Consider the following 138,348-nt stretch of genomic DNA (forward strand, 5'->3'; position numbering starts at 1 on the left):
TTGCCCTGGGTAACATTGACATTTTCACAATATTAATTCTGCCAATCCATGAGCATGGAATATTTTTCCATCTCTTTGTGTCTTCCTCAATTTCTTTCAGAAGTGTTCTATAGTTTTGAGGGTATAGATCCTTTACATCTTTGGTTAGGTTTATTCCTAGGTATCTTATGCTTTTGGGTGCAATTGTAAATGGGATTGACTCCTTAATTTCTCTTTCTTCAGTCTCATTGTTAGTGTATAGAAATGCCACTGACTTCTGGGCATTGATTTTGTATCCTGCCACGCTACCGAATTGTTGTATGAGGTCTAGCAATCTTGGGGTGGAGACTTTTGGGTTTTCTATGTAGAGTATCATGTCATCGGCGAAGAGGGAGAGTTTGACTTCTTCTTTGCCAATTTGAATGCCTTTAATGTCTTTTTGTTGTCTGATTGCTGAGGCTAGGACTTCCAGTACAGAAGTTTCAATGTACTCATCTCGCTTCATCTTCTACCGTTCTTCGCTCGTGCACTGAGCCATGGTCATGCCGAAGAGTTTACTGCTCCCTGATTAAATCAGCCTGTATTTCCTTGACTGGAATTTCCTACCACGCAACCCCTCCCTCACTTGGAAAATTGCTACTTTCAATTTTGGCTAACCACTGCTTTCTTTGAGGAAGTCTTCCCTGGGGACCCCCTTTACAAGTGTAAGGCGTCCTTTTCTTTCTGCTTCCATTGGCAAAATCCATATTATCGTGGCTTTTTTTTAATTATTTTTTTAAGATTTATTTATTTATTTGAGAGGGGTGGGAGTGGAGGGAGAGAACCTTCAAGCAGGCTCCTGGCTGAGCGTAGAGCCCAACGTGGGGCTTGATGTCACAACCCATGAGATCATGACCTGAGCTGAAACCAAGAGTCGGACGCTCAACTGACTGAGCCACGCAGGCGCCCTTATTGTGTCTCTTATATTGTGTTGGAATTGCCTGCCTGTGTCTCCTGTAGCCTGTGAATTTGGGGAGCAGAAACCATCATTTCATCTCTGCCATAGCCCCAGTGCATATTATAGCTGTAAATAAATATTGATTGAATAAACGGAGGGAGAAAATAGGGGACAGGTGAGCCCTTCACTCCAGAGAAGGCAAGAGACAAAGTTCAAAAACAACTAGAGAGGGAACTGAAGTAACAACGAAGTGATAATAGTTGGCATGAGATAATGCTCCAAGAATCCAACGTATAAACACTGCAGCACCCTAAGCACACAGCTGAACGTGATATGCATCATTTCCTGACGTGACATCAGTGAGATATCTTCTACTGGGCATCCAGTCCTAGGAGTCATTTACTGAAAAATGTCTCTACCTATCCTAAGATTTCTTGGTACTCTCTGTGACACAGATTTCTGAAAGTCCCAATAGGATTCTTTCCTCCATGGCTCTTGACAGGGGTTCTTCTGGTGGAGACTTAGTTCAAAGCTTCATGGCCAAGAGGAACCCCTCCCGCCCCGGGGATGACCACCCTCAAAGGCCACATGAGAGCAATGGCTGGAGTTAAAGAAAAGATCTGAAACTGTCTGAAGACACGAAAAGCCCAGACTTAAGACTTTAAACCATCAAACATCATGTCTTAATAAACCAAAAAAAAAAAAAAGACATTCTGTTAAATCTAGATTTTCCTTTTGTTAAGAATAAAATGAAACTACCCAAAACATACCTGAAGTTTCATTATAGTGGTTTACATAGTTTCATGGTGCATCTAAGAGTGCTTTAGGTCAATCTGCTTATCCGGGCACCTGGGTGGCTCAGTGATTAAGCATCAGCCTTGGGCTCAGAGTGTGATCCTGGTGTCTTGGGATCCAGTCCTGCATCAGGATTCCTGCATGGAGCCTGCTTCTCTCTCTGCCTATGTCTCTGCTTCTTTCTCTGTGTGCCTCTCATGAATAAATAAATAAAATCTAAAAAAAAAAAAAAGTCAGTCTGCCTGTCACTGATTTTGATACATTAATATGCCACTAGTATTTATAGATTCTAAAAGAATTTTTCATGATCTATATGATGTCATAATATATATAATAAAAGCAAACCCTAATGGCATACCCCTTTAATAAAAACCTTCCACATTAAAAAGCATCCCTAGTCTTTGAAAAGGCCTCTTTGAAAAGTAACAGCCAGCTCAAAACTGTTTCTGGGGTAAAATTCTCCAGATTTTGGTTTTCTTTTTTTTTTTTTTCTAAGATTTTATTTATTTATTCATGAGAGACACAGAAAGAGAGAGAGAGAGAGGCAGAGACATGGGTAGAGGAAAAAGCAGGCTCCATGCGGGGAGCCTGATGTGGGACTCAATCCCAGATCCCCACACCCTGGGCTGAAGACAGCACTAAATCACTGAGCCACCCGGGCTGCCCAAGATTTTGGTTTTCAATTACTGTTTAAAGTCTGCCAGATGATAATGGAGAAAAACATTCCCGAACGAATGATCTAGGACCTTTGGGCCCATTGCTGGAAAGTCTAAAAGAGGCAAACTATTAAAATGTAGCACAACCATAATTCTAACTGTAACGTAAAACACCATATCCTTACAGTTTGAAAGCAGCAAGGGTATCAAGAAACACAGTGCACTCCAGCTCTCTGTTGTCCTTTTGAGGACACGTGACCCCTGCTCTTCATGGGCTTACACTTTGTTTAGTGATTAGTACACACACACACACACACAATTAGATTCAGAAGGAAGCCTATTCTACATATAATAGAATTGGTACAAATAAAAAAAAATGCTTCAATGCTTCCCCCTAGATATGCAAGTGGCTCACCCCCTCACTTCCTTCGGGTCTTTACTTAAAAACCACCTTCTCCATGGGAGCTTCCCTGCCTACCTTATCTAAAATTTCAACCCTTTCCACCCCCTAAAGTATCATAATCTATGCTCTAGATATTCTCTTTAGTACTTATCACTATCCAAGCTTTATTTTAATTATTTATCTTATTCAATGTTCCTTCCACTAGAATGTAAACTCTCTACAAAGCGGGGAATTTGATCTGTTTCGTTTACAACTTGATTCCCAGCATCTAGAACAGTGCCTGGCACAGAGTACATACTCAGTAAATATTTGTTGAATAAATAAATAAGTTGTATGGAGGAGAAAGCGGTTGATGAATGGGCTATTATTAAAATATCAAATTGACAGAAATAGAAAATTTACATGAAAGAATCCAGCTCATGAGTTTGGGCAGATGATTTGGAGACAATTGGGGAGAACTTTGAATGTCCTGCCAAGGTCTCATAAATAAAAGGCTTCTGGGAAAATTTGAGGGGTCATCTGGTCTACTTCTGTCATTTCTAGGCAGCCCTATCCATAAGTCATCCCAGACAAACCAAGCTATTCAGCTTTCTATTTACACAAGGTTCATTGCATATTCCTTAGAGGCTGGGGCAAACATCACAGAGCTCAAATTTACGGCCTGGTTGTTCCATTTTCAACCTCAGAGGGGGATATTTATGTCTTTGCAAAGCTAAGCCACTGAATTCCCTCTCAATGTTTCAAGAGATTTGCCTGGCTATAACCTCCATTCACTCTAACAGAAAAACTGGAAAGGAAAGGGTAGTTTCATGTGAACATGAATTTTTTTTTTTTTCCAACCTGAAGTCCCTGGAACCTACGGGGGGGGCCCTGGCTCGTTGGCATTTACCGCTATGGTTGCACTTACCAACAGAGAAACTGCTAAGCAGTTGAAGCCTCGGGCGACCCTCGTATTCTTACCTGTTGGTGTACCCCAGGCAGGGTCCTAAACTCTACCTGCATCCATTTACAACACTTCTCACCCATCTAAATGAGAAGAAAAGGTAGACGAAGACATGAAACATGGTAGACATTGATTTTTCTCTATGAAAGGAAAGCAGCCATGTAGCTTGCTTGCACCCCACACTCCACTCTGCCACTTGTGTAGACAGGCCATTCATAGGTGCGGGTGTCCATTGGCAATATAAGTCCTAACCTGCTTCCCAACAGGGAGCATGTGATATCATAAAGAAAGGTAAACAAAGGCAAAGTGACCAAGAAAGAAATGGAGGATGGAGCAGGAACAAGGAGGCTTCGAGTCAACCACAAGCTGCACAAAGTAAGCATTCAATATCTCCTAGCTGAATTAAATTATCTGCTGAAAGCTGAACTTGTTTTTAAGGAACATTTACTTCCACTTAGTTGGTTGAAATGGGTCTTAACATATCTGACAATAAGCTATTGCACCAACTAGCAAAAACACACGCCTGGATGAGATGGAAAAACAACCCTAATTAACATTTGAAATTCTTCAGTGAAATATTCAACAAACTGTTAATAAAAACAATGCAAATAATTCAAATACCTACAAGCATAGTACCCCCCTTCTTTGACCCCTTCTTTTAAATCAGACAGGGAAATAAGAACTTTGTATTTCTTAAAATTATTTTTCCTGCACTTTTCACTCCATATCCAATATTTAGTATTTGCTTTTCCAATGTAAATATTACACAGCTCATATTGATTTTAGGCCAGGAAATGCATGGGTAGTATTCACCAATTGGGAGGAAAAAAACCCTGAAAACATTAATAGACATGAAATAGTGTAACACTGTCACCGAGCTTCTGTTTTGTTGTGAGTCTATGCTCTGGGTTTCCCTGTATAGTTTCACAGGTGACAGCACTATTCACCAACTGTCCCATAGCTCCCATTTTAAAGATAAGCTTGTCAATAAAGTGGTGGGATGTATATAACCTACAGTGCCTTTTCCTATTTTGAAGAAGTGACTTGTGTCTCTGGAATTTGAAGTACTGATTTAAAACAAAGGAAGGATTTAAAATAAAGAAAAGATTTCACCCTTCTTTTACTTTTGTCTTTCAATATGTTCTTATTAATCAGTTTGCCATTGTACTCTGCCTACACAGTCAAAAGACACAGGTTTTATTGACAAATATTGAAAAATGCTCATTTTCATGGGCCTGTAATTTCTAACTTGATAGTGTTAAGACTTTTCTGGAAGGGGAAGGGAGAAAATGAATATTGAACAGCTTCTCTGTGCCTTCTTTTTTGTGTGTTGGATGTTTTATATGTCAACTCATTTCGGTGTAGGTATGATATCCTTATTTTACCTCTTAGGAAACTGAGACTGAGTAACTGGCCCATGGTCATACTGCTAGAAATAGCAGAGCCAGAATCAAATCCAGGTCTGTCAGATTCCAAGGCCTGGGCTCTTGTCCAGGAGGGGACAGGAGACAGGACTATGCATCAATTAGAAGGAGCCTCAGAGATTGCCCAATCTAGTCCAGCAAACCCTCCCTCCTCCTCCTTTTGCTTACAACTCTGCCAAATACATACATTTCACAGAGCAGGGCACGGAAAGTCAGATCACGTGAATCCTCTGCCAATCCACAAGGTATGCAAATGGTGAATGTGCTCATGCAAAGCTATATTTAATAATTTTAAAGATGTAAAATTATTTATTTTTACATTCCCCCAGCTCATCTTTTTTAAGTCAACTTCACTGAGGTAGAATTCATCTTCAAAAAATTTCACCCATTTAAGGTACAAAAATCAACTAGTTTTGACAGATGTATATGTTCCTGAAACCATCTTGACAATCAAGATGTAAAACATTTCCACCCGCCCCAAAAGTTTCCTTGAGTTCTTCTACTCTCCCCTGTACTCACAACCCAAAGCAAAAAACTAATCTGCTTTGGTCACTTCTGATCAGTTTCTACTTCCTAGATTTTTATATACTTGGATTCACATAGTATGTTCTCTCTTGTGTCTGAATTCTTTCCCTTACATAATGGTTTTGACATTCATCCATGTTGTTCTGGGTATTAGTAATTCAATTAGTAATCCGTTCCTTTGTATTGCTGGGTAGTAAGTACTTAATTAGTGTATGGATGTACCACATTTTGTTTTTCCTTTACCTGTTGATAGACATTTGGGTGATTTCCATTTTTCTTGGATACACACTTCACAGTGGGGTGGCTAAGCCATATTTTAGGTATATGTTTAACTTTTCCAGAAACTGACAGTCTTTCACAATCCCCCCAGCAATGTCGTGTTCCAATTTCTCCACATCCTCCCAACACTTAGTCAAAATGCTCAGTCTTTTAAATTTCAGCCATTCTGGTAGGTGTATTGTGGTTTTTGTTTGCATTTCCCCAGTGACTAATGATGTTGAACATCCTCTCATGTGCTTATTAGACATCATAATAGTCTTTTGTGAAGTACCTGTTCAATTCTTTTACTCATTTTTTTATAGAGTTGTGTGCCTATCATTGTATTTAGATGTTCTCTGTATGTTCCATACATGAATTCTTTGTAAGATAGATGTTATGGTAGCTTTCAAGCTATGCCCATGGATTCTTGGATATTCCTTCCTTCACAAGGTGAAACTTAGTTCAACTCTCCTGAATATGGGCTGGATTTGGGGGTCTCACTTCTAATGAATAGAATATTACAGGAGATCTCTCTTAAGAGAGTAGGTCATAGGGGATCCCCGGGTGGCTCAGCGGTTTAGCGCCTGCCTTCAGCCCAGAGTGTGACCCTGGAGTCCCAGGATCGAATCCCACATTGGGCTTCCTGAATGGAGCCTGCTTCTCCCTCTCTCTCTCTCTCTCTCATGAATAAATAAATAAAATCTTTTATTATTAAAAAAAAGAGAGAGAGTAGGTCATAAAAAGACTGTTGTTTCCAGTGCACTCTGTCACGGCCTCTCCCAAGCTACTCACTTGAGGAAAACCCAACTGCCATACCATGAAGACAGCCAGGGAGCCTATGGAAAAGCTCATGTGACTAGGGACTGAGATATGCTAGTGGACAGGCTTGGAAGTGACTCCTCCCCCAGCCAAGCCTTGAGATGACTACACCCCCAACCACCAGCTTACCTGCAACATTTCAGGTTCTTGGCTTTTGGGTGACATAATAAATGTTTGTTGTTTAAAGTTGTTAAGTTTGGCATTGATTTGTTATGTGGCAATAGATAACTAACATATATGCATTGTAAAAAATGTTCTTCCATTCTATGGCTTGTCTTTTCATTTTCCCAAGGGTGCCATTTGAAGAGCAAAAGCTTTTAATTGAATATTCCAATTTATTGTTTTTTTTTCTTTAATAGCCAATATTTTTGTGTCTATCTAAGGACCTTGGGCAGCCTGGGAGGCTCAGCAGTTTAGCGCTGCCTTCCGCCCAAGATATGATCCCGGAGACCCGGAATAGAGTTCCATGTCAGGCTCCCTGCATAGAGCCTGCTTCTCCCTCGGCCTGTGTCTCTGCCTCTCTCTCTCTCTCTCTTTCTCTTCTCTCTCTGTCTCTCATGAATAAATAAATACAATCTTTTAAAAAAAATTTTAAAAACCTATCTAAGGACCTTTCCCAAGGACAAAAGATTTTTTTCCTGTTTTCTTCTAGAATTTTTATCATTTTTGTTCTTAGGTTTAAGAACCATTTTGTATAGGGTGTGAGGTAAGGATCAAGTTAATTTTTTCCTTACAAATATACAATTTCCCTCTACAAGTATATAATTTTGGTCATTTCAGGTTATTTGCATTCGTATAAATTTTAGAATCAGCTTCGCAATTTCTAACAAAATAAGCTCCTGAGATTTTGATTGAGAATCCATTGAGGGGGATCCCTGGGTGGCTCAGCGGTTTAGCACCTGCCTTTGGCCCAGGGCGTGATCCTAGAGTCCTGAGACCGAGTCCCACATCAGGCTCCCTGCATGGAGCCTGCTTCTCCCTCTGCCTGTGTCTCTGCCTCTCTCTCTCTCTCTCATGAATAAGTAAAATCTTAAAAAAAAGAGAGAGAGAGAGAGAGAATCCATTGAATCTGTGGATCAATCTAGGGAGAACTGAACATTTAACAATTTTGCATCTTGGCTGTATATTTTTTATAATATTATTGAATTTGGAGGATATTACTAGCATGGAACATCAGACCTAAAGGAAATTTCCTATTGTGTAATTATTTGTCTTTTTCCCAATTTAGTTTCACAAATGTTAGATTCAAGTCTAAACTCCACAACTTGGGTATGCCTTGGTTTCCTAATCAATAAAGTGGAAAAGCAGTATACTTACCTCTGGAGGATTGCAACTGGAAGGATAGTGTAGGAGAGAAGAATTCAAGAACTAGAGTCCTATTTGACACTAAGAATTTCTGCAGGATAAATGTATCCCTAGAACAATTTTGGAAAAGAATTCTCTAAGAATGCATCTTAAGTAGTAGATTTGTTTTGTTTTGATTTCATTTTCTGCTGATCTACAAATGGGTTATGCAAGCAGCTAATAATTTGTACAAACTTGATAAGAAACTGGCTTCGTTTCATTCACTATTCAACAAATATTTACTATGTACCAGGCCTGAATTAGGCAGTGGATAGGAAGTGTGTGTGTGTGTGTGTGTGTTCTTGTTGTGCATAACATACCTACAATTATGCATTTGTTTATCTGCATCTCCATGTAAATGTAGATGAAACTACTACAATTGCTCTTGTCCTTCTCCCTGTTATCTATTTGAGCTAAGACAAAAACTTTGTATCACTGATTATTTCAACCAGTTCTCAGTTTATTTTGTCCCTGATATTGTTGCATGAACATAATTTCTCTGGCCTTTGCCCTGGAGTTTGGAGAAGGAGGAGATGGAAACTGAAGTTAGAGGTAATGCCAGCCAGAGGATCTCACCCTATTACAGAGCTGAGGCTACAGGCATCCCGCATTACAGGGGAAATACAACAGGCAACAAATATCTACTATGTGCTTTTGGGTGCCTGGACTTGAATATATTGGAGGCTCTTCGTGTCCATATTGTCATAACTTAAACTGCATGGTTTACCTTTAATAACTTAAGAAGGCCGCAAGGATGCAGGCAGAGCTGCAAGGAGGTTCCTGTGATCTTCCAGGCAACTTGAAGTCTGGACCAGTGGTAAGAACAGAAATGGAGAGCACTGAATCGATGTGGGGAATATCACAGTGACTGATGGATTAGATGTGGGTTTGAGAGAGAATGATGCCCAAGTCACTGCAACTGCTACATGATCAATTTGTCTTATTCGTGTTGAATTTAAAGGGCTTTTGAGACCATCAAGTGGAGATATAAAGACACATGTGTCCTAGGAGTCAAAGGAGAGACCTAATCTAGAGATTTAAATTTTCAAGCCACAGCCACGTAGATGAAAATTCAGGCTTGGTCATGAGAGCTTGCTGAAGGAAAAAGAAGAGCAACAAGCAGGGCCCAGGACTGAGCCTTTAGGAATTCTAACATTTAATGGCCACGCGAAGAACATGAACCTAAGAGGAAATTAAGGAAGAACAGACAGAAAATTAGTTGGGAAACCAGTAGAGAATGGAAGCCAGAAGAAGGTTTCTAGAAGATGGGAAGGGAAGGGGTGAGAGTGGTCTTTAGTGTTAAATGCTGCTGAAAAGTCAGGTAAAATAAGAACTGGATTGGCAAACTATTTGATGATAGAATGATACAGTTTCCAGCTAAGGAAAATCTTATTAGTGAAAGAGAGAGAGAGAGGGAGTAAAAGGGGAAGGGAAGAAGGAAGGAATGAAAGAAAGAAAGAAAGAAGGAAGGAAAGGAGGGAGAGAGAAAAGGAGATGATTTCTTCAGACAAAAAAAAAAAATAGAGGCATGATTGATTCTTGGCACTTGCTACCTATGGATCAGAGATTCCTAGTTTCAGATTCCTCTTCTCATTATCTTCTTTGGCTAGCAAGCAGAAAATAACTTTCTTCACCCTTTGACAGATTAGAATTATGTCAGTGCTGTCTCTTGAGAAGAGTTCTAGATGTGAGATTGTCTAGCTTACGACGAAAAAAAAATACAACCTCTCACCACTCAGACCAACATACTCCAGAAGGAAATGTCAGGCTGAGTGAGCGTCTTCACTCCCCATAAGATCCAGTTCATGACATCTCTATATAGCCTGAAGCTCCTAAGCCAGTTAGCAATCAGTAACCCAATGCCTTGATTTCATAACCATCATTTAGACAACTGAGAATTGGTGACGTGTGTAGACATTCCTCTGTTCTCGGGGGTAAATCAGCTTTGAAACAGAGAGAGGAGCATATCCAAGCAAATGAAAACAGAGGCTATTACCACAATATACGGTTTTTCCAAAGTTTCTTTTTGACATGAGATTTTTTTTTTTTTTTTTTGGAGCTTCTCAGCAGAAAGGCTTTGAGACTAGAAGTCAAAACACTTGAACTTAGTTTTGTTAAATACACCAACTTGCTTTATGATGTGGGTGAGTCATTTCACCGTGCTGAGCTTTGTTTCCCCATCTTTTTTTTTAATTTTTTTTTATTTTTATTTATTTATGATAGTCACACAGAGAGAGAGAGGCAGAGACACAGGCAGAGGGAGAAGCAGGCTCCATGCACCGGGAGCCCGATGTGGGATTCGATCCCGGGTCTCCGGGATCGCGCCCTGGGCCAAAGGCAGGTGCCAAACCGCTGTGCCACCCAGGGATCCCTGTTTCCCCATCTTTAAATTTTAAAAATGTCTGCCCTATGTTTCGCTGTTGTCATCGTGACCAAAGGCCATGCACAGAAATGTTCCTTTAAAACACCAAATGACATAAAAGTGCCATAAAGATATTTGCATTAAGGTTTTGAATGTATTAGGAGTATGACTTAAATTTCCCAAAATGGTTAAGACATTTTGACAAACAATCTTAAGACATTAAGACAAACAATCAACAGAACATCCAAGAGTTTAAAACAGAGATTTCAAAACTATTTTATTTAGACATCATAATTCATATCCTATAATTTCCATGGTATTTTTAAAAATTCTACCCTGATGCTTTCTCAAAAACAAACAAATAAACCCGCAAGTAAATGTCTTACTTTGGCTTTACCTTAACACTTAAAAAAAAAAAAAAAAAACCCACACTTTATCCAATGGTAAAACTCCACACACCCATTTCAATTCTTGCCCTCTCCATGAGAACTTTCCTGGCTTTAGCTCCATAGCCACAGGGATCAGCTTGTGCTGTGCTCTTTTACCCTGGTCTCTATTTGTTCTAGTTATGTGTATGTTTTGCCTCTCCAGGTTCAGCTATGATAACGAGAAACAGCACCAAGCAATCCAAAGTACCACCCATAGCTCTTTTACAGTTTCTCATAGGACCTAAAGCATACCAGATATACATGTTTATTATTTTTTAAAGATTTTACTTATTTATTCATGAGAGACACAGAGAGAGAGGCAGAGACACAGGCAGAGGGAGAAGCAGGCTCCATGAAGGGAACCCGACATGGGACTCGATCCCAGATCCTGGGATCACGACCTGAGCCAAAGGCAGATAGATGCTCAACCACTGAGCCCTCCAGGCCCCCCAGATATACATGTTTATTAAATTCTTTTTTTTTCCTTTCTTTTCATGTTTAATAAATTCTTAAACTGAAATAGCTTCAGAGAGTGTGTGGGGTAAGGAACAAAAGACTCTGAAGTTATAAAACTCAGGTTCTAGCTCATTTCTTCCACTTACTAGCTGGTGACACTGAGTAACTCACTAAACATCCTGGAGCCTTCCTTATCTGTAAATGACAAAAGTTGGACTGAGTCCAGTCAGTCCCTTCAATGCTTTGAATAGCAAGATTGCATTGATATATTCTTTCCAACAATTACCTTCAAAATCTCTCCCTAAAAAGTACACACAACACCGCAGGTCTGTTTTCAGATCTAACTTCCAGTTACTCTCACCACTTACTACTATTACTACCACTACCATTGCCACCACTAGTAGTGCTTCTATTAGTAACATAGTGTTCATTGAGTGACTACTATGTGTCATGCCCCGTGCCAAGTGCTTTCCTTGTGTTATCTCATTTCGTATTCACCTCTCTGAGGTAGTATGCCAATCAAAACCTGTAGAGCAAGCTATAAAAACCAGTTTGGGCTCATTTAAGAGTATCAGGAAGCTCACAGGATTTCCAGAAGGGCTAGAGAACCACTTTTGAGATTCTATGGACAGAAACATCACCGACAATCATCCCACTGTACTAGTTTCATGAGGCGGCCCCTGCTGCTCTGGAAAGTGGCTGGCGCAGCTGTCCTGTTGACACTCCTAACCCTGGACACTGAATGCCACCACTGGCACTTCCATCCCTGCCACCACTGCCGCCTCTGGAACTCAGTCCTTTTTCCATTATCCCAAAGAGAAGTTCCTTCTGACCTGCAATGGTGGGGCAGGTGCCTGCACCCTAGATGCAAGGGAGGCTGAGAGGGCAAGTAGCTGACATGAGATTGTGAAAGCATTCCTTAAAGAGAGGAAGGAGAGTCTGCATGCTGCACAGCCAAAAAGAATGGCAAATGACCACTCTAAGTATCTCCCCTATTATAATCCCTATTTTTCAGATCAGGGATGTTAGACTCAGCAAGGTTAAGTAACTCGCCCCAGGTCATAGAGACGGCAAGTGGCCAAGTCAGTCTAAGTCCAGTAATGCTCTGTTCCCTCAGTCTCCATAACTTCCAGTGAACTTCCAGACTTCAAGAACAAGTTAGTTTGGGCTGTAGATTTCACTTATCTTCATCCTCTTCACTATTGTTATCACCATTATCATAATATTTAAAGATAGAATCTACAATGTTGTGGCTCAATGACCCCAGCTGCCCACAAACCTTCAACTCACTGGAATGTACCTGTTGATAACAATAGAGAGGAAGATGGATTTCAATTAAAACATTTTCAAAGTAGCTCCAGGGACAGAAATGAAAATAGATAACTCCAGACCGGGGTAAAGACATAACTCCTAACTTGGGAGCCGAAGATCAGCAGCAGGCCAGTGCTGAAAACTAGTATTTTTAGCTCCTAAAGTACTCACCATTTTGCAAAAAAACTCGGTAACAACTTTCCAAATTGCAATCTGTTTTCTCTGCAGCTGTTTCCATTGTAATTATAAAAGAAGAAAGCTCCCAGCTTAGTTATCCCTCGAGTGGGATCCATATCAAGAAAGACTTGGTAGAAAAAAAAAAAAAAGAAAGAAAGAAAGACTTGGTAGAAAAGCATCCTCTTCCCCTTCGCACACACCCTCAAAGGGCATCCTCCAGAGCATAAGAGACCTACCATGCAATCAGGTCCTGGTTACCTGCGGTATGGTAGGAGAGAGAGAAGGGCAGCATGGGTAAATTAAATCTATCCATTGTCCCCAAACCACACTTTATGTTACGGGCATCAGTTTCCTCCACTGCAAGCCCTGTTTCAGTACTTAAAATAAGAGACAAAATTTCCAGTTGGGGGTTGCTCTTCCTGCCCTCTTCCCAGTGCTGGCTGCCGGTCCTCTTCAGTAGTGGAGGTAATAAGCAGGTAAAGGGCCCAAAAGCTAGCACAATGGGGATGGCAGGGAGAACCCACTGGCAGAAAGAATCCACAGGAAACAGGAAGGCAGTTACTCATGTCTGAAGGAACCAAGGATCAAGCTACATTCTTGCTCTCAAAGCATGAATTCCTTCACGTGACTCTATTCAAATATTGAGCTTTGATCAATTTCTAGAAATTATTTTCAGCCTCTAAAACCATATGTATGATCTGCTCCATCTCACTGGAGAAAGTGTGTGAAATATGTGTACTCACTTGCCCTTAGTCATCTGATTCTAATTTAAACACACTTCCCAGCTTCCTCCTCCAACCATAACTATTCATTGCACTGAACATAATAATTCGCCTAAAACAAGCAATAAAAGGAGCAGAGCTTCCTTCTGTGGCCAGGAACTTTCCCAAAGCCTAGGCCTGCCAACAATGACATGCCTTTCACTCTAGTGCCTTTACAACTGCTAATAAGGCCTCTTGGTCCCTTGGAACCACAGCCCTTAGAGACAGAGGGCAAAAACAACAAAGAGGATAGACTCTCAGAGCAGTCATTTTGCTAACTGTCCCATACTGAAAACCCTCTACTCTTGGCAAGGAGAAGCCCACCAAGAGACTACTTAAAGGTCAGACACCAAGAGAACTTTGAGAGAAAATTCCATATCCTGAATGATTAAGAATGATTCTTTTTAAAGAAACAATAATGGTTTTACTTGTAGACACTTCAATTGGCAACCATGACAAAATTATTTTTGATAATCAATGGATTATTGATTATCTCAAAAGAGGAGGATTGGGGCACCCAGGTAGCTCAGTCAGTTAAGCATCTGCCTTCAACTTGGGTCATGATCCCAGGGTTCTGGGATCGAGTCCCACATCAGACTCCCTGCTCAGCAGGAAGCCTGCTTCTCCCTCTCCCTCTGCCCCTGTTCATGTTCTCTTTATCTCTGTGTCAAATAAATAAATAAATATTTTTAAAAATATTTTTATACTAAAAAATAATATATATTTTTAAATATATTTTTAAGAGGAGGATTATTTGTAGGGATTTTGAAACAATGGAATAAATTTTGGAAAGGTCTATTGTTTTCATTCATAACTTTGATTGGCTTAATTTTTTACATATCCAAGGTTTAAAGTACTATGATCCATATATGAATAGCCCCAGCAGTGATTCAACTAAAGAACTTTGAGACCTACTTTGGGTCCATCACTCTGAGAAGCAGACGAACCAAATTTGAGTGTGTTGAAAGGATATCACAATAGAGAATGAATTGCCTATGATTGCACAGCCAGGTCAAGAACGTGGTCCTCTGACTACTCAGGGCACTTTCTCCTCTACCTTTGAACTTCAGACTTTGAAGAACAGATATATCAACTTGGTGAGGACCAGTATGTTATGAGATACGATTGTTAGTTGAAAATATTGCACTTAGATCGAAGAGAATTATGTATGCTGAGGCACCATGATCACTGATCTTCCCCAAACTTACTTGTAAATGCCATTTTAATACCTTTGGAAATGTCTGCAGCTCTCTTCACGTAAAATGCACCCTCTCCTGCTCTCTGTTTCCCCAAATTCTACTTGGCCTACTAAGAATAAGGACAATAGTATGTAGTAAGTACAATATTTCAGGAAGCCCTCTTTGATCATTCTGATCTTCAACATTTCTCCACTCCCAAAACAGAGGCAGCAGATCCAGGAGAAGACAATTGAGGATTTTAGTCAGACAATACTGGTCTGAATCCAAAATCTGCTTTTTACTAAGTATACAGGTTTATGATCATTACTTATCCATGATGTAAAATCATATGTTTTGTTCCTATTACATTTAGTTTAAAAACAAAATCAAATCGGGCAGTCCTGGTGGCGCAGCGGTTTAGCGCTGCCTGCAGCCTGGGGTGTGATCCTAGAGATCCAGGATCAAGTCCCACATCAGGTTCTCTGCATGGAGCCTGCTTCTCCCTCTGCCTCTCTCTCTCTGTCTAAATAAATAAATAAATAAATAAATAAATAAAATCTTTTAGCATTATTGTCTACCCAGAGCTTCCCAAATAATATGCCAAGCACATTGTGACCTAAGAATGGATTACATTGGTCATAATAAATCTCTTTGCCATTTGGTGTAGCCAGGGAGAGCTTGGGGCATCTGAGGTGACCAGAGTCTTCCAGGTTTGCCACTTCTGGTCATGGGCAGCTACAAGCTCCTTGGTTCCTATAAAAGACACGGTGATGAGTTGTTTCTAGCATTCACTCCTCCACCCAGAATGGGAAGCACAGTGAAGAAGGTCATCTACTGCCAGGTCATCTGTGTCAACAGTCAGCTTTGGAGTAGCCACCACCCATCATGGATAAGAGACTTGGAGTCCAAAGTTGCAAAAGTCCAAGGTTGGGCCAGTGGCAGAGTCAGGGATGGGAATTAGTCAAAAAAGGAGCTCCTGTAAGGCTTATCTCAAAGCAGCAGACACAAGTGTCTTCACCTATTTTGGATACTTTATAAACTTAAGGCTGATCTTAACTTTTTAATATTATACAAGTCAGTTGCAGAGGATTTTTTTTTAAGATATTATGAAGTGTGACACTACAGAAAATATCAGAGTAGAAAATTCTAGGAATCAGTACTTCCTCCAAAACAATCATTGGCAAGAGCCATCAGAATCAAATATTTTGGAACTCTGGGGCCTAGTTAAACACTTAAAGAATCCAAGGGAGGGCCCAGTTAAGAAAGAGGCTAATTACACTGTGTGTTAACTAACTAGAATTTAAATTACAACTTGGGAAAATTTTTAAAATAAATTTAAAATGTGGAAAATTTTTTCAAAGAAGCTAGTAAATTTCAGTGTATATTAGCATTTTGCATAGCAAATACTACCTCCTACTACAGCTTTGCAACAGGCAGCTATGAGGACAATGGCATACTTTCCAACTGTGGCTTGCTGGTACCAGGGTGGGATATAAAGATTTTATCCTCCCCACATGGATGGGTGATACATTTTGATCTTTCTGGTAGATCACTGAGGGACAATCACAGAGGGTAGCCATTATTTTATAATCCTTTTGGGCTGAAGCCAGCTTCCCTGATGGAATTTGTGAAAGGATTTAAAGAAACAAAGACAAACAGGTTTTTTTTCTTCTTCTTCTTTTCTTACTGAATCAAGGCATTTAAGGAAATCTCTGCCAGGTCACTGGCTGGCCACAGAGATAATGGAATAGAGAATGTAGTGATCACACATAACAAGGAATATTATTCTGAGGAAAAAAATGATTTGAGAAAGTTTATAAACAAATGATGGCTGCAGTTCTCAACAAATAATAACTATAAACTTTGAGAAGAAAAATAATCTGATTTCCACAGTTACATTACAATATCCAAAGTGTCCACTGCTCAATAAAAAATTACAAAACATATAAAGGAACAGAAAAACATGGTCTATTCAGTGGGGAAAAAAAAGAAACTGACAGAAATCATCCCTGAGGAAGTGCAGGGATTGAACTTACTAGGTTTTAATTTTAAATTTAAAGATTTTAAATTAATCACCTTAAATATGATCAAATAATGAAGTAAACCAGAGGCTAAGAACTAAAGGAAATCTGAAGAATGCTATATGAGGAGGAAAAAAAATATCAATGAAGAGAAATTATAAAAGGGAACCAAATAGAAAATCTAGAGCCAAAAACTATAATAGCTGAAATTTTAAAATTCACTAGAGGGATTCAATAGCATGTTTTAGGAAGCAGAAGAAAGTATTGGAGAACTTAAAGATAGGGCAATTGAGATTATCCAATTTGAGGAGCAAAAAAGAAAAAATAATTAATAAAAGTAAACAGAAGATAAGAGAATTCTAGGACACTATCAAGCGGACTAATGTTCATATTATAAACATCTCAAATGGAGAAGAGAGTGGAAGAACAAGAAAGGTAGATTATTCCAAGAAATAATGGCTGGAAACTTTCCATATTTGATGGAAAACATGAATCTACATTTCTAAGAAGTTTAAAAAAACTCCAAGCAGGTTGTACTCAAAGAGATCTACAATGACACATTATAATCAAACTTTCAAAAGACAAAGAGAGAAGCTTAAAAGCAGCAAGAGAGAAGAGTCTTGTCATGTACAAAAGATCTTCAATATGATTTACAACTGATTTCTCATCAGAAACCATAGAGACCAGAGGGCAGTGAGAGGAAATATTTAAAGTGCTGACAGAAAAAAACAAAACAAAACAAAAACACTATCAACTTAGTCTGTCAATCAATTCTCTATCTGGCAAATATATCCTTTAAAAATGAAGGCAAAAGTTAAGACAGTTCCAGATAAACGTATACTAAGGCAGTTTGTTGCTACCTAGCAGACCTGACTTATAAGAAATGCTAGAGAAAATCTTTTAGGCTGAAACAAAAGGATACCGGACAGTAACTTAGAACCATAGATAGAAGTTAATACCAGTGATAATGATAACTACACAGGTAAATATAAAAGCTAGTTTTTAATATTTTTGTTTATACCTCCTTTTTTGTTTTCCTATATAATTTAAAACTAAATGCATTAAAATAACTAAAAATTCATGTTAATGTATACACAATATACAAAGATGTAATTTGTGGAAAAAACAACATAAGAGGGGGAAACAGAACATGATAGGAGCAGAGTTAGTGTATGCTGTTGAAGTTAAGTTGGCACCAATTCAAACTATATTGTTATAAATTTAGAATATTAGCTGTAATTCCTATAGTAACCATTAAGTAAGTAACTTTCTACAAGTATATATAGAAGAAAATGAAGACAGTATCAAAATGGTACACTAGAAAAAATGCAAACACATAAGAAGGCAATATTGGAGGAACTAAGAAACAAAAATGACATATATAGAATATCAAATGACAGAAATAAGACACTTATTATTAGTAATAACATTAAATTTAATTGGATTAAATTTATCAATCAAAGGACATTGGAAGAGCAGACTTTTTTTTTAAATACTCCAACTATATGCTCAGTTTAGACCCAAAGATACAAATAAGTTGCAAGTGAAAAATGAAAAAAGATATTCCATGCAAAGATTAACCAATAGAAAGTATGGTAGCTAAACTAATACCAAACAAAATAGATCTTAAGTCAGAAATTGCTATAAGAGGAGCTCCTGGGTGGCTCAGTTGGTTAGGAGTCTGACTCTTGATTTGTGGTCTCAGAGTCATGGGATTGAGCTCCAAGATAGGCTCAAAACTCAGCATGGAGTCTACTTCTTTCCCTCTCCATCTGCCCCTCCCCTTCCTCAGATAAACAAATAAAATCATCTTTTAAAAATTGCTCCAAGAGGGGCACCTGGGTGGTTCAGTGGCTAAAAGTCTGCCTTTGCCTCATGATCCCAGGGTTTTGGGATTGAGTCCCACAATGGGATTCCTGCAGGAAGCCTGCTTCTCCCTCTGCCTCTGTCTCTGCCTCTCTCTGTGTGTCTCTCATGAATAAATAAATGGAATCTTAAAAAAAAATTTGCTCCAAGAGACCAAAACAGAATATTGCATATTGCAAAAAGGTCAGCTCATCCAGAAGATACAATTATAAATATATATATAACAAAGAAAAGAGCCCTAAAATACATGAAAGAAACACTGACAGAATTAAAGGGGAAAACAGGCAGTTTTTCTAATAGTTGGAGATTTCAATGCCCCACTTTCAATAATGGATGAGACATCTAGATATAAGGTAAATAAGGAAACAGAGAACTTGAACGACACTATAAACCACTGAGGCCTAAAAGATATATAGAGAGTATTGCATCCAACAACAGCAAAATATATTTTCTTCTCAAGTACACAGAGAATGTTCTCCAATATAGACTACATGTTAGGTCATAAATCAATTCTCAACACATTTTTTTCCAAAACATTTTTAAAAGATTGAAATCATACAAAGTATGCTTTCTGGCCACATCAGAATGAAGCTAGAAATCAACAGCCAAAGGAAACTGGAAAATTCACAAATACATGGAAATTAAACAACACACTCTCACACATCCAGTGGATCAAAGAATAAATCACTATAGAAATTATAAAATACTTTGAGATCAAATTTCTAAAAATACTAAAACTTACTGATGTAGCTAACGCAGTGATTAAAAGAAATATATAGCTGTAAATGCCCATATTATAAAGGATGAAAGCTCACAAGTCAACACTCTAACTTTACCTCTTAAAAAACTAGAAAATAAGAGCAAAGTCAACCCAAAACTAGCAGAAGGAAGTAAATAATAAAGATTATAACAGAGATAAACAAAATAGAGAATAGAAAAGCAATAGAGGAAATCAACAAAATCAAAAATTGTTTTTTGATAAGATCAACAAAATTGACAAATTTTAAGTTAGACTAACTAGACAAAAAAAGAGAAAAATGCAAATAACTAAAATCAGAAATGAAACTAGAGATATTACTACAAACCTTATGGAAATGGAACTTTAAGAGAGTTATATGAACACATATATACAGTTGTTATATGCCATCAAGTGAGATTTAACCCAGAAGTGAAAAGGGCAATTCAACATAAGAAAAAAAGTAAATGTACTTCATCACATGAATGAAGGTAAAAAATACATGATCATCTCATTAGATGCAGAAAAAAGCATTTGACAGAATTCAACACCTTTTTATCATAAAATACACTCAGAAACTAGGAATCAGAAAGGGAGATAGAACTTGGAAGACTCCTAACTGGGAAACGAACTAGGGGTGGTGGAAGGGGAGGAGGGCGGGGGGTCGGGGTGACTGGGTGGCAGGCACTGAGGTGGCCACTTGACAGAATGAGCACTGGGTGTTATTCTGTATGTTGGCAAATTGAACATCAATAAAAAATAAATTTATTATTAAAAAAAAGAAACTAGGAATAGGAAGAAAATTCCTCAACACAATGTAAACCTCAATATTTTTGAAAAATCAACAACTAATATCACATTTAATAATGGAAGACTGAAAGCTTTCTTTCAAATATCAGGAACAAGAAAAGGATGCTTGCTTTCACCACTGCTATTCAACATTGTATTGGGACCCTAGCCAGAATAATTAGGCAAGAAAAAAATATATAAAAGAATCCAAATTAGAAAGAAAGAAGTAAAATTATCTCTACTGTAGAGGACACTATTATATAGAGAAAATCTGAAAGATCTACAAAAAACCCTGCTAGATGTAACAAACTCAGCAAGATCTTGCAGGGTACAAGATCAACACATAAAAAAGACATTATTAAATGAATAATCCAAAAAGGAAAGTAAAAAAAAATCCATTTGCAATAGAATCCAAAAGAATAAACGACCTAGGAATAAAATTAATCAAAGAGATGAAAAATTTGTACACTGAAAAACTATAAAACATTGCTGAAAGAAATTAAAGAAGACCTAAATAAATGGAAAGATGTCCCATATTCATGGATTGGAAGAACATATTGTTAAGATGGCAATATTTTTCAAAACCGTGTATAGATTCAATGCAATCCCTATCAAAATTTCAAAGTTCTTTTTTATAGAAAGGCAAATGCAATCCTCAAATTCATATGGAATGCAAGGGGCCCAGAGTAGCCAATACAGTATTGAAAAAGGAAAACAAAGTTGGAACACGCACATTTCCTGATTTCAAAACTTACTACAAAGCTAGAGTCATCAAAACAATGTGATACTGGCATAAGGATAGGCATAAAGACCAATGGAACAGAATAGAGTCCAGACATAAATCTGTGCATTTATCGATGACTGATCTTCAATAGGCTGTCAGGAATACTCAATGGAGAAAGAACAGTCTCCTCAACAAATGATTCTGGGAAAACAATATCCACATAAAACAATGAAATGTGGACCCTCGATCTCATATCATACACAAAAATCAACTCATAAAAGACCTAAATATAAGGCCAGAAACTGTGCTTCCTAGAAGAAAACAGAGGGAAAGTGTCATGATATTGGTCTTAGCAATGATTTCTTGAATATGATACTAAGTGCACAGATAACAAAAGCAAAAATTGTCAAGTGGGATTACATTAAATTAAAAAGCTTCTACGGCAAAGGAAACATAGAGCAAAAGGCAAGCTATGGAATGGGAGAAAATAATTACAAACCAGGGGCACCTGGGTGGCACAGTTAGTTAAGCATACTCTTGGTTTCAGCTCAGATCATGATCTAAGGGTCATGAGATCCGTGCTCAGTGCAACATTCCTAGTTATCAAGGAAATAGAATTTGAAATTACAAGACATCATCACACACCTTTTAGGATGGCCATTATAAAAAAAAAAAAAGGTAAGTGTTGGTAAAGATGTGGAAAAATTGGAACCCTTCTAAGCTGTTGGTGGGAATACAAAATAGTGTAGTCACTATTAAAAACAGTATAGAGGTTTCTCAAAAAATTAAAAATATGATTACCATAGGATCCAGCAATCCCTCTTTTGAGTATTTTTCCAAAGAACCAAAATCAGGATCTTAATGAGATATTTGCACCTTCATGTTTATTGCTGTATTAGTCACAATAGCCAACATGTGGAAGCAACCTAAGTGTCCATCAATAGATGAAAAGACTTTTTAAATGTAATACATGCATATAGTAGAATATCATTCAGCCTTAAACAAAATAAAGGAAATCCTGATGTATGTGACTTGAATGAAGCTTGAAGACATTATGCTAACTGAAATAAGCCAGTGACAGAAAGACAAATATTGCATAATTCCACTTATATGAAGTATCTAAAATAGTCAAATTCACTGAAGCATAAAGTAGAATCTGGGAGGCGAAAAGGGACAATTGCTGTTCAACAGCTATAATGTTATATAAGATGAGTAAGTCCTAGAAATCTGTACAAAATTGTGTTTATAGTTAACAACACTTACACTTAAAATTGTGTTAGGAGGGTAGATATCATGCTATCTGTATTTAACCACTAGATAAATATACAAAATACATGAATAAATAAATACATAAACAAAATATTTTAAACTACAAGACACCATTTAACACTCATTAAGATGGCTATAACAACAGAAAAAAAGAAAACAGAAAATGTTTTTCATTGTCAGTGGTGTCAAGAATGTGAAGAAATAAGAACCCACATATATTATTGGTGGGAATGTAAAATAGTGCAGTTTCTATGGAAAACAATTTGGCAGTTCCTCAAAAAAGTTAAATGTAGAATTACCATATGACCTGAAATTCCATTCTTGGGCATATTCTCAAATAAATTGAAAACAGATACTCAAACTAAACTTGTTTATGCATGTTCATAACATTCACAGTAGCTAAAAGGTGAAAACAACCCAAATGTCTAACAATGGATGACCATATCAACAAATTGTGGTATAGACATACAATGGAGTATTATTTGGCCATAAAATGAAAGGAAATATTGATACATGCTACAACTTGGAAGAACATCAAAAACATTAAGTGAAAGAAGCCAGACACAAAGTCATATATTGTTCGATGTCTTTTATGAAATATCCAGAATAGGCAAACACGTAGAGACAGAAAGCAGATTGGCAGTTGTCAGGAGATGGAGGGAAAGAGGGATGGAGAGTGACTACTTAGAGGTAAGGTGTTATTCTAGGGTGGAAAAAAAACGTTTTGAAACTAGAAGGAGGGATGCCTGGGTAGCTCAGTGGTTGAGCATCTGCCTTTGGCTCGGGGTGTGATCCTGGTCCTGAGATCAAGTCCCACATCAGGATCCCCACAGGGAGCCTGCTTCTCCCTCTGTCTGTGTCTCTGCCTCTCTCTCTATGTCTCTCATGAATAAATAAATAAAATCTTTAAAAAAAAGAAAAGAAACTAGGAGATGGTTGTTGCACAACTAATGCCACCGAACTGTACACTTTAAAATAGTTAATTGTGTATCATGTGAATTTCATCTCAGTAGAAAAACTTCATGTGAATTCTACAAAGTAATATTTTGCCATTATTTGAAAAACTTGGAACGTTTAATTTCATTTGTCATTAAAAGGAAAAAAGAGCAAATCTTTAAATGTAATTTCAGCTACTGTTAACTTTTCCATTATGTTAGAACTTGTTTTAAATTTTGTATTACGTATGTGTCTGAACCCGTATTCTCATCAGTAGTGGTTCTCAAGGCTTTGAAGTGAGCATCGTTAGAATGTCTTGTTCAGGAATTGTATGTAGCCATTTCAAACAGAAATTAAAAAAAAAAAAAAACATTATTTTCATAAAAGCAATTTCAAATTTCTCCTTAAAATATTTTTTAAAAATTTTTGGAAGACTTCCACAAATTCAATATTTTGCATTACATTTTTGCATAACCACAATTGCACTGTATAAAAAATGCTTAATTTTTTTAACCAGATCTCATATAGATAACTCAGTTACTTCCAAATTTATCCATATACTACTTAAATAATTTTTTCCTATATGTACCATGGTGTGAAAAATGTTAGGAAGTTGGAAGGTATCTGCCCTTCAAAGGTAATGAAATATAGTATTGTAATTTTTTATTGTTAAGTTTTCTTTTCTTAAGCAGATCAAACTCCTACTCAAGGGCTGTGATCGTGCCCTCAATTGCTGGGCTTCTTTTCTATTTTCCATAGCAAACAGGGTTGGGTAGCTCAATCAATCCTTGTTGAAAAGAACTGAATCACTGGGAAAATGTTCCACTCTTTCAGGTTGATGCAAGCCTGGCCTTGAGGTGTTTACTTTGCAATGAGCCCAAAATCATATTCAGAAAGACACATGGTAAATATTTGGCTGTCTAGAGAATCTCAAGAGCTTTCTCACTGTTATGTGCTTTCAACTGTGGTCTTGCTGTTCCCTCAAACCTCCAGAAGATGTGTGTGCCTTAGGCTGGAGCCAGATGTGCCTGTTCCCTTTGACGGAAGTGGTAGCACCACATGGATCATTATCCTTGAACTGGAGTCATCACGTGACCAAGGACAGCCCACTCAAACAGGAAAGCCTGAAGGGTTCCTCCATGGAGTTTAAACTCTAAGGGAGATGGAACGGTCTACTTTGTGAAGATCTGAAAACCAAACCAAACAAAAAACAACAAAAACCTCTCATTTCAACACCCACTCCTCATGGGGGAAAAAAAAAAAATCTGTGTGTTTTGATTGGTTAGCTTTTTTCTCATTGAGAAATAATCGAAAGATCCAGCTTTACCAAACTTGCACGCTACATTTCCAGAAAATACACTAGAGTTTTCTTCTACAAACCTAAGTAAGATGGAGGGGGGATCCATGCTGATGTGGAAGAGGGGGGATATTCTGGGCCAGATTTAAATGTGGAGACCAATTCCCGTAAAGTTTGTCTGTGTGCTAGTTTTAAAATAAAACCTCATTAGGTACCCTGCTTACAAGAGACTTCTTAAAAATTCTACAGAATAAACAATAGCTCATAGAAAGAGAGAAAGGACAAGTGAGGACTGAGAACATTGCCAGGTCTTAAAGGCTATTTTTACTCACAAAATGAGAGAGGAAGGACTCAGGATATATGGCCTCTGGCTCTTTAAGTGTCCAGCATTTCCACCTAGGTGCTCCCACAAACCTCAGAAGCACACACCTAGTTAAAAAGCCGGCCACATGCACTTATTTCTGGAGAGACTCCTTATGCCTCAAATGGAACATGCACTTAACATTTTTTGTCCATGTTGCTCTGGGCCTCATTCCAAGAACACATTCTGTCCATTATGGCTGGTTGACCCTCATAAGACACCCCCGGAGCTGTCATTGTCACCCATGTAGGGTGTTACATCTAATCCAGCCTTTTCTGGGATTTTTTGACAATAAACTAGCCTATCACTGAGACTTTAATTAAGGGAGAGGTTGAGGAATGGAAAGGGAGAGTGTGATAAACAAGCTAATGGCACTGACCTTCAGCTGACCAGGGAAAGAGAAAGAGAAATGATTTCCACGAAGCTAAGGACATTAATCTCTTAAATCACAGTTTCCCTACTATGCCATCCACATTTCACCAAAAGGGGGAAAGAAGGAGGGACAAGGGAATATTAGGAGCAATAAAAATTTTCCACTTCTGAAATCCAATCTTCTCTACAGCAAGTGTATTGTAGTATGAGATATGCTCCCCTTCAAACAGGGACACATCGGGCCCAGAGCACTGGAAGGGGGAAAGCAACATAGAAACCAGAGCCAATCACTCCACTTTGCAGATGGGGACACAAAACTGTCCCTTGTTCCTATTCAAAAACTGAGTTGATGAGAGAAACCCAGGTTTCTTGGCCGTCAGACTTGTTCTCTTTCCACTTCACCACATTCCCTAATCCATGCAGAATGCTGATCTAAAATGTACCTTTATACTGGGAATCTCTATCTATTTCCATTAGCCAGACCTTCAAAAATGGAAGAACAATAACCTTGGGCTGTACAACAAATGAACTTTGTTAATATAAACCCATCCACAAACAACCTATTTATTTAGTCTGTACTTGCCAAACTACCATCATGTAATTACATTACTCCCACCATTGCTTATCGATGTTTTAAGATAGACACTATCCATATTTGATTAACTCTGAGTATCCAGAATAATGTCTTAAACTTTAACAATATTAGCGGAGGTTACGAGAAAACTGATATAGTTTAGATAGTATGATGACCAGAAATCCAAAATATCCAAATCCTGTTCTACCGAACATCTCTCTTCCCTGCACACCACTGAGGAAGTATATTCTCAACTCGTTCCATGCTACTAAAAGTTGATCAAAAGCCTTAAATGCCAAGGAATAGCTTTCAGTCTTAGTCTTGGGCCTATATAGGGTATCCTGTTTCCTTATTCCAAATGAAAATCTGAGACCCAGCATGTTCAGGCGTCTTTTGGAGAAAGAGGTTGAATCTTCACAAAAGACATTGGCCAAACTCTCTCACCCAGGGATATAATAGCAGAGGCAAATTAAAAGAGTGTATGCAGGGCAGCCCCGGTGGCCCCCAGTGATTTAGCGCTGCCTTCAGCCCAAGGGGTGATCCTGGAGACCCGGATCGAGTCCCACGTCGGGCTCCCTGCATGGAGCTTGCTTCTCCCTCTGCCTCTCTCTCTCTCTCTCTCTCTGTGTCTGTCATGAATAAATAAGTAAAATCTTCAAAAATAAACAAATAAAATAAAAGATTGTATGCATAAATATGCAATGTCTTCTAAGGCAGTAACCCTCCTGGTGAACGTGGCTTATCAATGTCTTGAATTATAACCAATCGCTTTAGGGGCTCCTCTCTCGATGATGATCATCATCTTATACAGATGCTGCTACTGATGCTCATGGCCATCTAATGTAACTATGATACAAGATATGGGAAATCTGAAATCCATATAAAAACTTAATGCTGGAAAAAAAAAAAAAAAACTTAATGCTGCCTCAGGACCTCCCTGACAGACACCCAGATCACAGAAGGCCACTGAGCACAATCCTTCTTGGCCAGTTCCTACCTGTCTGACTCCAATGTGAAGGAAAAAACATTCCCAAGCCTGCTCACCTAAAGTTTTTGTAGAATATTTTCACCACCTCTGGAACAATGGCCACAATATACTTTCTCTTCTAGTGCCCCCAGGTCAAAACTCATCTTTCAGAACACTCAAGTGAATCATGTGCAGAATCAGCGAATAGAATCTCCTCTTCTCCAAATCAAAAGCAAACAAATCCTACATTCTTTACTACCACTATCCCCCAGCTGAGTTTCACAGTACCTGCTATGAAGAAGATAAAGAGCAAGTGGGAACTTGATTAAGATGATAGATTAGGATGATAGATCAAAAATGAATCATAGTATTTCATGCTAGTTGTCTTATTCTTACGTTTGTGTTTTTTTAATTTGCAAAAAAATTAAAAATACATGTACAAGTGCATCCATGTCAATGAGATTCAGAGTAAAGTTAGGGTCATTTGTTAATTGCTATGGCACACAGTCTCCATGTTTCAATTCTAAAAGCACTGTCTTCCATCAGATGCATTTTACTGGGCATCTGCTATGCTCAAGGTGCTGGTCTATGAAAGGTATTGTGAAGAATAAATAAAAATGAACAAGAATACATAAAAATGAACAGTTCATGCCCCCAAAGAATCTCACAATCAAGTAAGAGAAACAATAACAATAATATGAGTGCCACAAAGGCATTCTATGCTAGTATTAAAAGTCTACACTGTGGAGTCATACCTCCCAGTTTTAAATCCCACTTTGGTCATGTATCATTAGCCTCTGGACCTTGCACAGGTATAACAACTGCTTTGAGCCCCAGTTGCCTCACCTTCAAAACAGAGGTGATAAAAAATGGTATCAACTTTGTGAATTGTTTCAGGATTAAATGAGATTTTGTTTCTCCTTCTAAGTCAAAATGGCTAGCATACATAAAAATTTAGTTAACTTAGCTATGATTATATTATATCAGGTATATATCATATATCATATATATTATATAATTATACATAATGGGTGACACGCACAAAGCTGAATACATATATTAAGTGGTTTAAACAGCTACCCCTGCAATCAGTGAACTAGTACAATCCTTGGCCTCTCTTGATAGACAGATGAGAGATGATAGATATATAGCTAGATAGATACATAGATACATAGATAGGTAGATTATTGATAGATGATTGATAGATCGATAGAAAGTTAAACCAGCTTTTACCCAATAGAACTTAAAGAGGGAATTACCTCCCATTCTTACATCAAGAAAAATAAGATTCTTTTTTAGTTAGAGCTGCCACCTGCCTTTCTTTTCCACCTTTTCTCCTGGCTCTGCCTGAGATAATGCTCACTGTATGACTGTGTCTTGTGGGGGCGATGCTTCCTTGTCTTCTTTGATTGCTATGTTCTTCAGAGTGAGGAGCCTAAGGCCAGGTCCAGACTAAAGCAAAAATGAACATGGTGGGAGAGAGTGTCTCTCAAGTAATTTACACAGTATTGATCTAAAAAGCCCACTAAATCAATGTGATAAAAAGCAGTGAACAACGTTCAGAACTCTAGTAACACTTGTCAACAGTGCCAGAATGAACTAGTCTCTGCATTTTAAAGAAAAGCCTAATTAGTATAAATTATCATTGTGGGTTCATTCATTCATTCATTCATTCATTCAAAAAAATGTGCAGAGTGCTTATAATATGCCAGGTACTGTTATGACTATCAGAGATATAACAGGGAACAAAACTAATGAAAATCCCTGTCTTTATGAAATTAATATAGGCAATTCATTATCATTGGGTCTGCTATGTGCTTAGAGTGATCTTTTCAGTGCCAGAGGGAGTCCAGACTATTTAAAAGCTACTGGGCATCGATCTTCTGGTGCTTTATAATCTTGATTACCCATGGAGGTGGAATGAAAATGAAACACCTATGAAGTAGCTCATTGCAATATAATGCAAAGCAATACAAAATAGGACTTATTTAAGACAAAACAAGTGTGGATCAGGTAATCAGAGTCCAAAAAACTCAAATGTATTTTGTACTTAGCAGGCACATTTGATGAATAATTTGAGCAAGTAAGTTTTTAGTAAGGAATTTTGTGGAATTTGAGGACTGAGAAAAATGGTGGAAACAAAATACAGTGGTCCAAATAGGGTGGGTTATTTCTATTATTGTTTATTTGCTTGCTCAAAAAAAGATACTCTATAATTTACTAAAATTTAGAGTAAAATAGCACTTTGTGGCCTTTGAAACTTTGATGTAACCCTACTATTTAAAATTATATTGGCGGTTACAGATTAATATCGGCCAAAGTATTCAAATTACACAAAATTGTATTTTATGTAGCCAAGTATAAGTGACTTCCAAATGCGTTTGATTTATGTCCAAGTTCAGACCATAGCCAATTTGCGAGAATGCCTGACACTAAATTTACTTGATTAAATTCCCCAGTCTCACTGTTTTCCAATGATAATTTCTAAGCTAGTCCTTTATTCATGTAGCTCAAAAAGCAATAGTGACAATGTTTTAGGGGGAGGGGACAGGATAAGAGTCAGTTGTTTTTTTTCCCAAAGTCAGAGAGCACCATTTCAAGATTTATTTGAAAAAAAAAAAAAAAAAGGCATACAGAGTCAGGAGATAATAGGGCAAGTGGACAGGGCTTGCTATTTTGCTTTCCATATTTGTTAAAAGCCAGGCCTGGGTGATGGCAACATAGCTTATAATCAACAAGTCTAGGAAGTAAAATATTTTGAATCCATGATGTATCTGGTTTTCCTCTTTTTCCAATAATATGAAAAATGTATTGCCTTCTGATACATTGAAGAGTTTATTGCGAACATTTTTAAGTATGCTACAATCTTTGAAGACATGGTTCCTTCACTTATTGTACTTATGGTCCATTGGCAAAAATAGGTACATGAATAATTTAAGATCATAATCAAAAGAACAACCAACTGCTAAGTGTGAGTTGCTTTGAAACTCTCCAACCTCTAAATTCTAATTCAAAAAGATTGTATTCTGGGTGGAGTCTCTCCAAGCACTTTTTCCTCAAGGTACCAAAGTATACATCAGGAGTCAATAGTGAAATAGCCATGCTTAAAGCCCTGGTAATGAATATTGGCCTAAGGAATCCAGCTTGCAAAATAACAAAATGGAAACTAGCACATATTTTAGAAGAAAGGTCTGGAAGCCAAGGAATCTAGCCTTTCAGGAAATAGAACATTTCTCTCTTTTAAAATGTGAGCTAAATTTAACTGAGTTCAACCAGAGTTACCCATAGATTTGACAATGATAAACAAATAGGCCATGATCACAGTCTTCATTCAGAGTGGCTTCTCAGCCTATCCAGAGAGAAGCCAGACAGGAGCCAGAAATTGACCCGCTGTCCAATGGGAGACAGAACTACTAGGCACCCCTGCAAAAAGCCATGTGAGATCTACAAAGTTTGTGGCAGTGGATGGAGGGGCTTTAAGTTACAACTACCATCGCAACCATGGTATTCAAAAGACAATGCCACTACAGTAATTATATAAATTGTTAGCAAGTTACTCAAGCACTTGAAATATGGGGAGGAAAGGAAAGAGTCAGAGATATAGCTATGCAGCCAGCAAATCCTACTATGGCCCCCAGAAGGTTTCTATATATAAGTGGCCAGTGACAAAAAAAAATAAAATAAAATAAAAATAAAAAATAAAAAAGTGACCAGTGACATTGGATGTTCTTCAGCAAAACAATCTCCCCCACTTTTCTCTAAGAACCAACCCCCAGTCAGCTTTTAGAATCTCATCTCTATCCTTATAAACCAGTTTTAAATAGTTTAGTCATGTATTCACTATACATGAAACGTATTCATGGATGGCCTAGTAATTCTCTTAATGATGTCACAAAATCCTCAGACTGAACCAAACCTGTAAGAGAGCCTCCCCATTTCAACAGACAGGACAAGAACCACTTGGAATGTCAACAGCTGTGACCAAAATGAAAATCATTTCTTCTAAAATTAGTGAGATTCTATTTTAGTATCTTTGGGCTCTTTCAAGGGTCCCGGCTGTTCTTTAGCACTTCCCCAGACAGTCCGTATACTGACGGTTATGCAGACTCTGGCCCTGCGGTAAGTCTGGTCTGATTGATGGACTCATAGCACTGCTCATTTATATGAAAACAATACTGTTGACAATGGTCGCTAAATGCCAAGGTTTGAAAACATTCATGTATGACCAACAACCCCTTCTACTCTGTGAACTAATTGCCTAGAAAAGGTGGGGCTGGTGAAATTAGGACTGAAAAAGTTGAAAAAATAAAGATCAATTATTGACTTCCTACTGTGCACAGAACACTATACATTATGCACCAAAGTGGGGTTAAAATAGGTCCCATAGATTCTGTGTGATCTATTGGGTAAATAATCTTTACACCTACAAAAGAACCTTAAAATGTACAGAGCAACGTTCTAGAGGATGCCCTACAATTACTATTTTACATTCTCAAGGAGGGTTCTCAACCAGGATCAATTTGCCCCCCCACCCAGGGCATATTTGGCAAAATGTCTGGAAACACTTCTGGTTGTCATAGCTGAGGAGAGTGGAACTTACTGGCACCTAATAAGTAGAGGCCAGAGATGCTACTAAACATCCTACAATGCACAGGACAGCCCCTTCCAACAAAAAATTATCTGACCCAAAATATCCACACTGGTGGAGTTGAGATACCCTGCTCCAGAGCAGTACTGTCCGACAGAAGTTTAATCTGAAGCCACATATGTAATTTTAAATTTTCCACAGCTCCATAAAGACAAAAGGAAAAGAAGTGAGAGAGTAACTTAACAATATATTTTATTTAGCCCAATATATACAAAATAATGTTATTTTCAATCTGGAATAAATATTTTAAAAATTAAGACATTTTCCCCTTTTTTGGCGCTTTGAAATCCACTGTGTATTTTACACTTATAGCATATCTTAATTTGGATTAGTCACATTTCGAGTACTAAGCAGTCACATGTGGCTACCATATTGGAAAATGTAGTTTCCAGAGAACTGAAAATATATACTTCACTTTGTTGGTATCAAAACAGCTGGTTCTCTCCAACTCAAAAGAAATGAGGAACGTGATCTTCCAACTTCACACCTAGATTTTCCTGGCTCTAAACAAGTGCCACGGCAGGGACACAATTCCTGCCAATTGTGGACACCCTTAGGGAAAACTCAAAGTATAGTATGAGAAGAGCAAGTGAATTTTAAAAATAGAATTGTCCTGCCACAGGCTGATGGACTTTGATTTCATTAATGTTATGGTAAATGAAACTGAATAGGACATGGCCAGAGAACAATTCTGAATGCTTACAACATAGAACACATGGGTCTACTCACCCATTATATTTGAAATCCTCAGAATGTATTAAAACTAGTTATCTAACAGAAATACTATAAATTTTAAAGCCTCTTTTCCTTCCACCCAAAATTTAAAACAACTTTTGAATAGCCAATAAAAAAGTTCCATTGAGTGCCAGATCAATCAGTCAGCAACATTTATTTAGCTAGCACTGTACAAAGACCATTATATTATGCAATAAAATGGTATTAAAAACAGCTCCTTTGAGTTGCTTACAATCGGCTTGGGAATAAATAAATGATAACATATGAAAACAATTTTAGGACATTTACAAAGCAACATTTTACTGAGTGCCTCTATAAACACTACTTTATACTCTGGGGCATCTTAAAATAATATGGTTCCCTTTGTTGATGTAGAAATAGCTGAATATCATAGAAATCTATTAAAATTTATTGCCCACAAATCAGCCAGCTAAACCAATTACAAACAATTGAGTGCAGGTTTATTTAGCGCACATAAGGGTAGTTAGTTAAATAGTCTGCTCTTAAAATAATTCCTCATGTGCTATCTCTACAGAAAAGGGAAATTTCACGGCTGGATTTAATAAAAATATCTATGCCACCACAAAAATGTCACAAAATAGAAAAACAACATTCTTTCTCACCTCTATTCTCAAATGATAAATAGACTCAGATGTGCATCGAGCAATGGTACCTTTGTGAATCAGTGGGTGGAAATAAACACCTTCTTGAGAGTTGGGGGACTCGAACCACAAGCTAAAGTCTGTGTCTTCTTTTGCCTTGAATTTAATGCCAAAAATATCCCGAAAATGGAAAAACACTGTCAGTTGTATATATTTATCTGGTATTTTTGTAGGCAAGACAAGAGTCTGCAGTAGTTCTTAGAACTTCTGACTGAGTTCAGAAATAGTTGTGAATGTGGACAAAACAGAAACATGCATGGATTCGCTTTGTGGAAAAATTATCTCCAGCATCTGGCTAGGCAGAGATAGCTAGAGATACTAAATCTCTGCCAGATATACCTAAAATGAGCTCCACTTGATCACATTTTAATTCAACGTTTCATATGTTGTTTTCTAAAGGAATAATAAGGTGGTTTGTTGCAAATAATGGAAAGCAGAATTCTGCAGGTGGTCAGATTGAACCTCTCTCCTTAGGGATTATCAATCTTCTTTACTGCTCATGAACAACAACAAATAGCCCAAACCACCTGATTAAAAAGTAGGCAAAGGACTCAGATAGATTTATCTCCAAGAAGATACACAAGTGGCTGAGAGGCACATGACAAGATGCTCGGCATCACTAACCATTAGGGAAATACAAACCAAGATCACAATAAGATACCACTTCACAGGCCTTAGATAGCAGACAGATGGATAGATAGATAGATAGATAGATAGATAGATAGATAGATGATAGAACAGAATAACAAGTGTCGATGAGAATGTGAAGACATTGGACACTAATGCATTGCTTGTGGGAATATAAAATGGTACAGTTACTGTGGAAAATAGCATGGTGGTTCCTCAAGAAATTTAACATAGAATTGCTATATATAAATAAATAAATATATATATATATAAAAGAATTGCTATATAATCCAACAATCCTACTTCTAGGTATAGACCCCCAAGAATTGAAAGCAAAGACCTGAATGGATATTTGTACACCCATGTTTATAGTAGCATTACTCACAATAGTCAGAAAATGGAAGCAATCCAAGTGCCCACTGACAGATGAATGGGTAACAAAATGCAGTACCTACATATAGTAGAATATTATTCAGCCTTTAAAAGCAAAGGATTCTTCAATATTGTAGAACATAGATAAGCCTTGAAAACATTATGCATAGTGAAATAAGCCAGACAGAAAGTGCCAAATATTGTACAATTTCACTTCTGTGAGGTGCCTAGAATAGTCAAAGTCATAGAAACAGAAAATAAAATGGCGGTTGCCAGGGGTCCAGGGAGGGGAACCGGGCAGTATTGTTTTATGGTTACAAAGTTTCAGTTAGCTACTATCTCCACCTGATGTCACAAAGGCATCTTAAGGCCAAAGTATGCACAACTGAACCCACTGTCTCCTCTCCAATACCTGCTTCTCCTCTTCTGTTCCCGAAGTATGTATCACAGTTCTCTTTGTCACCCAGTCACATGTCTGGATCCAGTTTCTCCTCTATGCCCTCCTGCATCTAACTCATCATCAAAAACTGATTCTGCTTCCTCACACCTCATAGATCTACTCCACTTCATCACATTTTCCAATATTACGTCAGTCCCTAACTAGATTCTGTTGTCAGTTTGGTCTTCCTCTATTCATCCTTCACCAGGGGACCAGTGTGACCTTTCTGAAATGTAAATATGTACATATGCCTTCCATGTTTGAAAAACTAAAATAAGGACGCCTGCTACTGCCCTTACAAATGAGTCCTATTTCAGGAAATAGAGGCATAGATGCAAAGAAGGTACAATAGGACCATACCACGTGTACTATCTGTTGAACAGGATTACATAACTCTGCTAACATCCATATGTATCCCCGATGAAGCATTTGCGAATTACATCACCTCTGTCATAAACTCATCTCATGGAAAAGTTCTTCCATATTTTTACACTCCATATTTTCTCACTCTTGATTCTATTCTTAGTTTCAATAATTTTCCAATCTTCCAATTATGTGTATCATATATATATATATATATATATATATATATATATATATATTTAAGAAAAATGTAAGATGGCAACAACATCCACGATATCACTAAGCAGTGAGCATATCTTGGAAAAGGAGAAAGTTGCATTTCCATGGGATATGAGTAGGTACAAAACTGCCTGTACCTACTTCCTGCTGAAATGTAACTCTGCTGGTATCCTGGGAAGCTGGACTGTAGGTGTTGGAAATGCAAGGGAATGTGACTAACATCAAGTGTTTTATATTACAATATTCCAAAGATGAAGAGTGTGATGAAATTCACAAAGAGGACATTCTTTAAAAGGGATTAAATTATCATTATCCACACTTAACAACTTCGATTTTGAAAACTCCATCCAGGCAACCAAAAAACTAGTATAAATAATGAATCAAGACCCATAGCTTTCTTGGAAACCCACGGAAAAAAGAAAAATGTATGAAGTATGAAAAGAATCCTATTCTCAAGAGCAACAAAAAGCAAAATACTTAAAAATCATATTTTCAGGGGTGCCTGGGTGGCTCAGTTGGTTAAGCGTCTATGTTTGGCTCAGGTTATGATCTCAGGGTCCTAGGATTAAGCCCTGTGTTGGGCTCCCTGTTTAGCAGAGAATGTGCTTCTCTCTTTCCCTCTGCTCCTCCCCCTACTCCTGCTCTCTCTCTCAAATAAATATGTAAAATCTTTTTTAAAAATCACCTTTTTAAAATATATGGGAATTAAGTGAGAGATCTATTATAGTTCTAGATAAGAATATTGAATTTATAAAGTTAAACTTCAATGCAATTATACTTAAAATTCTGATAGGATTTCCTTGGTAATTTGATGAAATGTTTCTAAAATTTACAGAATAAATTGAATACATTTTATCTTTTTTTTTAAACATCTCATTTATATATTCATGAGAGATACAGAGAGCGAGGCAGAGACATAGGCAGAGGGAGGAAAATTGAATATATTTTGAATAAATATAAAAATTTCCTACTCTCCCCAGTTTACTTTTTAAATTTTTTTTTTTCCTGGAGTATAGTTGACACACAATGTCATATTAGTTTCAGGAGTACAAACAACATAGTGATACAACATCTCCATAGGTTATGTTCTGCTCACAACAAACATAGCTACCATCTGTCACCACACAACACTGTTATAATATCATTGACTAATTTCCTATGCTGTACCTCTTAGTCCCATGACTTACTCATTCCATACCTGAAAGCCTGCATCTCCCGCTCCCCTTTACCCATTTTGCGCATCCTCCCCCTTCCCCTGGCAACCATTAGTTTGTTCTCTGAATTTATAGGTCTAATTGTTTTTTGTTTGCTTGTTTATTCATTTGTTTTGTTTTTTATAGCCCACATATTAGTGAAATCATATGGTGTTTGTCTTTCTCAGTCTGACTTATTTCACTTAGCGTTAAACCCTGTAGGTCCATCCATGTTGTCGTAAAAGGCAAGATCCCCTCTTTTCTTTTATATGGTTGTAAATATTCCATTTTTTATATATTCCATTTGAAATAACATATATTATTCCATTGCAAAATGTGTGTATCTATCTATACAACATCTTCTTCATCCATTCACCTATTGATGGGCACTTGGGTTGCCTCTATATTTTGACTATTGTAAATAATGCTGCAGTAAACATAGGGGTGCATATATCATTTCAAATTAGTATTTTCAGTTTCTTTGGGTGAATCCCTAGTAGTTGAATTACTGGATCACATGGTATTTTTATTTTTAATTTTGGGGGGAACCTCCATACTGTTTTCCACAGTGGCTATATCAATTTACTCTTCAGTTTATTCTTTCAGAAATTGCCAGGCAGGATTTTAGGCCCTTGCCTAATGTATACCTCTGGCCTTATTACACTTCATATTGGCTCTTCATTCCCATGCCTTTTGTCCTGTTGAGGTACTTGAAGGTCAGGAACATCATCATTCATCATTTCTACCACCCAGCATGAAACCTGGCTCAGAGGGAAGACTCAATAAATATTTCTTGAATAAATAATTTTCAAACTGGTTAAATAGCTGTGCCCACAGAGTGATGATTAACAGACCAAGAGGGCAGCCACCAGTGCCATGAGATAGGATTCTCTTATTCCACCCTAATCATCGTTTCATCAGTGATTACGTTTGTACATGATACACTTGCTATTTTGTGAATGTTGACAGTCTGGGAGGATTAAATAATAAGCCGGCAGAAGTGAAAATGCTCCCAAACGCTGATAGGAAATAGGTCCAATTTAGGAAGATGAAGTTCAGTAAGGGCAAGAATAAAATAGCACACACACATACACATCTCTGGTAATGAAGGTTGGAGAACATGAGATGGGAACAGTATTTTGAGAACATACTTAGGATCTTGGAAGCCACACTATGTTCCAGAGGTCTCCAGACTCTGGAATAAGGTGACTTTGTGTGGTCTAAATAGTCCTAGACTCACCTTGAAAAGCAACGGGAGATATAGTTTCCAAATTCAATAACAATCTGCCCAGGTCTGGATAGTAACACTCTACGACCTATCCCACAGTTTTCGGCCAGTGGTACTCCTACTGATGCCCCTTAGCGTCTACAAGGCCTTTGTCACAGAGGCCTTTATCCACCCCTGTTCCCTGGGCAGCTGGATAGCACTGCTGGCCCAGGTAGTGGTGACAGGGCTGCTGGCCCTTAGCACCCTGGCCCTGTATGTCCCTGTTGTCAACATGCACTCCTAGGCATGGTGCCCCCAGATATTCACATACCCTTTCCCTGCCTCCAGGTTTCAGAGAAGTAAATAGTATTTGGAACATTTTTTTTAAAAAATTATATTTTGTTTGGATTAGAATCACCTAACATTGGCTTTCATTTTCAATTTTTATGACATCAGTTCAACTGTGTCCCCTTTTCTTAAGCAAAAATATGATTTTGTATCACTAAACAGTAGGTTCTATGAGTCTTGGGAAAATTAAACTTTGCCCTGAAGCTTCATAGCATGTAAGGACTCGACTAGATTCAAAGTTAGACAAGAACTTGGCCCTCACCCTTTCCCATAACCATTAGAATAGCACAGTTATGGCTAAATGCAGATAAGCAGTCAAGGCACTTGTTCTGCTTGTGCACTTCAGTGTTTTCTGGAAGGTTCTCAAATATAGAGATATACCATATAGGAGTTCCTCCATCAAATAAATTTTCCTTGAAGATCGTATCAGAACATCAAGATATGGCAGAGCAAGGCATATCTGTTAAAAACAACATGAGAGACCTCCCCAACCAAGGACTTAGGTGTGGTACCCATGCCAACTCTTAAAAAAACATCTTTGCTTTTCTTCCTCTGTCCATCTTTCTTTCTCTCTCTCTTTCAATATGTACAATCTTGCTTCTAACAATGCAGCACAATGGAGATCGTAGACAACTTTAATTTAACATAAACAAGTTAAACTTTAGATTCATCTCCATTTTAGACAGATGTGAAATTTGTCTTTCTAAAAGGGAAATCAATGACCCAAGTAATGGGTCATTGATACTTTTTCACTATAGCCCATGAAGTGGGCATCTTCAAACATGTAGATACCAGTCTTCAAGCCTCATAAAACAACACTACTTCCTGTAAAGATTTCCACATACAAACAAATTCCCCTGCATGCCATGAGGAATGCTACAAAGCAAGGCAACCTATAATTACACTTCCAATAAATGCAAATGCACAAAATAGTTTCAAAACGGTTGCCACAGATTTCAGCAATACCTTTTGGTTTACCATATGCATAACCGACTAGCTCGAACTTGACTTAAAAAATCAAAATAATGCTAAATGCCTGGTACATTTGTAGAAGGAAATGCCAACAGCACCATGTGCTACAGATAAGTGAGACTATGATAGAAAGTGAAGCCCAAGAGATCAAAATTCGTCACATCTACTTCCTCCTTAATAAATTATTATAATTTCAGACAGTATTAATGGAACCCAAATATCAGCTGAAATCTACTTCTCCTTGATTCAAACATCCCATGGGTTGTAGAAGACCAAAGTCCTCTCCAAAAGTTCTACACAGTTGGGGGGATGAAGAAAGGTGTTGCTGGTATGTTGACAAGGCTGCCTTGCCTCTGAATGCCTGCTTCTGCCTAATTTGTTCATGTTTTTGTTTGGTTCTTTTTGTTTGTGCTCACCCTATTCTATCCTACCTGGAACAAGTTCTTTCCCATTACTCTAAATCGGAAAACAAAAGCATGAATGCTTAGGACAGACTTTACTAAAGGCTAAGGAGTCAGGGCAATTTACAACTGCAGAAACAGAAACAATCTCATCAAATATTAAACATTCTTGCTCTTAAAAATCCTTCAATCACCCCAATTGATGGGAATTTCCACTCATTGCCTTTACCCTCTGTGGCCCCCCAGCATCACAGCTCCTTCCCGGCTACTCTCCTCTTCTCCCTCTCCTCTCCTTTATCTTCCCAACCCCAGCTCAACTCTCTGCCTGCCCAGCCTTCAAAAAATTCATACTAAGACCCCTTCAGATATTTAGACCCAATATGGTACGCAGCAGAATGAAACAAATCTTCAAGGGACAAGATCCATTTACCTTTGAAGCCAAATGTTGTTGGTCTTGCCCTTTCCCCCATTGATAGTATAATCATGTTTGTTTGTTAATGTAATTTGTCACAGGATTTGAAAATCTGGAGAAATGAGTGATTTATGTCTTTGTATATCAAAACCTTTTTAAAATATAAAATTCAAATTAACCCAAGTATTCAAAGTAATTCTAATGAGCCAGGTCTCACATTTGGAGGGGGTAGGGAGCACATGAAAATTTATTACTGTCATGTCTTCACCATCAAAACTTATGATCTTGGTCTTGCCTTCCTGCCTTTTTACAAGATCAGAAGAGACACATTGGCAACTTAGACAACCTTAAAGTGAATTCCAGGAGTGTCACCGACAGCATGACCTTTGGGACCAAATCCTACAACCAGAACTTCATCATTTTTCTCAATAAAATTCAAACAACCATCATTGGGTTTTTTTTTTGGGAGGGGCGTCATTTTTTATTTTATTTTTTTGCCATTTTTGATCAGCGAGACCCTGACATACTTCCTGATGCCAGAATTTGGCTGTTTGGCTTCAACCTCTACTTTTCCCAGCACAGTTCCCTTTGCACGGGAAGCATCTCCAAAAGGATTGGCTTTCAAGACTGTGCCCAAATGGGCTTTCTTGTCCTGTTTATCATGCCACGTCTGATCTCATCGGTGACTATGAAGATTCCTGGCAATATGACACTTGCCCAACCTGCCAGCACCATGGCCCTAAGCAAGAGAGACACCAGGTCCCTCATTTTGTGTCCATGTTTGTTCAGTCTTAAACTTCTCCATATGGAGGGCCATGCTGGCTCAGTGTCTTGAGGCACTTTCTCTGATACAACTATCTCCAACTGCTACAGAGCCTCTAAGAAAGATGGGAGTGGTCTTAACATGAGTGAATTGTGACAGTTAAGAGACTAATCTTGGGCAGCCCGGGTGGCTCAGCGGTTTAGCGCCACCTTCAGCCCAGGGCCTGATCCTGGAGACCCAGGATCAAGTCCCACGTCAGGCTCCCTGCATGGAGCCTGCTTCTCCCTCTGCTTCTCCCTCTGCCTCTCTCTGTGTGTCTCTCATGAAAAAATAAATAAAATCTTTAAAAAATAATAATAATAATAATCTTTTCCAGTTTCTAACTGACTTTTGTTATCACATAAATGTGACCCTAATTACTTTCTCTTCCAAATTGGGTTTGTTTGTTTGTTTGTTTTTTGGCTTTCTGTAGATCAAATTTGTTTACAAATCATGTGCCTTCGTACTGTTTTCAATAATTTGTAGTCATGTAATAAATGACAGTTAAATAGGGGCAGAGTCTTTCATTCTCAAACGTCACTATCTGGAGTGTCACTAATCCTAGTATTCAATTCCCAAATATGAAGTAAGTCTAAATGATACCACACTTTCACACTTTTCTTTTTTGGTCGGGTTATTAATCTAATAATATCAGTTTGGGATCAGTATACTTTGAAAAAAAAAAAAAAAAGGAAGAAGTATTTTTGCTAAAGAGGAAAAGAGTTCCCAGGTTTACCTTTTTTCTTCATCTAGCCAAAGCCATATTTCTGGCTAAAGGTGTTTCTTACTCACCTTGTTATTCAATTCATGGTTTAGAGATGCCCTGGAGGCAGAGATGATTGCTGAAGGCTTATTCTATCCAGCCCTATGACTCATCAATCCTATGAGTCCACAGTTTGTAATTATAACATAATGGAAGATATTATTTTATGAAAGGAGAAGCTATGACTTGTCCAAAAAAGGAATACAGCTTATAGTAAATATAAGAGGAATTAGAACACAAGTTAACAAACACTTTCCTTTTGTATGAACAGGATTTGAAAGAGTCATTTTAGATAGGAAACAGAGACGCCTAAAGCTTAATTTATTATTTAAAACACTTGGTTTATTCTTTATGAAAAATTTATCCTAAGTTATGTGGGTTTTCTCTTGAGAAATTAAGCTTTTGAAGAAAAGGGTTTAAATATTTTAATATTAATTAAAATGTATTTTTACTAAAAAAAATGTATTTTTACTTATTCAGTTACTTAAGTTTATATTTTAAATTTCCTTTTACTGTTGATATACTTTCACTTAATTAACAAAAAATGCATCACTACCATAATATAAACACACGTGTTTTAAAAAAAAGCAAGCGATCTGCCAATATGATGAGTAGCTACATTTAAAATGCAAATCCTTTATGAACCAACTGACTTACAGTAATTGTGCTGTATTTTTCCATTACAGACAAGAGCATTTTGGACTATCTTATGAATTCAGAGTCCAGGGAATTCCAATGAGATAATGTCATTGACCTTGAGTACAAATAATCAGTGGTGAATATTGTAATATGATAATGTGAAAGTTGCAAGGAGCTCATTCTCAGACTCTACCAGAAAACCTGCTAAATCAACAATAGGATGAGACACAGTGTGAACTAAGAGAGCAGAACTCTAAGGCATGTTACCTAAAATAGAAAGGCTTCTAAACAACTGAGAGATTAAGTGTGAGCTCTCACGATTAACTGCTATTAAATTAGTTTGGCTTGTGAGCATCTATCATGTACCTATCAGCCCTGTGTCACTTAAGTGGCCAAAGGTAAATGTCAACTTTCAGCTGAGCGGTTCTCATTGGGTAGTTCCTTCTGCCTATTGTATCATTTAAATCAACTAGTGTTCCTACCACTCTGAAAGTATGCAGCTTCCTCAGAAATGCCCCTGTTTCTGCAAGCAGCACAGTCCTCGGTGAATAAAAGACAAATACTGACTCTTTAAAGGGGAATACCATAGGAGAACGGGATTATCTGAGCCACGCTATGTACGTTTACACCCACAGGCTGCCAAAAAAATCCTTGATATTTGTCAGAAATGCAGTTGTAATTAGGGAAAGCAGAAGAAAACCAACCTCAGTTTGCTAACTGACCTGAGGCATCTAATTTATGTACATGTTCATTTTGTTAAAACATGCAAGCAAAGAGCTATTGGAAGCCATATGCCATTCGTTATGAAAAGCACATTCCTTTAGTCTTTGTAACAAAAGCCATATGGCTTTCCGAAAGTTAATTATATCATAAATATGCTGTAATAGTGGGGAGTGTGGTCTAGCAATTGCTGGAAGAAACTTTTGAGACCTGGCTTTGAGTCAATTTCTCAATGGATTCCATTTAGAACCTTGGGGGAAGTGACATGGTCATTGAGCCTCCGTTTCCCAATATTCAAAGTGAAGACCATAATAATATGGAACCTACGTGGGAGAAGAAAATGGAAATGTCTTCCCACTTAAAGGTAAAATAATGCTTCAGACTATAACTCGGGTCAATAAAACAGTAAAGCAGTAAAAGATTTTTTTTGAAATACTGATTGGTTCATCAAAACGGTCTCTTCCTCCTTCTAATACATCCTTCCCACCATTGCCAGAGTAGTCTTTCTGGAGGTTGTTTAACTCCATTGTTAAATGTTACTTATAAAATAGCACTTGAACTCTATAAATGGCCTTTATAGTCTGCCCCAGCCTGCTGTCCAGATGCATCTGCCAGCAGTCTCTCCCTGCCCTGACACACAGGCATACACACCATATCCCAAGACAGATCATTCTCGTTTATTTCTCTGTGTGTTTCAAGGTCTGCTCCTCTGGCCTGCTCCCTTGGAAGAGGCCCTACCTCCTCTTCACCACTTATTTCCTATATGCGTCAAGACCCAGACCGTCATCTTACCCATGGTGAGATGTTGGACTTCCTCAGGCCATTTGTAGTTCCCTGCTCGAAGCTACCATGGCACTTGCTGCATACCTTCTTAAACACTTATTAGATTGTGCAGTCTTTATTTGTAAACATACCCCCTTCTCCTCCACCAGAATTGGGCTTCCGAAGTAGAGAGTCTAAAGCCTGGCAAATAGTAGGTACTCAATAGTATTGAGTTTACTAGTTTATCGTCCACTTTTTAAAAATAGAGGCAACTGGCTATTTGACCCCGGGAGTCAAGTTTTTAACTAGTTTCCATATTCATTTCAACCTTTCAACTCTCCCTCCATCTGTAACATTTTCTAATAGTCCAGAAAATGACCCCAAGGGACTCATAATGTTCTACCAACAACAGACTCTTCCACTGCGCTATCTTTTTGATGCAAGAAAATGAAAGGATTTTAGAACATTTTTAAACAAAGATTAAAGCCAAGAGTTTTCTGGTTAAACTTCAGCTAACCAAAAAATTAAATGAAACACAGTCCTCATTCCTGAAGCATTTCAGTTAATCATGGTTTTATGGAAACTTAATCCAGCACAGAGGCTGAACTGAAACAAGACAGCCAACAAGTCCAACAGATAATTACATCTTCATCTGACATAACCAAACTGGGTATAGTTGTGCATGGCGTAATAGTAATGAATGTAAATTGTCTAACATTAAATTCTCATCTCAGCGATACAAAACATTGCTCTAATAGCCTAATTTGACTTTTTAAAAATGTTACTTCATTATGCTTCTGGTTTACACTTAAATGAGACAGAAAAACCTCTCTCAGACTCCATAGGATTTGGATTTTCTAAAAAGTGGGTGTCCAAAGAATCCTCGTTCAGAAACTAAATCATCTCCACATGTGCTAAGAGTAGCAAAAAGAAAGAAAGAGAGAGAGAGAGAGAGAAAGAAAGAAAGAAAGAAAGAAAGAAAGAAAGAAAGAAAGAGAAAGAAAGAAAGAGAAAGAAAGAAAGAAAGAAAAGAGAGAACATTTATGTCTGATACGCACATAACTTGGAAAAAAACCAAAAGAATGTCTGAAAGTTAAAGAGGAGAGAGGGCAGAGAGTCTGACTTACAAATTGGTTGGGAGCTATTTTATAGGGAACAAGTTTTAGGATCTGATTTAAGGGCAAGGCAACAGGGAAATACTAATAATAATAAAGGCAAGAGGGAATCATTGATATAGTTGAGCTCCAAAACTTTAATTTCCTCAAAATAGTTTCCAGATGGTTAAGAATGTCTTTCTATGTACAGTATTTTCAGGAGCAAAATAAAAAGTTATCCATTAGCTTACATGGTAATTTTTCAGCAAGATGCCACATTCATTTTAAATTGTCATTGCTGATATCAACCCTTTGATGTTGGAGACACCTGCCTGGGGGCCAGCAGCATACTCTATCAGAATGTCAGGAACTGTCACGAGGACCTGGGCCCTGGGAGACAGGGCTGTGCGTCATGGGTATGTAGCAATTCTGTGCTTTGATGTCTACTTTCCCTCCAGAAGGAGAGTACTAACCAAATGTCTCAAGATTTTCTCCTTTCTTCCCTCTGCATCTATAGGATGCAAGTCATGGAATGATTACAGGGAAGAAGTAACGAAAAGATTACAGAGGGAAATAAGGTGGCATTTCTTGATTCTTCTTTTCATCTCAGTGACAACAGACCCAGACTGGGACTCAGAAGACTGGAAGCTCATCCTCAAACCCATTTCTTTGCTAAATTAATGAATTTCTCTGTACTTCACTTTCTCTGCCGTCCTTCTATTTTCTTAATAGAAATATGACAGTATGAATAACCCTAGTAACTGCATGCGCATTTCTTAAAAGTCTACTATATAAACACAACGACTTTTTAAATTACCAAACCATGCATTCATTCATTCATTCGACAACTACGTTTGAACGCCTGCTATATATCAAACTCTGCTGAAATTTAATGGTAATTAAAACACGGTACCTCTTCTCATGGAGTTTAAAGTCTAATTTGGAAGCCAAGGACTGATCAAATAATCACACACATAGGGAGTTACAAACTGGTGTGTATATAATTACAATACACAGTTAGTAGCGGTGGTGGTATTATCTTCATTCTACAGATAAGGAAACTGAGGCCCACTCCCGGGGATTAAATAACTTACCTGCTGTCATACAACCAGTAAGTAGAGTCAAAATTCAAGCCCAGCCTCTTGTTCCTACCGTTTGTCTGCTGAAACATGTAGAAAACTATGGTTTTTTGGTAAAATAATCTAGACAGCATGTTCAAAACCTATCTCTGTCCCCTTACTGTTCTGCTGGTGATTTTAACCGCCTCACACAAAGGATAAATTCCACTTGGTAACTCTTTGTGAGAGTTACATTTAAAACAAAGAAAAGCAAAACTTTCAATTCCTTTCAATCAGAAATTTGATCTACTAGGATAAAAAAAAAAAAGGAGATGATTTCCTAATTGCTTTTAGAAAACAGGAGGCTCTGTTGCTCATGTTTTAGCAAAATGTCTTCTCCCATTGTCCTTGCACAGTAAGCTGTACATAGGTTGATAGAATTTCTACCCTGAAGGAAATGATTCTAAAATTTGATGCAATGCAATGTGAAATGGTGCCATCAGTCTATATTTGAGTCTTAAAAATAAGGTGGGAAAGCCAGACCTGAACAGACCTCGCTCCACACCATTTTGAGGCTAGAAACGCATCTACAGAAGGTATGTTGTTGTAATTACTACAACATTTTCATCTCAAATCATGCTGCTTCCCAGGCTTCAGCCATGCCAGAAGATTTCAAGAGCAAAAGAAAAAAAGGAGCACAGCAAAGGAGACGTGCTCTGACAAGTTAGTGTGGAATGCCTTTTGACTTTTTCTTACAGCGGAAAGATTCTTTGGGGGATGAAGATTAAGCAATCATCAGAAATGAGCCTCCTCATATGACTAGAGAATTAGTACAGAGACTATTTTTTGAACTTAAAGCATCAGAAGCCCAGATTGAAATGAAGAATTACTACAAACAACTAACCATCGTTACGCTTGATACTGCTTACAAGACAAAACAGGAATCTTTTGGGCAACTGCCATCAAGATGTGTTAGGGAGCAGGAATTTCACTCGTGCGCAGAAAATTGAGAACATGAAAAATTGTGTATAGTTGTTGAGATGTATAAACATCTGAAACAAAAATAACACAAGAATCTATAAAAGCACTTTTCTTCTCAGCAGGGTCCATGAAATACATGGAGTGCTGATTAGTCCTTATTTTGTAAATGGGGAGGGGTGGGGGGAGGAAGCCCAGCTCTAACATGACAAGTTAATACTTTAAGAAAAAGAATATACCAGAATATGCGGGCCCACATCACTCCTTAACAGAACTCCAACTTGAATCTCCTAAACTTGTCATGAAAATGTTAGCTTGGGATCCCTGGGTGGCGCAGCGGTTTGGCGCCTGCCTTTGGCCCAGGGCGCGATCCTGGAGACCCAGGATCGAATCCCACGTCGGGCTCCCAGTGCATGGAGCCTGCTTCTCCCTCTGCCTGTGTCTCTGCCTCTCTCTCTCTCTCTTTCTGTGTGACTATCATAAATAAATAAAAAAATTAAAAAAAAAAAAAAAAAAAGAAAATGTTAGCTTTAAGCAGGTGTGCTTTCTCAGGAATGGGAGGGGTCCAGCTAAATAATTGGTGATTGGCCACCAGGAAGCAAAATGTAAATGAGGAAGATAAGTGGGGGAACCTCCCCACCCAGTATCATATTAAAAATAAGTGTCTTCACATAGGTCAGAATGGCAGACTATTTTCCATTCCCTTCACTCGACTCTTTAGTCCTGTAAATAAATAAGAATGCTCTTTCTCCACATCCTCTCCAACTTTGGTTTTTTCCTGTCATGTTAATTTTCCCCATTCTCACTGGTGTGAGGTGGGATCTCACTGTGGTTTTGATTTGTATTTCCCTGATGGCAAGTGATGTGGAGCATTTTCTCCTGTGCTTGTTGGCCATGCGGATGTCTTCTTTGGTGAAATGTCTGTTCATGTCTTTTGCCCATTTCACGATCGGATTGTTTGTTTCTTGGGTGTTGAGAAACGAACAAAGGGTAGTGGAAGGGGAGGCGGCGAGAGGTGGGGTGACTGGGTAACAGGCACTGAGGAGGGCACTCGATGGGATGACCACTGGGTGTTATACTATATGTTGGCAAATCGAACTTCAATTAAAAAAAAAAAAAGGTAAAGCTTAATAAGTTACTTTCAAATGGGTTAAAAAAAAAAAAAAAAAAAAGAATGCTCTGAGCAAGATACACCCAGCAAGAGACACACCCCTTTCAGACAAAAGCTAAGCTTTGTCTGCTTTCCCAAGGTGGCCTAGATTTTAGAGCTAAGATACTGAGGTGGGAACAGTTGGAAGAACTGGCTAAACTAACTTTCTCCGCCAGAAGCGGGCGTAGGAATGATGTAGGAAATAAAGGGATCTCCCAGACCAGCTTTTCCTGTTTTAAGCCACTTATAACCAAGCTTAGGGGTCTTAGTACATAGGAGCCTAATGACTGGATTTCAATTTGAAGAACGAAATGATTTAGAATGAAATGCAGCCAGCCGCAGCGCCGCATGACTAAGAGTCCACTGAGGCAGACCTTTTGTCTATTAACAAAAGACCTAGGAAGTGTTATGCCAAACAAATCAAAGTTCGATCTTTAGGGGAACTTAACAATTGTCTGGGAAGTGCCCACGAAATAGCCATGCAAATTTTCAAAGCAACAAACCGTAAAAGCGAGCCCGTATGGCTCAAACTGGGTAATGAATCACAGCCAGTGTTTATCAAATGCCAGACACTTTACAAACATCTTAACCTCCATTTCACAGATGAACAAACTGAGGCTCATAGGGCTTATTTGCCTTGCCCAAGGTTACATAGAGGTTGGCTATATATCCTGCTCTTCTCTCTACCATCACTCACCACCCGTAGATACAGTGCCCTACTACTATTGTAGCGCGGGTAACCTGGAAAAATCATTATAAAATAATGTTGAATGAAAAAAATAATATGAACTGTGTACATCACAATCATGTAAAAGTTCATATGCAGGTAAGAAAGAAATGGAAGGAAATAGGAAGCACATTTAAAAGTCATGTTAGGGTGGTAGGGTTATGGAGGAGTCTTGAAAATTCCTCTTTATGTTTTTGCAAATAGATAAATACTTGTCAAATGTTTAAATGATTATGCACTGAGGAGCATGTTCAGAACCAGGTAATATCAATCACCAGGGAAGACTGCCCGGATAAGGCGGGTTTTCGTGACCATCTTGGGGTTATGTTGGCCAAAGGGAGAAAGAAGTTGCCAGAGCAGTGACAAGGCTCTTAATTCAGCAAATTCAAAGGCACTAAAATAAAGCAAGGCCAGTGCAGCATGGAGACAGTTGTCGGGAAGGACGAGATGTCTGAATTTTATAAGCTGGAAAATAAAGAGTAACACCATGACAGCGTATGAGGAACTTTATTCTAACCGCTGTGTGCAGGATGGTTGAGAGGACAGAGACCAGGGCAGGGAAATCACCAGAAAACTGTGGAATGAGAAAAGCATTTGATGTGGTACAAGCTTCCAGTCTTCCCTCAAAGCATAGCATTATCTAAACCACCCCATAAACTACCCTCAGATAAGCACATCCGCTGCATGTTCCTCTTTTCGTAAGTGAGAGTTGGGGTACCTACAATCTCAGTGATCCCGTGAGACTTGTACCACACCAAGGTGATCACACGCATGAAGCTCAACAGGTATATAAATAATATGAATTAAATCTATTCAATGCACTGAAGTGTTGCTCTTCCCCTGCTCTTGAGAAACCCAGGAGAGCTTGAATAAGCCTCACGTGTGAGTGGGTATCCACGACACACCCATTAGAGAAATAATGTAATTAAAGTGAAATGCTCTGACTTGCATTTCATTAGTCACCGATAGATAAGCCAAATATAGCGCAAAGTTTAAATATGTCTAGCTGGGTGGTGGACAAGCTGCTAGAGGTAAGTAAGTGAATAAATTGACGTTTAAAAATAGCTGCTATTTTAGGGCCATACAACACAAGGGCTTTGTGCGCTCACTTTTGTGTGACTTCACACCATGGTAGGAGCACATACTTCAGGACGACTGCTCTTGTTCTAATTATGGAAATGACGGGACTGATCGAATTACTCACAGCCTATCTTGCATTACACCAAAGAAATGACTGGGCTTTGATATGATGACTGAGAATTACAGCCATTTGATAGGATGATTGAGAATTACAGCCATTTCTCCAGGCCTTTGAAGGAAAGGAAAGCTCAACTGATGATACAAACGTAAACCAGGGCGGTGGAAGGTTGTTCGACCTTCCAGACCGCTCAGTGGGCTTGGTTGTTTTTACCCTTAGCTACTCCTGCCTCATTTAAAGGAAACTAGCTCATAGGAAAAGGAGCTACTGTAATCTGGACAGAACTACTGTTTTTTGATGGTTCTTTTTATAGGTATTGTTGATGGGTGTCTCCTTTGTATAGTATCAGCTAGATTTTAAAATAAGCACTTTGTCCAACTAAAAAGGATCGGGGGAGAGGTAGAATGACTGATGAGCCTGTAGTGGCCTGATGTCCATAATCTGATTGGTTCACTCCCCATGTCTTTGCTCCTAGAAATACCACCAAAGGATTCTGAAGCTTCGCCTACCTCATGGGTTCGGTGGCTTGCTGTGGGTGGTGTGGTTAGGAAAACAACCAGGTGGGGGGGGGACCCCTCTTCATTCCTGAAGCTGAAACCCTGGGCGCTTGTGCAAAGGGAGAGAATGAGACTTCTCCTGGGCTGCCTGGGGCAGGGAATAGAAAAATCAGTGGCCACACGGACACAGCACAGTCTTGTCCCTTCATGCCCCAGACAGTGAGTATTATATGCATGATAATACGGTTTCTGCTCACATTTATTTTCACCTCCAGGTAGATGGTGGTTATTAAAGAGTCAATTGATCCACTTCCTTGGGCAATGCCCATTCATTTTTGACATTCACCCTTCCCCATCCTGCCGGATACTCCTCCACACGCACAAATACGTGCCAAAAGATGAGAAAGCCAAAGTTCTAAGCCAAGGTGTAACAGTATAGCTTCCCAGATGCCAGTGTCTCGATGGCAGAGTCATAAATGACCCTCCCCACGGTGCTGCAGGTCAAGTATGGAAGGACACTGAGACGTCATGGCTCCAGATCCAGTTTTTTTCTCCCCTTCTCCGGTTAGCCTAAGCTAGGGCAAAGGGTCATGAACAAATGCATGAACTAAATTTCTACCAGCCCATAATTTACTGAGCAACTTACACAGAACTGCATAAAAATAGCATAATGGTTAACCCCGATTAGTGTGTATTTTCCTGCCTTTCCAAATCAGGTTTGCTTCCTCTCCCTGCTGACCCGCACTGTATTCTCTCCCGCCCTACCCTCAGAAAGTGTTCACAAGAGGGGAGTCAGAAGACTGATGGTCCTTCAGGACAGAACGACTAATGAGGCTTTCAGTGGGCCCTTCTTTCGAATAAAGAGCTGTAGGTCCCTGCAGCTGATAAGACCAGGGCCCAGGAAAGGTCTGCTTGGAGCCTCTGAAATGCTGCCTGCCTTCCCCCAGGATTCACACACATCCTTGAGTTGGCCCCGATGCCAACTGCCAGGAGAACCAACTAGCTGCTCATTGCTTATATTTCATTTATATCCATTCCACCAATATTTATTTCTTGGTTGCTGTGGCAGCATGTTTATTTGCTCTGAGTTCAGTATTTAAAGGAGGCTGTGAGGGTAACGTCCTTAACCAAGAAATGTGAGCTGTGTCTACATCCCTGGAACCCTGGGCTTCCTGGCCAGTAGCTTCAGACGCCCGGCCCCCGTTCTCTGTTGGCATGCTTCCTAAAACTGGAAATACTGACCCAAAGAATCCTGCTCCTCAATCCTTCCTTTATCAACAGCGACTCTGGAGGAGGCAGGAGAGCACCATGATGTCAGCAGGACGCTGACAGGGACCTTCTTGGCACCTCCTTCCCCGCACTCACCAACACCCCCAGGTGAGAGCAATGCGGCTTCCGTGCAAGCAAAACTCAGCACAGAACTGGCCGGGTTGGGTTTATGTGGGCACACACTTATGCTGCGTGATCACCATCTTCCCCCTTTCCCTCTCCGAAGCTTCTCGTCCTGGTCCCTCAGCCCAGGCCACAGTGACTGATGGCATGAGCTGGGGAGACGGATACTGAATTCAAATCCCAACGCCATTGACTCCATATCAAGTTTTGGGCAAGTTTCCTAATTGCCCTGAACCTCACCTTCTCCATCCGTAAAATGGGGATATACGACCACTCTGCAGACTGATACAAGGATGAAATGGAATCATGCGTGCAAAGCAGTATGCCAGCTACCTAATAAGCACTCAATGAGTGCCAGCTACTATTATTAATGAACCTCCATACATGTAGGTGCTCAGTTGAAGCGGTACCCTAGGCACCATTCCACTTTTCCTTCTCTGTAGTCGACCTGAACTTTGGGCCAATTAATTCTACCTCCTAAATTCCAGTGAAATCCATTTCCTCCTTCCCTTCCCTGCGACAATAGCTCAACGTCTTTTCTACTATTCTAATCTTTTAACTTACCTGGTACATTCATCCTCTTCCAACCATTCTGCGCACTTCCCAACAGCGTGAATTTTCCAAAATGGAAAGGTGTTCCTGACATTCCCCGTGTTTGGGTCCTTGGGGGGCTCCACGTGTTGCCTTCAAGATGCGGTCCTGGTTCCTCCGAGATGCATTCAGAGCGAGGACCGCATCTCACTGCCCCCTCTCCTTCCTCACAGAATGGTTTCTACCTCTTACAACAGCCTCAGGTCCAATTGCCTTTGCACAGACTGTTCTCTGTACATGTTCTTGTCTTGACAGGATGGACTCCCATGTATCCTCTTTTTTTTTTTTAAGATTTTATTTATTTATTCATGACAGACAGAGAGAGAGAGGCAGAGACACAGGCAGAGGGAGAAGCAGGCCCCCCTTGGGGGGCCTGGTGTGGGACTCGATCCCAGGACCCCGGGATCACACCCTGAGCCCAAGGCAGATGCCCAACCGCTGAGCCACCCAGGCGCCCCTCCCAGGTATCCTCTTAAGACTCCATAGCCAGAGTTCTTTCCCAACAGTCTTCCTAACTCCTCGCTCACACATTAGACTAGTTTATTTTCTGTTCACTTGTCTGTCTCCCTTTGTTTAGGACTGAGTTCCTTGAGATGAGGGGCTGTTTATCCTGCTGCATCTGTATCCCCAGCAACAAACACAGATGCTGGGTCAGTTCATCCAACAAACATTCAATGAGCCAAGCGCTGAACTCGGTGCTAGGCACACACTTGCTCTCCACCACTGCATAGGCCCCTGTGGCTCTGTGAGTCTTGGTGCCACAGGGAAATGTGAGCAGGATCTGACTACCTAAGCTCTGTCGTCAGGATTCCCACGCAAACCTCAATAGCTGCCCACTGGTAGATGCAAACCCTTCCGTGTAAGTGTTACCTAAATTTAGTCTCACAAAAACCCCGGAAAATATTACCTAAGTTTTGCAAATCAAAAAGCTCTGGGAGACTTAATGGCTTGTCCAATGTCAACCGGCTGGTGGTTGGCATCCCTGGGTATTAGGAGAGGCGGCCTTGCACAGCAGTTATGAGATAGCTTTTGGAGCAAGACCAATACCAGTTCAAATCCCAGCCTTTCCACATCTGAGCTGTATGGGCTTACAGAAGTTACTTCATCCCTTTGGGCCTGAGTTCCCCTCTCTTGGAAAGAGGGAGAAATAATACTTATCTGTCAACTTCACATGGGTTGTGTGAAATCCAAATTAAAAACTGAACATAAGCTTTTCGTCCCAGAGCCTCTAAGATGCTCAGGGGGACCCAAAATCATTTCAGAGCCCATATTCTTAATCATTCCATGGTTCTTACTTTCTGAAGAAGGATTGAGACTGAGAGGAGAAAAATCAATTCGATCAGAAGTTATACAGGGAACCTGATGTCCAAACCGAATGCTCTTGTGTCCAGTAATCAAGGACACCAAGAAAATGACCTGTGCGCCAAGTACATTCTAGATATTTCTTAGAGAATTCAGATCTTGTCTGCCACCGAGTCATGAGGCTTTGTGAGGCGGGGAAGTCTTCAAAAAGTACAAATAGACAGGATTGTTTTCATTACTAACAGTCTGAGTTGGGGCCTTCTGAAGGTCCGGTGAAAATGTCAGGTTATCTAAACATCATCTCCTTCTCCTATCACTTCTGTGGGTAGTAGGCATTTGAATACCCACTAAAATTAGTTGTTAATTTTGTCAGGTAGAGTATTTTGGTCCCATTTTGTGAAAATAACGTGACCTACTTATAGGTGTGGTATAAACGGAATAAAATTGTTTTCACCGTTAATCGTAATCTTAAAGCTCTAGACAATGATAATAATATTACACAATCATTAAGCTCATACTATGTGCCAGGTACTGGGGATTTTTTTTTTTAAATACGTTATTTCACATAATGGAAGAACCCAGTGAGCTATCTGAAGCCTAGTTATCCTCAGCCATTCCGTACGAAGTACCTATTAGATAGTAGGCCCTGGGCTCTCAGGGAACCAATATAAGTAACATGCCTCCCCTGTCCTCAAGGGACTTACCATGCAGCTCCAACTTAGATCTCGCCTTGGACAAAAGAGGGATAAATAAATACCTAGGTAGACTCAGTGGAGTAGTCCGCCTTAATCTAATACAAGCCAACGGGAAAAGGAGGGTAAATCATCACTGCAGTGTAGAGGCAGTAGGAAAGGAAAGTAGAGCTGGGAAATTAGGAAAGTCTCCATGGAAAGACACTCTCTGAGATCACGAGGCCTCCATAGGATCGTCTTAGCTCTCGACTCCAGTGTCCTTTGCTATTCTCATTAGAATTTCCATTCTATTTATAATTTTGACCTAAGTCCCAGCACCTGTTGTGACTCTATCTCGCAATCAAAGTAAGAGGATCTGGCTTGCCTCTGTGTGTGTGTGTGTGTGTGTGTGTGTGTGTGTGTGTGTTCACAGGGTTGCTCCCTTGCAAACCGTATTTTCCCATGATCTGCCTCTCACCCTTGACATAGTGTGACTGCCACCAGAGCACAGGTCCCTTGGTCCGTACCTCACTGAGTCTGAGTCACGGAAACATTCCAAACGAGGATGGGAAATGACAGAAGGAGTTCCTGGCTTCAGCAGGATTTGTCTTCTTTGTGAGGACAACGTGACCTCAAATTAGACTGTGTCTTTTGGGTTGGGATATCATACCATTTTGTGAAACTGCTTCTAAAAATCATGTTTTATATTAAGACCAAGTTTTCACTAAACAGTGAAGCCTTTCGTTTGGCACATTAGACGGTGTTCTTTAAAAACCCCAATATTCAGGAGGCCTGGGTGGCTCAGTGGTTGAGTGTCTGCCTTTGGCTCAGATCAGGATCCCGGGGTTCCAGGATCAAGTCCCACATCGGGCTCCCTGCACAGAGCCTGCTTCTCTCTCTGCCTTTGTCTCTGCCCGTCTCTGTGTCTCTTGTGAATAAATAAATAAAATCCTTAAAAAAATAAAAATTTAAAAAAAATAAAAACCCCAATATTCAGTAGTAGTCTTAGGATTACGTTTACCTTTGAGTTGGATCTGACAAAATTTCACCTTATCGGTAGTTCTGGTGTTGACAGACTACTCAAAAGCATTAACAACCTGGAAACATTCACTCCAAATATACAAATAACAACACTTGTGCATAAGCCGATATAACTCATCCAAGATTTAAATCATTGCATTCCTTTGTCCTAATACGTCTTCCTGGTTTGGGGAGGCTTTGAATTATATAGCTCAAAAACCACACACTAGCAACTCAGACACAAGCATACACATGCTTGAGGCTTGTGTGTATTTGCAGGCTGTAGACGTGACTTTTATGCCGTCCTATTCCCCCCTTTTCAGGGTAGCCTCGAGCTGTAGAATGTGCCAGAAGCCATTTCTCAACAAGGTAGATCTGGCCAGGCCCCTTGCCCACATAGAACCTCGCCATCAATTACTGAACCAGGTTGAAGCTCCCTAAGGAGGATGAAGGTCTGCCACGGTGTCTCCACCTGAGTTTCAGCAGGTTCCCCAGCTGCCCCAGGCACCTGAGGATTTCCAGCCTTCGGGAATGGACCCCCTCAGTCCCCTCCACAGGCTCCAGCTCGCCTACTCTGTACCCTTTGCCCAGACTCCCCCTCAGCCTACAGGACCTCCTGTCTGGAGCCCTTCCAGGAAGACTTTTGTCCTTGTCCTAAAGACAAATTCAAACGCCAGTCTCCCTGAGGTGGCTGTCACTCTTCCCCCACGTCCTTCCTCGGGGGTCACAGCATCCTCTCCCACTGCCCCACCTTAATGACAGTTCGTACACGGTGCTGTCACTATGGGCTGACGGGGCTGCCTCCCCTACGCCCGGGCCCCCGGAGGCCGAGATGACTTCTTCCCCAGCCCCAGCACATCGTCTCCATCAACAGGGCCTATTCGCAGTAGATGTTTGTCAAATAAATAAGTGAACAGAATAGGTGAAATCCATCTTTCATCTTCCTCCACCTTCCCCATCCCCGGCTGCCCTTCCTCACCCTTCCTCCCACCCCTGCCCCGGCCCTGACTTCCCGGCCCTCGTCAATGCCCTCTCTCGGTCCCTAGATGTCCATTCGGTTCCAGCCACCACACTCCTCACCTGCTCTCATTAATGGTTTTGATAAACTCATGAGGCCGGTTGATAAACTCAGCGATCATGTCAATGCTGACGTGGGGTTTTGGAAATTTGCCAGGTGACAAAAGCTTTGGCCAAAGTAACGAATGTCTAACTGTAGGACTTCAGGCCAGTCGGAGGCTCTCTCACCATCCCTGCACCCACGCCTGGCATTTTGTGTAGGAGTTGACTTCTCACGACTGTTACAGGTGCCAGTATCTCTGTAAACTCTTGGCTGTGCGGATCTGGGCCCTGGGGAGTCAGCCAGCCTCAAACCGAGTGGCCCAGTCATTCTAGAACTACCAAATTATTGAGGCTGCTTGAAAAAAATAGATGTTTTGGGTTTTTTTTCATTTTGTTTTTTTAACAAGGGTCCTCTCATGTAAATTACATATAAGGGAGGCTTTACCTCCGAAAACAACAAAAAAATTAAACTCAGCAGACCTTATTTAAACACATTAGTTCATTGCATCTTCTTATTTGGTGAACAATTGAACACATAGTTATTTCCTAATGGGGGAAGGGGATATAGAACCATTAAAACCCTGGTGAGAGCTGAGCAGAGGAAAAACTCTTTCTCAATGGTCTCTGAGTAGAGATAACGAGGTAAAGGGTAAACAGTAAGAAGATGAGCTCAGAAGAAAACCAGAGTTTTCAATGAACATCCAGCTCTGTTGCCCAGGAATCTGCAAGCTCCCTCTGTTGGGTGAGACATCCTCTTAGGAGAATAAAGGACACATAGTGAGTCCTACCACCTGTACTGCACATCAAAAGAGGGCATGAGCTATATGGAAGAGCCACTCTCCCCAATTTCTGTACATCAGGCTGCTAGAGCTATAAACAGATAAAGAGGATACCGCCTGCCTTAGCATCCTCAGAATGGCCCCTGAAGCCAAGGCCACACTAACCAAAGCAGGAAAGCCAATCACAAACCATCTGGCTACATAGAAAGATCCTGAACTCACCTCCCCCCACCAACCCCCAGACTGAATCCACAGCTACAGATGGAACAGTTTCCTCTTCAAAAACCCTAAAGGCTGGCTGAGTGACAACTACATGGTAGGTAAATGAGAAGAAAACTGGGTGGGAGAGGCTGCGACACACTCTCACCGTAAACCCCATCCCTGGCGCAGTGACTCATCACTGGGAGGGAACTCAAAACCCAGAGCTCCTTCCTCCCTGAGGAGCAAAAGGCTCAAACCCTACGTCGAGCATCCCAAATTTTATGACACACACATAAGAGATGACCCTCCCAAAGATCTAATTTTGAAAACCAAGGGGGCCCACAGTCCCAAGAGCCATGAAACAGCTGTGATCTGAGACAGGGCTCTTAAAGGGTCCACTACTCACCAGGGCCAGGGCCCAGCTCACAGGTAGCCTTGGCACCCACACTTTAGTGAAGGAGGCTCACCCACTTCTACTAAGCCCTGGCTGAGAAGCAGGCATCTGATTGACGACACACATTTAGGAGGTGGCTGGAATGCTGTCCAGGGACAAGCACTGGTGGCATCATCTAAGCACTCTCTTTGCATGCTCCAGAGCACCAGTGTCTCCTAAGAGGGAGACTTTACATGCATCTGGTGTCCTGATTTTTGCAGTTGCCACCCAGGGGATGCCTGCCTCTTGATCACCTGGCACTGGAGGCCAGGGGAGCTTGTTTTTCTGTCACATGGCACTGGAGTAATTCCCCTGTCCGGCACCCCAGTTTTTGTGCTGCCAGGGGATGCCTCTTTATCACCCGGTTCTAGGGACCAGCAGGGTTGGTGCTGGTGGCCCTTCAGAACTGTATGTATTTGCATCCTGTTATAAAGTGTTGCCTGAGAGTCTGGCTTGAATGTAGGTGCTGAGATCCTCCCCTTTGGGACACTGACAGGTCTTGGCACATCCTCCACCGCTGGGTGCCACTGAAAATATACTAGGCTGTTTACACAAATACAGGAGTTTGAGGAACAACCAAAAGCTGGGGCAGAGCTAAACAAAAAGCTTCAACTCCTACACGAGGCCGCTCCTTCGAGATCAGGGAGCTGATTGTTTCCTTATTTTCTCAGGTATTCATTAAAAATGCCCCTTTCCTACAGAGGCCTTCCTTGGCAGCCCCAAGTAAAATCTCAACCTCTCCTTAATACTTTCTAGCCCCCTTCCTTGTTTTTCTCGAACACATTACTATTTAACATGCAAAATATTTTCATGCTATTTTGATTTCTCCCACATTACAACAAAATCAGTGATTTATATCTATTTTTGCTTTTTTTTTTCACTGCTTAGCTCCTTCTTGCAGAGCAGCACCTGACATATGGTAGGTGTTCTATACATACATAGCAAATGAACGGATAAACATAAATATATCAGCCTTCCACATATGTGTGGGTTTGTTCCTGGGCTCACTTTCTCATGCTATCATTCTAATTGTTTACCCTGCACAAATATGACACTGTCTGATTATAGCTTTGATATAAAAAGTCTTCATATCTGGTTAGGAAATTTCCTGCCTCTTTTGCCCCAACTCTGTATCTTGACTTTCCTCAAAACCTTTTGTCTTATAAAGGGGCACCTGGGTGGCTCAGTAGTTGAGCGTCTGCCTTTGTCTCAGGGCGTGATCCCCAGGTCTGGGATCAAGTCCCACATCGGGTTCCCTACAGGGAGCCTGCTTCTCCCTCTGCCTATGTTTCTGCCTCTGTCTGTGTGTCTTTCAAGAATAAATAAATCTTTTTAAAAAAAATTTTGTCTATTATTGCTCTTTTGCTGTTTTATATATATTTTAGAGTCATCTTGTCAAAACGCTATGGGGTTTTTGATTTGCAATTTATAGATTAATTTGGAGGAGGATTCACATTTTCACAATATCGGGTCTTCTTGTCTGTTGTAACAGGTAGTTCAATAAGTGAAAGAGCCCAAATGAGAATCCAGGTCTGTCAGCCTTTCACAGCAACCAATTCTATTTCCTTCTGTTGAACTTTGTGAAACTGATTATACATGTGGCAGCACTCTGGAGCTCACTCTGCTTAGTGTCATAACCACATCCTAAAATGCTGGCGGATTGCCCTCCTTCACTTGTAACACGTTCTGTAATTGACTCAAGGGGCTGTTGTCATCCTGTGGTCAAATGCAGTCAGTCCTCTATGTCTTCTCTGAGTGTGGCAATGACCTTCACCTCTGGAAAACATCTTTGTAGTCACCCTGGGAGGAGGGTTTTTGATTCACTTTTAAATTAATTGCCTTGGGAATAAAAGGGAAAGTTTAAAAGGAGATAGTGACATATAGCACCCAGGCTCCTTTCATTTTACTCTGCTAACATGTTCCTCATGAACCATGAGAATTCATGAGGCAATAATTGGAGTGCTTGAGCAATCCCTTAAGGGATTGCAAGTTCCTGTTAATGTGTGCTGCTACTCTCCTGCCCCATGCCAGTGAGAGACTGCTAGTCAAACATCATCCTCTTCACCAGTGAGCCTAGACGGTCTTAGAATCCTTTCAATATGGTGCTCCAGTAAGGGCTACTAATTGATTGGCTTTGGTAAAAAGGGGAAACCTATTTACCTTTTTCTCTTTTGGTCTAATAAGTTTTGAAACACTTAAAACTGGGATGAGGACAAAGTCAGGGTCTGCTCTGTGGCTTTGGAAGGACACTAGGAACACTCACTCTGAGAGAGCATGTCAGCCCCTTTGTCTAAAGGCCTTGAGTGGAGGAGCCATCTGAATTTGTGAAAGCAGAGGCTTGGCTCTGATAATGGACTAGATAACAAAGTACGTGTGGGTGCCCAGAGGGTACAGAAAGTACTGGACTTAGTAGCAAAAGCAGATGACCCAGCAGGTGGTGTTGGTCCAGAATGCAATGTATGAATACTGCCTTTCTTCAAGAATAGCAAGGGACATCACGGGTTGGGTTATAGAACTACTGTCATGTTAATTTCAAATAATAAACTTGCACATCAGTAAAATCATATTTAACACCAAAAGAATAGGGATTCCACTCTTACTTTACTATTATTGATCCAAACTGCCTATTATCCTGTGGATCCAGGATTGATGCTGAGCAAGGCAGTACTTGAACACGGCTGAGCTCTGCTGGGGTCAGACATGGGTTCAAATCTTTGCCACTTTCAAGGCGTGTGTCTTGAGACAACTTATATAATCTATAAACTAAGGAAACTTAGTTTCCTCCTTTGTAAACCAGGGATAATAATAGAACTTACCTAAAAGGGTTGCTTGAAGATTGAACTACTGCATTTCAGTGCTTAACTTGGCACCAATAAGCGCTCAACCCTGTATTAGTATTAAAAGTTTCTCTGTCTGTCTTACTCATACACAATGAGCTTAAAAGTGATGACAGAGTTTGGGGGTGTCTGGCTGGCTCAGTCAGTGGAATATTTGACTTTTAATCTTGAGGTCATGAGTTCAAGCCACACATTGGTCATAGATCTTACCTTAAAAAAACAAAAAAAAAGAGAGTTTGGGACTGATTAGGAGAATGGATTTTCTTGATGTCTGAGTCTTGAATCAATATAAATGTGACATGATCTTTGCTGCTAAGAGGCCGATTTGACTCACAAATTATATCTACACATTTTAAAGAATAAAATTTGGGCTCTAAGTTACAAACTGTATCAAAAAATTCTCTTGACTTTTAATGTCATCATTTAAGAATCATGGATTCCTAAAATCATTTTAGAATCAAATATTGACAGGTTAAAAAGACTTTTGCCTGAAATATTAAAAGTTAAATATTGCTGAAGGTATAGTTTTAGTTTTAGTTTACATTTTAGTCTTAAACTTTCAGACTATTAACAAAATAAGCATTCGGATAACTAATACAGTTTAGAAAAAATTAGAAAAAATGCAAGGATTAAGAATTTCTGATAGGTCTATGTGATTTAAGAGATACATGAAAATGGGAATATTTCATATATATTTTTGACAGAACAATTTCTTGATGCCCTAAAAAGGGCACAGAAAATGTAAACTTTGATTTAGTTCCCTGGAGAGGGTTTTGATTTACATAACAATCCTTACTGTATATATGACTAACAATCAAGTGTCAAAATATGTAGGCAGAAACTGATAAAATTAGAAGGAGAAAGAGATGAATCCACTATCATTTTGGAGACTTGAACATGCCTTTTATCAGAAATGGACAGATACAGCAGACAGAAAATCAGTAAAGACATAGTTGAACTCAACAGTACCATTAATCAACAGTATATAATTGACATTTATGGACTATCTCATCCAACAACAGCAAAATATCCATTCTCGTGCTCACATGGAACATTCACCAAGATAGACCATATTCTGGGCCATAACACATGACTTAGCAAATTCAAAATAATAGAAATCAGGAGTGCCTGAGTAGTTCAGTCAGTTGGGTATCTGACTCTTGGCTCAAGGTCATGAGATGAAGCCCTGGATTGGGCTCTGCACTCAGTGAGGAGTCTGCTTGAGATTCTCTTTCTCTCTCCCTCTGGTCTTTCCCTTGCTCATATGTGCACTCTCGCTCTCTCTCGCTCTCTCTCTCTCTCAAAAATAAATAAGTAAATCTTTTTTAAAAAGTAATAGAAATCATACAGGGTCTGCACTCAAACCACAAGGGAATTAAACTAGGAACCAATGAAAGGAAAATATCGGAAAATGCCAAAATACTTAGAGATTAAGCAACATACTTCTAAATAACGTGCATCAGAGAAATTTTGAGAGAAATTTAAAAATATTTTGAACTGAGTGAAAATGAAAATACAACTTATCAAAATTTGGAAGATACAGTGAAAACACTGCATAAAGGGAAACTTACAGTTTTGAAGATATGTTTGAAGATAACAAAGTTCTAAGTTTCCACCACAGAAAACTAGTCCAAAATAAGCAGAAGAAAACAAATAATAAATAATAGAGCAGAAATCAATGAAAGTAAAAAGGAAATCAAAAGAAAGTCAATGAAATGAAAAGCTGATTCTTTGAAAAGATAAATAAAATCAATAAGTATCTAGACAAAGAAAAAAAGACAAATTACTAATATACTAATTACTAATAAAAGACTTCATACTGTCAAGATGTCAGTTCTTCCCAACTTGATCTATAGATTTAACACAATCTCAGTCAAATTCCAGGTAAGTTTATTTCATGAATATCAATAAACTGATTCTAAAATTTATATGGAGATGCAAAAGACCAGAATAGCTTAAAAAAATCACTGAAGAAGGACAAAGCTAGAGGACTGATACTACCTGACTTTAAGACTTAATATGAATGTATAGCAATAAGACAGTGTATTACTGACTTATACACACACACACACACACACACACACACACACACACACAAATCAACAGAACAGAATAGAAAGCCCAGAAATAGACTCACAGGAATATAATCAAGTTGCCTTTGACAAAGGAACAAAAGTGATACAATGGAGCAAAGATAGTCTTTTCAACATGATGGTGCAGCAACTGGACAATCACATGCAAAAAAAAAATTAATCTAGATCTGCATTGCTTCAAAAAAACTAACTCAGAATGGGTTATAGATCTAAATGTAAAACACAAAACTACAAAACTTCTAGAGTATAACACAGGGAAAAATCTAGATGACCTTGAGCAAAGCGATGACTTTTTAGATAAAACTCCAAAGGCACAATCCATAAAAGAAATAATTGATAAGCTAGACTCCATTAAAATTAAAAATTTGGGGAGCTCCTGGGTGGCTCAGTCAGTTAAGTATCTGCCTTCAGCTCAGATCATGATTCCAGCTCCTGGGATTGAGCCCTGTGCCCTGTGACGGGCTTCCTGTTCAATGGGGAGCCTGCTTCTCCCACTCCTTCTGCAGAGCCCTCTGCTTGTGTTCTCTCTCTCTCTCTCTCTCCCCCCACCCCCAAATAAAATCTTTCTTAGAAAATTAAAAACTTTTGCTCTGGGAAAGATTCTGTCAAGAAAATGAGAAGATAAGCCACAGACTGGGAGAAAATATTTGCAAAAGACGTAACTGATAAAGGACTATTATCCAAAATATACAAAGAACTCTGAAAGCTCAACAGTAAGACAAACAACCCAACTATTAAATGGGCAGAAGACCTGAACAGACACCTTACCAAAGAAGATATATAGATGGCATATAAACATATGAGAACATCTTCAACATCATACGCCATTAGGGAATTGCAAATTAAAACAAGATACCAGTACACATCTGTTGGAATGGACTAAATTCAAAGTCCTGACAACACCAAATGCTGACAAGGACATGGAGCAATGAAAACTCTCATTCGTTGTGGTAGGAATACAAAATTGTACCTCCATTTTAGAAGACGGTTTAGCGATTTCTGACAAAATTAAACATCCTTTTACCATGCAGTACAGCAACGGTACTTCTTGGCATTTAATCCCAGGAGCTGAAAACTTATGTCCACACAAACACTTGCAAACAGAAATTTACAGGAGCTTTATTCATAATTGCCAAAACTTTGAAACAACCAAGATTTCCTTCAGTAGGTGAATAGATAAATAAACTGTGGTATAGTCAAAGAAAGGAATATTCAACACTAAACAGAAGTAAACTATCAAGTCATAAAAAGATGTAAACTTAGATGTATATCATTAAGTAAAAGAAGACTTAGCAAAACTATGGAGATAGCAGAAGGATCAGTGGTTGCAGGGGGTAGGAGGGATGAAAGGATGAATAGCAGAGCATAGAAGATTCCAGAAAGCAGTGACACCACTCTATATACTATAAGAGTGGGTACATGTTATCATGCACTTGTAATAACCTATCAAATGTGCAACACCAAGAGGGAACCCTAATGTAAGCAAAGATCTTTGGAAAAGAATGATGTGTTAATATAGACTCATTGACTGTAATAAATATGCCACTGTGATGAGAGATGTTGATGGTGAGAGAGGCTGAGCCTATGTGGGGATTAAATAGTATATGGGAACACTGGACTTTCTGCTTAATTTTGCTGTAACTCAAGACTACTCTAAAAAATAGTCTATTTTTAAAACCTATATATCTAAAAATGTAATTATTCTTTCATACACATGCTGTGTCCTGTTTTCTCTCTTTTTTCTTTCTGTCCTTCGCACTAGTTAGATATTGGACGTCTTAGCTTATCCTTCTAATTTTGTTCCCTTCTTTTTTTTTTTTAGAAGATTTTATTTATTTATTCATGAGAGACACAAAGAGAGAGAGGCAGAGACATAGGCTAAGGGAGAAGCAGGCTCCATGCAAGGAGCCCGATGTGGGACTCAATCCAGAATCCCGGGATCACACCCTGAGCCAAAGGCAGACGCTCAACTACTGAGCCACCCAAGCGTCCCTGTTCCCTTTTCTTTCCATTGCTGTTGGTTTTGTCTTTTTGTTCTGCTTTCTGAGAAATTTCTTCATTATACTCCAAACTTCTTCCTGATTTTTTTTCTGCTATAGCGTTTTTAAATTTCTATGTGTTTCTTGTTCTCTGCGTTTTTCCTCCTCCTATCCTCTACCTCCCAGCCCTAGATTCTGTTTATTTCTTATCATATCTCCTCTTATGCATAGGTCTTATGTATACAGTTTTGGTTTTGTGTTTTATCCTCTTTCCTAAAATGTCTTGGGTTTTCCATTAAGTTGTAACTTTTAATGCCTATGTGTTTTTCATATTGGAAGTTTTCCTCCTATATCTGCAGATTGTCTCTCTCTATTCATATTCAAGAGTGAAGCCCTACGAAGTTGATTGTGAACTAAGTACATGGCATCATTGTAGGATGATAGGGCTGAGAGTTACCTTTTCTGTTAATTGACCCACGAATATGGTACCTATGGCTTTTTAAGTATCTGAGTTTGGTTAGTTTTGTTTCTCCATAAGAGTTTCCAATTTGTTGTCTTGCTTATATCACCCTGGCTGCCAGTCAGTGTTCTGGAGGGATCTCATCTGTACACTTACAGACTTTCATTCAAATCTCCATTTTTAGTCTCTTGTATCTCCTGTAGCTTTTCTCCTGACCCCTGTCATCCTAGACAATCACAAGTCTACAAGGTTCTCTGGTTCATTTTCTCCAGAGAATGAATTCTCTGTGTCTTTGGATAGGAAGGGATAGTCTCTTGGCTATACTCTGTTTTTGTAAAATCCTCCCATGTGATCCTGACCATTGTCATTATCATTGTTATTATCATTCCTCAAATTTAAATGTCCAATGTTTTTTTTTTATTTCAAGTCATAATCATGTTTTTTAGCCAGTGAGGTTATGAGGCCACACTTATTTCTGTGATCTAGTAGAGTCAAATCATTCAATCTATTTGGTCACAGAGTAAAGTAAAATTAACTAAGTTGGGTATGCCCTGCATTATTTTGGGGGGTCAGGGGATATTTTACTGTTTTGTTGGGAGTGGAATAATTTTCATGTTTTATTTGTTTTGTTTTTGGATAAAGCTCAGGAGGTCATGGTTCCCAGCTGTTTTCCAGCAGCCATGGCATTTTGTATAGCTTAGAGCATTTTGTGGGAGTGTATTTGCTAAAATATGTCTGTAGGTGCTGGTTATTGTTAAATTATACAGCTGGAGCCCTGAGATATAAAGGCATATTATCTAATTTTCAAGCAAATACAATTTTAATGAAAGTAATCATTCAGGGATTTTCTTTGCCACATTTGCTTTTTACGTCTGGGCTACTTTTATGAAAGGAAATGGGAAAAATAATTTGAGAATCTAAAGTAAATCAGACTTTATCCACTGATATTCTTAAACTGGACTATCTGAACTCATAAATGGTGGAATTTACAATAAATTGCATAGAAATGATCAGTTCTTCTTAAACAATTCTTAAAGCCTTCTAGATCGAGAGTAGATCTAGTAGCCCTGCCACTAAAAAGCTCTAAGATATTGCTATTATTACTATTAATAGCAACTTTTATTGAAAGCTTAGTATATACTAGTCATTGTGCTACAGGCTCTACATGCATGAGCTCTTTTCATCTTCACTACACCCCCATCAAAGGGTTGGACTAAATAACTCCCCATCCCATTTCCAGGCTTAAATGGTTCCAGGAGCTATGTCTCTGAAGCCAGACCACAGTCCCACTAGCAGAGAGGGGAGGAGAATCAGAAAATGAAGAAATCTTATCTTCAGTAAAAGAAATGGGTAGACAAGCTATTTGGAGCCTGAGATGAAAAATTAGAAGCAGGGCTACCTGGGTGGTTCGGTGGTTGAGTGTCTGCTTTTGGCTCAGATTGTGATCCCAGGGTCCTCTTGGGGATCCAGCTCTTCATGGGGAACCTGCTTCTCCTTCTGCCTATGTCTCTGCTTCTCTCTGTATGTCTCTCATGAATAAATAAATAAAATCAAGAAGAAAGAAAGAAGAAAGAAAGAAAGAAAGAAAGAAAGAAAGAAAGAAAGAAAGAAAGAAAGAAAGAGGGATCCCTGGGTGGCGCAGCGGTTTAGCGCCTGCCTTTGGCCCAGGGCGCAATCCTGGAGACCCGGGATCGAATCCCACGTCGGGCTCCCAGTGCATGGAGCCTGCTTCTCCCTCTGCCTGTGTCTCTGCCTCTCTCTCTCTCTCTCTCTCTCTCTGTGACTATCATAAATAAATAAAAAAAAAAAAATTAAAAAAAAAAAAGAAAGAAAGAAAAAAGAAAGAAAGAGAAAGAAGAAAGAAAGAAAGAAAGAAAGAAAGAAAGAAAGAAAGAAAGAAAGAAAGAAAGGAAGAAAGAAAGAAAAAGAAAGAGAGAAAGGAAGGAAGGAAGGAGGGATCCCTGGGTGGCTCAGTGGTTTAGCACCTGCCTTCAGCCCAGGGCATGATCCTGGAGTCCCAGGATCAAGTCCCGCATCAGGCTCCCTACATGAAGCCTGCTTCTCCCTCTGCCTGTGTCTCTGCCTCTGTGTGTGTGTGTCTCTCATGAATAAATAAATAAAATCTTAAAAAAAAAAAAAAGGAAGAAAGCAAAAGAGAAACATTAGAGCCATTTTTTATTATAAACCAATATATAGAGGCACCTGGGTGGCTCAGTGGTTGAGTGTCTGCCTTTGGCTCAGAGTATGATCCTGGAGTCCAGGGATCGAGTCTTGCATTGGGCTCCCTACATGGAGCCTGCTTCTCCCTCTGCGTGTGTCTCGGCCTCTCTGTCTCTCATGAATAAATAAATAAAATCTAAAAAAAGAAAAGAAAGAAAAAGAAAAATTAGAGTCATTTTTTATTATAAACCAATAAATAGGGGCACCTGGGTGGCTCGGTGATTGAGCCTCTGCCTTTGGCTCAGGATGTGATCCTGGAGACCCGGGATCAAGTCCCACATTGGGTTCCCTGCATGGAGCCTGCTTCTCCCTCTGCCTGTGTCTCTGCCTCTCTCTCTTTGTCTCTCATGAATGAATGAATAAAATCTTTGAAAAAAACAAGAAACCAATATATAATCTAATATAATGTATATTATAATCAGATGTTTTAAATAGGTTTTTGTGGTGGCCCAAGCATCTGATAGCCAAAATAGCACTGCCTTCTTAGATCACAGCCTACTTAAATTGGGCAAGGAAAAGGTGGCTTGTAATGACTTGCCCATCAATGTGGGGTCTTGTGTTTGACTACTTTGCCAATAACTCTACCAGTCAAGTGGCATAATGTCTTCCATCACAGTAATACCACCACCACCTCATATTTATAAAGCCCCTTGGGGTTTTAAATGCATCTCCTCGCCCATGATCTCATTTGATATCTAGTCCTCAACACTGTATCATTATATTACATGGCTGGAAGGTAAGAACTTCTAGAATATTATTTTTACTGTCTGAGTGCAGGAGTGTGTCACCATCCAGTGGATTTAGGGAGGGAAGGTAAAATCCAGAGACTTATTCGCAGTTCTGACTCAGCAGACTGAAAGCTTTCACTGCCTAATGATTCCTTTTTTCCTTCCTTCCTTTTCTTTGTTTTTCTTTTCTTTTTTCTTTCTGGTTTTCTTTTTCTGGAATTTTACTTAAAAACAGCTCACCCACTTCCCCCACCTTCCACCTCCTGGCCCTTGTAACCACCAATCTGTTCCCTGGATCTATGAGTTTAATTTTTGGTTGGTTTGTTTAGATTCTACATATAAGAGAGATCATGTGATATTTCCTTTTCTCTGTCTGACTTATTTCACTTAGCATAATGCTCTCAAGATCTACCCATGTTGTCCTAAATGGCAATATTTCATTCTTTTTTATGGCTGAGTATTATTTCATTGTAAATGCATATCACATCCTCTTTATCCATTCATCTGTGGATGGTTAAGTTATTTCCATACCTTGGCTATTGTAAATAATGCTGCAATGAATATGAGGATGCATGTATCTTATTGAATTAATGCTTTTTTTTTGGCTAAAAACCCAGAAGCAGAATTACTGGATCATATGGTAGTTCTATTTTTAATTTTGGGGGGGAACCTCCATACTGCTTCCCATAGTGGTTGTATTAATTTACATTCCTACCAACAGTGCAGAAGTTTCCCTTTTCTCCACATTTTTGCCAACACTTGATACTTCTAGTTTTTTTTTTTTTTTGTCAACCTTTTGATAACAGCCATACTAACAGGTGCTTAGTGATAGATCATTGTGGTTTTGATTTGCGTTTCCCTGATGATTAATGATGTTAAGCATCTTTTCATGTACCTGCTGGCCATATGTATGCCTTCTTTGGGAAAATGTCTATACAGACCTTCTGCCCCACGTTCATTTTTTACTATTGAGTTGTATGAGTTCTTTAGGTTTTTTGGATTATTAGCCCCTTATTGGATACATGATTTGTAATTATTTTCTCTGTTGTCTTTTCATTTTGTTGATCACTTCCTTTGCTGTTCAGAAGCTTTTTTGGTTTGATGTGGTCTCACCCATTTATTTTTGCTTTTGTTGCTTTTGGTTTCAATTTTTAAAATGTCAGATTACAAAAATCATCTCCAAGACCAATGTCAACAAGAAGCTTACTGCTTACATTTTCTTCTAGGAGTTTTACGATTCAGGTCTCATGTCTGTCTTTAATCTATTTTGAGTTAATTTTTGTGTATGGGGTAAGAGAGTTTCATTCTTTTCGTGTAACTGTCCAATTTTCCCAACACCATTTATTGAAGATACTATTCCTTCTCTCATTGTACACTCTTACTCCTTTGTCGTAAATTAACTGACCATATATGCATGAGTTTATTTCTAATCTATTCTGTTCCGTTGATCTATGTTTTTGTTTTTATGCCAATACTATACTGTTTTTGGGCAGCCCGAGTGGCTCTGTGGTTTAGCGCCACCTTTAGCCCAGGGCCTGATCCTGGAGACCCAGGATTGAGTCCCACGTTGGGCTCCCTGCATGGAGCTTACTTCTCCCCCAGCCTGTGTCTCTGCCTCTCTCTCTCTGTGTCTCTCATGAATAAAGAAATAAATAAATCTTTAAAAAAATATGTTATACTGTTTTAATTACTATGTGTTGCAATATAGTTTGAAATCATCATGGTGAAACCAACATGGAGCATGGTGCGTCCATCTTTGTTCTTGCTCAAGATTAATTTGGCTATTTGGGGTTTTCTGTGCCTCAAATAAAATTTTTAGGATCATTCAATTTCTGTGAAAAATGCCATTAGAATTCTGATAGAGATTGCACTGAATCTGTATATTTCTTTGAGTAGTATGGACATCCTAACAATATTAATTCTTCCAATCCATGACCATGGGATTTCTTTCCATTTATTTGTGTCTTCTTTAATTTCTTTCATTAATGTCTTATAGTTTTTATTGTAGATGAAATTTACAATGGGATTGTTTTCTTAATTTCTCTCTCTGATAGTTTGCTATTAGTATAAACACAACAGATTTTTGTATATTGATTTTATATCCTACAACTTTACTGAATTCATTTCTTAGTTCTGTCCAGTCTTTTGATGGAATTGTTAGATTCTTCTATATACAATATCATGTCATCTGCAAACTGTGAAAGTTTTACTTCTTCTTTCCAGTTTTATTTCCTCTTTTTTTTTTTTTCTGGCCTAATTGTACTGGGTAGGACGTCCAATACTATGTTACGTAAAAGTAGTGAGGGTTGAACCTTGTCTTGTTCTGGATCTTGGAGGAAAAGCTTTTGCTTTTCACCATTAGGTATGATGTTATCTATGGGCTTGTCATCTGTGGCCTTTATTTGTTGAGGTAAGCTCCCTCTATGTCTGCTCTGGTCAGAGTTTTTATCATAAGTGGATGTTGAATTTTGTCAAATGCTTTTTCTGCATCTTTTGAGATGATCATATGTTTTTAATTTTTTTTATTGAAGTGAAGTATAATTAACATACAGTGTTACACCAGTTTAAGGTATACAACATAATGATTCAACAATTTGATACATTATTTGGTGCTCAGTATGTAATTGTAGTCACCATCTATCACCAAACAATGCTATTAAAATCTTATCAACTATATTCCATACACTGCACTGTTCATCTCCATAACTTATTTATTTTGTAACTGAAACTTTGTACCCCTTAATTCCCTTTATCTATTTCAGACATTCCCCTGCCGACCCCTCTTCTGGCAACCATTAGTTTGTTCTGTGTAGTTAAGAGTCTGGGTTTTGTCTTTTTTTTCTTTGTTTGTTTGTTTTCTTAAATTTCTTATATGAGTGAAATCATATGGCATTTGCCCTTGTTTGTGTAACTGATTTCATTTAGCATTATACTTTTTAGGTCCATCCATGTTGCAAATGGTTAGACCTCATTATTTATTATAGCTGAGTAATATTCCTCTGTGTGTGTGTGTGTGTGTGTGTGTGTGTGTGTGTGTGTGTCTCACTTGGGTTGCTGTTTATCCTTCATTTTATTAAGATGGTATATCACAGATTGATTTATTCTGGCATCCCTGGAGTAAAGCCCATTTGATCATGGTGAATGATCCTTTTAACGTATAGTTGAATTTGGTTTTTATGTTGTTGAAAATTTTTGCATCTAGGTTCATCACTGATATTGGTCTGTAATTGTCTTTTTGTGTGCGTGGCATCTCTGTCTGGTTTTGGTGCCAGGGTAATGCTGCCCTTATAAAATGTGTTTGGAAGAGTTCCCCTCTTTTCAATTTTTTAAGAAGAATCTGAGGACTAGTATTAATTCTTCTTTGAATGTTTGGCTAGAATTCACCAGTTAAGCCTTCTAGGCCTAGACTTTTGTTGATTGGAGGGTTTTTGATGACTGATTCATTCTCCCTGCTGATAATTAATCTGTTCAGATTTTCTATTTCATAATGATTCATACTTGGTAGATTGCATGTATCTAGGAATTTATCCATTTCTTCTAGGTTGTCCAATTTGTTTGCATATAATTAATTGTTCATAGTAGTCTCATGATCTTTTGTGGTTCTGTGGTGTTGGTTGTAATATCTCCTCTTTCATTTATCATTTTATTTATTTGAGTCCTCTCTCTTTTTTTTTTTTTTTTTTTTTTTGGTGAATCTAACTGAAGTTTTGTCAATTTTATTTATCTTTCCAAAGAATAAGCTCTTACTTTCATTGATCTTTTCTGTTGTCCTATAGTCTGTTTCATGTTTTCTGCTCTAATCTTTATTATTTTCTTCCTTCTACTAACTTTGGGCTTCATTTGTTCTTTTTCTAATTACTTGAGGTATAAAGTTAGGTGTTTATTTGAGACTGTCCTTGTTTCTTGAGGTAGGCATTTATCACTATGAACTTCTTTCTTAGAATTACTTTTACTGCATCCCATAAATTTTGGCATGTTACATTTCCACTTCTGTCTGTCCCAATGTATTTTTTAATTTTCCAGTTTTCTTTATGCGATTAATTTCTAGTTTCATATCACTGTGGTTGGAAAAAATACTTGATATGATTTCAACCCTTTTTAAATGTAGTATGACTTGTTTTGTGGCTTAACATATGCTCTATCTTGGAAAATGTTCCAGGTATACTTGAGAAGACTATGTGTTGTGTTGCTTTTGGATGAAATGTTCTGTAAATATCTAAGTCCATTTGGTCTAACATGTCATGTAAGGTCAATATTTTTTTATTGATTTTTCTGTCTAGATAATCCATCCATTGATAGTGGTATTAAAGTCCCCTACTATTACTGTATTACTATTTATTTCTTCCTTTAAGGCTGTTAATATCTGGGTCATATATTTAGGTGCTCCTATGTTGGATGCATAAATATTTACAAATGTTATATCCTCTTGTTGAATGGACCCCTTTGTCTTTTAATAATGTTTCTTTTATTTTAGTTTTTGTTTTAAAGTCTATTTTGTCTGGTATAAATATAGCTACTTCAACTTTCTTTTCATTTCTATTTGCATGAATTATCTTTTCCAGTTTCACTCTCAGTTTGTGTGGCCTTACATCTAAAGTGTATCTCTTACAGGCAGCGTATAGATAGGTATTGTGTTTTTATCTTTCCAGGCACTGTATACCTTTTGATTGGAGAATTTGGTCCTTTTACACTTAAAATTATCATCAGTAAATATGTGCTTATTGTCATTTAGTTGTTTTCTGGATGTTTTTATAGTTCCTCTCTTTCTTCTTTTCTTGCTATCTCCCTTTACAGTTTGAAGATTTTCATTAGTGGTACAGTTACATTCTGTTCTCTTTATTATTTGTATATTTACTATAGGTTTTTGCCTTGTGGTTACCATGAGGCTTCCACATTACAATTTATATCTATAAATTTATTGTAAGTTGAAAACAACCTAAGTTTGATCTCATTCTAAAGCTCACTATTTTTACTCTCCTTCCATGTTTTATGTTTTTGATGTCATGTTTTACATCTTTTGAGCCCGTGTATCCCTTAGTTAATAATTGAAGTCATAGGTATTTTTCCTACTTTTGTCTTTTAACCTTCATACTAACTTTATAAGTATTTAACCCATGATCTTTACTACTACCTTTACTTTTCCAGTGAGATTTAATCTTCTTTCATATATATTCTTATTACTAATTAGTGCCCTTTATTCAGCTTAAAGAGGTCCCTTTAATATTTCTTGTAAGGATGGCTTAGTGGTGATCAACTTCTTTAGCTTTTGCTTGTCTAAAAAGCTTTTTCTTTCCTTCAATTCTGAATGTAGGTAGAATATTCTTGGTTGGGAATTTTGTTCTTTCAGCACTTTGAATATATTGTGCCACTGCCTTCTGGCCTGAAAAGTGTGTACTGAAAAATCTGCTCGTGGTCTTATGGGGGTTCCCATATCATTGTACGTAACAAAACAAGTTTTGGGTTTTTTTTTCTTCCTGCTTTTAATATACTTGTCTTTAAATTTTGATATTTTAATGTGTCTTGGTGTGGGTATCTTTGGGTTCTTCCTATTTGGAAGTTTCTAGGCTTGCTGGATCTGGGTGTGTGCTTCCTTCCTGAAGTTAAGAAAGTTTTCAGCCATTATTTCTTCAAATAAGAATTCTGCCTTTTTCTCTCTTTCTTCTCCATCTGGAAGCCCCAAATTGCAAATGTTAATCCATTTGATGTTGTCCCATAATCCCTTTATACTATCTTCACTTTTTTTTAATTCTTTGTTTCTTTTTGTTGCTCTAATTGGGTGAGTTCCACTGCCTTGTCTTCAAGCTGACTGATCTTTTTTTCCTGCTTCATCAAGTCTGCTATTGAACCCCATAATGTAGTCTTCAGTTTAGTTATTATATTCTTTAGCTCCATAACTCCTAATTGGTACTTTCTTACACCTTCCACCTCTTTGTTGAAGTTCTCACTGTGCTCATTCATTTTTCTCCCCAATTCAGTATCTTTATGGCCATTACTTGAACTCTTTATCAGGTATTTTACTGATCTCCATTCACTAAGGTTTTTTCTAAGCTTTTATCTTGTTTTTTCATTTGGAATATACTTCTCTGCTTCTTCATTTCGCTTGACTCTCTGTGTCAAGACACAAAAGCACAAACCATAAAATAAAAGACTGATAATATGATAACATGATAATAAAGAAAAGATCTAAACATAAAAAGACAGTATGAACAGTAAAAAGTAAACAAACAAACAAACAAATGCCAGACTGGGAGATGATGTTTACAAAGCATAATGCTGGCATTTGATTTGCATCCTAAAAAAATGTACTTTAAAAATCAAAGAAAAAGAAAAGATAAAAAGCTAAATTTAAAAATGAACAAAGGGTATGAGTAGGCAATTTTAAAAGATGCATCAGGGAAATGCAAATTAAAACCCGACATCTTACAGATTAGAAAAAGTTTAAAAGTCTGACAATTCCAAGTATTGGCAATGATGTGGAAAGATGACTCTTACACTCTGTTGAGAAGGAGCATAAATTGGAAGAACCAGTTTGGAAAGTGTACCATAGACACCAAAATTACACTTCTAAATATAAGCTCTCTAAAGCCATGATTTTCAAACAGTAGGTCTCAATCCATGCAAGTTAATAAATCACACTCACCTTTTTTTTTTTTGAAGTAAGGCAAAAATAAAAAGAACAGAATATGCCACAGAGGCTCACAAATAGTAAAAGTTTAGTTTTGTGAAACTTTTGTTTCAGTTATGGTTATTCTGAGCACAGCATACAAAATTTATTTCTTATTGGGAGTCAAGGTCAAAAATATTTGAAAACCATTGCTTAGAACAGCAGTTCTCAAAATGTGGCCCAGAAATTCCTGAGAGTCCCTAATGTTAATGGTAGGTCTTCATGAAAAGGATTTTTTTTTTTATGTTGTCCCAGCACACAAAGACCTGTGACTTATTTTTCACAATTTATGTGACTGATTTCATGTATTTTGACATTTTGGTCATATATGTGTAAGTATACACCTACCTGAAAATGATCTCAGGGTTGTGGGATCAAGCCCCATGTGGGGCTCTGTGTTCAGAAGGGACTCTGCTAGAGATTCCCTCTCTCTCCCTCTCTTTCTGCCTGTGCCCCTCCTCCATCTCTCTTGCTCTCTAAAAGTAAATAAATCTTTAAAAAAAAGAATCTTAAAAAAATGGTAGAAAAACTTTCAAGTTGAGTTATCCTCTCAAAGTCATCACCAATCATTACAACTGAAATGTTTAGGTTATACAAAGTGTAATGGTAGGTCTTCATGAAAAGGATTTTTTTTTATGTTGTCCCAGCACACAAAGACCTGTGACTTATTTTTCACAATTTATGCGACTGATTTCATGTATTTTGACATTTTGGAAAATGCATTTTTTTTTCTTTCTGATAAGTTGGGACAACTTGTGCCTCTCCATCTCTATGATATAATTATAGGAGCAGTGCTGAGGCATGTATTACACCAGTATAAACAAAAGGGCCACATCCAGAATGAGGGATAAAGATTTAATCCCCAAAACTGGTAATTGTCAAAATTAGAGATGTGACATTTTTCCTTAAGCCAAAATCTCTCAAAAATAAGGAGGAGCACACACACACACAATTAGCAAATGATAGTCATATGCAGTCCTATTTTCTCTGTTAAATAAAAAATACACACTAAAATCATGAGATATTATTGTTTTGTCTTTCAAGGTACCAAAGATTTTTTTTATAGGAAATATTCCATCCAGCAAGAATTGGACAATACATACAGAGTGAATTCATACATTTTTTTAAAGGAACAGAAATATATGCTGTATATACATTGCAAACAATATATATATACAATATATATACATGTATACAATTATACATCACCTATATACACTGTATTACATAATATATGTAGTGTTTCCCAGAGTTCCTTTGCAAAACCTTGGCTAGGCACACAGGTCTAGCACCAGGTACAACACTAGCACTGTAGAGTGTTGAAAAGCATTTGGTGACAAGGTATTATCCTAGTCTAATGTGATTGGGGAACACTGGGTTAAACAAACTGAAATAAATTTTCTTTAATAAGCTGATGTGCATAATAATAAACCTCCAAAAGATGATCTTTTGAATGCAGCAGTACCCAAACTTATTTATGATGATACCCTCCTTTCAAGGAAATTTCCTTGTGAATAATTTCACTAGAACACAGTCCAGGAAATGATGCACCTCACCATCTACAGTGCTCCATATCTCTATAATCTCATCCCTAGAATCATAAAGGGAATTGGCACCTGCGTAATAATTCATACGGTTGGCAAGGCTGTGGTCCTGTATAGATGCTGTCTTGTTATTACAATTGAAAACATAGAGGATTTTGTTGATATTCTTTGAAATAAGACATCACCCTTTACAATGAAAACTTCTGTCCTCAAGCTCTCCTCACTTGCTATATCCCTAATAGGGAGACTTCTCTGCTGTGAAAACCATCACTGAGAAGATACACAAATAGGGAAGTCGGAACTTTTTCTACTTTATCGGCAAAACACAGAAATGTCTCTAGAATTTTTTTAGACACAATACCTGTAATTCTTCCATGAAAATGTTAAATACCCAAAAGAGAAGTATTGACTTTACAGAAGTCGACACACGGAATCGTTCCTGGCCTTTAACGTTAGATTTGCCTGTCTCGGCAGACTAATTGTTAGCATCCCTGCCTGAGGGAGTAGAGCAGGGTGGGGGGAGGTGCAGGGAGGGGTGTGGGGCAGGTAATGCCATCAGCTGTTGCATGTGGAACTGCACCTGTGTGCCTACCCAGAGCTCTTTGAAGAAGTGTAGTCCCATCCAGAATGTTTCTAGTCACTTGAATATTGGTGAAGACAAGTACATTGCTCCTTACCTTTGGCAAAAATGCCCGAGTCATGCTGGCTCCTCTTTCTTTTGGACTCTTACAGAATACTAATTTCAACTCAGACAATCTTGGAAAGGGTAAGAAGGAATTTTTTTCCTCCTCTTCTCTGCACCCTCCAGCCAAGCTTTATTTTTTTTTTCCCCCAGCAGAGGGGTCCTCAATCCCCTCTATCCCCTGCCAACCCAGATGGCCTAACTTTCCATTTGGTGAAACTATTATGTCCAAACCCTTGACCATGGCCACCCACTCTTTGTCTTCCTCTTCTCTTCTAGCTGACTTAATTTTTTGTCTTCCTTCTCTCCATCTAGATCTCAAAGCAAAACCCCATTCTTTGCTTCTTGTTTGTACCCTCTTTATTATTTTCAGGGTGAAGTTCCCAGCAGTCCTCCTCGACTTCCTGTCTCGAGGTAGAGAAGTGTCAGACAGACCAGGGCTCAAACTCCAACTCAGCTACTGTGTGGATTTGTGCTCTGGTTCCCTCATCTGTACAACAGGTATTTCTCTAGATACTTTCCAGAATTTGGGGAGAAATAAATGTATGCAAAGTACCTGATACTTAATTGGTGCTAACGAAATGGGACCAATTATTACTGTTGTTACGTTAATTATTATCACTTCAATCTACCAGTGATCCTTTTTCCTGGACTTGCCCTCACTGTGCTCCGATCACTGTCCTCTCCCTTCTCTGATAGAGGCATGGGGCCCTGATCCATCCCCGAATTCCTAGGTCTTTTGGCCAAGGGCATTTGGTTACTAACAAGAGCTTCTCCTCCCATCTGCTTGGGAAGTGACCCATGGGTCACAATATTTTGCCGGAAGGCAATTACAACTAAATGAGAGTAGGAGATTTCACAACACCAGGCTACTACCTCTCCTGACCAAAGTGAAAATGTGGAGACTTTGGCCACAACTGGGAGTAAGGACTTCCCGTGCTTTCTCCCGTTAATTTCAAGGGCGAGGCCTCATTCCAGATATCTCCACAGCAAGAGGCTTCCTTCTCTCACATTTTAACTGTAGCCCCTGGCGCCAGACCCTCCCTCCATAGAGAATGTGGAGAACTCATTGTCTGGCCCAGAATTTGCTAAACTGAGGAACCTCGCCCTTACTAACCTGCTGTCCTGGTCCAATTGTCTCCGGAGAATTCGGCGCCCCAGGGGAGGGTCCAGCACAGCTGCAGCCTGCAGTAAGCAGCCCCTCAGATAAACAGGCACCTCCCTTGCCAGCACTGAGAGAAAAGCCAGGCCCCCGGGGCTCGGGGCCAGAGGAATTTAGAGGGCCTCCTCTCCGTTGGGTCAGCCATTTCCCTGAGCCCCAAGGCCCTCCGCACCCGCCCTTCCTCTGCCCTCTCCAGAGGGGTCACAGCTCCTCAGCCCACCCGTCCACTCCGACTCAGCCCCCTTATCCACCCCAACCTGCCTCCACCACTACTTCTAGGCTTTTCCTTGCTCCTCCCTGTACATGGAAAAAGCCAGCACAGTCCCTCCCATTCTGACCTACTACCTTGGAAGGCACAGATGGAGAGATTTTTTTTTCATTGTGCAACCCTCTTGACACCAGCCCTGTTTAGGGAGAGAGGAGGAGGGACCACCAGTGTTTGGGTCTTTCCAATTTCTCTGTGGTTGAGCTCTCCTCCATGGGACTCAGTTAGCAAGACTGCGAATAGTAGAGATGACAGCTCTCAGGCGGACTGTACTAGATATTCCTACTCTTTTCTAGAAAACCTGTTCTGCTCACTGTCTGACAGAGGCAGCTTTAACTTTCCACGAGATCTTAACTGCACAGGCCATGACTGATTGGATCACAGGTTAACAGCTGACCAAAAGAAAAGCCAGTCGACTGGCTGGGCCATGGCTGGTGACTCATGTGGCCGGGCTCAAACAAAGTGGGCCAGTCCAATTTCTCTCATACATTGTGTGTTAAAACACACAAGTCTGTTGCAATCAATGGTGGCTAGGAAGCCACTGGAGCCACATGCAAGATGAGTAAGCAAAGGAATCTGGCCAAGAGAGAGGAAGAGAGTGCAGAAGTATGGGCAGAAGCACAGAGCAGAAGGCCACATAGGGACTGAGGAACAGAGACCTACCCCTGTTGTGGGTCCCAGCCCCCAGCAACCCCTGTGAGCCTGACTTGACCGTTCATCTTTGTCCTGTGAGATTCTTCTATAAACTCTCATTCACACCTCTTCTGACCAGAGCTAGCTCCAACAGGCTTTGTTTCTTTGCAAGCATAAGAATCTTGACTAAAACAGTTTATTCCAAATAGACACCAATGTCTCCAATGATTCCTCCAAACATGCTGCATTACAGTTTGAGTCTCCTGTTAGTTTGTCTACAAGAGTAAAAAACATAGCCATCACTTCCTGAACACTTTCTTTCATGCCAGGGAATGTGCTAAGAGCTTCATACACATTGTCTCACCTCTTCTCATCTCAGCCCTATGATGTAATATTATTATTCCTGTTTTACATGTAAGAAAACCGGCACCTTGAGAGCTGATGTAAATTGCCCAAGGTCATGCACTTTCCCAGGAGCAGAACCCAGCATCTAAGTCTAGTTGGTATGATTCCAAGACTGTACTCTCCACCACCAAGATTTGTCTCCCATATAATCTGACAAGGCAAGATGAAGCCATGTCACTGCTACCTACAGGCATGTGGTTACAGGCCTCCAGAGGCTCTCCTGAGAACGACCCAATATTCCAGAGCTACAAACCAACAGGGATGCCCAAAGCGGGATGCAGAATTATGGAAACAACCACAGATACTGCTCACAACGCCTAGTGTCCCACAGGTGTGTCCTAAAGGACATCAGACATGTACAGGCCCAACCCCCTGCTCACTGCAGGCTTTCGAAAGCAAATGTGGGGGCGCCTGGGTGGCTCAGTCTGTTAAGTGCCAGACTCTTGATTTCAGCCCAGGTATGATCTCAGGATCTCGAGGTAGAGCCCACATCAGGCTCCTGCTCAATGCAGAGTCTGCTTGAGTATCTTTCCTCCTCTGTCCCCCACTATTCCTCCCCTGCACCCCAGCTTGTGCTAAACAAATAAGTAAAATCTTTTTTAAAAAAGAAAGAAAGAAAATGGAATTAAAAGCAGGTTAGAAAAGGCAGCTACACCTGCAAAATTACCTACAACAGTGATGACCTTTTGAGGAACAATTTCAAATATACTGAGTAATAGATCCATTTTATTTTTTAAAAATCCTCCCTCAGTTTACCCCTTGTTGAACCCTAAGCATTGTTTAAAATTGACATTTTCTAAAGTAATTTCCTGGGGATGTTTTTTATTGTTAGGCTCCCATTTTGTTGCTATTCAACCCATGAAACCTGTCCATTTGTGCGGGAAAAGATAAAAATAGGTGCAGGTTGACGCTCTTATGAAGTATAGATGGCAGCAAAATATTCGCCAAGAGGCTCAAGTCCCACTTCTGATCAACGACTATTGATTATCCCTCCAGACTATCTTCTAGGATAATGGAAATCATACTAGGTGAAATCGTTTTATTGAAAAACACATTTATCTTTTCAGGGCAGCTGAGTGACTGGTCCAGGGGGCCATGCATAAGTAGAACACTCTTATGGGAAGGAAGGCGATGATAAAGGCAGATAGTAATTAAATGTGCCCTAGAAGTTGCTGGGGGTTTTTTAAACTAGATCTGTAATTATAGGGCTACTAAAGATGTGAAGGATATAGTTAAGGTTTCGTCAGCACTTTTATTGTAATACTTAGTGGGATTAGTCATTTTAGTGTTGCCTTTCTATGCCAAAAATGGAAGACAGCTGTTTGTGCTCCAAAAACTGTTTTTTAAAGGATAGTTCTGTTTATCAAGTGTCTTTTGCCACCAGGAAAACGTATCTTAAAGCTTTTGCACTGTCAAAATGAAGTAAGTCGGAATGATTACTTTAGCTGTTCTGTTACTCTGAGATAATGACAGGAAGCTTTCAATATGCAGAAAAGCCATGCAGGGATGCTAGGGAATATCGGGTACACAAATATTCCAATTCCCATCTCCTGCCAAAAGGTATTCCTGATGGCACTGGTCAGTCCCTAAGTTCATTCCCTGAGCTCGAAAGCAGCACAGGAATATTGAGAGGCAGCTGTATGAGGGCTTGGTGACCTATATCAAGGCCATCTTGTCACCCAAGGACAGAAAGCCAGATTCTTTTGTAAGACGGCACCTCTTACTGAATCAGATCTAGATCCAGGAGTTGTGACTGGCTTGGATGTAGTCATCTTCCCAAGTATAAACCTCAAGAATGTGTTTCCACTAGTATATTAAATATTTGCAATCTCACACACCAACAAATCTGGAACCTAATTAAATTTTAAACAAAGCTCGTGTTTATCATTTGTTCTTGGTTCCAACTTGTCAAGTTTCTCCAAGAGAGGTCATATTTATTTATCTCTCTTCTGTGAATGTTTTGAAGACTGTCTTATTCTTTCTTCCAGAGGTACCCAGTTATTTTGTTTCTCAATTCAATCAGTGACCGAATAGGAAATCTGATGTGTGGCTTTACAGAAGGGGTTAAAAAAGAAATCCATAAAATGACCCTGACTCTTTTATTTTTTGTTTCCTTTTTTACCATATATTATCTTGTTTGGGATTTTGTTGTAGTCCTAAGGCACTGACTTTTAATAAGGTTATACTCCAGTTAGTGTATAAAGACATAAAACATTTAAATGATGAACACAAATCGGCATGCTAAAGGTGCTACTGGCACAGATAGGGCCGCGCAACTCAGATCCCCCCTTCCAGAAAGGACTCACCGCCCAGCTGCGAGGACTATGGTGAGCCTGCAGCCTCCAGCTGTAGCTCCCTCGGCTTTCAGGTCAAGGCCATGCTCCTCTCAGGAGGCCCCCAGAGAGCTGAACAGCACAGTAGTATAGGGTCTGGCCATTTCCACCCAACAAGTAGCCCTCTAGCAGGCCATCTTTGCCCCAGGACTCTCCATTGAGCCGACACTACCAGGTCAGCGTGCAGGGCGATGGCTCCCTGTGCCTGATTCCACCTCCCCTTCTTTTCCTTTCATGGAGATCACTCCTCAGTAAACTTCTGCAATTCTAACTGTATCTCAGAAACATACCCTAACCTGCAACAATGTCAAAATGTTAACAGAAATCAAGAATGGGTTGGGACCAGGATGCCGTGGGTGTGCTTGTATGTCAGGGGGTGTTAGAAGGAATATTGAAGTTCCCCAAGGGAATTGTGATGACTCATGAATTTTGGGCTCCACTGCCTTGAAAGATACCTGCACTTGGAAGCCAGGGAAGATCAGGAGCCAGTGAAGGAGAGACCTGGGCAGACCAATCCAGTGCAGGTCAAGGCAGAAGGGCACCGGGGAGTTGGCCCTTCCTCCCACCTCTACTGAAGAGACTGTTGCAGTGATGCAGTGGGGGCACTTGCCTATCTCGCATTCAGAAAAACTTACCTTGAGTCTTAGCTCCCTGAGGACCTGTGTGACACTGGGTGGATCCCTTCACTTCCCGGGACCTCCTTTGCTCACTGGGGATGATGCTGATTCTCCTGGCCAATCCTACAGAGCGCTCAGGCTGAATCAAGTAAGACAGTGAAAGCACTCTGTTGGCTGAATGGCCCTAGGAAGGTGGAAGGTATTATTACCCTGTCACTTCTGAAAGGTTAGGAGGAAGCTTGTATAATGGTGGCCCCAGGGCAACAGCACCGCCTCCTCCAGGCAGTGAGGTATGCAGAGCTTATCCGCCCTGGCGGGGTCACTCCCCTGCTTTCCAGCACCACCCTGAATCTGAACATACATTTAGCTTATCTGAACTTAATGCTGAAGATATATTAGCATATCCCTACCTTTTCAAACGTATATCAACTAATCATTTTATTATTTTCTTCCTGGTAGAGTTGTAATTTAACCTGGTGATCCAGGCATCAAATATATATTCAATAAATATTTGTCAAATTGAATTGAACTGACCCTTTCATTATTTTGTCTCTGGTCTCTAAATGCTTTGTGACAGCTTTCACAAACTGATCTTTTATGGTACTGTACAATCCTGTTCTTTATACCAGAGTGATGATTTAGCCCCTGGCTCTTAAATAACATGTTAGCTACTCCCTTCACTAGAAGACAATGACGAATTCAAGGTCAATTTATCAAGGCTGTGTGAAAACAAATATTCACGGGCTTTAGCTTATCTTTAGTGAATTTTATCCTGAAAAAGTTGCTTAGGATTCAAAGGTATTTCTTATGTATAATGTATGATGTAAAAATAATTGTGTTCTAGACAAATGGTAGATATTGCCATTTACTCTGGTTTGGTTTGATTTTGCTTTTTCCTACTCAGAATCCCTTCCCCCAATTTCTCCTGATAATTACACTCCCACTTTTTTGGGGGAACCACTCTCCTTACCTCCCCTTAGCCTTGGTGGAACTGCCAATCCCAGTAAGTGTGGCCCTGGCCTCAGAGTGAGGCCACAGTCCAGATGCACTACATCATGGTATTCATCCCTTTGGCCTAGGACACTGAATCCAGGAATGTAGATACAACCCAAGCTGGACAAACTGAAGTAACTTATAGATGATTGCTAGAAGAGTGGAGATATCTTCTTCCTATAGGGTCAAGGCCAAAGCTGGTGTCAACATAGAGTTATCTATGGTCAAACCCCTCCTTTTCCACACAGGGATGTCTGTGTGCACTGCACGAAATGAGGTCAAACTACAAAAGAAGCAAAACTGAGGGAGGGAGAAAGGAAAAGAGAGGTAAAGAGAGAGAAGAAGGAGAGAGAGGAGGAACAGAGAAGAAAATAGGTTAAAGTGGAAAAGAGAAGAGATTATGTGTGGGCAGAGGGAGGGTTGCGAGAAGAAAGAAGAGAAAAGGTAGCAGAGAGGAGAAGGGCGAGGAAAGAGAACAGGGCATTGGAGAGATGCGTAGAAGTGGAAAGAGAAGGGAAAGAGGGTAGTAAAGACAACAGTATAAATACACTATAGACAAAGTGAAATGTCTCTGCATTATCATGGTGGCTTACTTGCTAAATCACCAAAGAATTTTTGAGAAAGTACATTTTGTGATTGAGAAAATAACATACTTTTCTAGACTAGAGAGTACAAATAATCATAGAGTAACTTTAGGATCGTGGCCTTGAAAACTTTTGAAACACTATGTCAGACAATGCAACTTTACTATTTCTCCACCTTATACAATTAGGTGATTAAGATTCCTTAGTCAGAAATTACATCTTTATTCCCTTCCGTGCCTTGGACACAGTACTCAATGAATGTCTGTGAAATTAATGTGGGATGGATGGACAGAATGAACACACTGAAATTTGGAGGCTCTCAAATTGCATCATAAAGGCTCCTTCTAAGACCCCGTAATAAAGTGAGAAGTAACATTTGCCTGTGGCTTTCTCAGCCTCCTCTTTATAGATACTTTTATCCCTTTTTGGCACCTGCTCCATCCCCCAGTGCTTTTCCCACTTCCCATATAATAAAACCTACCTTCAAAGCACAATCCAACACCCCAGCTATAAGAGTTGTAAATAGCCAGTAGAACTTAATGGTCTGTTCTTCAGGGGTCCTCCTAAGGGCATTTTAAGAGGAGACAAAGAAAGAAAAGCTTTAAAATTCACAAAAATAAATGTGTAGTTCTGGAATTTCTGGCCTAAGTGAGCCAGTGCTAGAAGCATTTGGAATGATGGCACAGGAAGGCAAGGGCCTCCTGGGATTCCTGTGGTCACATGAGTGGTTTGGGTAACTGTGACACAAAGTCAGGGTTCAGGTTCAGAATTCCTGAAATACTGACCACTGGGCCCCAGAAGGAAACCCATCTGTTTGAGTCTGATTTCATCTGTTTATGTTTTGCATTTTTTTCTTGTAGGAAAAATACATAATTATTTTGGCCATGTTGTGCCCACTGAAATCACAGAATGTTTTCCAATGCTTTTAATGTCCACCCTGAAAAGAACAAATTTATTATTATTCCACAACTAATGACCAGAGTGTTTCTCAGAACCTATAAACAAAATATTCCTTATTAATAAATGAACACATACAGAGAAAAACAAAAAGGAAGGGGAGGGGCAATTAAAAACATTCATCAGTGATCAATTCGAACCTTGTTATAGAACGCTTCCAGTCTGCTTCTGCCTTGATTTACTGATGAAGAAAAGCATGGCTTTGTCGAAGAAGTATCAGGTAATTTCTGCATCAAATCTAATGTTCATCTTGCTTGCCAACTCTGATGAATTGCTAATGGCTGAGTACAGCAGTGTATTGACAAGGTTGCCAAAACCATGTCCAATACAGTAGGAAAAAATGTACCATGATCGATTATCATCTGCCCTGGATGCAGTGGGACAAAAAGGTAGAGCACATGCCCTCAACTGTATTTGCCATTCTTCTTCAAATAACTGAAACCAGATTACCAGATTTCCCCTGGGTAAACAACGCAGCCTTCCAAGCAAGCCCATATACATCATAGAAGACCAGGTCTAAGCTAGTCAGTATTTCCTATTCTCTGGATTATAATTATAGGTTTCTGAATGATCAAATGACCCAATCAGAGCCAATGAAACTTCAGGGGATGCCACAACAGTGCCTTTTTTTTTTCCTGCAGGATCTCAGCTTGGAAAGACTTTATATTTCTTGGTAACTACCTTGCCATCATGGAAGAATCAATTCCAAGGAAGTAGAACCAAAATCTACTGCGTGAGAAAGAAATTAACCTGGAGTAATGGTACCAAAATGGACATAAGCAACTCTCGGTGGACTCATCTTGGCCCCTATTGAAAGCCAGGCCTGAAGCCATATTTTTGCTTTGCTTAAGCTACTTTGGGTTCAATATTCTATTACTTGCAAAAGAAGAATACTAACAGACATAGCTGTCAATTCTATTTTCTCCCTCAGCTGTAACCTTTAACAAGTTTCAAAATTAGTTTATCATAAAGAAGATATCAAACAAAAATTGAGGGTTAAGACTTGTGGGTACAATTTCAGAGGCATTCAGTAATTCTAGGGTCTCACGTGCCAGAGAACTTCGAAACACTCCATGCCAAAGAAATATAAGCTTCACGAAGATTCAGACTTTACCTCCCATCTACCCCACTGGACATCCTCACTCCACTCTAAGAAATTCTGAGAAGTGACTGGAGGGCACAAAAAGGAATTCCTGGAATATGAGGGTGTTCTTCTGAAAAAGAACCTTGATATAATCAATGACTATTTACTGAGCACCTGCCACCTGGTAGGCCCTAGTCAAGGAACTGAATCTAAGAGATGAAGATAAAATATAATCTCTGACATCAGGGAGTCTGTGAGGTAGCACAGGACACCAACCTATATAAGCCACCTCATCAGCACTCCAGCTGTGTCTGATCCAGCGCTGTGAGGAGAAGTCCCAAGTTTAGATAATTAACTCAGGTTCCACGCACGGAGATAGAGACCATGCACTAGAGGTATTTTTTTTTTTTACTCATAATAACTCATTTGAGTACACTCGGTACTCTGTAAGGAAAGAGAAATTAGCCTTGCAAAAAACCATTTCCCTTGCTGGTTTATGTTTTCTTCCACCTTACCAATGAGCGTTCTCAAAGTGCCAGTCTCAGAAGTTCCCCACACCCTTCCCCTAAAGAGACTATGAAGACCTTGCATCTTTACAGCGTCACCATTGTAGGGGTGCCATCAGAACTGAGAGAAACAATGGCTCGCTTTAACACTTGTCTCAATGCGTTCCGGTCCAGTCTCGCAATGTGTATCTCTACCCCCAGATTCTTTTCCCCATCACCAGACCTGTAATAACTACTGGACACCTCTACTTGGCTGTAACAGAAGCATTTAAAGTACACTATGCCATAAGTGGAACTACTTTTTCTATCTCAGCCTGCCCTACCCCATCTCAGTGATCAGCCCTGTCATCCACCGGGCTGCCCACACTAGAGCCTTGTTCCATCCTCACCTCCACTTATTCACCCCTCATTTCCTGCCAAACACAGCCTGTTGATTTCTTGTCTCCATCACTTCCTTCCATGACCACCAGCACCGCTTTGGTTCGGTCCACTGCTCCACTGCTTGCTCTCTCTCAGATTCCTGTTATTCTTCTAACTAGTATCCCCACTATGGCCCTAGTCCAGTTGCCACAGCAGTTTTGATAATTCAAAAATATATGGGATCCCTGGGCGGCTCAGTGGCTTAGCACCTGCCTTGGGCTCAGGTCATGACCCTGGGGTCCCAGGATCGAGTCCCGCATCAGGCTTCCTGCAGGGGGAGGGGAATCCCTCCACCTGTGTCTCTGCCTTCATCTCTCTGTGTCTCTCATGAATAAACAAATAAAATCTTTAAAAAAATTTCAAAACTATGATCATGTATCCCCCATTTCAAACACTTTAATAAGACCTCATTATCATCAAAATAGTCCTTAACGTAACTCACCATATTTTTCATTACGTCACTTCTGCTGATTGCTCTAGCTTCACATGATAACTCCCTATATTATTTGCCACAATAAATAGGATTCTTTTTTTTTTTAATGCAGGACCTGAACTCACCCCTGAGATCAAGATCTGAGCTGAGATTAAGAGTCCCCAGCTTAACTGACTGAACCACCCAGGCACCCCAATAAATATGGTTCGAATTGCAGTTCTCCAAGTAGAAATTGCCCTTCATTGCCTCTGGGATTTTGCACACTGGCTGAAATATTCTTTCATTGCCTTCTGTCTGTCTTTTCCACCAACTCCACATTCCTTCATTTCCTACTTTCCCCTGCATTTTAGTTTACATGTTTACTTACTACATATGTATTATATACTATTTCTCAATCATCTCATTTCTATTTCAATGACCTTGTGGTAAGCATATGACAAGAGGATTGAGCTATGAAGACACTGTTCCTTGAAACTAATGACCTGGTATTGCAATAATTTCTCCTACAATCGTGCAAACTATAGCTATGGAGTGTATAAGAAACCACCTGAATTTTGATTACCTGTGTGTGTATCTGTGTGTGTATGTGTGTGTCACATAAAACTTTAGAAACTGTAATTTCTAAATTCAACACCTCTCATGGGTGCAGTAACCCACACTGTCCCTCTCGGGGCCCTGCCCTCGATGGCCTCTGAGACAGGTCTGCACTGTAATCCTGCCCCTCTCACCCCAGCTCCTACATCCAAGGTAGCCTAACCCACACTGGCCCAACAAGACTCTTTCTCTTAAGAATAGAAATCTGGTGCTTATCTAATGTCCCTAGAACTGAGTCCATTTGACATGACTTCTAAATGTCCATGGTACCTCATCTTCAACTCACCAAGCCCACCTGTTCAACTCCTACTTAGGGCTTATGAGAATGTTCAGAATCGTTTAAGTGAATTCTCTCTTTTTAAAGTTACTGTCTGTGACTTCTCCCTAAAAGAACCTTTCTAACTTATGCAGCAGCAAAGTTACAAAAATCTATGAGGACTATATTTTCCTTATTGGCTCAGGTTTCTCAGTGGTGATATTATTATTAAAGGCACATCATTCCATGAGTTACAGAATGCCTTATTAGATAAAAGGAAAATAATTCAATTGTATCTTGTTAAAAGTCTAAATTTTAAAAAGACATTTTTAAGAAAATCTTTCTCAATCATTTTTAAAGGCAACTACCTTATATCCTGAAGCTTCACTTTAATGCTCTACTCAGAGCCCATGTTTTGGAATCTAATGCAACCCTAAAAGAAGAACATGGCCTGAAAGTTCTACAGAATCTCTCATGTTGGGCAGCCCAAGTGGCTCAGGGGTTTAGCACTGCCTTCAGCACAGGGCGTGATCCTGGAGACCCTGGATTGAGTCCCACGTCCGGCTCCCTGCATGGAGCCTACTTCTCCCTCTGCCTGTGTCTCTGCCTCTATGCGTCTCTCATGAATAAATAAATAAAATAAAATAAAAAAAAATCTCTCATGTCAGAGGGCCAATCCTTCTTATGTCTTCCTTAACATGTAATCTGGTCCTAAGTGAAAAGACTATGGTGTATTTCATCAGTTTCTTCTAGCAATGACCAGGCATATTTTGAATACTGACTCCTTTCTCAGAATCCTTTCTATATTGAAAATATTACAGCAAACTGGGTTTTATAATTTAAAGCTGGCATTGAAAAGCACAATGATAAGACAATAAGAAAGGTCTGTAAATTCTGAAGGAATAATGAGTCTCTATTAATTTATAATTCTACTATATGTGTTGCTATTTGTACTTCATGCTGCTTCTGCTAAATGATCTTTTGAGTGTCCTTAAAGCTGACCTTTCTGCATCACACACAAAAGCTATAATTAGTTGAAGAAGAGAAATTCAAATTCCAGATGTCTGAGTGAGTATTTTATTTTAAAACCAAACACTTCCCTGCCACCCTACCCCACTCACCCCACACACAATCTTCTATTTCTTTTTAATGAATATGCAAGTAAGAAGAGGCTAAGTTTTTTTACATGGTTTCTTTGATAATTTAGGTTTGGGTTCAAAAATGCTTCAGACTCTTAGAAGTTTATCAAATTATACTAGACAGCAGAAAATAATGAAAGTAACTTTAAACTCAAAGGTTTTGCCTGTTAGCAGTGGTGCCCAACTGATCGGTGAAATTGTTCTGCACACAGGGAAGGACGCGAGGAACATCTTTACCACCAGCTCCCCACATTTGTCCAGGGTCCACCAAGCCCACCCGGGGGCAGCCCTCATGACTTCCATACCAAATGAACTTTTAACAATACTCCATAGGCTGAGGGCAGCCCCAGTGGCCCAGCAGTTTAGCCCTGCCTTCAGCCCAGGGCATGATCCTGGAGACCCAGGACTGAGTCCCATGTTAGGTTCCCTGCATGGAGCCTGCTTCTCCCTCTGTCTGTGTCTCTGCCTCTCTCTGTGTGTGTGTGTGTCTCTCATTAATAAATAAATAAAATCTTAAAAAAAAAAAAAAAACTCCATAGAATGAGCAGTCAAACCTACAAGTGGCCAAAATTCATCGAAGTCTTTGTAGATAAACATGGGTGTCTCTCTGGGTTAACTATAGTCCTATGGAAAGGAAACTTACCATAGACTTCCCCAAAATGAGGCTTGCTCTCTCCACTAAGACAGATCATTAATGTCCAAAACTTTTGAAACATTAACTATTTACTTAAATTTTGGGAAATTGATGTTACCAAAAAGTCCCAGCAATTCGAGCCTCCTTCAGAGAGCAGTGATACTGACTGAACACCATGATTTACATTCCATCTTCAAAGCGAGATAATGCAAGAATGCCAAAAATTCAACAGAGCCTTCTCAAGTAACAATCTTGTCCTTGAGAGAGCAGTGGGATTTTTGAGTTGTGGGATTTTCCACTCATTTCTTCTATCGTTTTCCAACTTCCTTGCCTTCAAGTGTCAACTGGCTCCTCTCAGTCACAGCTGTACAAATCACAAGGACTTTCATTGGCATGAGACATATATATTATTCATCTATCCGGTTTCATCTGAAGGAAATCCAATAAAGGCACAATTTTACTTTCCAATGAAATATTCAAAGCTGCTTTTTCCCCATGAGAAACTGGGCAGACAACTTCATCCATGATCAATGTAAGTACAAAACTTTTTTGCCTATTAGAGCATGTATGAATTTGATTTTATTAAAATCCATGCCTGCTTTCTTCCCCTTATGCTTCATAGCACTTTGTGTATAAATATGTAGCAAATTCAATGTTTTCACTAATTTATGAAGCCTTCTGTAACATAATGATACCAAGAATGAACACCCTGTCCTCTTCCTTGCAAATATTGATTTAAAAGGACACCTTGTTTACATTTGTGCTACATCCTTGATAGAATGCTTGTCCATATGGCAGGATTTGTTTTCCTCTAGTTGTAAATACAGTGGAGCAGAGTGGCGATACATTAAGTAATTCCCTTTGCTTCTGGGTTGCTGACTGAACTAGAACCCAGGTTAAGGTCATCATGACCCTCACTTAACAGGCCCTCTGTTGCTAGAGGAAGTAGCCTGTGCCAAACTCAACACACACTCACACACCTTCCTACTTGACAGAAGCCAGTTCTGAGTCCCAAAATCCCATAAAGAAGAAAATGAAGTTAACACTGGCACAGAGGTGTTTATCAACCCCTGCATTTGCCACAATCATGAGTTAATTATATGCTGTAAGGAGACACCTTTCTCTCCTCCAGGAGACAGTTCACCCCACTCTGTGAGAAGGTTGTGGGAGACACAGAGTAGCAGAGAGAAACGTCCACCTGTCCCCCAGGCCCATGTCCTCACATTCAACCCAGTTCTCCATGACGGAAGAATTACATCCTCAAATAATAACCATCAACCACTGAACAAAAAAAAAAAAAAAAGGTGTGAGATCCATGCTCTCTGTCGGAAGATAAAAGTTACATTATAAAAGAGACAGCCACGTCTTTATAAACAAAACAGAACTTTCTCAACATCTCAGAGCCATCTCATTAGCCAATGCTCTCTCATCATGAGCGATCATGGTTATTTAGAGTCAGAAGCAAAATATGGAGAGATCTGTCTGTAGGCAAGTGGAGACAAGGCATAATAAAGGAAGAGCTAGGTGTGTGAGGAAAATGATGAAGTGGACATACTTCAGTGCTTAATTCATAAGGAAGAAAATGTATCAACTCGAGCAGGGATTTAACCCCTTCTGGTTGGAACGTCAGATCCCCATGTAAACAATTACTTCTATTTCTTTCAGCATAATCTACTCTATATGGTTTGAACTTGACTTGGGTTTATTTCAAGCCTTGGTAAAGTCATCTCATAAAATTCAACATGTAAAACAGTATGCATTTCAGTATATATAATTGTTATTTAAAGCTCACTGATTCCAAGTCAAGAAAGTTATAATCTGTGATGATTCAGTTCCAAGCTGCAGCAAGGTGTACTGTTGAACTCACTGCTGGGCACCTCAAATGACAGATGGAGAGAATGTCTGGGGTAGCTAAGAGGATGGCCCTGCAGCAGCTGATGAAAAAGACCCTAATGTCAAATAATCCAGTGCCCCTAGAACACACTTTACCAGCATCACACAATCGGCGAGCCTTATCTCTTCTACAAAGGCTTGTTCGCAAGCCTTGATGTTTATTGGTGACATCACCTTACTATTTCCCCATTTCAGGTTGCCCTCCTATTCATTTCCACCTAATTTTGTTTGTATAAACATGTTGGGGCAAGGGAAAGAACTTTAGGCTTCATATTCCTCTGTAAAGGATTTCGTATTACCTCTGAGAAAAGGGTCCAAAAATGAATATTTTAAGAAATAAGTGGGAGGGAGGAGAGAGGGAGTAGTTATTTCCTTCCCTGTTTTTCCCCAGTTACAATGTTTTGAAGGGTTAGCACACCTGATGTTTATATATAAATAAAAATGATAATGATATGTGGCTTTTGCTTATCCCTGGAATTAGGCTAAGGTGGAGCAGGAAAGGGTAGAAAAGGCTATGACGAGACAGCCTTAGATCCACAGAGCTTAAGGTAGGATGTAAATGGGAGAGAGGGCTGCTAGTTGTGGAGAACTAGCACAAACTCTCAAGATCAACTGGTTCAACCCATTTGTTTGAGAGCACAGAAACTGAAGCCCAAAAACAAAGAATAAAACAGCGAGGGTTATTATATAAAAATTGCAAACATTTTGGGAGCACCCGGCTGGCTCAGTCAGAAGAGCAGGTGACTCTTAAAATGTGAATTGTACAAATTGGCCAATTGCTAGCTGTGTCACCGGGAGCAAGTTACTTAACCTCTCTGTGCCACAGTTTCATCATCTGTAAAATTAAGATAATAATGGTGCCTACTTCTCAGCCTTACTGGGAAAAATCAAATTGGTTACTACTTGTAAACTACCTAGAACAGAACCCAGAAACAAAAAGTATGTGATCAATGTTAACTCTTTTTATTTTTTTATTCTTATCATTACCACTATTATTGATACTTCAGGCAGGCCTTTCCCAACTAAATGTGGTTTTGTTAATGACCTGGAAAACTCAATCCACTGTGGATTGGCATGTCACATTGGCATGGATGTCAACATTTTGGTATACATTGGGTTGGGGCCTCACTTTGGCTAAGACCCAAACACAGGTGGGGGCAGGATGAGTCTCATCTCCATGACTAATCGCCACTCATACTTAAAAACACTTAGATAGCAACTCCTGAGTAGCCTTAAAAAAAAAAAAAAAAAAAAAAAGCAACTTCCAGGAATGGAATTGAAAACCCAAGCTTTCTCGAATCCCAGTTTTGATTTTTTAGGAACTTTGGCCAAGCCGCTTCCTCCTACTTGGTAGTTTCCATATCTGGTGTTAATAACAATTTTCACCTGAATTATTGTAATGATTAAATGTTTTGAAAGAGCACTTTATGATCAAGAAATTTTACAGAGAAGCATTCATCCTTAAAAGCACAGTGTCTTATAAAATATTTCTCTTATCTTGAAATCATAGGAAAAAATCATTCTTGCTTTCTTTCAAGGATTTAGCGTTGACCATGAAAATAGAATATGTCATGAGAATGTGCATGGAAAATGTATTCAAAAGAGAAAACACTGAGCTGGCAAGCTTAAAGGTTTGGGTTTTAACTCCAGCTTTCCCATGGACACGTCCTATAGCTCCAGGCAAGTCACTTAGACTTGCTGGCACCCAGCTTCCTTTCTTGTAAAACAGAGGGTGAATTAGATGAGCTCTCTCCCCTCTAAATCTATAATTCCGAGTGTCATATATACGTTTGCATGAATCCATGAGTCACTAAAACCTGGTAGATTTCAAAAATTTACTTAATAAACAAAATGTCTCATAAGCAATTCAAGAGATCTTGGAACTGACTCTCAAAACATTGCATAATCATGTTTAGGCAAAGACTTCAAACCCAAGAAGAACATCTTGGAATTGGGCCTCTCTTCACCACTATTGCAATCTACAGAAGACAGGCTGTCAGTTCACGTGTCCACACGCCTTCTGCCCTGAGGGCTCAGAGCATTTGAATGTCTCATTAATTCAAGGAGGACCTTAATAAATAGAAAATGGTATTGCCTCGTTCAAAATGAAATGAAAGCCTAAAAGCATGTTTTATTTCCATGACATTCTCAGCATTTCAAAATACTTCGATAACAACTTTAGCTTTCTCTCTCTCTCTCGCTCTCTCTTCCTCTCTCTCATATCTGACTTGATCAATGTAACAACTTTGTGAAGTAGACGGGGCCCAGGGATTATTGTGCTCATTTTACAAATGGATATCCTGGGACCAAAAAAATAATTTGCTTCCTACTAAGAGTTGATGGTCCTCACACTTGGATCTCCTGATTCACAAACAAACTCCCAACTCAGTTTAGGAGGGACCTACTGGCAATTATACACCTGCCTGGACTCGACCAGCCCCTCCCAGTGCTTGGCTCCACCCCTCCAAGAACAAAATGCTTTCCTCTCACTTACTGGCCCAACTCACTGTCTGGGACCCCCGATGGAATGGAAGTGGTTCTCTGAATGCTTTAGCCCTTTTACAGGATTTCCATGGAAAAATAAAATTTCCAGATAGGAACAATGGGCTTACTGATGAGTGAATTAGACCCTGCTTCCCATACCCTGTGGTTTCTCCCCATAAATGTTTTTCCGGTAATTCAGTGGCTGCTTTGGGAGAGCTGTCCAGAACACTTTCATCAGGGCTATTTTTTCATCCTACAATTTTGGCCATTTCTCAGTTTAGTTTTCACAAGGGGAAGGAGGATGGATCATGTCCTAGAGAGAAAGATCCTACAAAATCCTAAACATCTTAAGTCCATGAGATAATTAAGTGGATTTGAGAATTATAACTCCATTAACTGACTGAGTGGATCAATGTCAAATCACAAATACAGGATTCTGAAAACAAAATGTAATTGAACATAATTTGCTTCCCAACCCGTGTGGTAGAAATAAGGCTGTGATATGTTTGATGTGCTTGCCCTGAGCTTGGTTGGCAACTAGAATCCAACAGAGCCAGTGGGTTGGGGACAAAAGATCACACAGAGATAAGCTCCACAAGAAACATGCCTGTGTTTGCGTAATATTCATACCATCATAATACCTTAATTTTATTTAATCCCAAACTGAGTGGCAGAGGCAGCTACTCATCGTGGTATATATGGTTACATTGCTTCTTTTGATGGTTCTATGGGAGAAGCATTATTGCTTTCCTTCTAGCTATTGAAGCAGAATAAACACAGCTTTAAATCTTTGACTTGTTTTTTCACTTATGATAGAAGATAGTGACAGCCAGACACATCATTTCACCTGAGTCAGGTCCACAAATGTTGAGAACCTACTGGAGGCAAGGCATCATTTTAGATGCTTTGTGAGGCATTTTAAATCTGAGCAAGACACAGCCCCATCTCCCAAAAAGATATTTTGAAGTTTCCAAAAGGGGATGGTTCTTAAATCAAAGGGCTAAGAAATGGTTTTGTGAAGGAAGTGGCATTGAAAAGGAGTCCTGAAGCTGGGTAGATTTTTAGTAAATGGGTAAAATGATAGCAAATATATATATAATGCACAACTTTAAATGGCACTATTACGTATATCATGCACTGCTTAAGACAAAAAGAAGTCCTGCCAAGAAGAAGCACACTATACACCAAGGCAAGGATAGGGAAGCAGCAGACATTTATAGGAATTAGCAAATCCGTTTTCATGCTCATGACAAGACTTTAGTAAGTACCCACTGTGTTCCAGGCATGCAGTATAGGTGATACAGAGATTCTGAGGCATAGATGTCTGTCTTCAAGTGTCACACAGCCTGGAGGAGAGGCTGACGTACTCAGCTAAGAAGTTAGGTGTCAGGAGGTGGTAGGAGATGAAGATGGCAGGCTATACCAGGACCATGTCAAGGCGGTCCTTAAAATGAAGTTAAGGGTCAGTACGTAATTCTGTGACAACAGGATTATTAAATATTTGGGGCTGAGGAGTGACAATGATGGGTTAAATACAGAATTCACTTAGAGCAAATGCAATGCATTCGTTCAGAGCAAGAAGTGAGGAAGAAAGACAGGTTCAGAGGCAACAGCAAAGGTCCACCAGGCTACAGGCAACGGGGCTCTGAATACGGGAGCACAGGAAAGGATTAAAGAGAATGAAAAGGAGAAAGACTCAACCAAAATAGACAGTGTAGGACACTGACTTGCTTGAAAAGAAAACGTTTGAGATCAGGACGCTGACAGGATATGGAGGGAGGTGTTCCGGCAGCAGTTGGACATTCAGATGTAGGGTACACAGGTGCTGGCAAACAAGATACATTTTGGTGCTGTCCACAAGAGAGTGGCTATTAAGGTCACAGCATTGAGCAAGATAGCTGAGGTAGCAAGGGCAGGTATAGAAAGAGGAAGATGAACAGATTCCTGGAGGGTATTTATATCTATAGGGTAGAAGTAGAAAGAGAAGCTCGTGAAGAAGATAGGAGACATGAGAAAAAAGTTGAGGGTCAAGATAGTGCAGTACCAAGGAAGGGGAATGTTTTAATGAGGAGGTGTCAACAGTCAGATGCTAAGGAGAAGTCAGGAGTTGTAGACTGAGATGACATGAGCCAGTGGATCTAGTGCTGAGGAGGTCACTGGCTGCATCTAAAAGAGAAACTTTAGTGGAGCCAACAACAGAGAAGTCAGCACTCAAGACAGGAAAGGGTGAGCAGTGGACAGCAAGGAAGTGGACTTTAGGAAGTGTGATGGAGGGATATAAAGCGGAAGATGTAGGGCACCTGGTTGAGTGGTTGAGTGTCTGCCTCCAGCTTCAAAACAATAAAGATGTAAATGAAGAGGGAAGGACTGATGGGGGCGGGGACAAGGGACTAAGGTTTGCAGAGAGGGTTAGCACGGCAAGGAAGAGGGCACATACACCTCCAAAGCAAATTCAAGAGAAGAAAGCATGGGAGAGGAGGCGAGAATACAAAGGCTCTCTCCCTAGATCATCTAGCCCACACCTGTGGCCATCATCGCCACCTCTCCTTGGGACGACTCACAAATTTCCACCTCCTGACCTAATTAAACTCTTCCTGAGCTCTTGATCTTTACATAAAATGATCTACTGGACAAGTCCACCTGAGTGTCAGAAAGGCACCTCAGACTCAACCTGCCCACATCAAATTCATGAACTTTTCTCCCAAAAACAGTCCTCTCCCGCTCCCTTCTCAACAAACAGTATCATCATCCACCTAATCACCCAAGTCAGAAAGCACTTCTACTGCTCTCAAACCCTCACACTCCAAAGTTTGAATTCATCTCCTGAAATCTGCCTTTGCCCCCTTCAAAGCTCCATCTTGCATCTAGACTGACCTCTTCATAACTCAGGTCTGATCACACCCACCTCATGTGGCTTCCTCTTCATCAGGGTCAGAGTCTGACGTGACTGTCCGGACCCTGCCCACTACCCCCTGTCTCACCTCTGACCCTACCCAGCCCTCATGCCCTCTCTTTACTTTCTCTTCCTAACACCTTTTTTTTTTTTTTTTAAAGATTTTATTTATTTATTTGAGAGAGAGAGAGATCATGAGCAGGGAGGAATGGTAGAGGAGACTCAACTCCAGAACCCTGGGATCATGAACTGAGCTGAAGGCAGACGCTTAACTCACTGGGCCCCCCACTTCTGTGCTCTGTACATGCTGTTCCCCCTGCCTAGTACCTGCTTCCCTCCATTCTTTTCACCTGGTTAACCTCTATTTCAGGCAGTATGGGAAATAGTCTGCAGAATGGTTAGGACCAGCTCTACCATCACACTGAATTCCAAGCCCACTCCTCTGCTCACCCGTGCTCTGCTCACCTCTGCTCCTCTGCTCAAGGTGCTTACTGTCTCCACACTGAATTTTCTCACCTGTGTGTGACGGAGTCCATACCTCACACAAAATTCATTGAAAGCACTGAAATCTGGGCCCAGCACATAATAACCACTTAGCAAATGTCAGCTATTTTTAAATCTTCTTTACCACCTTGAGTCAATCACCACTTCCTGGAGAAGCCTTCCCTGACAAGGTCACTGCCCTCAGCCTACACTCTGAGCCTCCTTCTTTCTATCACAGATTTTTATATTTATTGGGGAGCATGAGTGGCTCAGTCAGTTAAGCGGCTGACTCTTGACTTGGGCCTAGGTTGTCATCTCAGGGTCCTGAGATCAAGCCCCACATCAGGCTCCACACTCAATGGGGAGCCTGCTTGAGATTCTCTCTCCCTTTTTCCCTCCCCCTGCTTACACACACTCTCTCTCTCAATTACATAAATCTTTAAAAATTTTTGCATTTACTACAAGATTTTTAGATTATGTCTGTCTTCTTCACCAGTTTGAAGGCTACTTGAGACTAGGACTTTACCTCCTTTGCTCACACATACAGCCTAGTCACTGGCACAGAATAGACGCTCAACCAATATTTGTCCAATAAATAAATGAATAAACAAGCAAACAGGAGCAGCCTAGCTGTGGCAAGAGTATGCAATAGTTAGCATACCCAGCTTGTCTTCTATGGAAAAACCCAATATTTTGCCACTTAGGAATTACATCCCTGCTTTTGCAGGGGCTAGATTAGCAGTGTTTTGTTTTTTTGTGAATACCAGCAAATTATTATTGGCAATATGTATTTTTTTAGAAATCAGATGAGTCTGGGATAAAATTCATATTTGTGTGGCCCTCACTGACCCAGGACATTTGGTCATGCACAGTTGAGGTTAATGAAGATGATGATGACAATGATGACAATCTCATAATCATTAACAAGGCTTATGCATATTAGCATATTAAGTCCCAGCTACATTGGGCTCATCAGTGGCAAGTACAGGACAGAAGCTCTTGAAGGTCATCTCATGTGCCAAATGAAAAACACTGAGAGAGAGCCAACCTCCTTGCTCCCTTTAGCCCATCTAAATTCTCCGTTGTAGATATACACACAGATGTCTACCTGGATGTGACATTCTCCTGTCTTCTAACCATGAACTGTGACCTTTGGGCTCATGAGGCAGGCCACATGGTTCTGCATCCTCCCCTCCCACCATGTCACCTTTCCCCAAGGTCTTTTCCAAGGAGGACCACTAAGTTGGCTCACATTTTATTCTAGGGAATGGTTTCTGAATAATTCTCTTGGTGTCTGATAATGGGTTGATACTAACCCCCTGAGAAACTCCTACACAACCCTGGACAAATATGAGAAAAGCAGATGAAGGATCCCTACAACTCCCAATAGATTGCTTTTACTACAGCATGCAAATCCTTTAATGCCTCCCTTTGCTTCTACTAACAAAATGTTCTCTCTCTTGGATGAACAGCTTGGGAGCTTTGGAATGACACAGTGAACAACAGATTCTGTATTGTCACTAGAATGTATACTATTATCAACGGCCTTTCTTTTATTGAGTCCCTAGGAAAGATGGCAAACCACAAGGCCCTAGGTGTGTTCCCTTCCAGAAAACGAGTTTCAATGCCTTGAGGGTAAACTCTAAGAGACTGTGCTCTTTATAGAACAAGGGAGGAGAATCAAAGTCTTCTTAGTGTTCACAGATATGTCTTGATCTCCTAGGGTTGTTTATCCTAGGAGCTCCTTTTGGCTCCTGGCAGAAACTGTTGTCTTAGTTGCAACAGTAAAAGTACGATTAACCACAATATGGTAATGTGGAAAATAGCACTGAAAACCCTTTGATTCCAGAACTTAGTGAACCTTTTTGGAGAAATCCATTATTGCCTTGCAATTCTATTATAAAACACATTAGGGTTTCAAAATGCAAAGTGACTGGGAAAAAAGGCTTATGTAACATTAGAAGCGAAAAAAAAAAAAAAAACCTGATTGTAAAGTTGTGTCTATGCAAAGATTGTAACTATATGAAAATGAGATAACATATTGACAGTAACTGGAAGGAAACATTAAAACAGCTGGTTTTTAGAATGGCAAGATTACAGATATTTTTTTTCCTCTCTTTTTTGCTTGCTTGATTTCTGTTATTGTCATAATAGCATTGTTTGTACAATAGAAGGTTGTCAGCTAAACATATACTTTGCTTAAAATATTGTAGAAAATCATAATTCACTTGTAGCACAGACATTAAAAATTATACTCTACCTTAAAATTGAATATGGAAAACACGGAGCTACTCTATCTTATCTTTAAAAGCTACTCTTTATTTTGCAAAATAAGACATAGAACAATTTCTAGCGTTATTCTTAAAATTGGTAGAAAGGAATTTCATTTACGTCCTTTGGCATCACTGACAACAGCTTCAAAAATTTTATTTTCTTCAATGAGAAATGATAGAACAAAATAGTTTTTTATTAAATTTTCTTTCTATTATCTAGCAGACCAGAAAACCTCTAGGGATACCTGGTTGGCTCAGTTGGTAGAGCATATGACTCTTGATCTCAGGGCACTGGGTTCAAGCCCCACCGTGGGCACAGAGTTTACTTAAAAAAAAAATTAAGAAAACCACTCGGAAAAACTATCATCCATTTGAGGAATCCTTAGTAGGCCTGGGTCAGAAAATATTTCATCAAAAACATGCCATGTGACAGCAAATGCTTACAGACAGAATGCTGGCTGGGTGCTGACCACTAGATTGGAACCACTGAATTACAGGTGTACAGATTCAACTCCAAAACTAACCATACAGTTCCTCCATTTCTTAGCCTTCTGGTTATTCAGTGTTTCACCCCACAGCAACCTGTTGCCTATCAACGACACAGAATTTAGGGTTAGGATAAATCCCACACCAAATGGATGTTTCCTTCTTTCCAGAAATTTCCATTTACATTTTAATGAAATGATGCTTATCCATGAGTACAGAATGCCTATTCCCTCCAGCATGTCATTAACAGGTTAAGGTAGTCTGTGGCTAGTTTGGACTTTATGTGCCTTTTAGAGCTCAGGCCTCCCCTTCTGTCCCTTCTATGCAATTGAATCCAACAAAAATATACCCAGCTGAGTGACTTCCAGAGCTTTGGGTCAATAAGCTCTACCAGGAGGCTATGGAAACACCATACTGGCTCTTGGACACAGCATCTCACACACATTAGTAGTTAGCACAGCTCATGCTGGACTTCTAAACAGTTCCATCAGGAATCGGCTGGACTGCATGTTCCTAACCTTCTTCACATGACTGGTTATAGGTGGTAAGAGTTATCAGCTGCAAAAACAAATAAGCCCAGTGCTACAATAACAAGCAATATGCTGAACAAGAAATGAACATCCCAATACTGATAAACTGATGGTCACACTGAAGATAATAAACTTGGACCTGGGGGCAACAGGGGCCACGGAATGACTTTTGAGGAGAACAGGGATAATATAACCTAGGTTTAGGATAAGAGCTAAACTGAGAAGCTGGATGAATGTAAACTAGAGAGAGGAGAAACTGGCTAGAATCTGCGAATTAAAAGGAAGCGATGGGAACGGCTGAATTGGCTTGAACCCATGCAGCGACACAGTCATGGAAATCAAGTAGAGACGAGTTTAAATGGATAACCTGATGCCACAGATATGAGGCATGTTAATGAAGGAAAGCACGATGTAAAGAATGAGTCAAAAAGAGTCAACATTTCTAGAAACTTGTAAACATATGCATGAAATTTTCATTTATATTTTTTGTCTGTTCTCCCTCTTCAATTAGAACGTCCGTTTCTTGACAGCACGTTTTATTCCCTACTATATCCACAGTGCATGGCATTTAGTAGGATCTCCATAAATAATGTGAATGAATGAATGAATGAATGAATGAATACATGTGCAAACGTGTGGATCCTTAAAGATAAAGGATTTAGTTCCAGTAAGATGGAACACTGACTCAGAAATAATTCCATGCTGTTGAGCTACTCTAACCTGGATGTTTTGCTGAGGTAAGCCAATTAACCTCTCTGGCCCCCATTGTCCTTCTTGCTAGAACAAAGCCAACAATTGCCACTTTCTTGCTGAAGACGGAAGCAACGAAGAATAAGCAAGATGAAATCTGATGAGTGCCTGGAGTTTTATAAGAGGAAGACACTCTACTTAACTCTTCAACCCACCATCAAGATGACAGACATAGGCCAAAACAGCATAATGAAAGGCTCCAAAGTCACTCAAATAATTGGGCTACAAATCCCCAAACGGCCCTGAAACAATAATAGCCTCTGTGAATTTCCACCAAGCTGCGGTGTTAATGTAAACCCCAGGATGACAACTCAGTGTGGTAGTTCCTGAAGTACAAAAAACAAGGCCACTCCCCAGAGGGATTAATGATTGCAAAGAGAACGCACATGCCCTAGGCCAGAGCAGGTCAACTCCAGTACACAGGAGCCCACTGCTGCAGCAATGGGTCAGCAGCCCCAAGAAAGCTTGCTTTCAGATCTTTTTGAGATCTATCCAACCAAATTGAAAAAAATAACTTAGTCTTAAGCTTTTTTATAGGTCCCACAAATGGAAGGGCAGCCCCGGTGGCTCAGCGGTTTAGCGCCGCCTTCAGCCCAGGGTGTGATCCTGGAGATCCAGGATCAAGTCCTGCGTCGGGCTCCCTGCATGGAGCCTGCTTCTCCTTCTGCCTGTGTCTCTGCCCCTCTCTCTCTCTCTCTCTGTGTGTTTCTCATGAATAAATAAATAAAATCTAAAAACAAAACAAATGGAAGCCAGCTTTTTAAGTATAAGATAATGGCTCAAGTAGGGACAGCTCTGACTTAAGCAAAATCACCATGAACCACCCTATTCTATACAGCATCTTCACTGCCCTTATCACTATGAGAAATCACCTTGTTCTTTTATTCATTTGTTCTTTTCTTGTCACCCACACTCTAGAACTGTGCTATCCAGTACCATAGCCACTAGCCAAATGTGGCTTTGCACATTTAAATTTTTTTAATTATATAAGATTTTAAAATTCAATTCATCAGTTGTCCTAGCCACATCACACAGGTTTAAGAACTACATGTGGCTAGTGGCTAACATTAGACAGCAAAGATCTAGAACATTTCCATCACTGTGGAAAATTCTTTTTTTTTTAAGATTTTATTTATTTATTCATGAGAGACACAGAGAGGCAGAGACACAGGCAGAGGGAGAAGCAGGCTCCAAGCAGGAAGCCCGATGTAGGACTTGATCCCAGGACCCCAGGATCATGCCCTGAGTCAAAGGCAGATGCTCAACTGCTGAGCCACCCAGGCGTCCCACTGTGGAAAATTCTAATGGACAAGTTCAGCTCTGGAAAAAAAAGTTTCATGCAGAACCTAGAAGAATGTTTTTCAAACCACAGGCCGTGTTTCATTCATGAACTGAGATGTTCAGTGGATTATAACCAGTATTAGTGAAATAGAAGATAACAAAACATATCACATTAAACACAGAGTGAGAATTCCTTAGGAGAATTTGTTTATATGTATGTATGTCCTAGTTGGTATTATAAATTGTATTTTTTATCATATATCATAGTTATTAAAAAAAAAAGCTTCTGTGTAGTATCTGTATAGTATGGGCTGAAGATGTTTGTCGAATCAATCAATAAATGAAATGTTTTATAGAGTTTATTTGATTTAATTTACTCCCGACTACACCCCTGTGAGGTAGGAATTATTATGCTTTTTTAAAGAAGAGGAAACTAAGGTTATGGGAGTTAAGTGACCTGCCCAGATGACCAAACTTAAAAGGGATGGAATTAAGAGTCAAATGTGAATCTCATAGACTGGAGATACTATGATCTTAAGAATGGGTCCATTGCTTTTAAAGCGCTGGATGTGGCTGGCTCTCCTACAATGGGACAAGATGAGGAACTTGGGGAGAACTGAGAGAAAATCCGGCACCGGGAAATGGGCAAAGGAGGAAGAGTCTTGAAGACCACTGAGCAGCCAGGGATAGCCTCTAGAAGGAAGATATGTCAGAAAGGAGGGAATGGTAAATGACAGAGTGGCCCAAATTTGAGGGGAAAAAAAAGACTAGAAAATTTCAGTAATTTTAGCATTAAGGAAGTCACTGCTGACTTTGGCAAGGGTCAATTCAGTGAGGTTATAAGTTCAGAACCTACCACTGAAGGCTGAAGGGCAAGTGGCAGGTGACTGTAAACAACTTCCAGAAGCTTCAGCTGTGAGTGGGAGGAGATAGGTGCAGTCAAAGCAGAGTCTCTGCTTATTTATTTACTTTCAAAATAGGATCTTCTGAGCAATTCCATATTGATGTGAATAGAGAGGCTGATATAAAGAGCAAGGGTGAGGAAAGGAACAGACTTCCGGAGCAGACAAGAGGTGATGAAACCCAGGGGAGAGATGGACAGAGAGCTCCTCCCAGCTGACAAGGAAGAAGGGAGGAAAGGGACTCACTGGAAGCAGGACATTGCAGGGGCTCCTCTCCAGTGGTCTCTTCTTCCTCTGGGAAGCAGAAGGAGCCTCTTCGTGTTTTGAATGGAGAGCAGAAAAGATGTGGAAAAGGCGTTTTTGGAAAATAAACAACAAGGCTTTATCTACTTTCCAACGTACACAAATCCTCAAAAACCCTGTTCACAGTTGTCCTAAATCAGAAAGCCAGAACTTCCCTCCATCACAGCACAATAAAGAGTAGAAATACAAAATGTTGACAGAAGCACGCTCTGACCAGGTGAAAATGAAAGACAGAGCTGCCAGCAGCAAGCAGGACCAGAGGGCAGCATGGAGGGCCCCGGGGAAAGCTGGAGCCTGTGAACTTTTAGCGACACCAGTCAGCAAACTTCCTGGAAATGCCTGGACAATCTCTTAATCTAATTGAGCCATTTAACACATCAGACCTTTAGTAGTAAGAACCTGACCTCATCTCTCCTGTGAACACTAAAAGCCTAAAGAAACAAACATCTAGCTAAGAGCAGAAGAAAAATGTAATAAATGTAGTCATTTCTGCAGGACATAAGAGGCCCTCAGGTACATAAAAATGAAAATTAAAGTTGGACTTTTTTTGTATCCAACTAAGAGTACCGTATGTGTTCACTGAAAGTTACCAATCCTGCGCTCAGAGGTGCATAGGATGATGCTACTATTACAGAGTTTATTTGAAGTTAGATATACTTAAGCCCTTCATATGCTAAAAATTCAGTTCAGTCTACCTCCTGAGTAGGAAAAAAAAACAGTTCTTCCCTACTGTGTGTTTCTCTCCTGTCTATCTATCTCCTTTACTACCCACATGACACACTTCACTTCTGGTCACCAAATGTGTGGGAGGTTTTATCCACATCAAGGGCATGTTCTCCATTGCCAGCTGGGTGCCCTACAATTTAACTCAATTCTGGCGAGATCTGCCAGGAGGTAGCATCAGATCCCACAATATAAGGACGCAGTCTCACTAGATTGTCTCTCACTTCAGATGACACTCATAAGTCCATGTTGTCACCACCTGTGCTTCTGATCGATTGACTATAAATGTGAGGTTCCCACAACCCCCTCTTCGGGTTCAATTAATTCTCTAGAGTGACTCACAGAACTCAGGAAAACAGTTTACTTATGTTTACTTGTTTATTACAAAGGGAGATGATAAAGCCTACAGATGAACGTCCAGATGAAAGAGATGTATAAGGCCAAGTATGTGGGAAAGGCACTGAGCTTCCATGTCCTCTCTGGGCACACCGTTCCCCCTGAACCTGTACCTGTTCCCCAACAATTAGGACAAGAGATGCTCCTAGCACTCGTCTCACTTAGGAAATTACAAAGGTTTTAGAAGCTCTGTACCAGGAATGAGGGCAGAGACCAATATATTTTTTTTCTGTTATTTTACACCTTCCAAAACCTGTTCAGAGTTGTCCTAAATCAGACTTTTAAAACCTCCTCCATCACACTGTAGTGATATAATAGGAATACAAAATATTGAAAGTAATTCCATTCCCAATGGCAACAACAGCCCTTGTTTCTCTTTATCTAAAATGTTTGTCTTCTCTACTTACACTGCCACCCTCATAACCTCTCACTCCAGCTCCCTCTGCTCCAGTGAGTCAATATTCTCTTCTTCCCATAAAAGTCAACATTCCTTCCAGAGCCCTCCCATGTCTTGATTGCAAACACACCGGCAATGGGATGGCACACTACCTTATGCTCTTCAGAGCCCAGTGTAGCTCCACAAGGCAGGGTCACATCTTCTCCCCCGCTGCAGCCATACTCTACCTAGCTTAGGGATGCCCAAAATATAAAACTCAGAAAGTATGCAAAAGGCCCCCACAACTCTCTTGGAGAGAAAATTGGATTCCTATCTCACACCAGACACCTACAAAAAATTCCAGATAGATCAAGATTTAAATGAAAAAGTAAACCATAAAAGAATGAGGAGGGGAAAGGTTGGAGAATATTTTAATAACTGCAAGGTGAATAAGGCCTTTTTAAATTTTGCCATAAAACCGAGAAGCTACAAAAGCAATGATTGATGGACTCAACTCCATAAAATTTTTTAAATTTCTGCATATTTCAGAATACCATGAGCAAGATCAAAAGAAATTTTACTTTGTATCACAGACTAAGAACTAATTTTGCCCATGAATAAAGAGCTCGTACAAATCATTTGGAAGAAATAGTTTAAAAATGCACAATACATTCAAAATAAAAGAGATGTAAACTGAAATTACAATGAGAGACCAGCATTCAACAATCAGACTTGCAAAGACCAAAATATTTGAGAATATTATGTTGGCAATAATTTACAGAAACAGGTACAATGCTGCATCGCTGGAGGGAATATAAATTATCATAACCTCTTGGAAGGCAATTTGGCAATAATCACTAAAATTGAAAGTACATGTGTTACTCGAACCAGCAGTTGATTCATGGATATTTATCCATAAATATATTCCCACAGGTGAAAATTCACTTTTTTATGCAATAACAAAAAATTGGAAGTAACCGAAATGTCCTTCCATGCAACATTGAGATAATCAGTCTGAACTGCCTGAATTGTCATGCATTGCGATGCGTAGATCTCCAAGATATAGCTAAGAGGAAAATGATACAGTTGAGAAGACTATATAAAATATGTCACTATCTGTATGAAAAGAGAATATATATACACACATATACTTATCATCTGTATGAAAAAATATGAACAAATGTTTGTATATGTTTATAAATATGTAACAGACGTCTGGAAATATATGAGAAACTGGGAACAGTAATTGGGAATTAGATGGCTGGAAAATAAGAGAAGGAAGGAGATTTTCTATTCAATACACTTTATGTGGACATTTTGAATCTCAAATACATGCTAACCAATGTCCAGCAAACTAACAAGGATACCACCAACTTATATAAACATAAAACTCGCTTAACACTCCATAAAACTATAGGAAGTCTGATAAGGGATCAGCTGACATCATCTCTGAAAGAACAGAGCCCAGAATAGGGAACCCTGAGGTTCTTCTCTAAATAGGAATTATGCCTGAACATTACAGCTTAGCATTCCTGTGGGCACAAAAACACACATGTGCAGTGGTCAGTAGCTTCACTGGTGGGCAGAACAGAACAATTCAAGTAGCTGATGTATGAGCCAAGGAAGCTTCCTTGCTCAGTCACCATTACATGACTCTGGCTTAGTTCCAATCTTAATTGAAGGTTAATTTTTTTAGTACTTTATACCAAGATAATCGCAAAAATTAAAACAATCAGAGAAAAGAAAAATCACCAAATTGTCCTGACTTGATCAGAAGGAGCATTTCTTCTGGCTCCACACCAGGAAGAGCCAAGATGGCCTCTGAGTTAAGTTTGAGTCTGATTAAAACTTCCTTCCCAAGACTGTACTTAGGTTGCTTTGTGGACTGCTTGTCATCAAAGAAATCTGGCACATTATATAGAAGAGAAAGATTAATGTGATTCCCAAGTAAACCCAACAGTGAAATTCAACCACAGTTACTCAAGTTGATAAATGATTTGGAGTACTGGTACACTGTTGTAAAACACAATTGACTTTTTATAAAACAGGGAAGCAATTTCTTCTCTTACATTTTCTCCTCCAGCATTTCTGAGCAGTTACATTAGGAAGTGGCTGTTTCCCCTGGCAGCTGGGCTCCATATCTTCACCACTAGAGAAGCAATTTCCAGTGCTCCAAACATCTGGAGAGCTGGCTCACTTAAAAAAAAAAAAAAAAAAAAAAAAAATGAACTTCTATTTCATTAAACTCTAGTGTTAATCATTGCCAGAAAGGCAAGAGTAGAATGCAGGTAAATTGAGCCTCAATCCAAACTTTGCAGTACCTTGGACTCTAGGTCTTATGAACAATGAGGCTAATGAATCCAGCACCCAGCACACATGTGAGTGTCAGGAGCTTTCCAATTCCTTTATAATTCTAATAATTTATCTTACTGTGCTACCAAGGTATGACGCTTCTTCTCTGTTTCCTTGTCAATAATAATAATAATAAATAATGTCTTGTCTACCTGTATTAGGGTTGGGGTAAAATTCAGTTTACTGTGCCTAGCACCATATCATCTCTGGGAGGACTAGCTCATAAAATAAATACCTTTTTACATTGTAGGCAAAAATGAGAAAGTAAAATTATAGTTTTACCTATCACAAAATTTTATTGCATAAAAGATATCTATTCAACTATACTCACAAATCCATATGTAGTAATTTCTTTCTAATTTGCTTATACATTTCTACTCTTTTCTAACACAAACAGAAGAAAAAATTATCTCTGGATACTTCCCAAAGTGGATGCATTTTTTTCTTACCTGGGCGTATAGCCAATAAAGATTAAACTGGGGAAGGAATTGATATGACCTTGGGTAAGCACGTTAACCCTTCAGGATCCAGTTGCCTCTTCTGTAAAATAAGAAAACTGGATAAATAAGTACTTCTCAAGCCACAGTGTGTTTTGGAATTGCCTGGGGAACAGGCATCTTGATCACTAGAGTAGGGTCTCTGCATCTGTCTTTTGTTTTTTTTAATGGGCTCCCCAAGAGACTCTTCTGATACATGTCAAAGTTAGAGAATCTCTAAATCCAATAATCTCTGAAGTCATTTCCTGCTCTAACAATCATTAATCTTTTTTTAAACATATCTTCCCTGTGTATACTGATAATCTCATAAAAATGCAAAACTGCAATCATAGCATGCTGTAGGGACATTTTCTTCTATTTTCCTTCTTTTGTGGGGCTTCCCCTTCTGCTGTTCATCCCTTTCTGCCCACAGCTTTCATTCTCCTTCCACAGGACCCTAGCTGAATACTCTATCAGTGATAAAGCACGCAGAGTCCTGCTGGTCCCTTCTTATGGAATTGGATGCGGAATCCCAAGCCTCAGATGTATCTTTCTTAATCTAACTGAAAATTCTGTCTCCTCTCATTCCATCTCCCTTGCCACCATCCAAATAACCCCATCTAAACAGCAATTCTCCTGTGCAATCACAACTGGTTGCCTCTGTCTCCAGGGCCTACCTCGGTGTTTGACAGGCACTGGTATTGTTTGTTGACTGACTAACCGGCTTTGAAAGAAGAAAATTTCAGGAAATTTGCTATGATTGCTTTGTGAGTCTTCATGAGTCATTGTCATTACTGAATAGTTGAATGTAAAACTACCCAAGATAAATGAAGGTTGCAAAGGATCCAGAAAGCCAGAACCCACAGTCTCCCATGAGCCCCATCTCTCTCAACTCACAGGCAAAAGAGACTCTGAAAATGGACATATGTGTATATAAAAATAAGAAGAAATAATGGCTCCCTTCAAAATGGTTAGAGTCCTTCAAAAGATCATACCCAAACCTAAATAAATACTGTGTGAAATCTCATAAAAGGTTTTTATGCTCAGTTTCATTTTATTATACTTTGTTAAATGCTTACATTGGGCAAGAAATTAATAAATACCTTACCGATGGATGGAAATCTTCATGAGACTGAAATTCAATTAGTTTCCTTTGGCAAAACGTTTCCTTTGCAAATCTCTATGGATAAGAAATTGAGGTGTATGATTTGCTATCCCATGTTCTGCACAATGCATTGGAGCTCCCTCACCATATTTTATTTTGTGTCCACCCAAACCACCTTGAGGTATGGGCAGGCACAAGAGTGGACATGACATCGCATTGCCCATCTCTGAAGTGCCAGGAAGGACTGTGCCAAAACCATCAGGGAAATGGACTGCACCGCCTACCTTGGCAACACAAACCTGTGTATAATAGCCCTCCTAGTCAGGTCACTCTTCTGGTGCTGTTAACATCTATTACAAATTGAATTAAGAATTCAGCGAAAGAGCCAAAGATCAAAAGAGTATGGCTCATGACACTCTCTCAAATCCTGAGGGAAAAAAATCAACCTAGAGCCCAAACATTGACCTGTTTTTGAGAACACTTGCAACGGTGTTATGCATACTGGATAGCTCTCACAGAAAAGACTTTGGTGCTCAGAACTCTCAAGCAAAGCTTCTGGTACAGCCTTGCAATAAACATTAATCTGTTGAGTCAAGATTGGGACATAATACAGAGTCCATTAGGACCACACTTTCATATTACAACCTTCCCATGTCTATGAGTCACAGAGACCATGTGCAAGCATGGAATGAGAAAAATCAGAGGAAGTGGACAGGAAGGTTCCTCTGGTGAATTATATCAATTTCTGCTCCTGTTCATAAGACTCTTCATAGATAATAGCAAACAGAGTTCATTTCTTTCTTCCAGGTGTACAATGACCTGCATAGTTCTCAGAACCTAATGTAAAAGGGTGTTTGTATTCACTCTCCACACCCTTAAGAGGGACAGAGCTTAGTGAGAAGTGTGAATCTTGGAATGTAAATATGTCTGAAATGTTTAATATGGCTAATCCACACTGTTTAGACAAATTTTCCACAGAGTAGTTCCGTTAATGTAGAAGTGTGAACTGGGTCTGAGGTGAAGCAAGGAAGTCAAGCAGTTACTATATGTGAGATCTAGACAGTTAGATTCTATTTTTACTAGCCTCCATATCTGGAGAAATGTATCTAATTATGTCCACCAATTTTTTAAGTTCCATAAGAGACCTCAATATCTGGAACTACAACAAATATATACTAATTCTTATTTTTTTTAATTCTTATTTTTATTAAAATAAATGTTATCTATAATATACTACTAACATACATTTACATGCATAGTCTCCAGCTCTTCTATCAAATCACCCTTCATCCTATTGCTCGAACCCAAAACTTAGTCCCTGTGGTTCCTTGCTTTCCCTCGATCCCACACCCAACCCACCATTAGCTCTCACACATATATCTTGATTCTTTCTACCTCTCCCAGTTCTCTGGCCACCACTCTAGTCTGAGCCAAAAATCATCTCTCCCGCATCCAGCCCTGCTCCCATTCCCTCCCATTCACAGATGAGCAACCCTGAGAACACTCCCTAATAAATTCCTACATGCTGGTAGTTTTCTGCATCAGTTTCCCAGGATCCCAGTGTACAACAGTGTCATATTCTGGACATGTCTTGAAGGTAAAACCAACAAATTTGCTGCTGAATGTGATGAAGGGCATGAAAGAAAGGGAAGAGGCAATAGGAACCCCAAGATTGGTATCTTAAGCAACTGGAAGAACCAAGTTGCCATTTACTGTTATGGGTAACTACAGAAAGAACATGTTAGGAATAGCAATGAAACTCAGTTTGGTACTGTTCCTATGTGATGCCTATGAGGCACTCAAAGGGAGTTTCAATAACCACTTGGACTTACAAGCCTGGATCTCAAGGGAGAAGTCAGGGCAGAAAGAGAAATGTGGCAATTGTTAGCATGTGGGTGGTAAAGGCTTACAACTGGATAAGAATACCTTTCGATCAAAAATATATATTCATCATAATTTTGGCTAGCCTTCCCAAAGTAGACTTTCTACATTAGTATGACAGTATTTCACTTTTGAAATTTGAGACTTACTTTGTCACTGATTAGCTATTCTATCTTAAATAAATCATTTAATTAACTTATTGACCTCTTGGTTTATCCATCTGACATGCAGAGATAAATAATAATTATAAACTCCAACTTCAGGGGTGGATCTGAGGATCAAATGAGAAGATAAGAAGGCATTTAGAAGAGTTAAAACATTATCCTAATGAGACATTTTATTTCTATTAGTTTTTTTTTTCAAAAATATAGTTTCTTTGTTAGTAGGAATAAAAGTGAGACAAGAATTAAATTAAACATCCATTAAATTTCATGTAAGGGAAATAACAAAAGAATCATCCAAAGGGAAATACAAAAGTAAGTGAAACAGCATTAACAAAAATGGAAATAAACACACTGGAAAACATTGAAATTCTAGAACAGCTAAAACTCAATTTTTTAATAAGTTAAAAATACAAAAACATTTTGCAAATTAATAAAAAACAAAAGATGAGCTTACATATGTCAAATGAATAAAACATAAAAGATTTTTGAATAAAGTGATTATCAAAAGTATGTTAATTGACTTAAAAGCTCCATTCAGATGATAATTTTTCATCTTAAAAAGAACATGAAAACAAATTTATTTCTCCTGGAAATTAATTGGAGTTCCTTTGTGCCTGAACAAGATATCATTATGTGTTGTCATTTTTGTTTCACATCACTTTTTAAAATGAGAAATGGAATTCTAATTGTCTAGAAATATTTTAAAAATTTTTTAATGGGAAAATATCACCAGACTAACTTAAAATATAAGGCAGTCCCATACTTCTGATAACCCTTTTCAACTATGCTGTGTAGGTGCACCTCATCCCTCTCCACCCACTGCAGTGTTGCTGGGGTGAGGCTCTGCACAGAAAGGGTTGACTTGGAAGATGTCCAAGTCCTTTTCCCGTGGAGAATAAGGCTCTGGAAATTGAGCAAGCAGAGGGCTTGGGTACAAATATTTTATGTTCTTAACTTTAAGATATAATTAGAGATGACTGAGGCCCTTTCATTCTGGAATAATGCACTATCTTTGCCATGACAAGTCAAGAAGGATAAGAATTCTGATCATCTTGGCAACAGCCCTTCAGAAAGGTAGAAGTCTCTTTGGTGGAAATCTTCAGATGTCTTTTTCCTAACAGCATCTATTTCTCCTGAACTTGCCTCTCAAACTTGGTGTACCCTCTTTGGGACCAGTCCTCTTCTTCCTCCTCTTACACACTGGTCTCCTTCTCTCAGGACTGTACTCAGTTCCTATGTATTACTTTCCTTTGCTACCTGCTGATGGAGGCTCTGTCCTAATTCTACCCCACCTAAACAAGACAGGGTAGTCAGCTCAGGCTACCATAAACACCATACACTGGGTAGCTTAATCAGTAGACCAAGATCAGGGTGCCAGCATGGTCAGTGTCTGGTGAGACCTCTCTTCCTGGCTCGCCAGCAGCTGCCATCTTGCCTCGTAAGATCATCTTACGTGATCTATTCTTTGTGCCTGGGAAGGGAGAGGCAGGGCACTCTGGTGTCTGTTCTCATGAGGACCCTAATCCTATCCTATCAGGGCCTGTATGACCTCATTTCTTCTTAACACCTCCTTCTAGGCCCTTCTCCAAATACAGTTTCACCTTGGGAGTTAGGGCTTCAGCATATGAATTAGGCAAGGGGTGTGGGGGAGGGGGGCAGGTAGGAGAGGCACAATTCAGTCTATAACAGACTAGGAGAAAATTCTAAAACTAATCTCAGAAACAGTGTTTTGAGATTTCATTTAATCCGATATAAATTTACTTTTACTTTCTGTTCTTTCATCCATCTGCACGGTCTTCCTCACTAACACAGGATGGGGATATACAAGATTCTCTTCTCAGAATGTAGTAGTATTTTAAAAATAGAATTACTTTAAATTCAGAGAAAGATACCAAACTATGAACAGCAATTACTTCCCAGGTGGAACTGGTGGAAAAAGGTTTGTATGAGGGTTGGGAGCATAATCTTGTTGTTTCCTAGTCTATATGATTGATGGGTTTTTTTAGATTATGACAAGAGACATGCATTCCTTTACAACTGAAAAGAAAAATAAAATATAAATATGGAAAAAAATTCATTGAATCAGAAAACCAAAATTTAAAGATATTTGCTGTGAATGTTAAGGCTACAGGAAAAAAAAAAAAAACAAAACAGTTGCCTGCTTTTTTAGCATATTGTTTAAGCAACTCTGACCCAGACTTCTGAATTTTCCTACTTGTCATCCATCCCCCTTTTTTTTTTTTTAAGATTTTATTTATTTATTCATGAGAGATACAGAGAGAGAACAGCAGAGGCAGGCTCCATGCAGGGAGCCCAATGTGGGACTCGATCTCAGGACTCCAGGATCATGCCCTGAGCAAAAGCCAGACTCTCAACCACTGAGCCACCCAGGCATCCCACTCTTTTATGTTCTTTGCATGATTTTAAAGCTGGAAATAGATTCCTTAAGAATTTTAATAAACAAAAAGCTGGAAATTTTTTAAAAGAGCTTGCCTTATTTTTTTTTCATTTTATCTCCTGTTTCCTTCTGCATTCTTTTAAAGAATCCAATCTAAATCTACATCCTTAGGTGCACCTGGCTGGCTTAGTCTGTAGAGCATGTGATTCTTGGTCTTAGGGTTTGAGTCCCATATTGGGTGTAGAGATTACTTAAAAATAAAATCTAAAAAAATAAATTAAAAATAAACCTGCATCTTTTTTAGAGATGGTAAGACATAAAATCACCACTTTTTTTAAAGAATACCTGTTTAAAATAACATTTTAGATCTTGTAGTTACTTTACATTATTCTAAGTCATGTAAGGATGACATGGAAATGACCTAAGGGGAAAAAATGAGCTAAGGAAGATGGATGGGTTGGTAAACAGTTCATCTGGCTCATCCATGAAACGCCAGTCAAGTGACCCTAGTTTCATCACGTGGTAACTCATTTTTTCTAGCTGGGCAACAGTCAATTTCCATAATGTGTGACGTGGGAACTGTGAAGATTCAGGAAAACTTGTCTTCAGTAGAGTATATACTTGAAAAACTATGGCTGCTCAAGAGAGCCCAACACAGGTATTCAATAACAGGTATTCAAGAAGTATTCAGTAAATGAATCAAATTGGTAAAATTATTGATAACCTAACAGATATATGATATCTCTAGAAATTAAATTTCTAAAAATTGCAACAGTTCAAAGACACTAATTCAAAAAGCTATAATTATTCTGATTTATTCTTTTTTCACTGGATTCAAGAAGGATTGGGAGGATGAAAACTAACTCCGATGATTTGAGGGGAAGAAAAAGAAACAGGAACATCTGACTAGGCTACTAGTACTAGTTCCAATAGCTACTTTTTTAATTGAATCACAGGTTGGAAGTTGTTTAAATGACTTAATTTCTTTGAGTGGTCCACAGTTAGTGGACAAAGTGTGCCCTCTCCTCAGAATGAAATAGTTTGCTCTTACCCCATCAACTGAGCCTCCTTTCTCCCCGGTATTTTTAGACTGCACAGGAAACACTCCACCGTAAGGAGGTTGCAATGTGACTGACCTTTTACCTGGAATGATACCAGCAGCACTGGCATGTGCCACCAGTGATGTGAGAACAGAGCTGACGAGAACTCTTCGCTAGACAATTGAACAGCTTCTTTTCATTTGACCTGATGTCTATCCCTTCAGTTTTGCAATGTCCTATAACTACACCAGACATCACTGATTTTAAAACAGGGCATACCGTACTTTATAATCTACTCTTTTTTTTTAACAAATCATAAGAATGGATCATTATTTTTGACTGAAGATCCAAACGAATTAATGAAATGGCAGTCTAGCACAACTATCTTCAGCATGTACAGCTAGACCATTCTCTGCAGCCATCCAAGACTTCCCTGTGTGAGGGATCTGGTTACTATCTCATTAGGATAGCCTGAGTAAATGTCTATATCATTCCAATGTCTGCTCACATAACATAAAGCAATTGACCAGAATTCTGGTCACTAAGATTTAATAGTGCAGCGTAATTATCCTTTGAATGTCTTTCACACTCAGCCATGAAATAACTGTTGGATAACTTTGGGCCCAATTTATAGAAAATCTTATATGATACTTGCTTCCTTCATACTTGTAAACCAAAGAAGATGATAGCATCTTCCTTTCCTCTTATTTAATTATATGAATCAGAATCAGGTTTTTAATTCACACCAGGTAATAAGCATACAATAGTACCTACACTCATTTTGCATATATTAACTGAAAACACAAATTTATTCTATTACCCTAAAATTCTCCTGGCAGGATTCTGGAGGTAGTAATCACCAAGTCTTGCTGAGGACACCCCCCAAGTTGCTCATCTCCCTTGCCAGTGGCACCACTCTAATAGCCTGAGCTGCTACCATCACATGCCTACATTACTGCAACTGCCCACTGACTATCCTTCCTCTTACCTCCTCTAATGCATTCTCTGTTCCACCAGAGAGAACTTCCTAAACTCTGATAATGAGTCTGGAGTCTGATAATGCCTCTCCCAAATAAAACCCTTTGATAGATGCTCACTGCTCTAAAATAGAATGTTGGATCATGAAGATGGTCTAAAAATAATTGGACCCCTATACCCTGCCAGCCTTACTCCTCACCCTATTGTCAAACCATGGAGTATTCTCACTTTCAGGAGCATTCACTAAAGAAAATGTATGTTCAGGAAGCATCTAGCTTTTTTAATAATAGAGAGGTGGCTACTTTTATATTATTATACAGAAAAAGTCATCCTTATCAATCCCTAGCCAATATAATAGCTATAATTTGTTGAGTTTTTAATATGTGTCAGACATAGATATGTACTTCACATACACAAATCCTCATCTAATTCTCCTAATAAACCTTTGAGATAGGTAACATAGCATCTCCATTTTACAGATGAGATACCTAAGTGCTAGGACTGCGGATTCGTTCACTCAGTTTTCATTCATTCTCATTGGAATTTTACAAAGACAAAAACGACATCTCCCAGATATCCTTGAAGCTAGGGCTCTGGAAGTAAATTGGGTCCCAAAAGGTGGTTACACACAAGTAAGACATGGAGATATAGAAGGTAGAACTGAGGCAGACACTCCTTTCCTATCCCTTCTTGACTATTTCTGTGGGCAAGGAAATGACACCTCCTTGGCACCCGGCTACAGGGCCCATCCCATAGCCACGCTGGTGTTCGAAACTGTGGTGATGGCAGCAGGTTCTTGGTCCTGGCCTAGTTCCACTGCTGATCTCAGAGGTAGGAGCCCCCCCGGTGGGCCAGTTATGTCAAGTTTTAGAGCCATTCCTGGACAACTTTGGGACAACCTAGAATCTGCTTCTTCAACCCTTCTAATGCTTTCATAATGCCTCGTCCTCTGTGTTAAATCCCTTCCTGTTTAGAATACTTAAAGCTGTTGCTTTTTCTTGTATCGAACCTGACAGTGTGCAAAAACCTAAGTGTTAAGCTGCTGAAACAGAGACTCCTCAAAAATAGAGTGGTTTAGGGGCGCCTGAGTGGCTTGGTGGTTGAGCTTCTGCCTTCAGCTCAGGGCATGATCCTGGGGTCCTAGGATCGAGTCCCACATTGGGCTACCTTCAAGGAGCCTGTTTCTCCCTCTGCCTATGTCTCTGCCTCTCTCTCTCTCTGTATCTCTCATGAATAAATAAATAAAATCTTAAAAAAAAATAGAGTGGTTTAAATAAAACCAAAGTTTCCTTCCACATAACAGTTCAGAAGTGGGTGATATCACACAGGCTGGCTGGCTCTCTTGTCATCAATATGCAGCTTATCTCTAGGGCCCAGAGGAGCTTCTGTTTTTATATTATTTCTCAGCCAATAGGAAAGCCAGGAGATGGAGAGAGAGCAAATACCCAATGATTTTCAACCACATAAAAACTCTCTTTCACAAGCCATTGGCTAGAAATGAGTCACAATCAATACCTAATCACAAAGAAGGGTGAAGGAATATAGTTACTAGGTAGATAACTGTGTACCCTGCTAATACTTGGGGAGGGAAGGGGTGGGTGGTGGTGAAGATATCCTCTTAGAAAAAGAGAGAAAGAAAAACGGTTATCAGGGTAACTTACCAGTCTCTGCCATGTTTACCACTGCGCAGTATCTGTGCACACATTCTTCTTCCTGCGGATAGACCACATTCACCCCCACCCTGAAGTAAGATTCCAATCTATTGGCTTCCTTGTGAAAGTAACAAGAGCCAAAGATCTCTCCGGTCACAGCTCTTGAGCCAAGTCTCCTCTTTGATTTACTGGCCTTTAGGCTCAGCCTTTTCCTCTCTTTTTCAACTTAATGTTGGCTACCTTTGGTGAAAGCCATCTGAAACTGTTGGGAAGGCAATGTCTTTAATTCAATCTTTGCTCTGGGCTGACTTCCATTGTCTGGCCAAGCAGAACACTTAACAGAAAGCTCCTGAGAAAGACCTTCATCATCAAATTTACCTGCAGCTATTTGGGGATGCAGACAGATTTTTCCAACCTTGTGTGGCCCAAACTTCTAAGTTCTGAGTCACATTAGATTACAAACCATAAATGAGAAAGTCTCTATTATCAGAGCTCTACTCCTTTCTGTCTCTGCTTACTGATTAATGCTTGCACAACTTCCCTTTCCTCTTATAATACACTATAAACAGAAGTGAGAGCTAGCCAACATAACCTATGTTCTGAGCTCTTCTCCTTGAGTTAAAGGTCATTAGGAGCATGGCTCATCTTCTAGATATAAGCCAGGTTATAGTAGGTGACTACTTTAGCAAACAATATGCCACAGAATAACAAGTGTTACTATTTTCCTAGCTAAAATATTGTGCCAGTGTCACGTTTTGCCTGTCACTATTCAAAGCCACAAACTTTAGGTTTTTGTTATGGTAACACCAATTTCTGGTACCAATTTTTATATTAATTAGGGTACATGCTAAGGTCTTTTTAAAAAAAAAAAAAGATCCCCTCAAATACAATGTCTTCATAACACAGAAGTTTGTTTCTCTCTCACCTAACAGTGCAGAGGCAAGCAGGAAGACTCTGCTACCAATATGTGACTTTCCTCTCTGGGCTCCTTTTTTTTAGCTGTCCTATTATCATTTCCCAGCCAGAGTAAATGTTTTTTAAAAGTAATATCCAGAAGGTGCTACATCACTTTGGATGACACCCCACTGGCAAGAATTTAGTTTTGCAGCTACAAAGGATGCTATGAAATACCATGTCTTGCTGAGTATCTGTGTGCCTTGCTAATACTCAGGAATCCCATTACCAAGACAAGCAGAGGAAAAGGGGCCCTGGAAGATTCTCAGCAGTCTCTGCCACCATGGGGACTAGAGTTACAATTGTTTGATTCCAAGATACCAAAGGCAAAACTACTTCCAAAACCGCCTTCCAATATTTTTAAGGAATGTTACGGCTCTTAACGCTACTCTTTCCTTTGATGATACATACTCTCCAGAATAAGAAAGTTATGATGCTTTGTTTCTCATCTTGTTTTCACTGGCTTAATCTTTCATTTATAGATTTATTCTAGCAGCCATCATTTATTGAATCCCTACCATGTGCCAGACATTCAGTTAGACGGTAGGAATACACAGATAACTAAGAATCATCTGAGATCCATCCTTACTTAAGAGCTGCTATTTACTTGGATTACTTAGAAAATTCATACAACCACAAAAATTTGTTTAGAAGTAATGAATTCAAGGGAAACACACAAGAGAGAGTTTTATTTTTCACTTTCCTCAATTTTGTACTACTTACATCAATTGGCCTAACTAAAATTATAATTTAGTGTAAAATGAATCACTTAAGGTACAGAAATCTTGGCAATAAGGACAAGATTCAACTCCATTACACCTACACACTCTTACTAATCAACTGCTATGTTGATACCAGCTTTCCATCATGACAATGAAGCTGCAGTACACAGAAGACTTTCTCCACTAAAGGCCCCCAATTTGGAATCCTACTTCTTATGGATCAAAGCCAACACCAAAATATTCCCCAAAAGAAGCCAGACACAAATGAGTATGTACTGTTCTATTCCATTTATACTTGAAATATAAAAACAGGGGGGGAAAAAAACAAATGTATGCTGTTAGAAGTGAGGATAGAAGTAGTACTTGGTGGAGGAATACAGGATGCTTCTGGAATGCTGATAATGTCCTATTTCTGTATCAGAGCGCTGATTACACAGGTGTGTTCAGTTTATAAATTCCATTTGACAATTTACTGAAAATTCTGGTAAATCACTGTCCCTATTATTTAGAAGGATCTGGAGAAACCTATGGGGTACTAAGTATGGTGCCAGTCACTGTGAAGGTTTTCAACAACATAAGGTATATGTGCCTTTCTGTTTCCCATAAAATTGAGGCAGGTGTCATGTGAAAGAAAATATGGGGAATCAGGAACTCTAGCATTGTGTATCCATGTGTAAGTCCAAGCTGATACTCACCCCTTTCAGCCTCTTTTTTGAGCTACACCTGAACTCTAAGGCTCTTCGCTCTATAAATCTGTCTTGATCAGTCATTGTTGCCATTTTTCTCTTTTGATCTAAAGCAGCTTTTTTTTTTTTTTTGGCATTCAAATCATCAAATTAGGTAGACACTGAAAAAAAAATATTATACCATGACAAATCTGCATAGCTCTTTACCGAAGGCAGGACACCCAGGCTGAAAAACCCTGGGACAGGGTACTCCCTGACCCAATGCATGGCCTGTCATTTTTCTGGATCTGTTTTGTCATTTGTAAGTCAAAGGAGCTGGATCGGATGATCCTCCAAAATCCTTCTGGATCAACGTTCCATTTCTGAGTTAAATTGTTCAAACCTAAGAAGTAGCAGAACCATAAACTCTGGGTTTATGGCTCAAGCCCAGTTTTCTTTCTACAGATATGGATGTAAAAAAGCAACTTTAAGTCAGATTTTAAAATTCTTGTTGCCCAGAATGTGCTGGATGCTGACATCAACCATGCAAGGTAAATACATCATACTTGCTTTTCAGATGAGGAAACTGCCCATCAGGTGGGCAGCTGACTTGCCCCAGTATGTGTGCCTGACCAGTGCCAGAGGCAGAATGGAAAGCCTCACCCTGCAGATTTCAGGGCCTTTCTCTCCCAAAACAGGCTTGCAATATGCCCCCAAATCAACAAATAAGCTAAAAATAAATCCAGTCCCAAAGCAAAAATAGTCCTTCTTTTTCAAGTTTCCTCCAGTTAAGAAAGAAAAACCAGAATTGGGAGTTTTGTTTATAAGAACAAAATATCATGTAATTTATTAAAATGGTAAAACTATGTACAGTTGTGTAAGGTCTCACAATGGCTTCAAAGCCCCAGCATGTTTTCCTATTTGATATACATGTCTTTTTACTGCAGTTTACATTTTCTCTGGGAAGATATAAATTCTTTGGGGGTATAAAAGGCATTTTAAGCACAGAGTCAAAGATCATCAAGGGTTTTCTTTTTCTTTCTTTCTTTTTTTTTAATTTTCAGGCAGACCACTCAACCTGCTATGACACCCCTACCGGGTGTCATGCACAACAAGAGCCTGTCCTCATGGAAACAATTCTAGGACACACAGGAGGCATTGTGAACAACACTCTTAGCAAACTTAGAAATATTTTTAATTGTTGTTTCAAGCTGGCTGATGATTGTTTTAGAACAAGTCTCCCATCATAGCCTGGAACTTAATCTGCAGAATTCCTTAAAAGACACTGAGACCAGCAGACAGTAATATATCATATGCCCAACAAAGACCAAAAAAAAAAAAAAATGTCCTGGACGTTGTCATAACTCTCCAAGAGTTGTTAGAGTTCACTTAAGTTCTTCTAAAAATACGACAGGTTAAACTTCCCCAGCTTGCTTCCTTTAGATGGACCATCAATAAATAGACAAAGAACAGTTGTTACAAAGTAGCTTTGAGAAAAAAAAATGTACAATATTTAATCAGTCCTTGTTCTGTGATTTATCTGTGCTGAATCTCCCATTCAATTTTTATCTCCAAATTCTATTCTAAACTGAACCCTGAGGTTTGGGGCTAACACTACATATAATAGGAGGAGTTTCTAAATCAGGTGTCATGAACCTGCCTACTTGTTTTTTTCTGTAGTTGTAAAATGCATGAACATGTTCCCATTAAAGCTGTGTTCTCATGTATCCCTCACCCCCACCCCCCTGGCATGGTGACCTTATGGAGTGCGAGGAGAACACCTCTTAGAAACTGCTTACGTCCCATAGCACTTTCTAGTGTTCCATGTATCATTTGTGAAACATATTTTTAGAATCTATCATGCCAGAGGCCAGGAGTTACAAACATAGCACAGCACGTTGGACACAGCCCTGTCTCCACAGAAGTGACTGCCAAAAGGGATATGGCCAGGACCCCTGGGGTGCCCACTGCGAGGGAAGTGGAGGGTCCTGAGGAAGCTCGCTGGAGGCCAGTAGAGGCTTCTTAGGAGAAATTGTGACTGGGCTGAGACTTGAAGGGCAAGTAAGAATTCACCAAGTGTAGAAGGGACATGAGGGGAGGGGTGCAATGTGTGGGAGGGCCAAGATCTGGAGAAATAGGATACCTCTGACAGAGCCCTGAATGCCCCGTCTGAAGGCGTGCAGCAGCCATTTGCAGGTGACAGTCTACGACACTGATGAAGTGGATAATGAATGTTTTGAGGCACATGGTGCTGAATGAAGACCCTGCATGCAGGGCCCCAGTCAGGGTCCCACCACCGAGGAATGCTCCTCCACGATCAGGACCCTGAATTGTACTCAGTACCCATATCTCTTATCAGCATGTGCAGTTCGCACCTTTATTTGGGGCCCCAGAGAGCACAGGGACAGGGGAAGCTCTACTGCCCACTCGTCTACGAGCTTACACTTGGGGAACGTGCACCACGTGGTGGGCCGTCCAATGTGTGTTGTGACTAGTAACAGCAAACTCTGAGTCAGGCACTGTCCTAAGCCTTTGTCATATGCTCGTGAATTTTTTTTCTTTTAATTCTTCCAAACTCTCCCTGAGGTAGTACACACTATTATCCCTATTCTACAGATAAAGAAACTGAAGCACAGGGAGGCAGAATAACTTGTCCAAGGTCACACAGCTAGCTGCTGTGTGGAGTAGCATTTGAACCCGGCCAGCCCAGCTCCAGCCTGAGCCGTTGGGCCCTGGGCCCTATGCTTCTCCACTTCAGCACAAGGATGAGCACACCAAGCCTCTCTTCCCTCCAGGCTTCCAGAATTTTTCATTTCTGCTGGGGAAGGTGGACACAGACACCAGCCTAGGGTTCCAGAAACACCAATCACACAAATGTAACCCAAAAAACAAAGTTCAGGAGGCATAGTCCATAACATGCATACAAAACAGCATATATGGGCCACAAATGGCTGCCACTAACTTGGGGTGCCTCCCAAGTACCTGGCATTTCGTTTAAATTACCTCATTGCCTTCTCATAACAACTATGCAAGGAAGATAACATCTGTTCATCTGATGTAAGAGGAAAGTCAGGCTAAGGTAAGTTGTGTCGCCAGGTCCAGCTGAGGAAGCTGAGGTTCTTCTCCTGCTCACTGTGGCCTCCTTAAACGGTGCTTTATCCTTACTCCTGAGAGTCAGAATCGATTTCAGGTAACCTCTCTTTGTTGTAGGGAGTAAGGGGAAGTACTTCAGCTCAAGCAGTTGCCAGATTCACTTCCCAAATTCTACATCGTGCTTACAGCTTCCTGATTACTTAGAGAAAAACCTCTAGCTGCAGACCACTCCATCTGAGGCTGCCAGGAGCCCTGCCCAGAGCACCATAAGGTAGAAAGGCATCACCTTGGAGTTCCAGATCCTACCGGGCCAGGGGAGAAGGGGTTTCAAGAGGATCACAAAGCAAAAGGTGGGGCGGGGGGGAGAAGAAGGGGAGGGCAGAGGAAGGAAAGGAGAAGGATGGATCACATCCACCCAGACAGCACAGCACAGTTAAAGTTTTAATCCTTCCAACAAGATCTTCCTTCAACAGCAACAGGTGCCTAACCTATGCTGGTCAATCCAACCTCTGCTTTGGTAGCCAGGTATTCCAGGAAAGAAAACTAGGAAGCAAGGGTTTATATCTAATGTCTCAGGAGAGGAAGATACATTTTAACCCTTAAGAACATTGCATCAAAGGAAAAGGAAAAGACGAAAATTATACCTTTGTTCTTAAGCATATATTACAGTTTTATAATAACAGCTTCCTTTCCTCCTTCCTCCAATCCCCCAGCCATGTGGACTAGTACAGTCACGTAACCTGAAGATCAGTTTATATTAGTTTTTAACTTCTTTTGGAGAATAGAAAAGGGTCAAGGTATCAGACTTTCCAATGAGAAGAAAAGAGAAAAGAACATAGAGGCAAAGAAAACCAACCAAGCATTTGGGCATCGAGAGTAGCAATGATTCAAATTAGAGTATAACAAAGGAGGGGGTGTGCAGCTGAGTCAAAAACATAGTGATGTGTGTGATAAACAAAGGGAAGCGAATCTTGCCCCTTCTGGCCCGTGAGTGCAGACAGTGTGCACGGAGCCTAGTGGCAGCCTGCTTTCCCCTGGGGCTGTTTGGGGGATTAGGTAAATATAAACATCTTCAAATAACCCAAGATGTAAGAAATTGAAAGCATAACAAACTGGAGTAGTCATCAGATGATATATTTAGGAGAGCTTATTTTGCAAGCTAGAATTACAGAACAGCAAGATGTGGTCAATTAAAAGTATTTAAGGGTGAGTTTTTATGACTGGAAGGGAGTCGTGATCTCCGACAAAGAACAAGAAGAGACCACCATTCTCCGAAGATCAGGCAATAATTTTAACAAGCTGGCTCATTCAACCATTGCCCCAACAGCCAGTTTCTACATCAAGACTAGTTCAAGATTTCAACAAGAGGAAGTGGTTTACGAAAGAATTACCAAGAACTCAGAAGTATTTAATAAGGAAAAAAAAAAAAACCTGCTATACAAGGAAAAGCTTTCTCTGTATACCATTTAGGGTACACATGTTTTTCAAATTGGGGGGTGGTGCTAGTAAGAGGTAGGACCTTAAAAAGCAGATGCTACCATAAAATCACTACATTCACCAATCCTGTGCAGCCTTGAGGCATGGTCAGGCCCCTCACCTCCCTGGAGCCTCATAATTAGCTACTTAGGTAGAACGAGAAATATGCTCACTTCGCACAGGAGGAAACGGAGGCTCAGGAAGGTTAGATATATTGATATAGTCACACAGCTAATAAATGCAGGACTGAGATAATCCAAATTCTTTTTTCCAAAGCCCATGCTTCCCCCCCATCGGGGCCATTTGTATCTCAAAAAATAAATTCTGAGATCAAGGATGTTAAAAAATTGAAAGGATTTCAACTTCTTTGACTTGCAGTTCAAACCTGTGTTCTAGGGGTTCCTGGGTAGCACAGTCTGTTGAGTGGCTGGCTCAGATGGTGATCTCAGGATCCTGATCTCAGGTTGGAGGATGGAGCCCTGCTTGAGGCTTTGCACCCAGTGTGGAGTCAGCTAGGGTTTCTAACTCCCTCTGCCCCATCCCCCAACACTGCCTCTCCCTCTCTCTCTCTCTCTCATAAATCTTTAAAAAACAAAAACAAAAAAAATGTCTCCCAAGTTGCCTTGACTTAGTTATCATAGCTCTTCTCACCTCTTCTGATGCACTTTCTCACTTCTTTGCCGCTCAAAATGACCCCATTACCTACAAGGAGCTTTCCTGAAGACTGCAAACAGCGTCTCCCTTCTGGTTCTAAAGCAATGGTTACCTCACTTTCCCCAGCTGTCAGGTTTTGCTAGGTAACCTTTGGCCTGTATAGGATTTGCCTTACCCATAAAACTGTATGCTTGGGGGTAGAAGAGTCATACATGGGTTCCCTTTTGTGAGCCACCTGCCTTACCCCCTACAGCACCCACCACTGTACCTGACACACAGGAGATGCTCACTAACTACAAACTGAATTGCAAAGAATCACTCGTTCTCTCAGCATTCTATTCTTTTTTTTTTTTTTTAAATTTTTTTTTTTTTTAATTTATTTATGATAGTCACACACAGAGAGAGAGAGAGAAGCAGAGACACAGGCAGAGGGAAAAGCAGGCTCCATGCACCGGGAGCCCGATGTGGGACTCGATCCCGGGTCTCCAGGATCGCGCCCTGGGCCAAAGGCAGGCGCCAAACCACTGCGCCACCCAGGGATCCCTCAGCATTCTATTCTTGCATGATAAATTGCTTCTTGGCATCATGTAATTTGGGCATTACAATAACTTGTATGATATATTGTGGGAAATTTATCAATTTCATAAATATGTTTCAGTTGCATGAGATTCGGGTTGCTGACTTTGTTTTAGTCAAAAAATTTATCTTAATTTCATCTGCCTCCATCATAGGGAAGAGTGGAAAAACAGTGATAGAAAATAATAAGAGTAATAATAATAATAGCTTATATTTATTAAGTGTTTATCATGCCAGACACATGCTAAATTATTTATATTTATTATTTCATTTAACCCTCATAGTCCCTCTCCTGAATTTATAGATGAGGAAATGGAGGCAAAGGAGAGAGAAACAACTTACAGGTCACACAGTTTGTAAATGGCAGATTCAAATCCCGCCCTGGAAGCCACATTTTAAATCAGTCGCTTGGTGCAGTTATAGAAACAATTACTCTGTAGTCTTTTCTAATGGTTCTTGAGATGTAATCACCTTACAGGACTTCTCTATTTAATTTGCACAGAAACACTTGAGATTTGTAATTGTCTTCTTCTGAATCCAGCATTTAATAAGTTCTGTAACTTTGAGAACACTACTAAAACTGAGGCTTTCTGCCTCCATTTCCTCCTCTTTAAAACACAAATGTGATTAGTTATTATAATGATTAAACTAGATTATGCGTGGAAAACACCTGTAAGCAGCACCAAGCTCCCACGCCCACGGCAGAGCTCTATAGGCATCAGCTTCCTAGCACTGTTGCTACTGCCTGTGGCTCACCTTCCCCAACACTGGTACCATCTCTATCGTAGACATTCACTTACTACCACACTGAAGCATATTTGTGTGTCTCTCCATTGTTCAGGATGTGCTTTAAAACAAATTGGTTTGCAAATATAAAAGAAATATGCCTAGACAACACTCTATGCTATTATAAAATATAAATGCACCTAAAACGGTGGCACATATTATTAGGCCATTGAATATTTGATGATAAATGCATAAATAAGTTAATGGATGGCCTAATAAAGGAATAAATGATCAAAAGCTCAAACAAGAAAGTGAATGACTAATAAAGTTATGAAGTGTAAATTGCTATGCATAACCTGGGAATAAATGAATGCAAAGAGGAATACAATGGAAGGCACATTTTTTCCCCAAGAACGGTATTTCACTGTAAGCCATATCTCTATTAAAATGCAATTAGGGGATCCCTGGGTGGCACAGTGGTTTGGCGCCTGCCTTTGGCCCAGGGCGCGATCCTGGAGACCCGGAATCGAATCCCACGTCGGGTTCCCGGTGCATGGAGCCTGCTTCTCCCTCTGCCTGTGTCTCTGCCTCTCTCTCTCTGTCTCTTGTGAATAAATAAATAAAAATATATTTAAAATAAATAAATAAATAAATAAATAAATAAATAAATAAATAAATAAAATGCAATTAATAGTTTCCCAAAATAAGTAGTAGGAAGTCACATTCAAAGCTAATGAAGTCTATATCCAATTATAGGAGAACCTCAATGAGATCTCACTCAAAACTGAGGAAGGAAGTCTATGGTCAGGTTTTTATTTCATCCTTAATTTCCCACGCTTTTCAAAGAGCCATATTCTAACTCTTTCTCAAACATTTGCAAGGAAGTATTGAGACTGTGAAAATAGATACTCCAAATACCTACACTAAATATTTACATTCTGCCTTTTTAGTTAAACAATTGACTTTGTTCTTTAGCATTTTGGTCAAAATACTTAAATATTTTAAAACATCAATAACAAGAGGATATGGTTTTTCACCAGATAGTCTAAACTTACTGGTTTCAGCAAAAGCTTCACAAGCAGAAATTGGGCAATTAAAAAATGTTAATACGCACACGCCCTGAAAGTAAGAAAAAAAGTGGGTGGCAATTGGCCATTTATTTTTTCTAACAGAAAAACACACCTCTTCCATCTCCCTATGTTTATGTAGTCAAGACTTGCTGAGCATTTACATTCACTTATGTCACTGTGACAATAACCTCAATTTACTGACTTTACGTAGGATTTATTTCAAAGGAGGTCTTAGTCTGGCATGCATTGGTGTATTTACTTTTCAGAGCATCCCAGTACATAGGGATGTAACTAATATCTTATCTTTATCACACAAGGTTCAAACTGTAGGTACTAGGAAATGAAGTGGCTTGCCCAAAGGATACAAAGTCACATAACTATTATCTTACGAGACTTGGCTTAGAACTCATGCCTTCTTTCATATTATAAGGTGTTTTCCCACAGGATTATTCTTCTTTTACGTGAATTTAAGCAGTCACAGTGCACAGCTGGGCAGGATAGACAGACTACCTAGACAATTTCCAAGAAGGTTTTTGGAGGTTGGGTTAACGTGACCCAGCAGGGGTTGTGAGATGGAGGAGAAAGAGAAGTGAGGCAGATAGAACTGTGCATGTTGAGTGACATTCAGTGAGCAACATGTAAATTATCATGACCAGGTCAGCAAAAGGCAACTGTGTAAGAAAAAGTGAGAAACAGGAGCACGTTATAACATACTTTTCCCCAGTGGCCTCATTTGAAACTTCCACCCCAGCCCTGAGTTTTATATCCTTACCTAAAGGTCAGCCCGAAATTGAGCTCTCCTACCTAGGCTGGGGTTGCTCTGGCAGGAGCCAGGAGATCTGGATCTCTAGCAGCTGACTTGGGGCAGGGGGCTTTGTGAGAGGAGACTACAGATGGGGACATCCAGTTGCACCAAACCAGTCATATCTATGACACTGGAAATGGCACATTCTTTGAGGGTGAAGCCATTCAAAGGTTCTCTGCTATAAAAGTCACAAAGGCATTTGGAATCCCATGGTCACCTCTTTCAAACCTGACTTGAGCTGCCAGGACTGAGTCACTTTCTTTCACTGTGGGTATCATTACTGCTGGCTAGTTCCACCTGTTTTAATATTTGGTAGATGACAAAAGTGACCCTGGAGAGCTGAGTGACAAGAGCAGCTGAGCAGGCTTCCAAACCAATTGTGGGAGAAACCAAGATAACCTGCCCATTACAAATGGGACTATGAAGGCAACTAGGCCAAAATAACATGTTGTAATAGGTACCTTTGTCTAAAGCTCTTTCCTGGGGTTAACCAGTATTGGGGGGAGGGTGTTGTGGATCAGTTTAACAGTAGTGGGAGATGAAGTGAGCTCAACTTCCAACAGTAAGAATGCAGGGGAGATATATGAAAACACCTCTGGACATATGAAATTAACAAGAGAGAAGAATGGCTGGACAACACAGATCTCTAAAAGAGACAGCTGGAAGCAAGATCCATCACAAGCCCTTCTAATGCTAGAATTCTCTAGAAGGAAACAGGCTTCTGTCAAATAAGGCACCTTTGAGAGAAGAGAGACAAAATCCTCTGCTATCTTGAAATACTCCTCCCTTAAATCCCCTTATCTTTGCCCTCCATGCAAACCCCACCATCACCCATTTTGTAAGTTAACGGCTACATTCTGGGATATAATACCAGAAACAGATTTCTTCCAGCAAAGCTTTTTATCCCACACAACTTCTCAAAAGCACTGGATCTTTCCAATCATCTCTCATGAGTGGATGAAGTGACTAATTCCTAACTATTTAAGCAATGAAGTTCTCCTCTGTCTAAATCTTGCAAATCCAAGAAAGGATTGTTTGCTCTCATAGAAACAGGGACCAATGTCTAGGTGTGGTAAACAACTACTTAAAGAGAAGCTCAAAAGATCTGGGGTTTTATTTCAATCTTGCCGCCTATTATCTGTGTGACCTTGTGTTAGTAACCCAACTGCTGTGTCTGCTTTCTTCCTCATAATATCTGCTAATGTCTCCTCTTTATCAAGCATTGTAAATAACAAGGATCCAGGACTCAACACAGTCTTTCTTCCTCATGCACTTGGTCATTCACACTAACCGTTTCAGGTCACTCCCTAAGGACACTTTTGTTTCTGGAATGTGTATATTCTGATCATCAAAATCCCAGAAAAAGACCACAAACAGGCAAGACCACCAAGTTCAAAGTCGTTCCTTTACAAGTGGTTATATGATGTTAATTATATTCACCTCTCTGAAATGTAGTTTATCACTGAAACAATTTACTCTATAGAACAAGAATAATGTTGTGATTAAAAATTATTTCAATTTAAGAATTGTCAGTGATTTCAATGAAAGGTAGACTTGAGGTAATTGTGTATTGTGTCTGAATAATCTGTGACGTTCTTGACGCCTTTTCTACTGCTACAAGCACTGATATTTTCAGGATATTAAAACATCTGTGTTGGGGTGCCCAGGTGGCTCAGTGGGTTAAACATCTTCCTTTAACTTGGGTCATAATCTCAGGATCCTAGGATCAAGTCCCATGTCAGGCTCCCTGCTCAGTGGGGAGTCTACTTCTCACTCTCCCTCTGCTACCCCCCCATCCCCACTCATGCACGCTCTTTCTCTCTCTTTCTCAAATGAATAAAATCTTTTTTAAAATAATAATAAAAATAATGGTAAAACATCTGGAGTGAGTGGGGTGAGCTTGGTGGCTGGCAGTGTTCAGGGACCCCGAGGACACCGTGACTAAGAGCCAGAAGGTGAAGTCTGCCCAGGATGAGATGTCTAATAAAACTTGCTCTCCTAAGGAACACTCAGGAAAAAAATGATATATTTTATTTAGGGGCGGGACAAGATGGCAGAAGAGTAGGGTCCCCAAGTCACCTGTCTCCACCAACTTACCTAGATAACTTTCAAATCATCCTGAAAACCTATGAATTCGGCCTGAGATTTAAAGAGAGAACAGCAGGAACTCTACAGAGAGAAGAGTTTGCACTTCTAACAAGCCACTCTGCACTGAGCAAAATGACTAAAAAGAAGAACTCACCACAAAAGAAAGAACCAGAAACAGTATTCTCTCCCACAGAGTTACAGAATTTGGGTTACCATTCGATGTCAGAAAGCCAATTCAGAAGCACAATTATAAAGCTACTGGTAGCTCTGGAAAAAAGCATAAAGGATTCAAGAGACTTCATGACTGCAGATTTTAGATCTAATCAGGCCAAAATTAAAAATCAATTAAATGAGATGCAATCCAAACTGGAGGTCCTAACGATGAGGGTTAATGAGGTAGAAGAAAGACTGAGTGACATAGAAGACAAGTTGATGGCAAGGAAGGAAGCTAAGGAAAAAAGAGAAAAACAATTAAAAGATCATGAGGAAAGGTTAAGGGAAAGAAATGACAACCTCAGAAGGAAAAATCTATGTTTAATTGGGGTTCCAGAAGGCACCGAAAGGGACAGAGGAAGAGAAAGTGTATTTGAACAAATCACAGCTGAGAACTTCCTTAACTTGGGGAGGGAAACAAGCATTCAGATCCAGGAGATAGAGAGATCCCCCCTAAAATCAATAAAAACCATTCAACACCCTGACATTTAATAGTGAAACTTGCAAATTCCAAAGAGAAAGAGAAAATCCTTAAAGTAGCAAGAGACAAGAGATCCCTAACTTATATGGGGAGAAGTATTAGATTAACAGCAGACCTCTCCGCAGAGACCTGGTAGGCCCAGAAAGGGCTGGTAGGATATATTCAGGGTCCTAAATGAGAAGAGCATGCAGCCAAGAATACTTTATCCAGCAAGGCTCTCATTCAGAATAGAAGAAGAGATAAAGAGCTTCCAAGATAGGCAGACACTGAAAGAATATGTGACCACCAAACCAGCTCTGCAAGAAATATTAAGGGGGACTCTGTAAAAGAAAGAGGAAGTCCAAAGAAATAATCCACAAAAACAGGGACTGAATAGGTATTACAATGACACTAAATTCATATCTTTCAATAGTAACTCTGAAAGTGAATGGGCTTAATGATCCCATCAAAAGATGCAGAGTTTCAGACTGGATAAAAAAGCAAGACCCATCTATTTGCTGTCTACAAGAGACTCATTTTAGACCTAAGGACACCTACAGCCTGAAAATAAAAGGTTGGAGAACAATTTACTATTCAAATGGTCCTCAAAAGAAAGCAGGGGTAGCAATCTTCATTCCAGATAAATTAAAGTTTATCCCAAAGACTGTAGTAAGAGATGAAGAGGGCAACTATATCATACTTAAAGGGTCTATCTAACAAGAGGGCCTAACAATCATGAATATTTATGCCCCTAATGTGGGACCTGCCAAGTATATCAATCAACTAATAACCAAAGTTAAGACATACTTAGATAATAATACATTTATACTGGGGGACTTCACGGCACTTTCTGTAAATGACAGATCTTCTAAGCACAACATCTGCAAAGAAGCGAGAGCTTTAAATGATACACTGGACCAGATGGACTTCACAGATATTTACAGAGCTTTACATCCAAACACAACTGAATTCCCATTCTCAAGTGCACATGGAACTTTCTCCAGAATAGACCACATACTGGGTCACAAATCAGATCTTAACTGATACCAAAAGATTGGGATTGTCCCCTGCATATTTTCAGACCGTATGCTTTGAAACTAGAACTCAATCACAAGAAGAAATTTGGAAGAAATTCAAACACGTGGAGGTTAAAGACCATCCTGCTAAAAGATGAAATGGTCAACCAGGAAATTAGAGAAGAATTAAAAAAATTCATGGAAACTAATGAGAATGAAGATACAACTGTTCAAAATCTTTGGGATACAGTAAAAGCAGTCCTGAGGGGGGAATACATCACAATACAAGCATCCCTCAAAAAACTGGAAAAAACTCAAATACACAAGCTAACCTTGCACCTAAAGGAACTGGAGAAAAAAACAGCAAATAAAACCTATACCCAGCAGAAGAAAAGAGTTAATAAAGATTTGAGCAGAACTCAATGAAACAGAGACCAGAAGAACTGCAGAACAGATCAACAAAACCAGGAGTTGGTTCTTTGAAAGAATTAACAAGATAGATAAACCATTAGCCAGCCTTATTATAAACAAAAGAGAAAAGACTCTAATTAATAAAATCATGAATAAAAAAGGAGAGGTCACAACCAATACCAGGGAAATACAAATGATTTTAAAAACATATTATGAGCAGCTATACACTAATAATTTAGGCAATCTAGAAGAAATGGATGCATTTCTGGAAAACCACAAATTACCAAAACTGGAACAGGAAGAAATAGAAAACCTGAACAGGCCGATTACCAGGGAGGGAATCGAAGCAGTCATCAAAAAACCTCCCAAGACACAAAAGTCCAGGGCCAGATGGCTTCCCAGGGGAATTCTATCAAACGTTTAAAGAAGAAACAATACCTATTCTACTAAAGCTGTTCTGAAAGATAGAAAGAGATGGAGTACTTCCAAACTCGTTCTATGAGGCCAGCATCACCTTAATTCCAAAACCAGACAAAGACCCCACCAAAAAAAGGAGAATTATAGACCAATATCCCTGATGAATGCAGGTGCAAAAATTCTCAACAAGATACTAGCCAATAGGATCCAACAGTACATTCAGAAGATTATTCACCATGACCAAGTGAGATTTATCCCTGGGATGCAAGGCTGGTTCAACACTCACCAAGCAATCAACGTGATAGATCATATCAACAAGAGAAAAAACAAGAACTGTATGATCCTCTCAATGGCAAAACATCTGTGTTAAATCAGAATATTTAACGCCATCACAGGTCAGCATTTCCCAGTTGAGAAAGGTTTTCAAGAGATGGTATTTATGGATGACTTTTTATGATCATTAAGCCTCATCACATTATTACTAAATATTTATCTTCTATGGAACTTTGAGGATCATAACAAATATATTAAGCAAGGAGAGAAAACAGACACATTGACCATGAATCACAAATACAGGTTTCTGAGATAAACAGAGAGCAGAATTCTAGGCATGGGTGGTTGACTCTATCTCCTCTCTTTGACTGTGAACACATACGCCCAAAGGGATATAGACTTTTCCCTGTGCCTCACAAGAATTAGCATCAGAGAGGTCACACTGTTTGCCCCTCAGCCCCCTATGCTCTACAGGTAATACTCTGAGGCCCACAGAGTTCAGGCACTTGCCCAAGATCACATAGCTAGTCAGAGAGGCCTCCCTCAGCACAGCTCTTTCCCAGACCCTGCACCCCCCAGTTTCATCTTCCACCACCATGCAACCAGAATGGGCTTGCTCATTCACTCAGCAAAAATGTACTAAGAGCCCATCAGCATACTAAGCCCTATGTATAACACAAGTTCTCATCAGCTAAAGCAGGTTAGGTTACCTCCCTCCCCGGGGCGGGGGTGGGGCAAGCTAAAAAATCAAAATGAACAGATAAATAGGTGAGAATGAGCCTTAACACAGTCTTTAAGGTTACGCAGACCTGGATGCATAGCCTGACTGTACCCTTTACTCACTGTAGGACCTTGGACTTCGGTGTCCTCGTGTGTAAAACTAGGACAATTTCTCAGAGGTGTTTTGTAAGGATTAAATAAGATAATGTTGCCATTTTTTTGTCCACAGTGCATGGACAAAAGGTCTTAATAAGTGGTAGTAATTACTACTGCTACTGAGCAAATCACATGAGGAGTGGATAAGTACTCTTCACTCCTCCATTCCACCCCCTCCCCAAACCTGCTAGAGAGCACTCAGCTCTGGCCACCTGTACCACGGCAATGGGGCGAGCAATGGGGAGCCTACAGGGGCTCGCCAGGCCTCAGGTCCTGGCTCTTCCACAGGACTTCCTAACTCTCTGTCTCTCACTTTCTCAGTACACCATGACATTTAAATTCCTTGGAGTCTATGAATCGTCCACCAGTCCAAACTTGTACACATTCCTGCAAGAAAAATTCAGAACCTTGCCTAATATGTATTTAGTTAACAAGAAGATAGCAGATGAAGATGAGAACTGCTATCCCAAAAAAACAGAAGAAGTGTATTGTGAGCTTTCCCCAACACACCCTTTACCTATTGTCTCTGAAATGCATTTAATATGTAGCAATGTGGGGCATTACATGAAAAGCAGCCCTGGCTCCCTATCCTCCTGAGATCTCCTGGAGGAGATCGGATAAATACTGGTAAACACCCAGTGACGGATATGGAGACACAAAGGCAGTCTCGGCTATATAAAGACAGGCACCTGTTTGGAAAGGCTTCAAGGGAAAGAGTTCTAAAGGGCAGTGGGTGCTGGGCAGACCTCAGAGCTGACCGGAAGCAAAGTGAGGCAGTAGAGGGCAGCAGAAAGAGTGACCCCCTCAGTAGCTGAGTGCAAGAGTGAGGGAACCTGCAAACTTCTCCAGAACACCTTAGCGCCCACAGAGTTAACAAGAACCAGAGAGCTGAATCAGATTAGAAGACAGACGTAAATTACGTTGCACGCTCCACCTCACATGTTTATCTGTATTGATCAGGTAATGAGTCAGCTTCTATTTACCTTTACCATAAGTGGGAATGCGAATGCCCCAAACCCAAGTAACTTCAAAACCCCAGAAGTGACTTCTTGGCCTCATCTAGATCACTGATGGCAGAACTTTTTTTTTTTCCTACTAAAAAGTATAAGAAGAGCTAGAGAACTGCAAATCTATCTATGGTCTTAAAAATTACATTTTTATGAGATGCCTGGGTGGCTCAGTGGTTGAGCATCTGCCTTCGGCTCAGGTCATGATCCCGGGGTCTTGGGATCCAGTCCCACACCAGGCTTCCCTCAAGCAACCTGCTTCTCCCTCTGCCTGTGTCTCTCTACCTCTCTCTGTGAGTCTCTCATGAAGAAATAATTTTTTTAAATTACATTTTTATAAGTGTTTTTGTTAACATGTACTTGCCACATAACATAGCAAGTTTTTAATGACCAGCAGTCATTAAAGTTTATATTTTTGCTTTATTTTTTATTTTTTTTATTTTTTGCTTTTTGGACAATGATCTCTAATACGGCAACATGGTGTTGTCAGTGGATACTGTTATAAATACTTGTTGACTAAGCTGGTCATGCTCCTTACTCAGGTCATAAGACACACACATATCCCTTTTAAGAAATCTTGATTCATTCCTCCACGAAGGCCCTGCAGGCCACACTGGTGATAATTTCGAGAGTAAAATAATATTTCTCCTTTAACAAGTTCATTTGACGTGACAGGTGCTATTCTAGTACTTTACTCATTACTTCCAGTCCTTGCTGATTAAGGAATCCCACCCTATGATAAAGCAGCTGTCATTACAGATGAGAAAACAGGGCCTAGAGAAGAGAAGCAATGTTCCCAGGTCACACAATTAATAATAAGTCACTGCAGGAGACTACAGTCCAGCTTTATCTAACTCCACACTGCAGCTGTAGGGTCTTGCTCAAGAATGAGACAGTTGAGGGGAAGAATCTGGGAAGACTCTCTCATCCCTATCCTTCCAATTTAAAACAAAAAACAAAAACCCCAGGGGCACCTGGGTGGCTCAGTGGTTGAGCATCTGGCTTCGGCTCAGGGCTTGATCCCAGGGTCCTGGGATTGAGTCCCGCCCGCATCGGGCTCCCTGCATGGGAGCCCTGTGCCTGTGTCTCTGCCTCTCTATTTCTGTGTGTCTCTCATGAATAAATAAATAAAATCTTTAAAAAAAAAAAAAAAGTCTTTGTAGACCTTTAATTGTCTTTCAAATAGAAAATGAAATGAAATACCCAGTGAATGAGCCCCAACAATCACCACACAAGATTGAAACCAGACTTAAGCCAATGAAGAGCTCTTTTCCCAAGACATGACTATGGAAAAGAGGTCAGGTTTCTTCGGGCTCCCCAAACACCTTCTTCCACCTGCCAGGAGTTCTGCTGTCGAGGTCTAACACCAGCCAGGTTGAAAATAATTGCAGTTTGAGGGCTCACTTCACCACTGACAGCCAAAATAAATCTCACTTGTCAAGATAATCTCATAGGGAACAATCCACTGTGTCATGCAGACACTTGCCACTCAGAAAGATGGATCTTGCACAGCCACCTCCCTGCCCACCCTCTGGCCCCGGGCTCTGCTTGCAGTGAGGAGTGCCTGTGAGCCGGGAGCGGCTGCCAACTCCAACAGCAGCCTGGACTCCCCCGGCATGCTGGCTCCACAGCCCTCAGGAGGGTGCCTGGCCAGGGCACAGGAATAACATCAGTCTCTACAGAGGCAGCAGGGCAAGGCCAGTGTGTTCAAACTGTTGTTTCTGGATCGGTTCAGCAAGTCTGGGCCTTGGGAAACACAAAATTGGGTTGAAAGAGGCCCTTGTTAAAATGGAGCTGCCTCCCTTCTCTCTGCACATAATCTGGAGCGTGCGGCCTTTAGGACTCCTGTACCCCTCCCACCATCTGATCTGAACTTTGAGAAAACGACAGCCACCACCTTGGGAATCCACTGTGCCAATGATGCCATGGAGATGACACTTTCAGCTGACGGGCAATCCGAGCAGTGCCCGTGGAACTCACTAAATAAAAAAGTGGAGGTGAAGTGAGGTATGAAGCCCAAAAGACAGGTGACTTTATTATTTGAGAGAGATAAGAGACTGGCCAGGAGATACAGCTCAACCTAGACAAAACCAAAGTAATGCTGGTCACTGTAGAAAGAAAGAAATTAAAAATCTAGAAGGAAAAAAAAAAAAACCTGAAAAACACGTCATCCTTCTTAAAGAAGGTACAGATGTGGAATTCAAACCAGTTATATTTTCCAACCCAGAAAAATGTTGATCAGACTGCCCATTTATTTGGGGTTTCGATGCCACTCTATAGCCTCTCTCTCCAAATACCCTTCTTCTATTACTATATGAGTAGACTTTTTAAAATATTGACAATTCGTTTTTCTGAATCTCTCCCTCTCTTCCAGCTTGAGTCTCCAGGAATAATAATAAAAATATAAAGGAGAGAACAATCTTTTTTAAAAGAAAGAAAGAAAGAAAAAAAAGAAGAAAGAAAAGATAAAGAAAGAAAGAAAGAAAAAGAAAGAAGAAAGAAAGAAAGAAAGAAAGAAAGAAAGAAAGAAAGAAAGAAAGAAGAAAAAGAAAAAAAATATCTGAATTTTTTTAAAGATGTTAGTTATTTATTTATTTGAGAGAGAGAGTACATGCACAAGACTGGGGAGGGGTAAGATGCCTTGCATAGCAGGGACCCCGATATGGGTCTCGATCCCAGGACCCCAAGATCATGACCTGAGCTGAAGGCAGATGCTTAACCTACTGAGCCATCCAAGGGCCCCAGATCTGAAATGTTTTAGATATGAATTATGGTTGCCTGTAGAGGACATGATTTCTTTCTACACTGACTTTATGAACATATGCTCAGCAGTGGTTTCATGGTTTAATCCCTGGCTACTTTTTGTCTCTTGCTGGGGAGCTAACTACTATTGCTTTCTCTGCCTCCAAGCTCACACTCTCCAAGCCGCCCAGCACCCTGCTACCCAAGCAGCATTCTAAATTTTAAATCTCTCCATGTTCTCCTTAACATTTTTTAACAGCTACCCATTATCTAGAGCAGAGGATCCTAATGTTTTGGGAACACCTGATGAGAGCTTTGGTTACTGTTTTCCACTCCTTGAAAGTGAATCACCCATAATATACCTAAAGTTCTCCAAAGAAGAAAGGGAATCTACCAAAATTGGAATGAATTGCATCCTATGTACAATAGGGTACCATCTGTGGTTAATTTCATAAAATTAAGTCCTTTATGAAGTGGATTCTTCGCAGTTCTTTTAAAATAGATTTTAAAAGTTTATACCCATACCTGTTTGCTAGTTATGTTGTGTCAAATACTTAAAAGAGTTGTCCAACTAAAAGATGACTTACACATTTTTTAAAATATTTTATTTATTTATTCATGAGAAACACAGAGAGAGAGGCAGAGGGAAAAGCAAGCTCCATGCAGGGAGCCTGACATGGGACTTGATCCCAGGTCTCCAGGATCACGCCCTGGGCCGAAGGCATTTGCTCAACCGCTGAGCCACTTAGGGATCCCCAGACTTACACATTTTTTGTTGGCAAAAAATGAGGCTCTCAAGTTGTGTGACCTTTCTGTGCTGACTAGTGGCTGCCAGGATCACACAGATATTTTCAGAAAAATAAATAAGCTTAACATATCTCTTCAAGGTAAAGATGACATATTCATCGTAAATAAGTATTTTTCTAAATAAATCTGCTATTTTGAAAATGGGTGTAGTAGG

General features: G+C 39.7%; 3 long non-coding RNA genes and 1 pseudogene across 5 annotated transcripts; 1 reads left to right on the forward strand and 3 right to left on the reverse strand.

The window, feature by feature from the left end:
• Positions 1-39,543: 39,543 nt before the first annotated feature.
• On the reverse strand, positions 39,544-51,692 carry LOC144297734 (small ribosomal subunit protein uS12 pseudogene; annotated as a pseudogene).
• Positions 51,693-66,629: 14,937 nt separating this feature from the next.
• LOC144296942 (uncharacterized) lies at positions 66,630-117,658 on the reverse strand. 3 transcript variants are annotated; one of them, XR_013363883.1, is made up of 10 exons: positions 117,522-117,658; positions 117,153-117,204; positions 112,837-112,878; positions 109,034-111,182; positions 107,899-107,989; positions 107,167-107,293; positions 83,783-83,864; positions 82,695-82,894; positions 81,743-81,908; positions 66,630-66,827 (listed from the first exon to the last, which is right to left on the reverse strand). It is a non-coding gene; the product is annotated as an uncharacterized LOC144296942 (long non-coding RNA). The 3 variants fall into 3 exon arrangements; XR_013363884.1 differs by lacking the exons at positions 117,153-117,204; positions 117,522-117,658 and having other exon boundaries at positions 109,034-109,105; positions 111,116-111,182; positions 112,837-115,900; XR_013363882.1 differs by lacking the exons at positions 117,153-117,204; positions 117,522-117,658 and having other exon boundaries at positions 112,837-115,916.
• LOC144296945 (uncharacterized) lies at positions 68,166-80,227 on the reverse strand. The gene is made up of 2 exons (XR_013363895.1): positions 77,427-80,227; positions 68,166-73,527 (listed from the first exon to the last, which is right to left on the reverse strand). It is a non-coding gene; the product is annotated as an uncharacterized LOC144296945 (long non-coding RNA).
• Positions 89,489-121,001, forward strand: LOC144296944 (uncharacterized). Its single transcript, XR_013363894.1, has 3 exons — positions 89,489-89,856; positions 118,956-119,087; positions 120,549-121,001. It is a non-coding gene; the product is annotated as an uncharacterized LOC144296944 (long non-coding RNA).
• Positions 121,002-138,348: the final 17,347 nt, after the last annotated feature.

Source organism: Canis aureus, chromosome 25, assembly GCF_053574225.1.
Source record: "Canis aureus isolate CA01 chromosome 25, VMU_Caureus_v.1.0, whole genome shotgun sequence".
Classification (NCBI taxonomy): Eukaryota; Metazoa; Chordata; class Mammalia; order Carnivora; family Canidae; genus Canis; species Canis aureus.